General features: G+C 34.8%; 5 protein-coding genes and 1 pseudogene across 13 annotated transcripts; 3 read left to right on the top strand and 3 right to left on the bottom strand.

The window, feature by feature from the left end:
* The window catches only part of LOC127855214 (radical S-adenosyl methionine domain-containing protein 2-like), a 13,171-nt pseudogene extending 350 nt beyond the window's left edge, over positions 1-12,821 (bottom strand).
* Positions 12,822-24,366: 11,545 nt separating this feature from the next.
* On the top strand, positions 24,367-28,703 carry LOC127856213 (uncharacterized). 3 transcript variants are annotated; one of them, XM_052392286.1, is made up of 6 exons: positions 24,367-24,436; positions 25,010-25,151; positions 26,220-26,314; positions 26,628-26,744; positions 27,200-27,331; positions 27,640-28,703. In XM_052392286.1, the coding sequence occupies exons 1-6, from the start codon at positions 24,374-24,376 to the stop codon at positions 27,979-27,981; spliced, it is 891 nt and encodes a 296-aa protein (XP_052248246.1). In that variant the 5' UTR covers positions 24,367-24,373; the 3' UTR covers positions 27,982-28,703. The 3 variants fall into 3 exon arrangements, with proteins under 3 accessions (XP_052248246.1, XP_052248248.1, XP_052248247.1); XM_052392288.1 differs by having other exon boundaries at positions 27,659-27,795; XM_052392287.1 differs by lacking the exon at positions 27,200-27,331.
* An 11,436-nt stretch (positions 28,704-40,139) lies between these two features.
* LOC127856406 (radical S-adenosyl methionine domain-containing protein 2-like) lies at positions 40,140-53,286 on the top strand. The gene is made up of 7 exons (XM_052392603.1): positions 40,140-40,692; positions 41,852-42,013; positions 45,441-45,577; positions 48,582-48,674; positions 49,768-49,917; positions 50,768-50,800; positions 52,095-53,286. The coding sequence occupies exons 1-7, from the start codon at positions 40,320-40,322 to the stop codon at positions 52,257-52,259; spliced, it is 1,113 nt and encodes a 370-aa protein (XP_052248563.1). The 5' UTR covers positions 40,140-40,319; the 3' UTR covers positions 52,260-53,286.
* A 6,415-nt stretch (positions 53,287-59,701) lies between these two features.
* LOC127855631 (uncharacterized) lies at positions 59,702-70,694 on the bottom strand. Of its 2 annotated transcripts, none has more exons than XM_052391378.1 (7): positions 70,586-70,694; positions 68,686-68,782; positions 66,860-67,488; positions 65,179-65,368; positions 63,264-63,439; positions 62,161-62,325; positions 59,702-60,600 (listed from the first exon to the last, which is right to left on the bottom strand). In XM_052391378.1, exons 1-7 carry the CDS (start codon positions 70,619-70,621, stop codon positions 60,577-60,579), a joined length of 1,317 nt encoding a protein of 438 aa, XP_052247338.1. In that variant the 5' UTR covers positions 70,622-70,694; the 3' UTR covers positions 59,702-60,576. The 2 variants fall into 2 exon arrangements, with proteins under 2 accessions (XP_052247338.1, XP_052247339.1); XM_052391379.1 differs by having other exon boundaries at positions 70,609-70,677.
* Positions 70,695-70,752: 58 nt separating this feature from the next.
* On the top strand, positions 70,753-85,949 carry LOC127856440 (ASNSD1 upstream open reading frame protein-like). The gene is made up of 4 exons (XM_052392649.1): positions 70,753-70,801; positions 82,236-82,289; positions 84,080-84,155; positions 85,471-85,949. The coding sequence occupies exons 1-4, from the start codon at positions 70,769-70,771 to the stop codon at positions 85,545-85,547; spliced, it is 240 nt and encodes a 79-aa protein (XP_052248609.1). The 5' UTR covers positions 70,753-70,768; the 3' UTR covers positions 85,548-85,949.
* A 7,331-nt stretch (positions 85,950-93,280) lies between these two features.
* Positions 93,281-107,732, bottom strand: LOC127856211 (sodium-dependent glucose transporter 1A-like). 6 transcript variants are annotated; one of them, XM_052392279.1, is made up of 4 exons: positions 106,841-107,732; positions 105,771-105,943; positions 95,231-95,343; positions 93,281-94,554 (listed from the first exon to the last, which is right to left on the bottom strand). In XM_052392279.1, exons 1-4 carry the CDS (start codon positions 106,949-106,951, stop codon positions 93,320-93,322), a joined length of 1,632 nt encoding a protein of 543 aa, XP_052248239.1. In that variant the 5' UTR covers positions 106,952-107,732; the 3' UTR covers positions 93,281-93,319. The 6 variants fall into 6 exon arrangements, with proteins under 6 accessions (XP_052248239.1, XP_052248241.1, XP_052248242.1 ...); XM_052392281.1 differs by lacking the exons at positions 105,771-105,943; positions 106,841-107,732 and adding an exon at positions 105,401-105,423; XM_052392282.1 differs by lacking the exons at positions 105,771-105,943; positions 106,841-107,732 and adding an exon at positions 105,156-105,172.
* Positions 107,733-144,179: the final 36,447 nt, after the last annotated feature.

The raw sequence follows: 144,179 nt of genomic DNA, 5'->3' as shown, positions 1-144,179 counted from the left end.
AACGTTATTTTTCTTTTTTAAACTATGACATGGTAATTGTTTTTTGGAAGGTAATCAAGGGACGTTTCTTTTCATAATGTAGTTTTGATTATGAGCACGTCCGTAAAGGATGTCCGCCTGTACCGTATCAGATCACTCTGTATACATGTATACTACAAGTCTTTTTAGTGAACAAAATCGTTTAGGCGAGACATTACATCGTGTGTGGAGTTAAACCCTTCAAAAGAACAAAACAAAATGCGTGTGTCCCTCGTGTCTCTCTGATGTGTACTAAAACCTTAACTTCCACGGATCATCTTGACTTATGTTAAACTTATATATTCGTCGAGGATCAGGTACGAATTCTGCATCTGAAGCCGAAAACGTATAAACATGTAAGCAAAGTCGAACGGAGTATAAACTCGTGTACCGCAAGAACGTAACATCTCCAAGATAGAACCGTCAACCTAATATAATATCGCTATACCTCTAACGTTTGAGCGCATAACTGGTTTAACGGGCTTAGCAAGCTCGAATCCCAGTCCGACCGCATACCTTGTACGGGGGATTTGTATTGATAAAATTATGCAGTCGCTACACCCCCCCCCCCACACACACCCTATTCCACTGATTTTAGGTAGGCATTTGTGAGAAACTGTTATGTGTTCTGGCTAACCACTTAATTAAGCTAATGTGTTCATGAAACGTGTAAGTTCGGGCAGCCGAGTGCGGACGGGCGAAAAGAAAAATCAAAACCAATCAAACATAACGCGCGCACCTTTTCGTTGGATTCTGGCAACAAGCATTCGACATCTTTGTGTCTTATGAGAAATTCGTCAAACTCCGCGTTGGTGATGACAAAGGATTCTGCCCGTCTCAGTGCATCCCGACCGGTGTTTTCGCCGTCTATAAGAGTGCACTGAAATACCTGGGGAATAGGAAAACGACATAATTAGTCTTTATTGCATCACTTGATCACATTTATTGCAAAGATTCAGAAAAAAGGAAAGTTACGATTCAGCAGCAAGTAAAGTTAATCGTGACACTTAAATACTGTATTTTTCCTAGCTTCGCAGGTGTAAACAGGAAAAGGTAGCATCAACAAAAATGCTTACTTATGTGAATGTTTTATATTAAGCAGAAACCGTATTCCTTCTTTCAGAAACCTTATTCGTCACATATGATAATCAAAGGTCTGTTTTAAAAATATACATGCATTACATTGAATTCAGTATGTTTATTTTTTTCTCTAACTATTGCGCGGAAACCTGTTTTTTTTCTATTTTTATCGATGGTGACCTAGACCTTGACCCCTACCCACCTTAAATACACAATCGCAAGCCAGGTTATAATTATATTATAAATAAAAGTTAATGGAAATACCTATGTATTTATCAAGTCTAATATTAAGCGGAAATCATATGCCTATTTTCAAATAGATAACCTAGATACCCATATACCTTTTATATAATCGGAAGCAATGTATTGAGATAGGTTATGTGTAAACATTATCGTAACTCAAGTTATCTCACATATGCTACGCTTCTTGATGCAGTGATAACAGAAACTATGGAGTGGCCTTGGACGAAGTCTAGACACATAAATAAATTTTCATAAAAATACCCCACTTCGTTATTGAGGTTTTAAGCAGAATGCCAACTTAACCCTTATGTCACCCGTTGCATGTTCTGTGCAAACCTACTGTAGCGTATTGCGATGGAATAATACCGCACACAACTCGAAGCTTTCAAAGCCCAAACATTTTTCTAATCAACAAGTACATGCTAGATCATATTGGGTCGCTCGACAACAAGACATTGCAAAATATGCATCCCCAGCAGTCGGGATATTACCGTCTTTCTTAATACAAATGTACCTATCTAAATATACATTAAAACACCAGACGAAAGTATATCAAAAGCATGGCCAAATGCGTTAATTTTACAGGAAATTTTCAGAGAATTAAACATAATGTGTTCTCAATAAATGCCACTAGGTTAAGTAACCTTCCACCTGCACGGATTTAGCTGCATGATTTCATCCACCATGTTCTCATCCTTGTTGTACGTGTTAACAACTGTATTCAATTTGAATGCCACCTGCAAAAACATAATTATAAAGACGTCCGCAAAGATTCGGGATTTTCAAACGTGTTTACAACTGTGTTCAGTTTAATGCCACCTGCACCAACATTCTAATAATAACAAACGCAAAGATTGGAGATTTTGAATGCACATTATCAATGCATGATCTTTAATCCAGCGCACAATATCATTATAACTCTACGTTTTCGGACAGTTAAAAATATATTTCGTGTCCGAAAATTAAGATACGAAAAATATCCAAAATTACAGTTGTCCGAAAATTTAGAGACAAAAATTAAGACGGACGAAAATTATAATTATATTGAAATAAAAGCGATAAATCACTGTACAATTATTTTATTGTGATTTACTCTTATTTCACTGATCAAAAATATGAATACAACTTCACATCTTTGCAAACTCTTGCCTAAAATGATATAGAACAAAAGGTAAGAACATAACAGATTCTCCTTCCTTAATAAAACGGATCAGTTTCAAATGCTGTTGGTGAATCCATTGTTGTCTACCGGAAGCATGTTTTTTTACTCAATTACGCGAATGTAATGGTCCCTCATTCTAAACATAGATGGTGACGTCACTACGTTATTGTCACCTCTGTAATAAGACGCTCCACATTCCCCTGGTTAAGGGAATTATGCTTCCGCCAAGGTAGTTCTGCGAAGGAATAAAAATGTTAATAATGGAAGAAAAATCGTTTTTATTGTGTGTTTAAAACTGAATGTTGTTTAAAGAAATGTTATTTAATAATTTTTAAATGTGATTTTGAATCTCTATTAAGACTGATAGAAATTATCAGAAGCACGATGGTCAGACCTTCTTTCGCTTTCACTTTTAACTCGTAAAAGAAGTGCTACCCACAATTCCTTTCGCGTTAGTACACAGGTCAAAAAGACCGGTGTGTACACAATGATGGTCCCTTAACCTCAGACATGCATCTGCCAGGTTTAATGACCTTAATCCGGTTGTACAAAAACAAATATGATCTAAATGTCACAAGATAAGCAAAAATATGGACGTAGTCTGTAGAATAGCGCTGTAAAATCTAATGTCCGAAAATGAATAGTCATTAATTATGGACGAAAACCCTTATGTCCGAAATTAAGAGTCACGAAAAATTATTTTTGCTAAAAAAGAGGGTGTCCGAAAACTAAGAGTGTCCGAAAAGTAGAGTAATTACCTGTAATCATACAGATCGGAGGCTTGTCAATAGCCCATGGCTTATCAGCAATATATGATCTTAAAACCTGATCACAACCATCGTACAAATCGGAGGCTAATCAACATCTAGTTGCTAATCATAAATACATGACCTAAACAACACTGTTTGACCATCTTATATAGAAAGCTTATAAATTCAGCGATTAAATGATAAATTATTATCGAAAAAGTATTATCATCGATGCATTACTTTATTATCGGCGCATAGTCTTCGCACAGATTAGAGTCTTATCCATAAATTATTAATTATCATCCGTGTATTACCTTATAATCCGCGCACAGTCTCCGCATGCTTATCCATAAATTATTGTTTATCATCAGTGTATTACCTTATAATCGGCGCACAGTCTTCGCATTCTTATCGATAAATTGGTGTTTACCATCAGCGTATTACCTTATAATCGACGCACAGTCTTCGCACGGATCGAAGGCTTATCAGATGACTTTTCTGTCCTTGCTGTCGACCGATCTTCTCATTTGCATCGGCATCGAAGCTGTCGAACGAGACAGCCAAAATGTCCAAAAACTCACCTGAAGACACATTTTACGGGAATTAGGAAAACGGGGCTTAATGCATGTGCGTAAAGTGTCGTCCCAGATAAGCTGTGAAGTCCGCACAGTCTAATAAGGGACGACACTTTCCGACTTAACTGGATTTTTGCTAAGAAGAGACTTCCCTCCAACAAAAAATACAACAAAAGCGGAGAGTGTCGTCCCTGATCAGAATGTGCGGACTGCATTAACCCCGTTTTTCTAGAGCAGTGCTCATATTTAAGAAACAGTTGCCTTTGGGATGCACATGAAGAAAATAACGGTTTAAAGTTCGTAAGACCGTCTTTCGTATAACCACGCAACAGAATATAAACCTCAGTTTATTATACTAAAACATAAAGCTAACGTTTTAGGTTGCATATATATACAAAATGTGACAAATATTAATTTCGGCACTACTACTTGCACGTTTTAATTTTATGTCATTTCAATTGAGAACCGCATTTTTAAGCTGTGGAATTTACTTTGTATTGTTTGTTGCGAGTATAACAACAAGTTTATTAAGCATATTTAAAAAAACTAGGCATGAATCATTAACTCAAAGGAACGTGATTTTACACATCGTTATCGTTATATTTGATAAAAAAATATCATTTGACAAGCAAATGTAATCGGTGTCGATAAAGATAAAGTAAGATATAAACAGACGCATTAAAAAATCGCCCAAAGATTAAAGCCAAAAATACAGATAGATTTACAGACAAACATTCAGACGCACGCACGGACGGACAGCTAAGCATTAAAACAGAACACCGCATAAACCGTTCAATAAAAAAAAATGTGTCACTTTACTTATCTGTTCACACACACGCTCTTTCTAAAGTCTCATTCTTTTACCTTACTTGTACGACACATTTTTGCGAACATGACTAAGATATAGCTCACATGATGGTGATGCACTCGATATTAGTCTAATAGCAAATTATTGTTTTGCAAAAAGAGAACAAAATGTTTCCACTAACATCAACAAAATTTTTGGGTAGGTATCGGTCGGCTGAACTTGTTTTCTTCGTTTACATTCTTAACAATTCCAAATTTAACAAGAATATGCATTGACTTGCAGAAACCATCGCTATTTAACATTATTTTGTATTTGTAATAGTCTTAATTTAGTTAGCTTCAGTTAATTTCACGTTAATTTAGTTTTTATGATCGCACGAAGCAAACATGATCGCAAAATTTAAAGTTATTTACCCGGTAGGGAATTTAGCAAAATTTACCGAAGATTCAACCTGGTATACAACAGTAAAATTACGGGTCGGCGCGTAATAAGTAGGATCGGTTGGGTAAGCGGAAACAAACAACTTGTTTATGCATTAAGGCTTACATTGCGATAAGGCCTACTATCGGAATGGTTAGAATAACTAGTTTTGGCCTAGGTTTGTTTACAAGGCCGATATGGATATTACTGTATGATAAACCGTTATTGTTTACAAGTTATTAAAGCGTGCTTCGAGTTATTTGAAAAGTACGTTAAATAGGCCATTGCTTTCAGTGCATAAAAGTTTCCATGACCGTTGTGCCTTCATTTGCATTTTTAGACAATTAGCATTTTTCGAAAAACAAAAATCAAGTTTAAACCAGTTGTGCTTTCAATATTTTACTGAATGTTATTTTACCAAACTAAATTTGATTTAGAGTATTGACTCAGATAAATTTTGAAGGGACCGTCAACCAGATTGACGAAAAAAAGAAAAGTTCTAAAATACCGTATTTTTTTTAAAATAATTAGTTTATATTCATTAAATCATCACGACACCTGTTTTAACTTTCTTAGTTATAAGAAGTTGGTAGTATTGCTACGTCGTTACCCCACCCAGTAGTTTGCATACAGTGTAAAACAAAGGCCCATTGCGAATAACTAATCATAATAAAATAATTAACTTACATTGAAAAATACAGAATGATATCTTATAAATTGATTTAATTTCATATTGTAAAACTAAATCAATGACTTTATCAACGCTAGTATAATTGTTAACTCATGCATCTCGTCGTTTCCCTTAACTGACCGTTGTTCTCAGGTTAGACTGTATTTCCTTTTTTTTGGATAAACCTTAATACTTTACCATAGTTGTGCGTTTTATATTTCACATAGTTAAGACTATTGTATTTGTACATATGAAAACGTTGATAAATCAAATGTAATTTTTACTGTACATTAATGATCGCCAAATAGTCCATTTTTATGTAAAAAAGGACATTTTTTATTTAATTATTGATTGAGTCTGTGAGACTTATTCAAACATTATGATACATGCTTGCATACATTTTGAAGATGTTTTAATTTAAAATGGCGTATTTTTTGCAGTCCGCACAGGCTAATCAGGGACGACACTTTTCGCTTTTATGGTATTTTTAGTTTGAAGGAAGTCCCTTCTTACCGAAAATCAAGTTTAAGCGGAAAGTGTCGTCCCTGATTAGCCTGTGCGGACTGCACAGGCTAATCTGGGACGACACTTTACGCACACGAATTAAGCCCAGTTTTATCAGAACAAGAAGCATATTGTTCTTGGCCGAATGATTTCTACTGATTTTTAAAGAGAAATATTAATTATTAATGCTATTCATTATATGGAATAAGCGAAGCTGATACGTTGACGACCTCATTGAAACAACTAAGGATGAAATATTGAATGAAACCAAATCATGCGAATGAAACCCGACAAGCGATTGAATTTAAATATGTAGATATATAATGATTTGCAAAATCTTATAAATGTAATACAATCGTTGACTTTGCTACCCATGGCGATAACTTAGGTTATAGTAAAAATTGATAACGCTATTTTAAAACTGTAACAGTTGTTAAAATATAGGTTACAGGAGGGCTAAACACACACTAGCTAGATATGATATTGCTAAAAACTAATACTAAATGTTGCAACGAAACTCACATTTGACCCTTTTTTGAAAAAACGTATATAAGTGACGAACTGAGATTCACATTATCTTGACGCGATAAGTAAAATTGATTACGGAATCACATGTGCATGTTAATATGTGTATTGCATATCTTCGCTTCATTGTGATGATATATTTGAAGTATGGATTCAAACGCTAAACATGTGGAAGTAGCATTGGTAATAAGCTCAATAAACAATAAACATTGTATGCGGACCGACCGATCGAGCAACAGAGAGATTATATGAGCTGCGTTCTGGGAAAACAGGGATTAATGCATATGCGTATAGTGTCGTCCCAGATTAGCAAGTGCAGACCGCACAGGCTAATCAGGTACGACACTTTCAGCTTGTATTGTATTTTTTGTGTTCAATAAGTCTCTTCTTAGCGAACATTCAGTTTAGGAGGAAATTGTAGTCCCTGACGTCTGTCTGTCGTCTGTGACGGCACTTTGCGCACCCAACAACGCGGCTCATGAGGGGGTATGATAGCACTCACCGTACTGCTCAAACCAGCGCTCCGAGATGAGACTTCCGTTACTGACGATGCTGACGCTCTCGACGCCCAGCGTTTGTTTGCAGAACTTAACCAGCTCCCCGACGAACGCTCCCTTCTTCACTATGAACGGTTCGCCACCGGAGAAGTTGATTTTCCTCATGCCTGAAACGTTTAAACAATCCGGGCCTGGTTGAAGAAAACTTGAACGGATAGTTAAGCGTATAGCCGACAACTATTTGACGATGCTGAAACAGCATCGTCCAAGGTATCATAACCATCAATTTTTTTTTCACAATGGCGACCTATGTAAAACACCGAGCCAGTCCGATTGAAATAACTCGATTTTTCAGTAACTTCCCTTTTGCATTAGCCACTGCGTAGGAGATTGCTCGTCATTGATAACATTCTCCTAGCAGAGTTGTCGTTCGTGTTTCAACATTCAACAATGGCCGCCCCGATGAGAGTCTCGATTCAAAACTTTCTTACTGCATAAATTGACTTGTTTCGCTATTTAGAAGCTGTCATTTAGAATATATATGAATTATTTATTCACTAAATCTCCGCTTATGACAACAATAGTTGGAATTCGAAGGATATATACTCAATGTGAATGAAGGACTTTCTGGATCGTAACAGCTTTACACGGCAAAACTGCATACTGGTATTTTTAGTTATCAATATAAGTCACATTGTGCTTTATAAATTGTATTCGAGCATTTTGCGACTAAATGAATGACTATGATACCCGATATCAACATTTCATCGGGGATTTGCAGATCACCAAGCTGTCCTGAAATTCAACAGTGATTTCAAACTCTTTACTGGTTCGTACTCTTTCTTAGTGTTAGTACTTTTTATCATTTTAAAGTTAAATGAACTGTGTCACAGTAAAAGAGACATTAAGGCGATTGTGGCCAGTTTGGATCTAGATCAGCCTGCAGTCGCTTGAAAGCTGTTTGCTTTAAAGCGTTTTTTTGACAATAACAAATAATTTAATTGGATACTGATTTGACTGCGCTTTTCCTGTGACCTGGCTCAAATAATAGAATTGGCATTAATCAAATTATTCATTTCGAACATTAATCAATTGTTTTTCTTGTCCCTCGGGACCAATGACTCCAGCACTTTCCTGTTCAGAGTTGAATACTGCTAAAGGCGATGCAAGGCGGCGTGAGAGATGTTGCACCTTCCATTATCGCTCGATTGTTCATTGTCGGCTCGGGTACTACATACATGTACCCCGGGTACTCTTAAGTATACTTACATGTATCCCGGGTACGGTAAATATACTAAAATGTACCCGGGAAATTTAACCCAAAATCAGTCGTTGTCGACTATTTTTTTGTAATTACACATTTATGTCAATTTTCTGTAGAATGGCCTCTATATTATCGGAACACATACTCAAAAAGCATGTTGATGCAGTGTTTTTTTTTTAAGAGAAGTGTGTTTAAGATAATCGGTTGCGCGTTTTACGACATCGGATTTTGGGCGCGAATACAACTCGGGTACAGTCTAATATGGACCGATTACAATTACGTTTATTAACCGTACCTGGGGTACATGTAAGTATACTTAGAGTACCCAGGGTACATGTAAGTATACTTAAGAGTACCCGGGGTACATGTAAGTAGTACCAGAGCCGACAATGACCAATCAAGCTCCATTATCCCTCATGAACCGACTCAAAAAACCGAGTCGGCAATATTTGACTTAATTTTTGGTTTGGTTGCTCTCGAGGGATCGAAAATTTCAGAATCTTCCTAAAAGCCCTACGGGTTTGATCCCCAGAAGCGACATTGAAAACTAGCATACTTTGTTATCTAAAGGGCTGCTAAACCTGATATACAATGATAATGTGAATTTTCTCTCACATGATGTTCATCAGTCATATTATATAAAAACTTACAGCAGTAGTAAACAACTGGACAACAATTAATGAACGCATCTTTCATTTGTCTTTGACACTTTGATTTTGACATGGCCTAGATTTAAATATGTGACTGGACTTTACCAGCACTCTTGTAACAGAGCTTAAGTTTAAATGTACCATTGAAGATCACCTAAATCCAGATTTGCTATTATAGACGTGTGGAAAGTTTTAAGGGTGTGACAGGTAAGCAAAAATTGGTCATTACCCAGAGGCCACAACTGATCTATGACTGTATTAAAACAAGAAAAATCAGTGCCTGATTTAGATTTCCTTAGATAGTTCAATAAAAAATAATTTCATAAGCCTGGTAACAGTTTAACGGTAATGCTACCAATGTGTCACACCACGGCCTTGAATTTGAAATCTAGGACATGCATGGTCATTTCTTCATGAAATCAGGACACAAAATTGTATTTTAAGTCCTTAATTGACCTGGCTATAGTTCTCAGATTATTATAAGCTAAATCAGTATATTTATATCATTATTTATGCTTTGTGTATTGTAAACATATACACAATCATGCAGTTACATGATAGCAATAAATAATATCAAAGCTACCCGTACTATAAAGGTCATTGACAAAGCCTATGGTCAAAATGTGAACACATTGAGTGTAATCGCCCTCTCGTGCCAGCAAAAACAACACGTTGACAGGTTGTCATTTTTGACAGTTCTACTTTCACTTTCATTTTGTGATATCAAACTATTAACAATTATGTGGCTGAGAAAAATATCGCAATTGCTTTTTATGCCCCCGGTAGGGTGGCCTATATCAGTTAAACTGTCAGTCAGTCAGTCAGTGTGTCAGTCTGTCTGTCTGTCCGAAAACTTTAATGGCCATAACTTTTTTAATAAGAGAACATAGCAACTTGATATTTGGCATACATGTGCATCTCATGGAGCTGCACATTTTCAGTTGTGAAAGGTGAAGGTCATCCTTCAAGGTCAAATGTCAAATATAAAGCGTCTGTCTGTCTGTCCGAAAACTTTAACATTGGCCATAACTTTTTCAATATTGGCGTGCATGCGTATTTCATTGAGCTGCACATATTGATTGGTGAAAGGTCAAGGTCAGCCTTCAAGGTCAAGGTCAAAGGTAAAATTTTGCAATATTGAAGATAGTAACTCCATATTCGGCATGCATGTGTATGTCATGGAGCTGCACATTTTGAGTGGTGAAAGGTCAATGACATCCTTCAAGGTCAAAGGTAAAATATATGGCTTCAAAGCTGCGCAGCAGGGGGCATTGTGTTTCACAAACACAGCTCTTGTTTAATATATTTTATGCACATTCCTTCAAAAAACTTACATGAATACATAATTTTCTTCGTTTATTCAATCATTCCTGACAGACTTGTGTACATATTTCGCTTGCATTTTGACGCGCGTAAGTAGGACCGCATTACCGCTTCCGAAATGTGTATTCATACTATTGCCTTCGAGGAACTTATCTGATGTTTGACGGAAAGGGCCAAAAATGTGCGAGTGTGGGTCAAGTTCCCCACAGGTACTACTTTCCCGTTCACCCAATTTTACTTCCGTACCTAACATTTTTCGTACCCAATTTTTTTTCGTTCCCATTTTTTTTTTCGTACCCAATTTGTTTTCCTCCCCAATTTTTTGTTCGTACCCAAATTTTTTTCGGTCCCAATTTTTTTGTTCCCAAATATTTTTTCGTACCCAAATTTGTTTTCATACTCAATTTTTTTTCGCAAAATTTTTGTACCAAATTTTTTTTTTCGTACCAACATACACAATTGTGGTGATTGTGGTGATGTAGATAAACTTAACTTGATGCTTTTATATCCATCCTCTCAAAAGCATCGTCACACCAGTACTGTCAGTACTTTGATTTCTTGTTTGATCAAGTTATTCGTGTGATTGGAAATGTTAAGACTTTCGTATGTGTTGATTTTGAACAAATTTGTGAGCTCGAATAGTTTGATAATACAATTTCTCTTCCAATAAATTGTGTTTGGGTCTGAAGTCAATATACAGTTTTGCGTCTTGAGCAACCGGGCCCAAAATTACCTGATCTAATACAATTGCTCTTCCAATAAATTGTGTTTAGGTCTAAAGTCAATATACAGTTTTGCCTCTTGAGCAACCGGGCCCAAAATTACCTGATTGAGAAATTGAAACGTCGTTTATATGCCTATATACTTATATTTATATATATATATATATATATATATATATATATATATATATATATATATATATATATATATATATATGAGCCTCGCTATGTAAAAAGGTTTTTTATACATACGTACAGTATCTCCCCAGATTAGCCTGTGCAATCCGCACAGGCTATTCAGGGAAGTCTCTCTAAACTGTAAGCCAGGCTATTCAGGGAAGACTCTCTTCACTTTTATTGTATTTGTCGTTTAAAGGTCGACCCTTACAGTTTAGGTGGAAAGTGTCGTCCCTGATTAGCCTGTGCGAAATATACAGGCTTATCTGGGACGACACTTTACGCACATGCATTTAACCCCCTTTTCACACAGCGAGGCATATATTTTGATGATTCATAAAATGCGGTTAAATGAGATTTAAACATTTGAATTTTCGAGGTTTAAATCTCAACAAACAAACATGCATCGCGGTAACGTTCTGAATTTCTCACATCATACAGTAACAAGAAAAGAAAACATCATACATTCATAACGAATGCACTCTTCAAGTATTATACTAGTCGATTTTAATGAATTCAATAATTTACTTCCTTTGTATTCTATGACATTTTAGATACTCCAAATAAACATCAGTATCTTGCAGATTATATTTTCTTAACTCAACAAAAGATAGCTGTATGTTCTTAAACAAGTCATTTTTGATGACGAATCGCGTGAAACAACTATTTTAATAGAACCTCAATCTGGGCAAACTGGGCTCAGCTTTAAGTGTCATTCCAGATAAGCCTGTGCAGTCCGTACAGGCTAATCCGGGACGAAACGTTCCGTTTAAAATGGATATTCATTGAGAAGAGACTTTCTTCAAACGAACAATCCAGAAGACGCTGAAAGAGTCGTCCCTGATTAGCCTGCGTGAACTGCACAGGCTAATCTGGAATGACTCTACGCACATGCGTTAAGTCCAGTTTTTGCAGAACGCCGCTCATATCAAAGTATATTGATCGACCACTCACCCGCACTTTTTAAGAGTTCTAGCCCTCTCTTCGCATCGTCAAGCGGTAACACAAATGATGTTTTCGCAGTGTGAAAACAAAATCCACACTTGTAGTTGCATTTTCGCGTGAAATGATAATTCTCGCTGAGTGGAACTATTTTTTCGGCGTATTCATCCGACGGCATGACAGTCGGCATTCTCGTCGGCAGTTTTCCAGCCGGCAGTTCGCCATTTTTCAATTTTATTCCACCGCAGCACGTGTTTTCCGTTGCACACAGATTATTATTAGGTTCTTTCAGTTTGTTATATAGCCGAACGCGATTAATCGCAAGCAAGAACGCAAAAAGCGCCGCGCAGAATATGCAAGCGGTAGCTGCATATAACTCCATCATGAAAGTAAATATTAAATAAATTTCGATGCTATGCTAGATGTTTAGCATTTTCTGAAAAGCAATATTTCGCACAACAGACCTGTTTCGGCGGCTGAATATTTACGCTAGAATGAAATCTCGCGCGTTTAATGCAACCTGGAGTTTTTCAGAAAAAGTATCGAAATTTCCGACAAACATTCTGGTCTACTTTCGTTTCCCTATATCGAAATATAAACAAATGGAGTTACAAACTATTCATAGCACGTGTTATATAGTCCTTCAGCCAAGTACCCAAAATTGAGGTGGGTCGTACCAGTAAAGGGGGCAAAACTACACATATATATCTTGGAAGATGCATGCCAGTAGCATATAAAATGGTTGATAACAGTCTGGTACTGGCAGCTTTTGGTATTTTTTCCCCTTTGAAGATGGGGCCTCAATCAGCTTTATTTTCATAAATTGTCTGGTAGAAATTTAACCGAAGTAGGGCCAATATACACTTTGACCCCCCCCCCCCCCCCGAAAAAAAAATGCTACAAAACGTATTTTAACTGATCTTGGTAGGGTAGAAGGTCCTTAAAAAACATATAAACAGTTTACCACAATCTGACCGGAAAGTTGTATTTTTCAAAATGCCCACCAGGATGGCCGCCAAGACCTATTAATGATCATAACTATGTAACTATCCAATCAAATTTGATGAATTTGGTGTCTATACCTAGGTTTTAAGGGGCAAAGAACACATTATGATCATCAGAAATTGGTTAATTTTAATTTAGTACTACACACAAATTCAACATGGCGTCGAAAATGGCCGCCATGATTGCTGCTAAAACCTATTTATGATCATAATTATGTAACTATCAACTTAAATTTGACGAATTTGGTGTCTATACCCAGGTTTATGGGGGCTAAGAACACATAAATATAATCAGACAAAGTGTAAGTTAATAATGTTACACATAAATTTAACATGACGTCCTAAATGGCCGTCAAGATGGCCGCAAAGATGGTCGTCAAACCTATAAATTGATCACAACTATGCTACTCTCCACTCAAATTTGACGATTTTGGTGTCTATACATAGGTTTCAGGGGGCAAAGTACACATTAAGATCATCAGACATTGTTTAAGTTTATTATATTACACAAATCCAACACAGCGTCCAAAATGGCCGGCAAGATGGCCGCCAGAACATATTTATGATTATAAAATATAACTATGTAACTATCCACTCAAATTTTATGAATTTGGTGTATATACCCAGGTTTCAGAGAGCAAACAATACAGATATATCACATTTATATCATCAGACAAAATGTAAGCTAATTATGTTACACAGAAATCCAACACGGCGTCCAAAATGGCCATCAACACAATACGTCCATAAAGTCCATAACTTGTTACTCAAACGTTATGGTTGTTATGTAAACTGCCATAGTTTAGGAGGTAAGAAACACTTAAATTTAATTGAGATTATCACTAAGGTGTTGAATAATCATAAAATCCAATTTACGGCATTCGGAAGATAGAATGAACCTGCACATGGCTTCATGATAGGATCAGGTTTTACTAACTTATGTAGACTTGATTTTTTACCGTTGCTGGAAATCATTGAAGATTAATTACAGCCTGAATAAGCACGGGTTCTTTCAAAAGGTTCATATGATACACTTTGCGTTCCTTTGACTATTTATTTACATAAAAGCGGAAGTAGATGGTCTTATTGTCCTGTTCGGAGTAATGCAGGATCAAGATGAGCAAAGCTGTATCCTCGCCCACCAACGTTGTGGTGCTACGACGGGATCGTAATACTGTATTTAACAATTTGAACGTCTGCATCCCCTGAAGACAGAACAACATAGCATCCCATTTTAATCAGGGTTGTGCTGATCGGAGCAATCATGCCGGCCTTGTTTCTGTCACGAAAAAAAAGTATTTCTTATTTTCATGAGCATTCTGTTTCTTTGCTGAAACGCGCAATATGATTCACATTTCCGGTGCGTTTTGTCTTTGTTATAATCACCGTCTTCGTAGCCATCGAACCCCACTGTCGCTTGTCCGTACTATCTTTCACTGAATCTGCATAAGACTCGGCTATTGCGTTATATGCGTCGCCCTTCTCTATGGTTAACGATGCAGCAAAGTGCCACCACCATGCATCTGTTTCATGAATACAGTTCTTCACAGCCTCACATGATGTGTCTACAGCATACTCTCAAATTGCCTGAGCGATCTGAGGCTTATCTGCTGTACAAAGTATGTTCTTGGCTTCAAAGAATGCAGCAGGATGGGAGCTCAGCTCAGGCAATACGATTGCAAGGGAAGGATCTCCATATTTTGACATCACCAGAAAACGCTGTAACAGAAGATCATGATCAAAAGCACTGTCAGAAGCGATCTTAACAGCCAAGCTATTCCAAAGATATTTGGCTCTGTATTTTCTCTTGAATTTATAAGCAAAGACCGACTTTCCTATGATATCTCTTATGATCATTTTCCCAACCGCCTCAATTGCATGAACTTTCACGTGTAACCCAGTCACTATCCCATCGACCATGTTTCTGAGAGTAGGGTCTGCTGTGTTTGATGATCAGGTTGTAATCTGTGTCTGAATTTTCTCTAGATCAGAAGAATCCCATTTGATGCACGCTTCAGTTGAGTCTTTGTGTTGTGGACTTGTAGTATAGGTCAGGTCTATGAAATCTTGCATTGCACTGTTGTGCTCGGATGTTGCAGATAGGGCCCAAGGGGTTTGCATTTCCCCAGTCATTCCACTGCCGCGAGTTAGACCACATGTGCTCTATAACAACATCATCGATGTTTGCTCAATAACAATATCAAGTCCTAGCCCAGCCCAGCACTGATGGCTCCTACAAACAACGTGAAAACCAATACCGAACTTTCGATAAACGTCCGGGTGCGTTTCCTCTAGGTTGATTATTTGCTGCAGATATATGTAGTAATACTCAGATTGCAGATAAAACCAACACCCAGTACGATATGCTTTAATCAACAACCTTAAATTGTTAATCATAAGCTAATACTTTAGCCATACTATGCTTGACTACTTTGAGGTCTGGGCAATTTCATGTTTCTACTTCTCTGTAGCCCTCTCGAGTTTGATCAAAATCGCATAACATATCATCTGCTAGCTTCGTTTTGCCCCTCAAAAAGGAAGGGTACAAATCCTTGGCATGATCCAGCAGCATCTGAATGTCTGGATCATCCTTGGTCATTTCGGCTGAAAGCTGGCTGTGTATGCACTTTACAACAAGAAGATGGTCCCGTGAAGCCCTCTGGACAGCTTTTCGTATCACAATGTGCACAATTGAATTTCTCAATAGACAGCCTCAAGTATGTTTTTGAGAGCGGTTTCTTCCCCCCTCCCCCCCCCCCCGCAAGTTCATACGTTTATGAAACATCCCAAATTTTGAACAACATTTTCAACTACTTTGTGGCGCATCAATGATGATTTCGGCAGCTTTCCAATACAAGGGATAGTCAAACGTAACAATGATGTGAAGGTTGTGGCAAGGTTGCAAACTAAGACTAATGTTGACAGAATGCACGCTTTGTCCCCATTGAACGTATTAATCATAGGCAAGAATTTGACTGAAAACAGCTCAGGGTACTAGATTTGCTGATGCAAGATGCGCACCATTCACTGCCAATTCAGTGTTGCCTGAAGCTGAAAATATCGATCCTCTTGTCAAAATCTAGAAATTGCCAAACTATGGCGTTTCACATAACAAGCATCACGTCAAAAGTAATGGACTTGCCGTCCTTTGTATTGTGTCATTGGACGCCATGTGAGATTTCTGTGTAACATAATAAACTTAAACTATGTCTGACAATCGAAATGGACGCCATGTTGGATTTGTGTGTAATATAGTAAACTTAAACAATTTCTGATTATCTTAATGTGTTATTTGCCCCTTGAAACCTATGTATATCCACCAAAATAATCAAATTTGAGTGGATATTTACATAGTTATGATCATTAATATGTTTTGGTGGTCATCTTGGCGGCCATTTTAGACACCATGTTGGATTTGGGTGTACTATTGTTAACTTAAACAATGTCTGATGATCTTTATGTGTTCTTTGCCCCTTTAAACGTAGGTATAGACACCAAACCCATTTAAGTTGAGTGGATAGTTACATAGTTTTGATCATTAATAGGTTTTGGTGGATATCTTGACGGCCATTTTGTACGCCCTTTTAAATTTGGGTGTAATATAATAAACCTATACAATGTATGATGATCTTAATGTGTCCTTGGCCCCTTGAAGCCCATATATAGCCATCAAAATAATCAAATTTGAGTGGATATTTACATAGTTATGATCATTTATAGGTTTTTGCGGCCATCTTGGCGGCCATTTTTGACGCCATGTTGGATTTGTGAGTACTATTGTACACTTAAACAATGTCTGATGATCTTTATGTGGTATATGCCCCTTGAAACTTAGGAATATACACCAAATTCATCATATTGTATTGTATAGTTAAAAGTTGTGAACATTAATAGGAATTGGCGGCCATCTTTGCGGCCATCTTGAAAAAAACTTTCCGGGGGTCCGATTGTGGTAAACGTTTGATATGTTTTTAAGAAGCTTCTACCCTACCAGGTTCAGTATAAATACCTTTTGTAGCAATTTTTTGGTGGTTGGAGTTTTTTTTTCATATATTGACCCTACTAATATGGAGGCTCGCTAGTTTTTAGGAATTTTTCTTGCACTCTCATTACTATTCATAGATATGCAAATGTATTAATTTTGCATTTTTCAACTGCAGATCATAATAGGAATTATTCATAATCTTCATTTTTACACCAAATCTTTTTGTCTAGAACCAGTTTTTAAGAAATATTTGATAATTAAACTAGCTAAACTAGCTAGTTAGTCAAAGCATGACGGTTGCCATAGAAACAGCTCAATAATAACTTATAGCTGCCCAACTCAGATTGTTATAACACATTGTGTTTCTTTATATTTAGTGTACAATCAAGTAAGATAGGTGGTGTTTTTGGTACACCCCAACCCATCTGGCTGATAGACTAATGTGTCGTATAAAAAATTGCTTACTGATAAGTAGATAACATAACTGTACGCTATATAAACTAATCTTTAATGTATATATTTGCTTCACTATTGCGTTTTTATTGATTGATACTAAACTAATTGTGCTTTTTGTGTGATCAAATTACAACACTTAGTGTCTTCTAATCAAATTATATACCGCCTTTTAAAAGTGCCCTTATGCAAACAGTATAATTGTACTACCCAAACATCACCCTTATTATGAACGCATATATCCAAACTCTGTTAGCATAGTCTTCAAGCAGTTCTTTCTCAAAAAAGTGTTTATCTATCCAACAATCTTCATCTACTAGCCCATATACATCCCATATTGATTCCATATCTATCCCATATCCATCCCATATCCATTACATATCTATCCCATATCCATCCTATATCCAAATTAGTTTTGTTTATTTTCGAAACGTCCAAACTACGTTAATTGCCTGCCCGAACATTATCCATCCAAACAGTATTCAACAATAATTTCAAAACAACATTCACCTCTTATATATATAAAAAATCATTTAACATAGAGTTACTATTTTACTTTTTCAATATATAGTTGTTAATATTTAATGGAACATTAGGCAATTATATACCTTATGCAATATATGTCATTTGACATTAATTTCACAACATTTAATATATAACACAACACAATTTTCATAGAAATCTAGTCCCACGTGTAAATGATGAAAAACGATGTCATTAGAATATAAAAAAACATTAGCCACATTAATGAACAAACGTTCTCAATTGTGGACTTATAATAAATGATTTGCTCTTTTTGCAGTCAAACCAAACAAAGTTTGGACGACTCGCAATCCGATACGTAGGAAACATCGAGCTATCTGCTATGTACAGGCACAGCACATAGTGAGCATTAGGAAGATAGTTCATATTATACTCAGATGTTCGAGGTACTGAATTTCCATACATTGTATAAATCTTTTAAAGTTGCGTATTTATGTTACTGTTAGTTGTGTGGATATAAAACCATGGGAATCTGCATCCTGCAAATTAACACTACATACGTACACTGTGAGCATTGAAAAGTGCCTTTTTTAAGCAGAAATTGTAATTTGATAAATATTACTCAACTGAGTTATTTAAATGCAATTACATTGAATTGCTATTTTCTGTTGTTGTTGTTTGTTTTGTTTTTTGTTTTGTTTTTGTTTTTTTATTTGGGGGGGGGGGGGGCTAAACTGAATACAGATACACAGAGACATGTTATTTCGTTTTTGTTTAACTCGTGTGCTTTGTGATACATTCTGGGTCAAATGTGTTGCTCGGAGGAGCAAACCATTACATCGATTTTAACCGATTTAAAAGCTTTATATTGATCGTTCCTATGCGAAGATACACACTTTTATCTTTTTATACATTCAATTTACATGGCAAAACTGTAACGTGCGACCTTTGGAACTCGACTTCATCTGCCTATTCTCCCATCTAGCACATTTAAATACTATGTTTGTGTTTGATTGTTAAAAAATATGACATGTCATCCCGTCTAGAGTTCAATGAATGATCAAGAGGGTACGGATGATGAAGCTACATAAACAGTGAGTTATCCAGCGACATATGAACAATAGAAATACAAGATAATGCGCATGTGTAAGAATGGATGAGAAATCATCATAGGTAATAAGTACAGTTTTCTTGACGATATGAGGTATTTCGGATACGCATCATAAACATACGGTTACTATACATGTATATTTTATATGTTTTAAGATGATATCCCTTAATGAAGGACGTGTTTTTACCAGGGATATACAATTTGATAAAGTCGTTTATTTAAGGTGTTTACGGACTTGTGTTTACGGACTAAATACGAGGTACGAAAGTACACTTGTTTTCATAGAAGTTCTATCACGATGTAAGTTGGATATTTATTCAGGTGGGCGCCGCCATCTTGAAAATGAACGCATATACATGCTTTTAGTGCAGGCAAATATTCAGACACGCCCCACGATAAGCACAATATGTATACTCTTTAAATAAAACTGGATATAGAGCGGAACAAAACGGAGTGGTCTTGGGGAGAAAAGCTGTAAGTAGAAACCCCAAGTTGTTTAAAAGCGCAAGTGAGAGTCAGTAATTACAGCAAATGAGATAACCCGGCTGGAACACCGTAATACGACCGATTATTTATCCATAATTAAAAGGCTCTTAATTTCATCTGACGATATTCCCGAACATAAAAACACCATCTAGGTTAATGAGTCAAAGAGGAAATCATTGATTGTGATACCTTGTTGGGACGTCATATTTTGTAGAACAGTTGCTTAACAGTATGCTATCGACAGGCCTTCAGATAACTCGTGCGACTGTATCGTACACGAGATTATACTAAACCATATCCAAATTAAATATATTCGAATTCGCAAAAATATCAAATTGTTGTTGGAATATAATACCATTTACACATATGAAGTTCGTATGCAACATAATACGTGTATACAGTATATGATTGTAATATAATGAAATTTGGAATAGTTCTTAATACTGATAATAACGAAGAAAAACATCAAATAAAAATGTATCTGTCCTAAGGATTGAACCCGGTACCTCCAGGAGCAAAACCTAACTCTTAAACACCACACAATTGATCTTTTTTAGTTGACGTCTTATAAAGCTAAGAAACGTGTTTGCTTAATTAACGAATAAAACCGTTACAAACGCATTATAATGTTTACCATTAAAGATTATCAATAAACGAGAGCGTATTGTTCACATTACTCATAGCAAGGAATGTAATTATGTTTTGTTTGAATATAAATCATACATTCTGTTTTGAATGTATGACCTATTTTGAAAATACTCATCTTTTTTCAAACTGTGAACAATTCCCTTTAAATATACCAACTTATAACAGAGCTTCATTAAATCTTAACGCCAAATCGTTTCTTATAGATCATTGAAGATTGTAACAAGATATGTAATCCATTTATTTATAGGCGCATTTCGAATGTGGAATACCTGAGTTTTAAAGTTGCGAATATCATATTTCAGGTTTTAATTTTTGCTTTATCATGTCATCCATTTGATATGAATTTCAAACTCAGTGATTGTCCTTCATTGTCATTGAAGACATCGATTGAAAAACATAACAGTTGAAGAGCATGTAACTTTACAGCGGACTTTTAACAGCGAAACAAGTGTGAGTTCTCCAAGCATTTTATTATTTTATCATCTTTTCTTAATTGTAAAAGCTTTAAAATTGAGGTTCAACATGGCATTTAATAATATATTATCATTAATTTAAATTATACAAGGTCATTTGTGTTAGTTATTGAAGGTTTGATTATTTTATTGATTGAAATTTATAAAACTAATGTATTAAGTTAATACTTATTTTTACTCGATTTTGATCTAAATTACAACTTGATTCATTCATATATTTAAAGGGGCCTTTTCACAGATTTTGGCATTTTTTTAACTTATTCATTAAATGCTTTATATTGATAAATGTAAACATTGGATCGTAAAAGCTCCAGTAAAAATCAAGAAAAAAAATAAAAAAAGGAAAAGAACATTGCCCGGAGCAGGTTTCGAACCAGTGACCCCTGGAGTCCTGCCAGAGTCCTGAAGTAAAAACGCTTTAGCTTACTGAGCTATTCCGCCGAGTACACAAGCATGACGTATTTTATACCTTATATAAGCAATCTTCGTAGTTTCACAAAATTTGACGACAAAAACAGAACTCTCCAAATTATTCAATCGTTTCGCGTTGCAACGCTTTATAATTTTTAGGTTTTAAAATCGTCAAAAGATGCATATAATGGCTATATTAGAGCATGGTTAATGTTCAGTATTACTGTTTCCTCACAAATATCATAACTGAAACGAAAACTTACGAATCTGAAACAATTTTTTTCAATTTTGTCAATTTACCAAAGCGTGAAAAGATCCCTTTAAAATAATATTTATTCTTCCTCCTTCGAAATACAATACTTAAATGCTCACAATTTCATAGCTATTTTTTAATAGAATTAACATGCTTTACTATTCGCTAAAACAACAAATACACAAGCAGAATAAGGTATCAAAATTCAACTAAGCTGACATCTTAAAGCGACGACAATATCATTCGACGGAAAACACAAGCATGTACTAAATGTCATATTGGGCACCGATTAAATACCGAATACACCGTACGAAGGTTCGATACACAATTTCAAATATAAATCAAAGCGCTGAAGGCACTGACGTTGTTCGCTATTGCATAAACTTAGACGCAACTCAGTTTTCAAAAGTATGTTATAGCTTTTTATATTACAGGTTTGAAATGAACACAACACATTCTAATTTATAAAGAGTGTGTCTTAAAGCACAGGTCGAGATGTGTGTGCACTGTATATCCTCATATTTATGTTATAAAGATAACTTAGACAAAATAACAACAATATGTCTCTTTTTTTCGCAATTTCTTCATATTTTTGGTTGCCTTGCTTAAGAATAACAAGCCTAGAATCATGCAAATGTTGTGTTATATGTATCTAATACTATCTAATTTTCTTTTAATTATTGAGCAACCGTTTTGCCGACATGACAAACTTTAAATGCATCATGTCTTGTTGTGAGCCGGAATTGAAAAAGCTGGTGCCCTGCTTTTTAACCCAACTGTAACCAACTTTTGATATTGAGTTTCCTGGGCTTAAATCTACTGGCCCCACGCTAACAGGCAACCACTAAACCTGTAAGTTATTCATGATGTTAGATCTGACAGTGTATTGAACTCATTCAATGTGCAAGTCTGAAGACATTAAAGGGACCTTTTCACGTTTTGGTAAATTGAAAAAAATAAACGATTTGATAATTTGGAGAGTTCTGTTGTTGTCGTTATATTTGTTTCATAAAACCATGATTGCTTATATAAAGTATAAAATACATCTCTCATTGTATGAGCAAGGATGGCCGAGTTGTCTAACCGATAGACTTTTATTCCAGGGGTAAGTGGTTCGAGCCCGGTTGAGGGGTAACTTTTTGTGTTTCTTTAATTTTATTCTTGTCTTTTTTTAATGGAGCTTTTAAGATCCAATGTCAACGTGTATCAATATTAAGCATTTAATTACAAACTGTGAAAAGGTCCATTTAAGATGCTTACTAAAAATGCCACAAGGTAAACATTTAGAACTCATTGGCTGTTTATTTGATTTATTAATAAAAGTGATTTTGTTTATTAACTTTGTCAGCGAGGTTACTTTGAAGTTATAATCACTTTTATCTTTTTTTAATCATTTATAAAAAATATAATTTTAGCTTCATTTTGGGAAAACAGGGCTTAATGCATATGCATTAATTGTCATCCCAGTACCAGAGTCTCTCTTTAAACGAAAACCACATTACAATCTGAAAGTGTCGTCCTTGCTTAGCTTGTGCGCATTGCACAGGCAAATCAGTGTGCACAGGCTAATCCTTTTTGACATGCATTAAACCCCGTTTTCCATGAAAGCAGCCAATATGTACAAATTTCAATGAAAAACTGGCCAATGTCGTCGCACAAGCTGTTAAAAACTAGACTGGCTAATGTCGTCGCACAAGCTGTAAAACACGATTGACTGCATACACACACTGGCTGTCTGCAGTGTACCAGTGGTGAAGTATAAACAGGCAGATGTGGTGGTTATCGTTTCTAGCGTAGTTAAGAGCAGACTGACTTTAAAAACTCCTTTACATTAGTTGTCCGCTAAGGCGAACAACTAAAAACGTTTCATTGACAGCCGTTCAAAATTTAGTTGACGTAGAAGACCAAGAGAGGTGGACAAAGTAAGTGACTTACATTTATTTTACAAAAACAACAGACTGTTGCATGCAAGATTAATTACATCTAACCTTTAGAAAACCTGTAATAATTTTTGTCACAGAAAAGAAACAGAAATGTGTACTTCTATTGGTTTATGTGTGTACATTATTGCTGATAAAAAATAAACAAAAATAGATGTCCCACGTTAATTGGATACATTCATTACGCTTGGACGCTTGTAGATAGATGTGCTCTATTAATGAAAAAGGCAACATGCCCATCATTTAAATTTAGAACACATGACTAAGAAATATATAACCGGTTGATGGTGGGGCATGTTACGTAATGTTATATATCAGCACACACATATGGTAACTTAACGATACAACAAGATGTAGTTTTGTTATAACAAACGTCTGAAAGCAATGGAAGGAATCAAGACTTTATTTGTCTAAGGCCATAGTCTTCTGAATCTTTCGACAAAATTATACCTAAATGGCATTACATTTTATTTTTAAAAAGTGTCGATTTAAGTATGAACAGCATATTTTAAACATATTTCAAATATATAATAAAATATGTTATATGCTCCAAAAAGGATGATCGGAATAAACACAAAATATGAGAAAATACACAAATGTATATGAAATCAAGGATCTAAAATTTTTTTAATTTTATTTGTAGGATGTGAATTGTATATTGCTTATGAGATAGCCAAAATAAAGAAACACTTACGTACGTATGACTAAGTGTTGTTTTTTTCCAGATACATTTACATACCAGGTCCATTGTTCAATATTATGCTACATATATTATTTTATTACAGCAGGCGTATACAATGGCGGAACTGGAGTCGAAATCCTCCGCATTTTTATTAGTAACAGGTCCACGCAGCTCTGCAGTAAGTGCATGATTTTTATTTGTGGTTTTATTAAATTTAAATAGTACACTTGTGTTTTTAATATATGTATGAAAAAGGTAATGGCCTTCGGTGTTCAAAAGAAAACGTCATGATATATCGTGCATTCGACCCAAATCTTGTTAAGAATAAACTAGGGGCAAAAAAAGACTTACGTGTTAAACATTTTAAAGAATTAATCATATGCAAAATAACATGAATATTAGTATGCAGCATAAGCAACAATTGAGAAGCAACTAAAAAGATATTTGTTAATATTAAAGTATTGTGCAGGGTGATGTTAAATACTGTTAATCATGGATATATAATGTATCCTTGGCTAGGCGATGAAATCCCGAAAACGCAATTATTTTCGTACATCGCATGGTTTGTTTTTGTATATAAAAATTGACATCTCTCTATAAAAAAGGAGGTTTAATGTATACGGGTAAAGTAACGTTCAAGATTAGCCTGTGCAGTCCGCAAAACAATATAAAAAAGCGGAAATATTCGTCCCTGATTAGCCTGTGCGGACTATTTTCACACCATTTTGCTCCTATATACTTTTTCTGACAGTCAAGCGACGTTTGCTCGGATTCAGTCAAAATCAGTGACGACTTTCTAAAGAGCCATGTTAATCCCGATCGTTATCATTCATTTGATGACGTGAGGTCAGCCATAAGGCAGCAAGGGGTGAAAACATGCAACGTTATTTTCGGTTAGTTAAATGATTTTTGTTTTGGTTTTTAATATTGTATTCTCGAAGCATCATTTTATACTCAAGTACCGAAATAGAGAAATCATATGTATTTTCAGACAATGTGTAAGTGATCAAGTAAGGAGTACGAAAGAAATGGGATGAAAGAAGAGGTTTTTTCACAAACCTATTAAAAAAAGGAAATCAGGGCAAATGCGAACACAAAATGTTAAACCAAAATCTATTTGTTTTATGTATATTATCCGAAAACGTTAGAAATTGTTTTCTTAATGTTTTCCTATATTTTTTGTTTAAAGCAATCATTTCTTCAATACTAAGTTTATTTTACTGATTTAATAAATTTGCGTTATCACCGATGTTCATGTGGTCGCTTTTCTTCTGTTAGTATTTAACAAAAATTCGTCGCCATTATAAAATTCGTAGATCGGAGCTGTAACTGTAAAATTAGGTGACATGGTTTGATGTGCTGTAGGTAAATGATGTGAAGTGATCAGGATAAATTAATAAATTGTGCAATAACTGTTTTTCAAACGTCAGAATCTTGTTATCAAATGTGATACCTCGTGAAGAAATAAGCGATAATATTCTTTATTTTTATACAATGATTCGGCTGGTTCACTTTTTGTTGGTATTTCCAGACTGTGAATAATTCTAAATTTGTGGAAAAAAAATGTTTGCCTTATTTAAGCAGTTATATTAATAGCGATCGTGTCATAAACTCGAAGATTAAGGACGATCTACATAATAACTCAATTATATTATGTTTATATGATTGAAATCTAAAATGTGTACATAGACGGTTGTGGAAAAAATTGGGTCAAAATGCAACATCATTATTAAATATTACTGCATACCATATGTTGTAACTGATATGTAATCAATATGTGATGTAATTATTGTCTTGGCTAACAGATCTTTTCCAAAGGCCGCCTTGTTAGAAATACTAAATCTCCAGTTTAATTGTGTGAAATTGTGTGAAAACCAGTTTGAAGAATAATCACTAGGCGTGTTATAATTTAACAAAGCCTGCATGTTCTTGTGCAACATAAGTATCCGTTTGTGTTGAAGCAATTGACTATACCATCAGCAATGAGACAAGTGGCAGCAAAACATTTGGTGGAAAAAGTCTACATGACTTATCGGTTGTAAATCCATATCAAAAGGTAAATTATTACTTCTCTTAATCTAAATATTAATTGTGGTTATTTTGAGTTCGCTTAGATGTCGGTTTACTAACCCTGTCGGTAAATATGTTTTCATTGTAGAGATGCATATTATTTTCAAACAATAAAAGTGTTTCTGCTCAGTTTGGCGTGCTCTTACGATTTGGGGAAGTGGAACCAGATAGCCCAAAGGAAACACCAGTAGCAAATGGTGACACACAATAAAACGTAGCGATCCTGTCAGGACAGTGAACGTACCTACAACTTTGACTGCCACTGTTAAAACTAAATAAACTAATTTATAATTTCATAGGTGATAACTGCAATCGGTGAAACAATTGACCCAATGAGAGGAGAGAATAAAACCATTAATGCATTTGGCTTCGGAGACAATGAAGTCAAAGACAAACGTATATTTCCGCTTAGTCAGGTATGAAAGCAAAAAACTCTACGGATATGATATAAAAATAAGTTTTCTACTTCTACTACAACACCCATACTAGTACTACTACTACTACTACTACTACTACTACTACTACTACTACTACTACTACTACTACTACTACTACTACTACTACTACTACTACTACTACTACTACTACTACTACTACTACTACTACTACTACTACTACTACTACTACTACTACTACTACTACTACTACTACTACTACTACTACTACTACTACTATTACTACTACTACTACTACTACTACTACTTCTACTAGACGACGATTTGTATCAGTCAACTTTCGTTTAAAGCAGAACACACATATTTTTGATCCATATACACAAAGCGCTTTGAATGTAAAAATAATTTAAATGAGAACATTATTAAGTTTCCGCAGATTTGTATTGCCTAACAACATATTGTTTTTAAATTAACAGGAACCTTGTTCTTCATTTTACGACATTCTGTGTGCTTATAAAACTAAAACAAAAGATATCAAGTTCGGTGGTCCCACAAGCTTCGTGCCCGTTTTAGAAGAGGCAATACGCATAGTAAAGGAAACGGGCAAGGTGTGAAACCTCAGATTTATTGACATTTATGCTTGTTTTGTTTTTTAATTATCTAAAATTTAGACAACTTTTCATTTAATTTTCTGTTTTACTTTGGCATTTTGTAATCGTATGATACAGGTTTAAATATCGATAATTCCTTTGCAGTAATCGAAATTCGAAAATAAAATAATTTGATTTTACTGGGGTCTCTTTGGGAATTCTCAATCATGTTTGTGTTACAACTCTTAGATTGTAAATCAAATACGTAAGTTACTTCATTTAGTTAAAGCCAATCAGTTGTTTCGTTTAAAATCTTCTAATTTCAGTACCACATACTTATAATAGTTGCCGACGGTCAAGTCACCGAAGAGCACAGCAGTCTCAAGGCAATCATCGAAGCCTCTGACTATGCCCTCTCTATTGTGGTAATAGGCGTAGGAGACGGGCCATGGGAACTTATGGAAGAATGGGATGACTTGGAGAATTTCAACAACAAAGTAGCTGAACAAGGATTATCTAACAGGAGATTTGACAATTTTCAGTTTGTGAATTACCACAAAATCACAAACAAGGCGAAGAATCCCGATATTGCACTAGCACTCGCCGCGCTAATGGAAATTCCTGATCAGTATAAATTTATCAAGGAAAACATATTAGTTAATGTTTAATGTATATCAAGGAACACACATTGGTAAAATATTGGTAAATGTTTATAAAAAAACACGAAAATTTTTCAAGGAAAAAAAAATGTGATTGTTAAATACACAACAAGCAAAACATAGTGCTTAATGTTTCATACACAGAAAAAAAGTTTATGAAGGAAAGCCTTTTGGTAAATTTTAATACACAGCAACAAAATTTAGCAAGAAAAACTTTTTGTTTCATGTTTAATGGAGGAATACATATGAGTGAATGGTAAATGCTCAGCATTAAAGTTTTTCAAGGAAACACTATGGGGCTAAATTTTAGCGAACATCAACAAAGTTTATCAAGAAATTCCTCTTGGTTAATGTTTAATGCACAGTAACAATTTTTTTTAACAAACACCTATTGGTTAATGTGTAATACACAGAGCCGCTGTTTATAAAGGGAAACTTGTTGGTTAATCTTTAATGCGCAGCAACAAAGATTATCAAGGAGAACCAATTGATAAATGTTGAATGCACAGCAACGCATAAGTGCGAGTTTACAAGTTTATTGACTTGTTTAGCAAAATTGAAAATAAGACATGTCTCAAATATCATGACATCTTGTAAAGTTATACGTTGTTTTATGGCTGTGATATACATATGCAAAGTTTTACTTTCAGTTATTTTTTCACATATTGTTTCATCTACTCGTCATCGTTTCTGCGTGTACGGAGTTATATATATAACTATTTGTTAAGTTATTGGTCGTTGTTATTTTTGCAGGAATATTCATACCGTTTGTTTATGCGCATGTATAATGTTATAATGCATACACTTACAAAGTTGTATACTTTAATACAAACATAACATATCATGTACCTTAAACGAAGCAGTTCGTTGTACTATTGTGCATCTCAGACTTCTTCCATGTAGATTGCTCGGATTTTAGCGCAAGGTACATGTATTTCCTGTTAAAGTTATATTGTTATTCAATGACACAACTGAATAATGGTAATCCTATGCAATGTTCAATGTGGATAATGGCTTACATTCTCACCTGCAAACAGATGTATTTAAAAAGTGAAGGAAGTTCATTTTGACATTTTATTTCACGATATGTTTGTTTTTGTAATTTTGGTAGTCCATCATTTGGGGCCATTTAATTATAAAGAATCCATTCATGCTGTTTTTTGTTCTTTCAGCTTTGACATTTAGTGAAGGGCACGTTTTTTTATCATTCTCAACGCATCAAATTGTTTGATAGTTCCTATACACATGTTTTACCGTTGATACATCGATACACATCATGATCAATATGCCCATCTGCGTACTACCTTGCCGTAACGATACGAGCATCTTCCGTTATAATTAAATATCGGTCGATGCCCATATAGTTGATGACAGGAATGGTATCCCATTCATTATTTTCTTTTTCAGAACTTGATTATATTTCAAAACTAACACCGCTGAATTAAAACATGCACACTATCACCCACGTAACTGCGAACCAAAAATACTAGATAATTTATTGGCAGCTGTTTAAACCTTAAAGTCTGACAGTTTAGGTATGAACAAGTCTCTAAATGGAAAATAATTTGTTAAAGATGTCCACGTGGAATGGATTCAAGGCAATGAGCGAATGATTCGACTATGAATACGGCTCGTGTCACACGGTCGTCAGTCACATAGATGTGTTCCATTGACACAGTTTGGCTTTTCGAACATTCTATGAAAAACAAACAGGAGCCGTCTTTCCTACGACACATTAACAGCTTTAAATCTGCCGGTTGTTATCACCTCACTTAACAACACAATTTCTGTTTAAAGAAACAAATTAAATGTGGAGATATAATTGTGTTAGAGTAGGAAAATAATTAGTATAATGGTGTTTGTTCTTTATTAAATTTTGCTCATTAAAACAACTTCAGTCATTTTGGCATTCCTTTAAACAATTATTTTAATGAATGTGTGTAATTGAGCACCAAGTAATAAACAAGACCGAAAATTACCAATTCACGACGCGGATTTTCCAGTATGAAGATTTAAAGTCTGGAATGTTCCCAATTGCAGGATTTTTGCGCTACTATTCCCCAATTACCGGTACCGGTACTTTTCCCAATTGTAAAATCAATTAGCAATAAGCAAGACATTGGGATCAATTGGATAACCTCTATAAAACGTTCCATGCAAAGAAATTGTTTAATACTTTGTTTTATTAACAAACATATATATCAGAGGGGATATTCTCGTGACGATAAAGATGGCGATGTCCGTGCCGAAACATGTATTTTTTGCTGTTTATACCTTATATCAGGTTTAATATGTAGTGTTTCGTGTTTAAATAATGGGATTTGCATACAAGGTCATGGAAGGTCACTTTAAGCTATTTTTATATTATAACATACATTGTATGTGTTTGTTTATGTTCATAGTGTTATAGACTTCAGTATTGAGTAGACATTTATACTTTTGTTAGTACGTTTTTATTTTAGGATGGAAACTGAAACTCGTACTGTCCTCGATTGTTAATGTACATTGCTTATTAAATACGTGTTATGATAAGAAGTATGGAAACGTGAATGAAAGTTAATTAATTATAAAGAGTTTAGCAACTCAATCTCATGCTATGTGCTACTGGAAAGTTTTTACGTCATACATACATAGGATTGCGTGAAATACAGTTGGTTTTTTTCTCTGTGAATGCGGCTTAAACAGGAGCAAAAACACATACACACACAAAACGGAAAGAGAGGAATGCTTGTAAAACAGACCAAATGACATGTCAAAGAATTTTATGGAACTAGTGCATTGTAGTTTCGCATAAGCGAATAAGGTTATAACGGTTTTTGTTATAGTTCCACATCCTACTTATAATTTCGGACTGTCAAGTATCCGAGGTCAAGAGAACGAAAGACGCAACTGTTAGAGTATCTCAATACGCTCTGTCCATTGTCGTAGTTGGTATTGGGGATGACCCACGGACATTGATGGAAGAATTGGAATCTATTGGAAATCGTGAGGATATAGTGTTTGATAACTTGAAATTTGTGAATTAACAACACATAATGAATGAAGCAGCGAATCCAGATGTTGAAGTGGCAGAGGTGAGACGGGTTAAAATACAAAGCCAACGGCGTTTCGTGAATGATATGGGTTATCTTGAGGATTAGACAAAAAGAGAGATTTAATGATAAAGAAATTAATGAAACGAAATAGGACATGGTATTGCTAGTGATTACTTATTACATTCCAATATAGACGTTAGCGTGTGTGTTTTTTTAAGGGTCTAGTGCAAATGGTACGTGTCAAACTTTCGGCAATAAGTCTCTTGCCAACCAGAATTAAACACCATATTTTAATATTTCTCTCCTGCTGGGGTAGCACAACTCGTACGTTGCTATATTTTGACACGTTTTTGATGCCGGTTTCAAGTTTTGATATATTCTTTACAACTTTTGGAAAACATGAAATATATCACTGACTGGTATGCATACGTGGAGTCCCTTGAAGGACGCGTTTTAATACCGAGGATATACAATTAAATCAAATAGTTAATACAGCTTTAACGGACATGTTAACAAAATGCCGAACAAGCATTAGACAACAATACAAGCTAATACAGTGTACTTTTCTTCATAACATAACTATACAAATGTTATTTTTACATTTATTGTGTGAAAGAAAGGCCAAAGTATTTTAATCAGGTGGGCGCCGCCATAGGGCAAAGATACAGCAGCAAAGTACGTGTTATATGAAAATAACAGTCAATAATTACAGACAAGTGAAAACACACAAGTACACGTGGAAGCGAGTTGGACTGGAGTATTTATAAAACAGTTGTTGTTTAGCAAAAAAAGGAAAGTGGTCGAATATAAAGAGAATATAGGAATGCGATAAGGAGAGCAAATATTTTGAAGTACCATGTTTGAAACACATGAAAACCGCAAACAAATCTCAAATCTATGAATGAAAACGAATGAAGAGATAGAAGTGACACGACTTTACCAGAATGAGTATTTCAGATAAGTACACGGATACAAGCAGAAAGTATAAAGCCTTTTGAATACAGTATCAAAATAAAAAAATCAAAGTAATTTGAACGGTATACAGGGAGGGGAGGTAAGCTGAATATGAAAGTAGAGAGTCTGGAAACGGAGTTCGTGATATTGGGATGCGAATCTGTATGTCAAAAGGGCACGTGCAATATCATCACGAGTGAGATACAATGAGTTCAGCAAAGGGTGGGAACCGAGTTGAACACCATATGACCGTTTAACAATCTATAAGTAAAATAATCGTATTTCACAGAACGATTTACCATAGAATACATCCATCATCCATATCAACGAGTCCAAGAGAAATTTATGGTTTGTGATCCCTTGTTGGAACGCTTTTTTTTGTAGAACATCTTAATTACTCTATGTTATCGACAGACCTTCAAAACACTCTACATCGTACATGGGATTAATTTAAATGTTAATGCATACGAAATGAAGCTTATAATATATCATGACTTAACAAAGTACGATTATATAAATTGACCAGAATCATGTGCGTGATACTGCACCAGTTCATAGGGAATAAATGTTCTTATGCAACGTCAATATGCTACCCAGCACTGCATGCGTAATAGAGTGGAAACGAACCACGAGCGCAATCTCCACGCAGAGTTGTCGTTCCTTGCTCTCACATACACCCCTGCGAAAGGCTCAGAATGCAATTGCCAAGAAACTGGGCAAAACCGAACAAACGCATTCAGCGTACATTCGATTTGGAATTTTTAGGATCAGCGGCGTAAAATAATGAAATAGGAATTTTAAATTCACGATACATCGTGCAAAAACTTGCGAGTTTTAATGTAACTCTTTGGAACTATGTTATTGCCCATTTAAGCAGATGGAATCATTCCACGCACTTCACAAATGTAAACAATTGAACATAACTTTTGATTGACGTTAGGCATAGCTTCGACGTATGTATGTAGGTTTGTTAACATAAAAAAAATCAATTTTATAATAATGAATTCAGACTGATATAAGATATTATGGTATGAGGTGGTTTTCTTAAATGTAGTGTATGTAATGTAGCAAGCAATTGTCGAGCAAGAAATTGTTTAGTATACTGTAACCTCCATGATGAACGCTTGGAATGATCATGACATGAATTGACGCTTTCATAAAAATAGTCCGTTCTGAGCCCATCACAGAGGTGAATGTAATGTAACCGCCGTGCAAGAGATTGCAACGGGCGGACCAAAAAAACACTACCAATCACTAAACCAATACGTCTGTACCATGTAACTACTAAGGTATAGATATGTACAATAAGTGGGAATTAACACAGAAACGAAGGCGACGTCGTGATGGTGGATGAGTATTACAATAAAATATGCAAATACATAGGTAAAGTATTATAGTTCTTCTTGAATGCTCTGAGCTTTTATGAGTACATACGTTAACAGCAACGACTAAAACGGTTTATTGCAAATGCATCCCGATTGCATTCAAATATAGGTTGTTTAATATTAAACAGAAACTCATAAGTTCAATCGAAAAACGCGTGTGTTTAGCTCAATGTCATATGATGCTCCAATGCACATCAGTTTAAAATATCGTGTTATACACACTCGCATGGTCTCAAAATTATATGAAAACTGCGCAATGCATGTAATTCGATGCCTTTTTATCGGCTCGATAAGCAGCCATAAGTAACTTCGTGTTCACTTTAATGTGTATTAATTTGGACATAGAACAGACTGAGGTAAAATATAAAATATCCGTTAACACTGCTATGATATATAATAAACTGTTTTTTAAGTCGCCAGTTTTCAAATAGTTCATATCATACTACAACATCCACTCTAATTGCGCATTTATTCTTATATAATAATATACTTCACTGTTCAATTATCCCATTAAGTTCACATTAGCGCAAAGTGCTCAAGGTAAGCTATTGTGATAAATCTATGTCCTGCGTCCGTCATCGAGCGGTCTCCAGTGTGTGGTGGGCCTCGTTAATCTTAAGCTCTCTGCCACTCTGGATGCCACATTTGTCTTTCTATCTGAATTGAAAGAATTTTGTCAGAATGTTTATGTGGACAATATCAAGGTCGAGTTAAAATCTGGGTCGCGTTCATCCGAAACCTAGGTCACATGTTCAAATACAATTAAAACCATGTTTCCACTCTAGAGACCACACTTACGTTTCAATCTTGATGGAACTTGATCAGAATCCTGTTTTTAAGAAAAACATAGGCAGAGTTCTGATATAAACAATAGAAAACAGGTCAAATCTATATAAACTTTGATGAAACTTATTTTAAATGTGGGCCATGTGCGTCCAAAAACTAAGTCACCATGTCAAATTTTAGAAATACAAACTGGTTCCGAATGTTTATCTTGACATTATGTAGACTGTGTTCGAATCTGGATTACGTCCATTAAAAAAACTAGTACCCCAGATCAAATTAAGAACAAAACTTGTTACCACTTTAGTCACAAGTTATAAATTATGTAGCATGTGAAACAACTCTCATTAATATTGAATACATGACACAGTTACTTCCCTTTGACTGCAAAGTTATTTATTATAATCCAATTTACTTGTGTGTATCATTTGTGTGTTATTGTTATTTAAGGTTTGATTTGTTATGCCCCTTCAAAGAAGGCGGTTTATAGCAGTCGCACCGTCGGTCTGTTTTCTGTAAGAAATATCATGACTCTGCCATAACTTTTCCATATATAGATGGATTTTGCAATAACTTCATCATCATAAGACGGCGTGCATCATCCGTCTCCATACCTCAAAGTTTAAGTTATTCTAAGTAGTTAAAGGTCAGATTTGGTCCTGAAATTGCTTGACATCCTCTTTTTGCAAATTATTTGCCGTACCTTCACTAGTTAAAAATACAAAAGTAACCCACCATAAGACGACGTGCCGCAACCGTGGCACTACCACAAAGGTCAAGGTCACATGTAGAAGTAATGAGTCAAATTATGCCATAAACAACTAGAATATTAATATCTCCGTCATTACTTTGCCTTATCTTTGTGGACTTTAAAACAACTTGCAAATATGCAATCTATTATAATACAACGAGTCGCGTGTAAAACGTATCTCAGTACCTCAAACGTAAATGACACACTGAAACGTTCAAAGATGAATTTGGCCATAAAATAGCTTGTCCTGACTGTAAAGTTGTCATTCTTTATGCTATTTTAATATAACTTACAACAGATGACAACTATTAAGAGACGACATTGCGTATGTATTAATCGTTATTGTACCTCAAGGGTTAAGGTAACGGAGTTTTTAGACAAATGTGAAATGTAAGGGCACAGTTCCTAAATCTATCATGTCAAGTCTTCCATAATGTGTGTTCAAGAACTCAGGTGTGATCTTAAGGGTTAAAATGTCCGTCTTGTTATAAATTATTAATTGAAGTTATAGTCAAATAAGAACATTCAACAACGACCGATTTGAGCATACTTAGATTAAACAATATGTTTGCTTATACTTTAGGTGATACAATACATACAGTTATGGAAGACAAGCAGACAAGTAAACGTCGGGTTGATGCGTCGGCATCATCACGTATAACAAAAGCCCCAATCCAAATACCACGCAAAGTAAAGTCTGGTCGTGTAGCTAAGGCATATAAAGCCAGCCCAGTACATGGAAAGAACGAAAATTCAGTGCAAGGACAAAATCAGATTGTATGGTCTGCAACTGGATATTTCGACAAAGTGGAATCGAGTATCCTGTTGAATATTAACGAAACAAAGCTACCGGCACGCCCGGATAATGAAACACCAATGCCTGAGCCAGGAACATCCTCGCTTCCTGAACCTGCATTGGGGGTTTACGTAGGTGGCAGGGGCGGACAGGGAAGAGGACGAGGAAGTCAAAGACGTTAACCTAATGAAAACAAACACACCTTGATATGTGTTTCCATTGTAGATACACTTGTTTTTGACGTTATTGTTTCTACATAAGATATGTCGTATGATATATATATATATATATATATATATATATATATATATATATATATATATATATATATATATATATATATATATATATATATATATATATATAGTAATATCTACATTGGAATAACAAGTGTGTCCGTATCTTACAAACGTTCGTTGTACAACGACAATCAGATAAATAAAATTACTAAAATAAGCACGGTTTCAAAGCAGAAATCGACCTCAAAGATTTGAAGATAGAACGAAGCACATGCAGCCAAGAGTTCATTCAGGTGTGTATCCATATATATATATATATATATATGGAACTTCTCGGGACCGGCAACAATAGTTCGAGCCATCCGGAATTCAAGCCATCCGATTTCTTATAAACTTTTGTTTACGAACAAGTCTCCAGTTCATTTTCACCTCCAGTTGAAGGGTGCACATATTGCTCAAACTCCGCTCTACTTCGCACTTATTACTTCTTTTGCAGTTATAAGTTAATAAGAAACAAATATATATATACTTAATACTTTAATTTACGAATATTTTAAAACAGTTACAAATACAATTAACAAATAACATTTAGTAAATATCAGCACGTTTTAGCGTAGCACATTTTAAGGTAACACAGAACATTAAAGGACAAAACATGCATCAGCACTATATACACATCATTTACATACGAGACAGCACTACATTCCTTTATTTATTTTGAAGAATGACATTATGTCCGTCTGTGTTGCGTTCCGTTGCTGTCGTCGAGCAACGAAGCTTTTAAGCAATTTAGACGTTGCAGCCATTATGCTACAGCATCTACAAGAACGCCAGCTCTTATACGAAATGTCATCTTTTAATCAAATCAATTAACGATTGAGTCGATGACATGTTAGCAAACAGGTGTTAAATCAGTTATTGCGTAACTTTAATCAAACGGTCATAATCGATTAACAGATTATGCGACCGGTGTTAAATCAATTTGTGCGTGCCTTTAATCAAGCGGTCCTAATCGAATAACACTTTTTTGGGACCCGAAGCGAGTTCGAGCCATCCGAACAAAAGAACGTGTGAAAACTGTAGCCGGGACTGTGAAAACAGTTCGAGCCAAGCGAGGTCCAGCCATCCGACAAAATTTTATATGAATATATAGGCATACAAAATCGGTGCTTTGATGCGAGTTCGAGCCAACCGGAAATTCGAGCCAAGCGAGTTCTAGCCATCGGGTTTCGACTGTATATATATATATTAGGGATGCAAGAGGTTAACCGGTTAACGGGTTAACCTACCGAAACGTCCAGTTAACCGGTTACATTTTAGGGAAACGGTTAACCTGGAAAAAATATATGATTATGTTTTTTTCAGTGAATATTTCGTACGATTTTACATTTTTCGCGTGACATACTGCCAACTTGCGCGGGCGACCAGTTAAAACAACATATATATATATATATATATATATATATATATATATATATATATATATATATATATATATATATACAGTCAACTCGCCAATAGGGGATCACACCAATAGTGGGTCACTATCGTGTATTTCATGAAAAAGTATAATCAAATCAAAAACAATTGTTGCATAGTGTTTCCCATGGTGAAATGTACAATTTTACGAATTTGTGAAAATATGCTCCAACTGTTGACCCGACAGGGCAGATAATGCTGTAAACAGTGATCCTTTATTGGCGATAGTGAGTGCTTTTGTGTACATCATTTTATTATAGGTAATATTTATTTATTTTCAATGACACCTTTTTAAATCTGAAATTTGGTTAAATGACAGCGTTATAAACTGTTTATTTTATAGTTTTTGTGATCATATGATATTTTTTCTTTGTCGTATTTTCATTGGTCATTTTTGCAAAAAAAAAAATCAAAAGTGTACTGCGGCAAAATAATAATACAGAAAAATGATATGATGGCATTTATTTTAACATCTTGTCATACCTACACAAAAGCCACACGGACAAAATTCTAATGGAAATATTTTAGATTTTTATGCATGTGATTCTCTATTGGCAAGTTGATAGTATATATATATCAATATATTAATTAATAAATTTATTAATTAATTAATTTATTAATTAATTAATTAATTAATTAATTAATTAATTAATTAATTAATTAATTAATTAATTAATTGTTCTCCTAAAATTGTATACAAGACATATTGTTTCTCATTTAATTGTATATTTTCCTGGTGTATCAACCCACCCTGAATGAAGAAATTTAAATTAAATAAGAATCATATCGCGTTTCACCATTTTTACGTTTAAAAAATGAGAGAACACCTACCCCACTTGCAAAAGCGCTCGATTATCACGGATGAATTATTTTATCGTTATCTTGCACACAATATAGTCAAATGACCACATCTGCAATAATTTTAAATCAAAATCTTAACTCATTACTGAGATATTCAAGTTTGAAAAGTCTTGCGTGTAAAAGTCTCTAAGTGTACACACACACACACGCACACACACACATGTATTGAAAACGGAAGTTTGTTTTTCCTGTTCGATTTTATTATCGCCATGTATTGAATGTTATTTTTAATTACATGTACGTCACTGAGGATTATCATATACATAGGCCAGGCATCTGAACGCTACTATTATTTGCAACCCTGAAGTTTGGGATTAAGTTTGCGTTAGGCTATCACGTTGTCTCATTACGTGCCGAGTTACGTTTTTTTTGTTGAGAGAAATGAGTCTCGCTCTGACCATCGGAAGAGTTTTTATCCGCTCAGGGTGGATACAACATTGAGAAGCCTTGCAGAAGGCGTTTAGAAGATGGCGATTCACCAGCGGGTGGTTCCAATTCCGAGACACCAGCGACTGGTTCCTATTCCGAGTCAACAGCGACTGGTTCCGAATCGGAGTCACCAGCGAATGGTTCCAAACCCGAGTCACCCGCGACTGGTTTCAATTCCGCGTCTTCAGCGACTGGTTCCAATTCATAGTCACCCGCGACTGGTTCCCATTCCGAATCACCAGCGACTGGTTCCAATTTCGAGTAACAAGCGACTGGTTCCAATTCAGAGCCACCAGCGACTGGTTCCCATTCCGAATCACCAGCGTCTGGTGCCAATTCCGAGTAACAAGCGACTGGTTCCAATTCAGAGTCACCAAAGACTGGTTCCATTTCAGAGTCACCAGCGACTTGTTTCATTTCCGAGTCACAAGCGACTGGTTTCAATTCCGAGGCACCAGCAACGGATTCCAATTCCGAGTCACCAGAGACGGGTTCCAACTCCAATTAACCAGCGACTGGTTCTGATTCCGAGTCACCAGCGAATGGTTCTTAATCCGAGTCACCAGCGACTGGCCCATTCCGAGTCAATAGCAACGAGTTCCTATGCTGAGTCACCAGCAACTGGTTCCAATACCGAGTCACTCGTAACGAGTTTCATTGCCGAGTCTCTAGCAACTGGTTCCAATGCCAAATCACTAGCAACGGTTTCCATTTTCGAGTCACTCGCAACGGGTTCCTATTTTGAGTTACTCGCAACGGGTTTCAATGCCGAGTTTATCGAAACGGATTCACCAGCAACGATTTCCAATTTTTTTTTATGAGTCACAAGCAACTGGTTCCAATACCGAGTCACTCGTAACGAGTTCCTATGCCGAGTCACTAGCAACTGGTTCCTATGCCGAGTCACTGGCAACGGGTTCCAATGCCGAGTCTCAACAACTGGTCCCAATGCCGAATCACTCGAAACGGAAAACTTTCAATTTTTAGACTGTTAATAAGTGAACTATAAATGGATATATGACCTATCTTTCATATTTTTGTTTTGCATCGCCTCCCCCTCACCACAAATCCTGGATCCGCCCCAGACACGTGTCTTATCTGCGCTTAAATAATTATAATAATTATATTACGGCGCATTGGTAGTCCTTTTTTATTTGACTAAGTGTATAATGCAATAGCTAGTCTCATATTCTGTAATTTCCATTAGCTATACCATTCGCTCAGATAGTTGGGAATCCATCTGTGTTAACTCGATCATAAATTAGAAACAGTGCGCTATTGGTCCATGCTTTCAACAAAAAAGTCATGTTTCCAGCGAAGGAAGCTTTGGATATTAGCGTATTGGCACTGTACAAACAGGCCCGATTTGTATATCGAAGGCGCTTATAGCACGTGCTATGAATAGACTGTAACTCCATTCGTTTATATTTCGATATTGGGAAACGAAAGTAGACCGGAATGTTCGCCGGGAATTTCGATACGTTTTCTGAAAAGCTCAAGGTCTCATTAAACGCGCGAGATTTCATTCTAGCGTATATATTCAGCCGCCGAAACAGGTATGTTGCGCGAAATATTGCTTTTCAGAAAATACTATACATCTAGCATAGCATCGAAATTTATTTAACATTTACTATCATGATGGAGTTATTTGCAGCTACCGCTTGTCTACTCTGCGCGGCGCTTTTTGCGTTAATGCTTGCGATTAATCGCTTCCGGATATATAACAAACTGAAAGAACCTAATAATAATCTGTGTGCCACGGAAAACACGTGCTGCGGTAGAATAAATTCGCTAAATGGCGAACTGCCGGCGGCGAAACTGCCGACGAGAATGCCGACTGTCATGCCGTCGGACGAATACGCCGAAAAAGTGGTCCCACTCAGTGTGAATTATCATTTCACGCGGAAATGCAACTACAAGTGCGGATTTTGTTTTCACACTGCGAAAACATCGTTTGTGTTACCACTTGACGATGCGAAGAGAGGGCTAGAACTCTTGAAAAATGCGGGTGAGTAGTCGATCAATATACTATGATATGAGCCGCGTTCTGCGAAAACTGGGCTTTACGCATGTGCATAGAGTCATCCTAGATTAGCCTTTGCAATACACACAGGCCATTCAGGGACGACTTTTTCAGCGTTTACTGAATTGTTCGTTTCTCTTCTAAACAAAAATCCATTTTCAACGGAAGGTTTCGTCCCTGATTAGCCTGTACGGACTGCACAGGCTAATTTGGAATGACACTTGTAGCTGAGCCCAGTTTGCCCAGAATGAGGTTCTATTAAATAGTTGTTTCACGCGATTCGTCATCGAAAATGGCTTGTTTAAGATCATACAGCTATCTTTTGTTGAGTTAAAAAAATATAATCTTCAAGACACTGAGATTTATTTGGAGTATCTAAAATTACATAAAATACAAAGGAAGTAAATTATTGAATTCATTAAAATCGACCGGACTCATATTTCAAGAGTGCGTTCGTTATGTATGTATGATGTTTTCATTCATTTGTTACTCTATGATTGTGAGAAATTTAGAATATTACCTCAATGCGTGTTTGTTTGTTGAGATTTTAACTTCGTAAATCTCGTATATTTACATCTCACCATTCAACCGAATTTTATGAATCATCAAAAAAATAAATAAGCCTCGCTCTGTGAAAAGGGGGTTAATGCATGTGCGTAAAGTGTCGTCCCAGAATAGCCTGTGCAGTGCGAAATGCACAGGCTAAACAGGAACGATACTTTCAGCCTAAAATGGAAGGGCTGAAATTGAAACGAAAAAAACGATAAAAGCGAAAAGTGTCGTCCCTGATAAGCCTGTGCAAATTGCACAATCTAATATATATATATATATATATATATATATATATATATATATATATATATATATATATATATATATGTGTGTGTGTGTGTAAAAATGCATATAAACGACGTTTCAAATCACAATCAGGTAATTCTGAGACCGGTTGCTCAAAACTCAACACCGTTAACTTCAAACCCAAACAAGCTTAATTTTAAGAGCAATCTTACTATCAAACTATTCGAGCTTACACATTTATTCACAATTAACACATATACCAAATGCTTAACATTTTAAATCACACAAATGACTTGATCCATTATAGTTTATGGCAACCAGGCCCTGTTTGTTTTCATTGTTTCAGGCATGAAGAAAATCAACTTCTCCGGTGGCGAACCGTTTATAGTGAAGAAGGGAGCGTTCGTCGGGGAGCTGGTCAAGTTCTGCAAACAGACGCTGGGCGTCGAGAGCGTCAGCATCGTCAGTAACGGAAGTCTCGTTTCGGAGCGGTGGTTCGAGCAGTACGGTGAGTGCTATCATACGCCCTCATGAGCCGCGTTCTTGGGAAAACCTTGCTTAATGCATGTGCGTAAAGCGTCGTTCCGGATTAGCCTGTGTAGTCCGCACAGGCTTATCAGCGACGACTATTTCCGCCTAAACTGGATGTTCGCTAAGAAGAAGGGACTTATTGTACACGAATAATACAATACAAGCGGAAATTGTCATACACAATTAGTCTGTGCGGATTTCACATGCTAATCTGGGACGACACTTTACGCACATGCATTAAGCCCAGTTTTCCCAGAACGCGACTCATATAATCTCTCTCTTGGTCGGTCGCCCCGCATACAATGTTGATTGATTATGGAGCTTATTACCAATACTACTCCCATATTTTTAGCGTTTGAATTCATACTTCAAATACATCATCACAATGAAGCGAAGATGTGCAATATACACTAAATACTTGAACATGTGATTACGTAAATCAATTTTACTCATCGCGTCAAGATAATGTGACTCGCAGTTCGTCATATATACACGTGTTATCTAATACGGGTCATATGTCAGTGTTGTTGCTACATTTAGTTTTAGTGTGTATGTCCTATTCTTTGCAGAAGAGGGGGTATATTGTTTTTTGGCCTGTCTGTCTGTCTGTCTGTCATTGTATGTGCGTCCCAAAACTTTAACCTTGGTTAAAATTTTGCAATAGCAAGGTTACAGTTTTGCAATAACTTTTGCATTATTGAAGATAGAAACTTGATATTTTGCATTCATGTGTATCTCATGGAGCTGTACATTTTGAGTGGTGAAAGGTCAAGGTCATCCTTCAAAGTCAAGGGTCAAATATATGGCTTCAAAGCGGCGCAGTAGGGAGCATGTGGTTCTGACAAACACATATCTTGTTAGTTATATGATATCTACATAGTGTGTGTTTAGCCCACCTGTAACCTACATTTTATCAGCAGTCTTGAAATAGCGTTATCAATGTTTAATATTACTTAAGTTATCACCATGGGAAGCAAAGTCAACGATTGTATTACATGTATAACATTTTGCAAATCATTTTATATCTATATATTTAAATTTAATCGCTTTTTGTGGTTTCATTCGCATGATTTGGTTTCATTCAAGATTATGCCCTTAGTTGTTTCAATGAGGTCGTCAACGTATCAGCTTCGCTTATTTCAAATAATGAATAGCATGGATTATTAATGTGTCTCTTGAAAAATAAGCAGAAATCATTCGGGCAAGAACAATACGTATTCATATCATTTTTTTGAAAACAAGTAAATTTGATATTCTGGTTGATTGTTTATGCTCGTCACGATATTAAAAAAACATTTTCTGAAAATAGTTATCTCTTTACTTCTTGTCTTTTCACAGAACCAAATAGGCATACTGGGAATTTTGTTACGTTGACGCGTATACTTCCAAAATGATGATACCTATTTATTTATTTTTTGTAAATGTGGAATATTCCTTCGAAATTGTATTTAATACTTTGCGATCGTCCCCATATTAATGTACATAATTGTTTCATGCTCTGAACCATAAATGAATCAATTAAGTGCGGTAAAAATACGCCATTTGAAATCATAACATCTCATAACATATCACACTAGATCAATTATTAATTAAACAAAAATATTTTTTTTAAATAAAAATAGAATATTTAGCGATCATGGAATATGCAGTAAAAATTGCACTTGATTTATATTGTTCATATACAAACACAATATTCTTAACCATGTGAACGATAAAAAGAACAGACTAAGGTTTATTCTTAAAAGTTTTGGAAATTTTATTATAAAAGCGGTTTAATAATATCGCTTCTTACAACCATTATAGCGGAGCTATAATGTTTAACGTGTAACCACGATGACCTTGACGGTAGATCGTATTCCGGGCATGGAAACTTTGGTACACTTAAAGTAATGGCCTATTTAACGTACTTTACAAATAACTCGAAGCACGCCGTCTTGACATGCTTTAACAACTTGTAAACAATAACGGTTTATCATTCAGTAGTATCTATATCGGATGTGTAAACAACCCAAGGCCAAACAATAGTAATTCATACCATTCCGATAGTAGGCCTTATCGCAATGTAAGCCTTAATGCATAAACAAGTTGTTGGTTTCCGCTAACCCAACCGACCCTACTTATCACGTGCCGACCCGTAATTTCTTACCCAACCGACCCTACTTATCACGTGCCGACCCGTAATTTCTTACCCAACCGACCCTACTTATCACGTGCCGACCCGTTATTTCTTACCCAACCGACCCTACTTATCACGTGCCGACCCGTAATTTCATACCCAACCGACCCTACTTATCACGTGCCGACCCGTAATTTCTTACCCAACCGACCCTACTTATCACGTGCCGACCCGTAATTTCTTACCCAACCGACCCTACTTATCACGTGCCGACCCGTAATTTCTTACCCAACCAACCCTACTTATCACGTGCCGACCCGTAATTTTCCTGTCCTAAACCAGGTTGAGACTTCGGTCATTTTTCTTAATTTCCTACCGGGTAAATAACTTTAAATTTTTCGATCAAGTTTGCTTTATATGATCATATTAACTAAATTAACTTGAAATTAACTGAAGCTAACTAACTTAAGACTATTAAAAATACAAAATAGTGTTAAATAGCGATGATTTCTGCAAGTCTATGTATATTTTTATTAAACTGAGAATTATTTAGAACTTAAACGAAGAAAACATGTTCAGCCGACCGATACCTACCCCAAAATTGTGTCGATGTTAGTGGAAACATTTTTTGTCTTTTTTGCAAAACACGAATTTGCCATTAGAGTAGTATTGAACGCGTCACCATTATGTGAGCTATATCTTAGTCTAGTTCACAAAAAATATGTCGTAAAAGTAAGGCAAAAGAACTTGAGAAAAAGTTTGTGGGAACAGATAAGTGACACCTTTTTCTTTTATTTGAACGTTTTATGAAGTAGTCTGTTAGAACGCTTCTAAAAGCTGTCCTTAACTCTTTCAGTGCTGGAACCGAATTTTGAAGGCCTTTGCAAACAGTTTGGGTCCAGATGAGACGCCACATAATGTGGCGTCTCATCAGGATCAAAACTGTTTGCTATTCTGATAGTATTCTTTGAAAAAAAATCGAAGAAAATGCTTTTTTTAGAAATTCAGCAGACAACATTTTAGCAGACGAAAAATTTCCCAGCATGCAAAGGATTAATATGAGCCTTGCTCTATGAAAACGTGGGTAAATGTAGTCCACACAGGTAAATGTAGTCCACACAGGCTAATCAGGGACGAAACTTTCCGCTTTTGTGGTATTTTTCGTTTCAATGAAGTTTCTTCTTAGCGCAAATCCAGTTTAGTCTGGGACGACACTTAACGCACATGCATTAAGCTCCGTTTTCCTAGAGCGAGACTCGTATCAAATTCCCGCAAAATATCTCTTCAGGTGAGTTTTTGGACATTTTGGCTGTTTCGTGCGACAGCTTTGATGCCGATACAAATGAGAAGATCGGTCGACAGCAAGGACAGAAAAGTCATCTGATTAGCCTTCGATCCGTGCGGAGACTTTGCGCTGATTATAAGGTAATACACTGATTAACAACAATAATTTATCGATAAGCCTGCGGAGACTGTGCACCGATTATAAGGTAAAACACTGATGATAAACAATAATTTATCGATAAGCATGCGAAGACGGTGCACCGATTATAAGGTAATACACTAATGATAAACAATAATTTATCGATAAGCATGCGGAGACTTTGCGCCGATTATAAGGTAATACACTGATGATAAACAATAATTTATCGATAAGCATGCGAAGACTGTGCGCCGATTATAAGGTAATACACTGATGATAAACAATAATTTATCGATAAGCATGCGAAGACTGTGTGCCGATTATAAGGTAATACACTGATGATAAACAATAATTTATCGATAAGCATGCGAAGACTGTGCGCCGATTATAAGGTAATACACTGATGATAAACAATAATGTATCGATAAGCATTCGATATATGCAAAGACTTTGCGCCGATTGTAAAGTTACGCACTTATGATACTAATTTATCGATAAGCCTTCGATCTAGAAGCCAATTCACAGTTGATAAGAAATGCTCTATTGACAACCGTTCCATGAGATTGCAAAGGCTGTGTTCCGAGGAGAAGGTTATATACCGCTGATTAGGAACGATTTATTGATAAGCCCTTCGATTTTTGCGAATACTGTCCGCCGATTATAAGGTAATATACACTGGTGATAAACAATAATGTATCGATAACTCTTCGATCTGTACGAAGACTGTTCACCGATTTTAACGGAATGCACATATGATAAACAATAATGTATTGATACGTTTTGGATATGTGCGCTGATTATAAGGAAGGGTATGCATTTATTATAATCAATAATTTACAGATAATCCTCCGATCTCTGCGAAGTTTATTTTTTTTTTTTTTTTTTTATACCACATTTATATAGCGCCCTTTTCATACTCGCGGGTGCGTTCAAAGGCGCTTTACATGTTTTTCCCTGATCACTGAGTCACGAGTCGTCCGTTAACATCTTGGCGCAGTATGCAGCCACGGCACATTGGCTTATTTCCCTCACAGGTCCATCATTTATACACCTGGGTGGAGAGGAGCAGATGTGGGATAAATTTCTTGCTCAAGGAAATTCCAGTGGTCAGGGCGGGATTCGAACCCGGGACCTCTCGATCTCTAAGCCAGCATCCTACCATTAGACCACTGCTCCCACTAGTTATGCCTTGGTTTTAAGGCTATTCACTGCCGATAAGTAATTGTTAAATTGCCTTTTTACAGATTTTGGCATGTATTGAAGTTTGTCATTAAATGCTTTATATTGATAAATGTAAACATTGGATCTAAAAAGCCCTAGTAAAAAACAAGAATAAAATGAAAGAAGGAAACAAAGTAACCCTGAACTGGGCTCAAACAACTGACCCCTGGAGTAAAAGTCTAGCGCTAAGACCAATCGCAATCCGTGCTCATACAATGAGGGATGTAATTTATACTTTGTATAAGCAATCCTCGTTATGTAACAAAATATAATGACAACAACAGAACTCTCCAAAGTATTCAATCGTTTCGCGTTGCAACGCTTTATAATTTTCAGGTTTTTAAAATGTCAAAAGATGCCTATAATGGATATTTTAGAGCATTGTAAATGTCCAATATTACAGTTTCCTCACAAATATCATAACTACAACATAAATTTGCGAATCGGAAACATTTAGTTTTATTTTGTCATTTTACCAAAACGTGAAAGGTCCCTTTAAATGATAAGCCATGGTTATTTCGTAAGCTCCGATCTGTTCAAAGGCTGTGCGCCGCTTAACTCTTTCAGTGCTGGAACCGAATTTTGAAGGCGTTTGCAAACAGTTTGGATCCAGATGAGACGCCACACAACGTGGCGTCTCATCAGGATCCAAAATGTTTGCTATTCTGACAGTATTCTTTGAAAAAAATCGAAGAAAATGCTAATTTTAGAAATTCAGCAGACGATATTTTAGCAGACGACAAATTTCCCAGCATGCACAGGGTTAAGGACAAGCCTCCTATCTTGTCATGCGTTGGTTTTAAGATCATTCATTGCTTATTCGCAACGAGATATTTATAGCCTCGGATCTGTACGATGGTAATGCGCTGGTTTTAATATCATGCATTTGTATATTAATAATCATCCGATAAGTCTAAAGACTTTGCGCCGAGTGTAAGGTACAATACCCTTTTCACATTATCGACATCGAATTCTGTAGTAGATGCCTCCCTTAATACAAATTATCGAGATCGAGGCCAACGATGTTGAAGCTAGAGCTACCTCAATTAGTAAAGTTAAAGTGAAGCGCATCGTGATTTTGTTTATTCGAAAAACACATTATTTAAAATAATTGTATATGTGAATTGATATCAACTGATAAGGGTCACTTTAATGCTACTCACCTCTTGATTAAGTGTGACTCTATAAAAACAGAAAGATTAAACTCGTGTATATCTTACTCAGTTTGGCTGAAAATAATCGGACATGTAATGAACGTAGACTACGGACCGATTACTTGCATATATGAATTAAAAATCTCCAATCTTCGCATAGGTTATCAAAACAGAAAGATAAAAATCGCGCATCTCTTACTCAACATTTAAGAATTAAGAAAATTATCAACCGATTATGTACATATGTGCATTCACAATCTCCAATCTTTGCGTTTGTCGTTATTAGAATGTTTGTGCAGGTGGCATTCAAACTGAACACAGTTGCTAAAACGTTTCAAAATCTCCAATCTTTACAGACGTCTTTATAATGATGTATTTGCAGGAGGCATTCAAACTGAACACAGTCGTTAAAACGTTTCATATTCTCCAATATTTACGGACGTCTTTATAATAATGTATTTGCAGGTGGCATTCAACCTGAAAACAGTTGTAAACACGTTTCAAAATCTCCAATCTTTACGGACTTCTTTATAATTCTGTTTGTGCAGGTGGCATTCAAACTGAACACAGTTGTGAACACGTTTCAAAATCTCCAATCTTTACGGACTTCTTTATAATTCTGTTTGTGCAGGTGGCATTCAAACTGAACACAGTTGTGAACACGCACAACAAGGATGAGAACATGGTGGAGGAAATCATGCAGCTGAACCCGTGCAGGTGGAAGGTAGCTTTGCGTAGTGACATTTATTTATTACACCTTATGTTTAATTATCTGAACATTCCCTGTTAAATTTACGCATTTTACCATGTTTATGACCTACTGTCGTCTGGTGTTTAAATGTATATTTAGATAGGTACATTTTGTATTAAGAGAGACGGTAAACGCCAGACTACCGGGGATGCATAATTCGCAATGTCGTGTTGTGAAGCGGACCAATATGGTATCTTGTTGATTAGAAAATTGTTTGAGCTTTAAAAGCTTCGAGTTGTGTGCGTTATAATTCCACTGCATTACGCTACAGTAGGTTTGCACAGAACATGCAACAGGTGACATGTGGTTTGAGTTGGCTTTCTGCTTAAAACCTTGATAACGAAGTGGGGTATTTAATGAACATTTATTTGTGTGTCTAGACTTCGTCCAAGGCCACTCCATTGTTTTTGTTATCACTACCTCAAGAAGCGTAGCGTATGTGAGATAACTTGAGTTGCTATGATGTTTACACAAAACTTATCTCAATACCGTGCTTCCGATTATATAAAAGGTAAATAGGTATCAATGTTATCTATCTGAAAATAGGCATATGATTTCCGCTAAATATTAGACTTAATACATACCTAGGTATTTCTAGTAAATTACATCTGTAATTTAATGATTACGTTTAAAGACCTCACTTGGGATTGGGTTTTTAAGTTGGGTGGGGTCATGGTCTATGTCACCATCCATAAAATAGATAAAGAACACAGGTTTCCGCGCCAGGTTTCCGCGCAATAGTTAGAGAAAAAATAAACATACAGTATGAAATACCATACATGTATATTTTAAAACCAGACCTCACTTTGCTTATCATATGTCACGAGTAAGGTTTCTGAAAGTAGGAATGCGGTTTCTGCTTAATATAAAACATACAAAAAATTATGCCTTTTTTAATGCTACCTTTTCCTGTTTACACATGGGTTGCTAGGAAAATACATTATTTAACTGTCTCCTTTAACATAACTTGTTGCTGAATCTTAATGTTAATTGGTCCTGAATCTTAGCAATAAATGTGATTAAGTGATAAAATACAGACTAATTATGTCGTTGTCGTATTTCCCAGGTATTTCAGTGCCTCCTGATAGACGGCGAAAACACCGGTCCGGACGCACTGAGACGGGCAGAATCCTTTGTCATCACCAATGCTGAGTTTGACGAATTTCTCCGAAGGCACAAGGATGTCGAATGCCTGGTGCCGGAATCTAACGAAAAGGTGCGTGTGTTTCTTTGATTGTTTTTTTTTTGTCTTTTCGCCTGTCCGCGTTCGGCTGCCCGAACCTACACGTTTCATGAACACATTAGCTGATTTAAGTGGTTAACCAGTATCAGGGTGTAGAATCAACGGGGTTTTCCAGGTTTACACACGGGCTTGACAGAATGTAAACACAACGTGAAGAACTTTATTTTTGCAAATATCTCAAGTTTTTTAAAAATACATTTGGAAAATTCTTTAGTGCATACAAGACAGTTTTTCTTGCAGTTTGTGCCGATATCTTTAGGTATAGGGATATATCATGTAATACGTCTGAAATCGTTGACACACTTTACATTGCGAAAAGCATAAACGTTTACAATAAATGCAGTGGATACCGGATTTTTTTAATGAGAACACAGGCTTATTAAATATAAGCATTCCGATCTATTTCACATTGCCATAAGCAGCATACAAATCTGTCTTAGTTGAAATTCTTAAGAAAAATAATTTAAAAAAAGTTATTTGAAATAAAGAACCTCTTACCGTCATGTATACATCCGTTAAATTTGAAAGGGGGATCCCCACAAAGTCACGTGATCCTGCAACCTGAGTACTAATAACAGTTACTGACAGCTGCCTGCCTTAAATCAGAGGAAGGGGGTGGCGACCGTAAAATTTGCTCAATACAAATCCCCTTACAAGTAATGTGGTCGGACTGGGATTCGAGCTTACAGAGCCCGTATTAACAGTGATGCCGACGATATTTGATAACGTTGAGCGTTGCACTACTTTACGTTATTCCTTAACATTAGTTTACACTCTCTTCGGCTTTTGCTAATATATTTACATGTATATGTTTTTGTTTCAGATGCAGAATTCGTACCTGATCCTCGACGAATATGTAAGTTTAACAAAAGTCAAGTTGATCCGTGTAAGTTAAAGTAACATTACTATTCAAAATCAACGAAAAGTTCGTACAATTGTTCGTAAAATAAACTTAACCAATTAAAAATCAGTGTTCTTTATGGCAATTGCCGAAATTTCAACGTCAGATGTGGTCTGGTAAAAAAGATGTTTGTAGATACAAAATGCTCGTTTTGATTACTGTTTTGAGTTTCTATTCATACGACACATGAACACTTAAATTGTGTTTGTGTGTCGTATGAATAGATATATTCGCGGGAATTAATTGTGGCCACAAATAAATAAAAACGAGCATTTTGTATCTACAAAAATCTATGTAATCATACCACATCTTGCGTTGAAATTTTGGCTATTGCTATAAGGAACACTGATTGTTAAGGTGTAAACTTTATTTTTCGAAATACTTAACGAAATTTTCGTTGATTTTGAGCGTTATAGAGACTTTAAGTTTTTTGTATACATCATAGAGACACGAGAGACACGTTTTTTGTTCTTGTGATTTGTTAAACACCACACACGACGAAACGTCTCGCCTAAACGAGTTTTTTTTACTAAATAGACTTGCAGTACATGTATACAGAGTAACCTTATATGGTACAGGCCGACATCCTTTACGCACAGGCAGCAGTATCATAAACTTCTCCCCGGACCCTACCCCCGCCCCACCCCGAGCTTACCACAGGGGTTCCAGATTGTTAAATGTACACGTATTGTGTATGGTTTGACTTTTCAACAACGAATATTGACACAAATACACAGTGTAAAAAATACCCCTCGTATAGGTATTATATATACACAAGATATGAAACGCACTATATGCCAATTGCTGAAAGATTGTGAAACACGGGACGTGACCGTTTTCATCGAGAGTATACATGTTTCCATGCAGTTGCAAACTAATGCAACTGGATTCGTTAAAAGACATTTAAAGCAACGTGATTAAACAACTTACCGATCTCCTGATCGGCTAATAACTTTTGTATTTAATTTACTTCGACTTTCTCGTTACATGTCTGTGCTTTGCTGCCATTTTTTGTCGAGCGAATGCTCGGTTGTAAAACGCCATATCATTGGCCAACACAATGCTGGCTATAAGAACAACCAACCAAATGACGCGTTATAAAATTAAAATAGTGTACATGCGTCTCAACGAAACACCGAGTGAAATGTACATGCTTATAAGAGACGACACTTTTTAATGTGACGACACTTTACGCATATGCATTAAACCCCGTTTTCATTAAGTAAGTTTCGCTTCTTTTTTTCCACAGATGCGGTTTTTGGACTGTACGAAGGGTGCAAAAGAACCGTCGAGATCTTTGCTCGACGTAGGCGTAGATAATGCACTTAATTTCAGCGGCTTCGACGAGAAAATGTTCTTCAAGAGGGGAGGCAAATACGTCTGGAGTAAAGCCGATATGCAGCTTGATTGGTAGCCTCCGTTTTCACAGATTACCTTGGCAAATTTAGTGTTTCGTTTTTATGTGATATTAGATACATGCATATATGAACAGTTCTGCTGCTAAACCATTCGTTGTTATACCAGATGTGGCGTGTCAATAAGACCCACACATTTTAACCGAAAGATAAACGCGGTGCTAAAGTCTTATTTTAGGATTTCAATGGTATGCATGTGCATTACATAATAACATACACGCACAGGATTTCACATGTTTGATAATCAATTACGTACATTCAATAACGCCTTAACACGAAAAGCAGAAAAGTTATTTTTAGATGGGAACGAATAGTCCAATACTCGAAAAGAAACTGAATATTTGAATCCGAAATTTTGATTTGAATATTCACGTTTTAAAGACATTAATTGATGTTCTTCTTTAAAACAGAAGTTCGTACAAAAACATATTTGTGCTGACCACTGTCGTGTATTAATCCATGACGATTATTGTTTATTTGTTTATCAATCATGTACATGTGTTTGCTAGTATTCTATTTTGTCTGTATTTGTATACTTTGTACTTGATTATTATTGTTAATGTTTAACTCGTCTTTTTTTCGCATAAATCTCGTTATTTATTTTTTTTAATATATTTTAATTTATAATTATCGGTTGTTTTATTACAAAAATAAGAAATAAGCGTTGTTTTGTTTTTTTATATTATAGAAGATTTTTGTGTTGAGCATTTTTTTCTGATTTGCATCACCACAAGTACAGCAGTAATACCATCGTCATAATCGTCGCCATAATCATCACCACCTTTGTTCGGTTTGTCAAAAAAACATGCCAGGTGGAGAGCGGGCCAATTTTCCTTAAATGGCTAGGGGTGGATCCAGGATTTGTTATTGCGTTGCAGCTATGATCTATTTAGTTGTAGTTTAAAATTGTTAACATTGCATATGTCAGAGATATGACTCTGGTGTGATCTGCCCGTGCACTATTTAAATTAATCATGCGAGTCGTAAACCCATGTAAAATTTAATTACCAGGGTGTAGAATCAACGGGGTTTTCACACGGGCTGGACAAAATTTAACACACCGTGAAGCACTTTTTGCAAATATCTCAAGTTATGAAATACATTAGAAAAAATTGTTATCGCATAAAAAACAGCTTTTCTTGCAGTTTGTGTCGATATCTTAAGGTATCTTAAGGTTTAAACAAAAAATCCTTGTATACATCTGAAATCGGTGACAAAATTTCACGTTGCGTAAAGCACAAACGTGCATCACACTTTTTGAACAAAAACATATGCATATCAAATAAAATAATTCTTATTTATTACACATTGCCATAAGCAGCATAAAAATCTGTATTTTATTCACTAGATGAAATTCTTACGAAACATTGTTTTACAAAGTAATTTGGGGAAGAACAGCACTTACCGGTGTGTTTACTTCCATTAACGTTTAATTGGGAACCCAACAAAGTCACGTGATCCTGCACCCTGTACCGACACATCAGAGACAATGGTGCGCAACAAGGCCATTGTATAGTTAACATACTCATGTTACCATATTCAACAAGTGTTGTCTTTTTGGTAATCGTTCTGCTTAGCTTTTTTTTCGGCGGCCTATCTTAACAACTATCAAGGTATTATGTTGTTACTTCATAAGTAGATGTAAGCTCAATTTAAGCGCATATCATTTGCCTTGTTGCTTAGGAATCACTTTGTGTGGCCGACCATTTGAGTTTTCGTAAATGCGACATTCTAAGTTTTTTTAGCGTGTACGAATTGATAATCGTTCTTAGCTGTATGAAGTTACCCCTTAAAATAGGACTATGTTTGGTGTGAATACATTGACGATAATTAACCAACAGATATAGGGTAAATAACTAGAAAAAAAAAGAGTAGAACATGCATTTGATTAACCGGTATATTTTTTAATCAATGCCGCTTTGCACTATATTAATCAGTTTAATAATTACAATCCCTTGCAAGACGTTTACAGTACAAAGTAGAGCAGAACGACAACTATGCTTTGTTTTGCTTATTGCTCGTGTTCTGTTATAAGAGTAGTGGTTAAGTACAGTAATCTCTCTCTTAACAGAGTTCCTGTAGTTTATTGGTTGTTATAACGAATGCGTATTTACTAGTATATGGCAAATAAAATAATCAAATCCCAAGTAGTTCAATGAACAAAAACACCACGATACGATAATTCATTTAATTAAAGCTTTAAAGGGATCTTTTCACGTTTTGGTAAATTGACAAAATTGAAAAAAGGTTTTTCAGATTCGCAAATTTTCGTTTTAGTTATGATATTTGTGAGGAAACAGTAATACTGAACATTTACCATGGTCTAATATAGCCATTATATGCATCTTTTGACAATTTAAAAACCTGAAAATTATAAAGCGTTGCAACGCGAAACGATTGAAGAATTTGGAGAGTTCTGTTGTTGTCGTTTAATTTTGTGAAATTACGAAGATTGCTCATATAAAGTATAAAATACGTCTCTTATAGATACTTGGCAGAATGGCCGAGCGGTCTTTTTACTCCAGGACTCCGGGGGTCACTGGTTCGAGCCCTGCTGCGGGCTACTTTTTTCCTTTTTTTATTTTTATTCTTGATTTTTTTTCTGGAGCTTTTTAGATCCAATGTTTATATTTATCAATATAAAGCATTTAATGACAAACTTCAAAACATGCCAAAATCTGTGAAAAGGCCCCTTTAATGGTACTAACAGGGAATACCGACTGGGATACGCAATTAAACACATGCGAATCTGCTCCAACCAATAGATACACAGCATAAAATCTTTATTAGTCCCTTACTGATCTCAACGGAGGAGATTGTAAGTTAAGCCACAGTCCATCATGTCTGTCCATCTGTCTGTCCGCGCGATCCTGTGGTTGCTCACAAAGTACGAAAGATATGTGCATGTACTTTGGTATACATGTACTTATAAATGGTAATGTGAGGATTATTCGACGTTTCACTATGCTTACATGAATTGTTTTCTTTCTGACTCCATGTGCAGTTGGAAAATGATTTTGAAGTTTCAATTTTTGAGCTTTTCTCATATTCTGTCTTAAAATACTGTGTATGCTATGTCCACGATTTTCATAAAAGAAATAACCCCATATATACAAGGCCATGGGAAGAAGACATAAAAACAATTAAGCCACAAAAAGGTCTAAGTCACCACTCGAAGGACAAAAGGTTCCCGGCTAGGATTATAGCTAACAATAAGTCAGCAGTGTCTATTTTAGTTATTAGCTATTTTTAAAATATTATTAATATCAATTATTATGACTATTCGTAAGAACAAATAAGATACACATTACTAAGAAATTGAGAGACAGTTCCGGCAAATGACACTAATACAATATTATCGAATGCATGTGTTGCTTTATTGTTTTCACATACTAATGGTACATGCATACACATAGCAATATATATATATATATATATATATATATATATATATATATATATATATATATATATATATATATATATATATATATATATATATATATATATATATATATAAATACTTACTTGACCACCCAGGGTCGCAGGTTTCATCCCGGGATACACCTTAATCTACCAACTTGTATGTTCGCATGAGATGGTAAGCCAAGTCTTGTACATGTCCGTTTCTCGTCGTGCACTCTAATACCCTTTGCCGACTCTGGGACGGGGCGCCTCTTGTACTGTTTCACTATTTCCCGTTACCCAATACACGATCAAGTCTACAGGAGGCGATTGCAATATGAAAAAGAAGCCCTTGCAATATGGGAAAGAAGACCTTGCAATATGGGAAAGAAGCCTTTGTAATATGGGAAAGAAGCCCTTGCAATATGGTAATAAGCTCATGCAATATGGGAAAGAAGCCCTTGCAATATGGGAAAAAGCCCTTGCAATATGGGGAAAAAGCCATTGCAATATGGGAAAGAAGTCCTTGCAATATGGGAAAGAAGCTCTTGCAATATGGGAAAGAAGCCCTTGCAACATAGGAAAGAAGCCCTTGCAATATGGGAAAGAAGCCCTTGCGATATGGGAAAGAAGCCCTTGCAATATGGGAAAGAAGCCCAAGGCGATATGGGAAAAAGCCCGGTCGGACACGTGGAAATGACGTGTCGTCTATGAGCAGTAATAAAATGACATGGATGGTATTCAGTTTAACGCGATACTAGTGTATAGTTGGAAGTGAGACCATACGACGAGGGGCAGTGTTTGTTGTCGTAAACGAATGCAGTATATCACTTGCAAGGTGCTAAAATTACCCAGTTAACTCGCAGGGTGTACCTCTACTATAAAATAGTGGAAGGATTGTTACGCTTTTATATAAATGATATATAATAAAATAAAATGCAATATTCTATAAATTTGAACTTTTTATACATCGTTTGAAGTAAAAATGACATTAGGAATACTCAAATATAATTAAGTATTCATACCTCCTATGAGCGGAAGTCAGGCGTTAAATAATCATATTATGTAAGTTCTTGTCGACTATGTACCTTGTGTAGTCTGAATAAATTTATTTTGTTTTGTAAAAAATTAACGTTAAAAGAACAGTTGCAGAAAACAGGATTTGCATTACATAATGCAGCCATTTTAAATTATGTTCATTGCAGATTTTGCACGTTGATACATCGAGGAAACACGAAATCATTCTGACACTAAAGCATGCTTATATATTTTTAAGAGTCTTCAAAATAATATTTAATATAGTAAACATCTTAATTCAATATATGACGCAGTGGCATAACACATCTCTTTAACACATAATTAGCTTCTGTGTCTTCTGAAGAATGTAATTCTCATGATTTTGGTACTTTCACTGCCCATAAAGAGATTTTTGTCTAGATTCATGGCATCTTCTCAGTGTATGGAAGTTCGTTTGGTTGTCACCAATGGGGCAGACAGGAGTAGGGGTTGGTCGTGTTATTACGCCCTACCCTCATCGATCCCATCAGTCGATTATATGAGACGCGTTCTGAGAAAACGGGACTTAATGCATGTGCGTAAAGTGTCGTCCCGGATTAGCCATTGCAGTTCGCACAGGCTTATCAGGGACGACACTTTCCGCCTTAACTGGATTTTCGCGTAGAAGAGACTTCATTTAAACGAAAAATACCATAAAAGCGAAAAGTGTCGTCCCTGATTAGCATGTGCGGACTGCACAGGCTAATCTAGTATGATACTATACGCACATGCATTAAGTCCCGTTTTCTCAGAACGCGTCTCATATATTATCAATATAGATTGGGATTTTTTCCAATTGTGTTTTTGGGCCAATACCTTCATGAAATAATGATTCAAACATATCACACTAACAAAACATCAAAGGGGCATTGGTGTCATAAGTTGGGTCGAAGAAGGTAGGATGCCAATGCGGGGTGGGGATACCGCTGGCTGTCCTGCACTTAAAATAACGAGATCACTCCAACATTAAAATAACTGGCTGGAACACAAATGTTTGCAATCATTGTACGACGGTTACATTACATGGTGCATTTGCGAGCATGAAACGACAACTCTGCTAGGAGATTGAAATGTTTCGTAACGTGTTCCTGCATTCGATTCCAAAGTATCAAATAAATAAGGAAGTATTGCTGGGACATATTTCGGCTTCAGAAAAGAGGTATTTCATGAGGCATATAAACCTATCTATCATAACTCTAAAAATCAAATAGTTATACATGCAATTAACAATAGTTTCAATATTCCAACTTCTAGCTGTACGACCCTCTAGGTTACTTAAGATGAATTTACTCATGTATCTCGCGGTGGTGGTGGTGGTGGTGGTGGTGGTGGTTGTGGTGGTGGTTATTGATACAATGCATTACAAAAATGCAGTAAGCCTTACATTTGGTAAAATTTAAATATATTACAAGGGAGGCAAATGCTGTAACAAAAAGAACATGCATAAACGGTAGTTGTTTCCCTTGTTTGAACCATGCTAAATCCTTAAAATGCATATCCAGTAACTGTGACCTTCACCTGTGACCTTTGACCTAGTGACCTGAAAATCAATAAGGGTCATCTGCAAGTCATGATCAATGTACCTATGAAGTTTAATGATCCTAGGCCCAAGCGTTCTTGAGTTATCATCTGACAACCACCTGGTGGAAGGACCGACAGACCGACCGACATGAGCAAAGCAATATACCCCCTCTTCTTCGAAGGGGGCATAAAAATGTTCTATTGATTCCACGTGCTAGTTCGTTCTATGTTATGGTCCTTTATTGGAACATACATAACACAATAAAGAGCTTTCTCCATTAAAACGATATTTAATAAACACATCATTCTATACTGCGCACTAATTGCGTAGTAATTGTGTAAAAACGATTTAAGGAAAGGCGGCCGTGTATACATATATGACGCTGCAACAAAGAATGTTTAAAGTTAATAAAGACAAGAAGATGAATTTTGTTACCTAGGCGTGATTGTAAAACATCGATAATTGTTTCACAAGCGTCGCAGCGTGTCACGTATAATTTTTACATTTTTTTCAAAATAATGTAGATAATAGGTGGGCACTTTACTGTCGGCTTACTAAGTTAAAAAGCAGAGGTTGAATATAAACATAAACTTACAATTTATAAATTTACATCAATTATTGTATTTAAATTCAATTGAATACTTGTACTCGTTAAGCGCGGGGGGAGGGGGGGGGGGGGGTAAGCCCTCTTTTACGGTGACAAGTTTATGGCGATGATAATAGAGGAACGCATAAGCACAATTTTATAACCCATTTATGCTTAGTGGATTCTCCCATCCTACTAAATTGGATCAATTTATTTCCAAAATTAGGGATGTCTAGTATCATGCGGCGTCTCATCTGGGTCTACGCTGTTTGCCAAGGTCTTTTTTCTAGACGATAGGCATAAATGGGTTAACTACTTGGCTATGTTTATAATTATTGAGAATAAAGCTTCTGTAAAGGAGCTTCAACCCACCGTTATTATGCTACCAACCAGGGACCTATACAAATGTTTGTATAGGTCCCTGTACCAACTAGACCTGTTAATTTCACTTAATGTCAGAAATTATAAAAGGGAAATTTTATTTTATGGTTGTCTTAACCAGTGAGAATATAAGTTAAATTCCAAATAATGACGACAATTAAATATTGTTCACCATGGAACATGGATTATTTGTCATAAATTTCATTTCACCAATTAGCTACTTTATCGATTATTCCTTTTCGGCATCAGTTGACTCCTTTTGGGGTGCAAAATATCTACTATATGCATATATTAAGTATAATATTTATGTATTCGTAATGTTTGGTAATTCAATTTCCAAATTTCACAGGTAATTCAATATCTACTTGTTAAGATCCAAATGTATGTAGTTGACGAATTTGAGTCAGTCAGTCAGAACCCAGAACTGTTCCTGTTACAAAGATTCCAATTTCTTTCTTATAAATTGGACAGAATATAAAAGTAAATTGTGTAAATATTGGTATTGTATTTTAATAAATATGGCAAATCTAGCTTTCAAATAAATAAATAAATATTATAACTTATGTACTTGATACAAATGTTTATACAATATACTGAACAAGTGCATAATGTGAACACGTTCTAAAACACATAATAACCTTTACCATGCATAAATGAGAGACACACATACAATGAGTAGTGTTCTGAGAAAACTGGGCTTAATGGAATAATGCATGTGCGTAAAGTGTCATCCAAGATTAGCCTATGCAGTCCGCACAGGCTAATCAGGGACACCACTTTCCGCTTTTATGACATTTTTTGTTTAAAAATCCAATTTAGGCAAACTGCACAGGCTAATCTGGGACGACACTTTACGCACATATTTTATGCCCAGTTTTCTCAGAACGCGGCTCAAATAGTCAACCAACTCCACAAGGATTACATGTTTGTGCATGCACTCCAAAAGCTTTGTTATTCAATATGGACTGACTATCACTTATGAAAGCATACAACTTGAAACTTTAAAAGCAATAAAAACAAACAACTCTTTTAATAGATCATGGACTTTTTCCACCACAGTAATTCAGTGCTCCTAAAAAATATAAACATGTATTTTTAGACAAATATTATCAATATATGAAATTTTAAGGTTTTCAAATCCATTGTCTTCTTTCATGCTACCAAGTAACATTTTACTTGGCAAAGTTTTCAGGGAAATGGTTGATGTTACATTCAAGAATTTCAAGTGATCTGTTGGGATCGTTGTTACAACCAGGGAAGGTAACTCTAGTGAATGATCAGGGGAAGGAACTGTTGTATCCTCTCAGTAGATATTGACAGCATGTGTCTCCTTATTTAAGCAACTTCTTTTTCTTCTTGTTTTGCCTCAGTGGCCAGCTAGAAGCTTCACCTAAAAATAAAACATAACCTTAAAAGAGCCTTTGCACGCTTTGGTAAATTGACAAAATTCAAAAAAGTTGTTTAAGATTCGCAAATTTTCGTTTTAGTTATGATATTTGTGAGGAAACAGTAATACTGAACATTTGCCATGCTCTAAAATAGCCATTATATGCATTTTTTGATGATTTCAAAACCTGAAAATTATAAAGCGTAGCAAAGCAAAACAATTGAATAATTTGGAGAGTTCTGTTGTTGTCGTTTTATTTTGTGAAACTACGAGGATTGCTTATAAAATGTATAAAATACATCTTTCATTGGAGCACGGATGGCCGAGGGGTCTAAATGGTACATTTTTCCTCCATGACTTCAGGGGTCAGTGGTTCAAGTCCTGTTGAGGCTTATTTTTTTTCTTTTTTTCTAAATGTTATTCGGGATTTTTTATTGAAGCTTTTTTATATCAAATGTTAACATTTATAAATATAAAGCATTACAAAAAAAATTAACGCATGCCAAAATCTGTGAAAAGGCCTCTTTAACTAACTGCCAAACTTGTATAGAGTTTTTAGCATCACTGTGTAGTCAAGTGTATTTTTTCAACAAATATTTCACCCCACCCCCCTGATTTCAGGCCAGCCAGTATTAACCTATGAGGCACCTTAACTGATAAAAATCTTAACTCCTTACTCTTTACTGGTAGGCCAGGCGCTTAGCAGGAAGGCCATCGCCAACCTGTTGATTTCACTAACTGCTGGGTGACCAACAGGCCATGTCAAAACACCTTAAGTCCCACACGATAGGCAAACACCCTTATCACTAGGCCAAGGAAACAATATATTCTAGTTTCTAGTTTATATACACTTAAATATAAAATTCTTTGTTTCTCTCAAAAGTTTTGTTAATAAGGTATCATGCATATGCGCCTTATGAGGGTCTCAAACCTATCTTATCAATTTGAAGTTGTACCGATGATAGTGAGTCTTTAACGAGGGTCTCAAACCTACCTTATCTATTTGAAGCTGTGCTGACGAAAGTAAGTCTTTAATGAAAGTCTCAAACCTACCTTGTCTATTTGAAGCTGTACGGACAATAGTAAGTCTTTAACGAGAGTCTCAAACCTACCTTGTCTATTTGAAGCTGTACAGATGCAAGTTAGTCTTTAACGAGAGTCTCAAACCTACCTTGTCTATTTGAAGTTGTACAGATGCAAGTAAGTCTTTAACGAGAGTCTCAAACCTACCTTGTCTATTTGAAGCTGTACAGACACAAGTAAGTCTTTAACGAGGGTCTCAAACCTACCTTGTCTATTTGAAGCTGTACGGATGAAAGTGAGTCTTTAACGAGCGTCTCAAACCTACCTTGGTCAATAATATATATGACAGGTCGCCGTGGTGTAATGGATATGGTGTCAGCCTAACGGGTTCGATCCCAACCGTGGGTGCGTTCTTTAGATCTCCCCCAAAGACACCAAGTACTGGTTTAAGGCCCAGAAAACTGACTCTAGAGCGTTTCAATAAGCCTGAGGCTTTCGTTGCAATAGACCTAACATAAATAGGTTTTAAACTAAACCTACCTTGTCTATTTGAAGCTGTACAGATGAAAGAGAGTCTTTAACGAGGTTCAGTCGGTTGGTTTCTTCCTTTGACTGTATCTCTATCTCATCACACTTTCTCTCGTAATCCATCCGATGACTGGCCAGCTGTTGTAGCTGTTGTTGAAGCTTTGAGATTTCAGCTTCCTGAAATTTGTTTTTTCAAAAATGCTTCTTGAAATAAATGTGTTGCTTGTTCATATGGATTTTTCACCGTTTTCAACAATATTTGAATCATATCAAAATTGAAGTGTTTATGGCTTTTGGCATCTACTGTTCTTACAGGTCAGATTGACTAACTCTTTCCACCAAAGCAAAATATATATATTTATTATATATATATTTATCCCATTTCTTATAATAATTTTTGATACTAATAAAAAAAGCTAAAAATTAAATTCCATAGCTAAAATATATTTGTTTAACCACTTATTAAATTAAAAATGAATATTAAGCAAAAAAACTACCTTGCATAATGAAAATTAATATCAAATCAATTGTAACATATGACATGTACCAGTACATATATTTACACAATTTCGGCAAAATTTAATAAAGGCAATCCCCATTTGTAGCATAGTATGACTTCCAAAAAATGGTAAGGAAATAGGTTCGGTGTTTTAGGCCCGTATTCACCGACCAATTCTTCCAGTTAAGTCTAAAAAAATTCAGTATTCTTAAAAACTGTAATGTGTGAAAATTACTTGAAAGTCTAGTCTAATATGGCAGTCAACACCAATAATTATAGCATTCATTGTCAATAAAAATATTTCTTATAATATAAGCACCATTTTTTTTATCATACATATGCAAACTCTGAGGTATTCTTAACCCTTTGCATGCTGGGAAATTTGTCGTCTGATAAAAGGTCGACTGCTGAATTTCTAAAATTAGCATTTTCTTCATTTTTTTCAAAGAATATTATCAGAATAGCAAACAGTTTGGATCCTGATGAGACGCCACGTTCTGTGGCGTCTCATCTGGATCCAAACTGTTTGCAAAGGCCTTCAAAATTCGGTTCCCGCACTGTAAGGGTTAAGTCTATAAATGGTTGGTGAATTCGGGCCCAGAAACAAAAATCATACCACAGTTTTTTCCTTGCTTTCAATGCTGTACACCTGTTTCCGTTCACGCTTCAACTGATGGGAGAGATCGTCTATTTCGGAAGTGATATTCTCTGCTTCCTCCTTAAGAATATCTCGTCTTGTTAGGAGATTCTGGTATTCTTCTTCGTAGTTCTTTTTCGGTACCGTGCGAATGGCTGAAATTATGTGATATAGAAAATTACAAATTTATTTGTTGTTGTTGTCATCTTTTGTTGTTTTTTGTTTTTAATACATGGTTAAGAATTGTAATATTTAACTTTTAAAAATAGAGATTTATTTTCATTTATATTTTTTTTTCTTTTTTGTGAGTGCTTAAACCATACACATATAAACTATACATATGTATTTATTTTTAAATACTTGTAAAGTGTTTTTTTTTCCTAATTATGAAACATAGTAATGTATTTCATTTTTACACTAAAAAATTGTGTTTTCCTTTTAATTTTATTACAAATTTGCAGAAGAGGGTTTTATAGACATTACCTCAGAACAAAGCATGTTATAAAAAAGACAACTGCAATTAAATTGCAAAATCGATAAGTAGGAGTTACTTCCCTTATAAATTGCTCAATACTAGAATACAAGAAAGATAAATGACGGGGAATCTTTGAATACTATTTTGAAAAAACAAACAAACATAAAATATCTTTATAACATGTACTATGGTTTAAATTGTTTCTCTAATTTGTTATGTACAAAGTCATGTAAAAATATGTGAAAAGATACAATTCAGTCAAAACTACCTTTTCATAGGATGTAAAATAGTTAATTGCTGTGTCATAATTCAGTTGGTGCAGCGCTAGACTACGAATCTGAGGACTGAGGAATTGATAATAGCCAAGAAACGTAACTTGTGTGGGTATTGGCCATTAGATTGTATTCAAAGCCATTGTCCCCCTACTTTGGTTTCAAGTAGGGTAATTGTCAGTAACTGACAAAAGGATATTCACTTAGTATTGGTCAACTAGCTAATCCTGGAAAGCTTTATTTTGTAAACGGACTGCTGTAATGCAAATGAAATAGTGTTGAGAATTGCAAAAAACAACTACAAATCCCCCAAAGAAACATGAGAACTGCACATTGACACCTTAATCAAATTACCAGTCCTACAAAAAATTTTCACTTTGGATACCCAGATTATTTTCATCCATTTGATATTTTATGCTAAGAATCATTTCACATTTTTGATAACTACCAGTATAAAAAATCCTCCACTTGCATGCACTGGTTTTCTGTCTGTGCGTCTGATTAGTGTGAAAGGTGTGACTTACATGCACTGGTTTTCTGTCGGTGTGTCTGTTTAGTGTGAAAGGTGTGACTTACATGCACTGGTTTTCTGTCAGTGTGTCTGTTTAGTGTGAATGGTGTGACTTACATGCACTGGTTTTCTGTCTGCGTGTCTATTTAGTGTGAAAGGTGTGACTTACATGCACTATTTTTCTGTCTGTGCGTCTGTTTAGTGTGAAAGGTGTGACTTACATGCACTGGTTTCTGTCGGTGTGTCTGTTTAGGGTGAAAGGTGTCACTTACATGCACTAGTTTTCTGTCTGTGCATTTGTTTAGTGTGAAAGGTGTGACTTACATGCACTGGTTTTCTGTTTGTGTGTTTGTTAAATGTGAAAGTTGTGACTTACATGTACTGGTTTTCTGTCTGTGTGTCTGTTAAGAGTGAAAGTTGTGACTTACATGTAACGGTTTTCTGTCTGTGTGCCTGTTTAGTGTGAAAGTTGTGACTTACATGCACTGGTTTTCTGTCGGTGTGTCTGTTTAGTGTGAAAGGTGTGACTTACATGTACTAGTTTTCTGTCTGTGTGTCTGTTTAGTGTGAAAGGTGTGACTTACATGCACTGGTTTTCTGTCGAAGTGTCTGTGTAGTGTGAATGGTGTGACTTACATGTACTGGTTTTCTGTCTGTGTGTCTGTTTAGTGTGGAAGTTGGTTATGATCTGTTGCAGCATGATGTTCGGGGTAGTGGAGTGCACGGCGCAGCCGCACATTGCGCAAAACTTGGTGCGCTGACTGCAACTTGTGCACAGGGTGTGGCCGCAGGGGATGAGCAGCATGGCGCTGGAACTGGGGGGCATCTGGAAAATAATACCAGCCCTTTTCCAGGTAATCTGAGCTAAATGCATGTGAATAAAGTGTCGTCACTGATTAGCCTGCGCAGTCTGCTTTCTTGGAATTTTTGGCTTAAAGGAAGTCTCCTCTAAACAAAGATCAAGTTAAGGCAGATATTGTCAACAGTCATTAGCCTGTGCGCACTGCATAGGCTTACCTGGAATGACACTTGATGCATATGCTTTTAGCATGGTTTTCCAAGATCAAAACTCATTGAGCTAAAATAGACCCAATCTTGGTCTGATAATCTATTGATAAAAAATGTTTGTGAAAAAAAATAAGTTTACACGCTGTTAACCTAAAAATTTAGATTAAAGAACTATTATGGGCAACTTTATGTAAATCATTTTGTAAATTATAATTAACAACAGTTGATATAGATTAGACTGACAGTGTTTAGTTATACTATTTAAAAAATATATGTATTGCCATAGCCATATGTTATGGCTGTAAGGGAGATTAGCTGTTAACATTGATAAATACTAAGCCTAATGTTGTTGAAAACCGAATTTATCAATAATCCTAATTTCTTATACAGTAGCAATGTTTGTCCCCATTCATTATTTTCAAGAGAGTAAACTGTAAAATAATTGTATTTCCTGCAGAAATGCTAAGCAATTGTGAACGGCAACCCACTGTTTCTGCCTTAAAATTTATTGTATTATCTTTCAAGCAACATGTCACAATTAATCTCATGGCATTACCATAAATAAGCAGTCAAATTTAAGTTAACGAACATGTTTTGCCAATGTTTCAATCGCACAAATCTCAAATTGAAATGAAGAAAACATCGAAATACAAATGACATTTTATTTTGGCATCGTTTGCCTGAACCTTTAGCATAAATTACTTTAAATTGATAATGGGTATAATTTAAGCATTTGTTTCATTACATAAATGACAGAGGAAGTTAATTTGATATTCTAAATATCTATTTAATTCTATTCCAGTTGAAAAACTAATGTATTTATCATAATGGTACTTCAGTTTACTTGTGCATAACGGTTAAAATCAGGTTAATTTTGTCAACCTTAGCCGCAGATGTGATGTAATACTATTTTGTTGCATTGGGCTGTTATGTAACAACAAATAGCTTAGACTAAGCTGCAAAGATAACACAACATCAACATAAAACTTTTATTTAAAACCCTCAATTAATGCTGCCCTTAAACTCAAACCAATTTTAAAAACCCTTAATATATGCCAGGGCTTTTTTTCCTTCTGTGAGAATGGCTGTTTTTCACAAATTTGGGATATTCGCGACTCAAATTTTCACAATTTCAATAAGTTTGTGACTCAAATTTTCACAATTTTAGAAAGTTTGCGACACATTTTTTCACAATTTTGAACAGTTCGCAACTCATTTTTTCACATTTTTGAACAGTTTGCAACTCATTTTTTCCAAGGCCGCTTATCAAAAACAGGAAAAAAGCCCTGTATGCTGCACCTAAACTCACCATTAGTTTTTCACAAGTAGGGCAAACATGGCTGGCAAGGCTATTCTCACTAACATCAGCCTCTTTGGACGGGGAACTCTTCATGGCAACAAAACTTGCTGCATTTGATACGTTATTGAAGACCCCCTTTGAGTATTTGGTGGAGAGCTTTAAATCCCCTTTCACTCTTGCTATAATATCGTCGGCTCGCGAGTCAAAATCTTCAGGCGAGAGAAGTGTGGCCGCAGTGATCTCACCTGTTTCATCTTCGCTGTTAAATCCGGGGTCAGTCGACTCTGACCTAACACTTGATGGATGAAGCATTTTGGGTTTACCACCGTTAGCAACTCGCAAGCTGTTTTCCCGAATGGAGCCATCATTATAATTAGCACTCCTGTACACAGTTTTGTTTGCACCGGAATTAACTGCCTTACTATTCTCTTTGAATTCATCCACATGGTCTTCCATTTCATCATCTTCGTTATCTGATTCCTGAGACTCTTTAGCTTTTAACCAGTTTTGAAACTTTGCCTTGGATTTATTCGTGGCTAGAAGTCCTTCAATGGAACTTTCATCCCTGCTTTTGATAAATGTCTTTCCTTCATGGTATTCTGGCTTCTCTCTGGACAATGATGTGGTTTCTTTTTGAGCTGGAAAACATGCATGACAGAGATAAGTTCATTACATTTTTTTGAGAATTTATGATTTTTTGTTCAAGATTTTTTACTTTTTTTTTTTCTCTCCCTTTTATGTCGGTGACCATAATAAAATACTTTCTCATCTGCTATTGTTTAACCGTTTAATTTCCATGCACCATGTGCTGTTTTACAATGTTTCTTTTTGAGCTGGAAAACATGCATGACAGAGATAAGTTCTATTACATTTTTTTGAGAATTTATGATTTTTTGTTCAAGATTTTTTACTGTTTTTTTTTCTCTCCCTTTTATGTCGGTGACCATAATAAAATACTTTCTCATCTGCTATTGTTTAACCGTTTAATTTCCATGCACCATGTGCTGTTTTGCAATGTTTTAAAATCATACAGAAAACTCAATTATGCTTTTGTATAAAATATTTGAAAAGTTAAACATCATCATCATCATCATCATTATCATCATCATCATCATCATCATCATGTCAGGTTACAGAAATTGCAGCATTATAAAGACTAAAAAAGGATTATTTTTACATTAATGCCTGTATTACTAAAAAGCATTTCTTACAAGATAGTGATTAATAACATATTGAAGAGTGTTCTAAAAAACGTGATTAATAATACATTCATCACAGAGTGTGCTTGAAATAACAGAGTGATTAGCATATAATACACATACAACAGAGGGCGTAAACAGAAAACAAAAATAACATATCACAGACTGTTCTGCAAAAGTAATCAACAACATATCACTGAGTATGCTGAAAGTTTCTGACGGTCTTCGTAATGTTGCACCAACAGTCTCTTCAAAGACAGGGATATACAAAAGATGTATTTTTGAGAAACACAATGCCCCCTTCTGCGCTGCTTTTTCTTGAAGCAATATATTTGAACTTTGGTCTTGAAGGATGACCTTGACCTTTCACCAATCAAAATGTGCAGCTCCATGAGATACACATCCATGCCAAATATCAAGTTGCTATCTTCAATATTGCAAAAGTTATGATTAATGTAAAAGTTTTCGGACGGACGGACAGACTGACTGACGGACCGTCAGACAGACAGACGGACTGACGGACGGTTCACAAACAATACACCCTTCGGGGGCATAAAAATTGCAATAAGCTTCAGCTTGTGTTTGGTACCCTATCTGAAGGTTCACTCCTGCTCCTTTTTTGCAATTCAAACTTACCAGTTACTGATGTTAAAGCATTTGGGGATGATGAACTGTTCTGGATTTCCGCTCTTTGCTTCATCCAGTTTTGTTGCCTCTGTTTCATTTCCTTCACCTGAATACCAATTAAAAATTTATGCCAATAGTTGCTTATCCGCTTTTTTCAGACAAGCAGAGGTGTAACGGAAGCAGGGTACATGTGAGCAACCACTCTTAATTTGTCGCACATCAGAATTATAAATCTCAGAATATTGATAAATTGCTGCCAACATAAACAAATATATAAATCCCATCTCAAACCCCACAATTATTGCACAGGTGATCACTAGTTTTTCATTCTTACAGCTAAAACACAATTTTTTATTAATATAAAGCAATAAATAAACAATTGGATTATCAAGCATACAGGCAGATTTCCCAAGTGTTATACAGAGTAACCTAAATTTCCGGCTGTCAAGTTTCAGTGTTTCTTATCTCTGTTTGTTAATACTAATATATCTCTGGTTAGAGTAGTTGTGTAGAGCAGAGCTACTAATTAAAGTTTGTTTGTTCAATTAAAATAATAACTTGATAATTAACCCCAAATTTCGTGCATAATGCTCCAAATAGATAATACATGGTTACTGTTTAATCATAACAGGTTGATATTGGACATCCGACAAGGATTACATCTGCACACAGAAGCCAGCGATTTTCCTCCTTCTTTATAAAGTACTGGTAAACGGCACTTTCCCAATTACGAAAAAAATACAAATTTCCCAATTGCTGTCCTTAACTTCCCAATTAAAGGTAAAGGCTTTTTAAAAGCAACATTTAGTTAGTTTCCCTTTGCAGCTCTATAGCTTGAACCTAGGTTTACCGGTATATAATAATGACAGCTTGAAAACACTTAGTTATCAATTTTAAAGTATTTGGGAGCAAAAAATCAAATACACCAATTTTCCAATTTGAGGTTTTCACGACTCGATTTTTCCCAATTTTGAGGTTTTCATGACTCGATTTTTCCCAATTGGACCGGTACGGATACTTTTCCCAATTGGACAAAGAAAATCGCTGGAAGCAAAGCCAAAAATCATGATGTCTTAACAACCATTGTTATATTGCCGTTGTGTAATAGGTATGGTGTCTCAGCCAAGCGATCAGGGGGTCACCCTCTTTTGATCTCCCCCAAAGACACCAAGAACTAGTTCTACCCAGGCCCAAGACTCATTTAATAGTCCTGCAATTAATGGGATTAATAAAAAAACCTCTTACCCAGATTGTGTTTACTTGTTTAACATTTCTACAAAAAAATAAATTTCAGATTGGTGTGACTTTGTATCATAAATATTGCTGGGTATCATGAGACTCTCAAATTTGGGCGGGGAAAATATATGTGAAATAGAACGTAAACTGAGTGAGAATGTGTAATCGGTCAGTCTCCTTAAAACACTGTCTTTTAATAGAATTTTATCACAAAATATCATTATCAGGCAGGCAGTGATTTGTTTGTTCTTCAAATCGTACAAACTGTGCCTTTTTTATTAGAAAAAAAAGCGTGATAGACCATGAACTTGGGAAACATTTAACATTATTAATATGATTATAAATAACAGTATACCGATTGTTTTTAAGTGGATGTTAAAATGCTTTCTAATATGTATATTATGAAGTGCTAGGTAATAAAATTGCCAAATAATAAACTCAATGAACCAATTATTGAGTTTATTTAGGATAAGTTTGGCATATTTTTGGGGCAATTTTGGTAATATTTTTGAGGAAAATGTTACTTTTGCAATGGGTAACACTCAAAAAGCCTTTAACATGTTTAAGAGGCTGTAATTTAGTGCAAAAAAAATCCCTGACAGGTGTTAGTGGGTCCCTTTTATAAGAGCTGCATACAGATCAAGAACATAATCGAACGTATAAACTTCACAACCTTATCCCGAATTTCATTCTTACGACTTTTATTCATGATGAAACTAATATTAATGTTTTCCCTTTTTTGTTGTCAAACAGTATCAGCCATTCATAAACAAAAGAATGACAACTCTCGAATTAAAACACACACCCTACAGTTAAATGTTACCACAGAGTTCTGTCCCTTATTATTAAATTAGACATGGAGTTGAATGTTGCTAATTTTTCGAAACAGGTATTTATTTTACATCCATAAACGTTCATGCCTTTCATTTGTACAAACATTTATAAATTATCTTCGAGGTTGGATTATTAGCCTCAGGGTACCAATTCTCGAACGATGTTTTGCCGATTTTATTTAATTTAAAATTAAAATTAATTTAAGCAGATATTTCAGGTAAAAGACTACTCTTTCTGAAACTATAAAATGTAAAGAAAACAAGCCAGGGCTTTATTTAAGCGGACGCCCGCTTGCCCGTGCCGGGTTAAAATCGTCGCGGGCAAGTGATTTTCCAAAGTAGATAGTCCGCCGGGCAAGTCCGTTTCGTATTAGCATAATTGCGGTATTTTTTTCGACTTTTCCCTTTGTATCTATTTATTTTCTTTGAGTCAATATATTTTTTCATCAAGTACAAGTAAAACGAGATTTGATTGGTCGCTTGCATTGTATAAGCCAATCTAAACGCTCAAAACAAGTTCTACTCGGCAGACGTTACAACATGGCGGACGGTAGCGTCCAGCCGATCTTTTCATTTAAAGGTCCAGTGCCGATTTTATATCGAAAAATGCTATTTTATAAATGTGTATATTCTAAAATGAGTGGTATCATCAAGAGAAATAGCAAAAATATTAAAATACTAAAAACGATGATCTTGTTTTCCGTAAACCGCCTGGGTATTTCCGCCACCTATTTTGGCTGTGACGTCACTTGCACTCAACGCTCATGACACGGAAACTTGTCCATTGTTATTACGGATCGAAGCGTGAACACCTCGCGCTTAATGTCAACATTGACACTCAATATCGTGCTATGTTAATACAGTTCCATTTATACAAGTTTTATAAAAAACGTGTGCTTTTTCTGTGTGTGTGTTTTGCACGACAATCGTTATTCTACTGTTAGTGTTGTTTTTTTTTCGGGTGCAAAAATCGTGCGGAAAGGGAAACAAGGGTCTATTCGGTTTTGACAAGGATGATGTTACTCGTAAGAAATGGATTAATAATATATTATACGCATGTATGTATTAACGGCTTAGTTACAAAAATAAATTACAACCCTGCTCTTATTATTAAGAACAAATAGGTTTATAAGTGGAACAGCGAAATACAAAATGACAAATACATTTTATTTGATAAATAAACAAACAAAGCTACAGCTTAATAACAACAAAGTATCAAACATAACATTCTTGTTCTGATATTGAACTCAACTGAATTACTGTCTATTACACATATTATAAAAAGCCATTTTAAAATGGAATTGGAATGGTATTACTTAAAATAGTAATATTATTTACTAACATCATCCATTATGTTATATTGAAATATTCAGATAAAAATGTAAATTGAGGAGGGTTTGTGTAAATTGTAATTATTAGTACAATTTATTGATTTCATAAACAATAACAGCTTGACATTCTCTGTAATGGGTATCCGAACAATCGCTCCCACAGACAATCGATCTAACGCTAAGTTTGACAGGGCGGACGTTCGCTCTTATATAATTTGACACCACGGCCATTGTTTCATACAATTAGATGCAAAACCTTAAAACATAGTATACGCCGATCAAAGGTTAACACCTATAATTAGCCTGTTCTGTTCTTTGTTCTGTTTGGTTAACACCTATAATTAGCCGAAAATTAAATTTACTTTGTGCGTATTATCATAAATACAAGTTGAGCAATTTTTCAGCTTCTCCAACTTCTCAAACGGTTTATGTAAACAATGTAAACAATGTAACGATCTAGAAGATCACTTTCATTTTTTACTCGAATGTCCAGTTTTTAATAGCCTCAGACAACAATATATACATAGACAATGATTGATTTCTAAGTTTCTTATGTTTCAAGAATTCCCATGGCTACGAGTCAAATTGACCCCAGTTACCATTGTTGTGTATTAGTCCATACAGAGTGTCATGGAGTTTATGGCTATTTGGCTGATGACATGTGACTTATCTGTGGATATATCACAGCTGATTATTGCAGACACCGCATGATTTTAGATAAGAGATTAGCATAACCCCAATTATATCAACAAACAATCATAAAATGTATTACTATCAGACGAGTGGTTAGCTAACCAAGGGGTGCAGCTCCATGTCATATAAAAGTCCCACTCTGCCCACTTGGGCCTACACCATGCTATTATTTTGATTATCATGTGATTCTAACAGAAGTTGTATTTATCAATAAATTAATATAATTGTTCACACTTAAACTTTTTTATTATAACTGGAAACAATGTTTTAAATTAAAATTCATGTCATTAGAAATACTAACATTCCTTCCCATTCAGAACCGGTGCAAGTATCCGCTCTATTTGTTTATTATTAACCAGTGCTTTGTGTAACCAAGTCATATTCAACAAGCTTGTACTGTAAAATAACAATCAAAAAATTATTTTTCCCCCGACACTAGCATGAAACACAGTTATATGTATTTCTAATCCGTGTTCCCAACACGATGGTTATCTTGAGCATTGACAAAATAAACATCGCTGTCCGAGTCAGAATCATAAAAATCTGACAAACTGTCGCTTAATTCTGACTCATGCATGCTAGGTTGAACGGAAAACTCATCATAATCTCTATTTTCCATTTTCCATCAATTTTTCTAACTAAAGTTTTGAGAGATAATACATCCGTTCGAGAGATAATTCGTCCGAAGCTTTATAGTGCCGGTTCGTTATTGAGTGCATGTGACGTCACTCCCGGTTTGAATGAAAATGTCGAGAACATCGGAATGTGTGAAAAATCGCGACTTTGTTCTATTCGGTCTCGCTTATAACACCGTATTTGAAATGAAGTGAGGTTCGAAATAGTTTAGATATGCACTAAATTCGATAAATAAAGGTGTTTTACGGGATTTTTAAATCGCGGCACGTGAACTTTAAACATTTTAAATGTTCTGAACCAGACCAAAACAACAATGTCCCTGATTTTAATAACAAGCAAGATAAAATTGTTATTCGTTACTGTGCTATTCCAATTTTCTTGTATAAAACCACTCAAACTGAAACAATTTCAGAACAGTTACTAGAACTGGATGAAGAAGCATATACTAGTGATAGTGATGTCTATGAACATGAATATAATAACTGTGAAAAGGATTGTTCAGAGTTTGAAAATCATGTTGAATATGCAGACCGTTTAAAACTTGCTAAGAATGCATATGAAGAGTTTCTCACTATTTTAAACTGTGAATAACTTGTTTGTTACATATTCACAGTTACAAATAGTGAGAAACTCTTCATCAAAGACATCAACATGATTTTCAAACTCTGAACAATCATTTTCACAGTACTATTTTAAGCCTTCCCCCTTTTAATCGTATATAGTGACAAGTATACCGTTTTAAAATGTTAATAGTAATAAACTCTTCATATGAATTGTATCCAATAGTGACGATTCAATGAAATAAAACTGTCCAGATTTTGTTTTGTTGACAACTTTATATTATAAAAACGATTATTATTTTATTTTTGATACATTGAATATAGCTGAAATTAAATCTAGCATAATAATTCATGTGTATCAATGCTTTAAAGATCAAATGACAATAAAAAATTGACTTCAAAATAGGGCAACCAATTTGTATTGAGGGCAAGTAGATGTTCAAAGTAACTTGCCCCCCGGGCAAGTGAATGTCAATTTCTTACGTTAACCCCTGCAAGCGTTAATAACTCGACCTTACCGTTGGTCAAATGAAATCGGTTCTATTAACATTTTGCAACCCGTTTGGAACCAATTATCGTCTTTTATTAGACGTTCAGTAAAGCAAGCCATCAGACATTTGCAACACACACATAAACTGGTAAAATAAATTCATTTACATAGCAACTGACGTGGATGATCATTACTTATATATTTTGTTCATTTAATCAAAAGATACTTATTGATACTTTGGACAAACATTTACTTTTTTGGACTTCTCTAACTGCTGCTTGTAGAGCACAGACTGAGTATTTATTTGATTTTCTTCGTGTCATATGTCGAAAAGAAATAAAAAGAAAATCTAAATAGATGTATTCTATTTATAAATAAAATGATTCTTAATAAATGTGGTTGAATATTACCAAGTTACCAGTTGGCTTCAGTAGGAATTGACAATAAAACAACTTAGTTGTTTGCAACCTAATCCATTAAAATAAAAATAGAAACAGGGCGAGGTCAAGGATGTAATCGCTTATTTTGACAGTTGTAAACAAAGTGAAAGGTAGGAAAAAGCCTTTAAGGGGAATGAAAACATCGCTTGTATTGTTAGAATCTTATAAAACAAAACATTTTGATGACTTATAATGATCTAACTGAAATAACCACTAATTTATCTGGTCAAATATTAAAATTTTACTTGGTTCAATGAATCTTCGTCTGCAGTTGCGTTTACGAAGAAGAGACTGTCAAGTGGGAAGTTTGCCAATAGAGTGTACTCATATTGGACTTACTTAGAATGGGACCCGATTTCCAATTGAACGATTCCACCAAGAGTAAATTGTATAATTTATAAAAATCGTTTGCGAATTGGTTCCGTTCGAGAATTGGAACCCTAAGGCTACCTACCGTACATATTTCAATGTTCCAATGTCGTTTATTACACTCATAAGGCATAGTCCATATAAGTTGCAATATTTCAACTCTCTGACTCAGCTTTATGACCCGAAGCAGTGATTTTTTTTGCCAGAAATTACAGCCGATATTCGGCTGCTTCCCAATTGCAAAAAATGACGTTTTTCCCAAAAAATTGATTAAAATTTCCCAAAATGAGACAAAATTTTCCCAATAAAGCCAATAAGATTACAATGTAATTTAGCAATAATTTCGAACGAGTGCCGATCGAGTTGCCGAGTCGTCGCCGAACAACAACTGACTTACGTATTGTTCGCGAATTTAGCCGAATACGATTTTACGTTGCTATTCACATCTCTCTCTATATTGCGGAGGATACCGACGATAGTCGATGTCTCCCGATTGTAAACGCCTGTTTTTACACACGCCCAAGATGGCGGCAAGCAGACGAGAAATTTTCGATGAGCGGCGAAAATGATAAATAACGTTCAAATTAACAACGGATATCATATGGTTATTACGAAAGAATTTAATGTGTGTGTCAATTAACGCAAAATACAACGTTTGAGATAAAAACAACAAATATTTATTACAAATCTTCACAGTGAATGTGCATCACGGAAATCAGTGTTGGGAAATTGGAGTTGGTCTACCGTTACTCACAAAGTTAATGCATTTAAGATGAGTATCGTTCGAAAATGGAAAGAGACAAACATGATATGATTTATATGTTAGTGGATCTGTGTAAAATCAGATTCATATGCATATTCTGCTTTATTATGTTTGTCACGCTTTACAGTTTACTGAAATAGCATTGAAGTGCAAGATGTTGAAAGGTAAAGAAATGAAATAGATTATTTTAACTCGGACATTTAATACATCATTGACATAGCAAGACCACTAAAGCGTTTTTTTTATAAATATTTGTTAATGTTTTCACCATATGATATTTAATTTAAAAGAATACTGAATTAAATTCTGACTGTTAAAGAGTTTATGATTAAATGGTATATTTAAGAATCTATATAGATTTTTGCAAGTTCAATATGAATGTTGAAGAATATTAACTTAACATTGTCTTCATTGTAAGAACACATTAAATTAGCACTTTATAATATAAAAATGCTGTCAAACATACTTTAATAATTTTAATTCTGTTCTTATAATCATATTTATAATGTTTTCCAATTTCATGGTTTATCGTGCTATTTTTCCATATTTCATGGTTGATCGCGCTAATTTTCCCAATCCAAAAGGCACAGGCTGTAAGAAAAAAAATCTAAAAAAATCACTTCCAAGGGTTGCTGAGAGTTGCAATGCGCTGTCCAGGGCCCTCAATCAATTTTAGGGGAAGTGGGTCGCTAACCTCATGAGGGGGAGTTTTCGCGGCCTTTGCGCTTTTGGGGGGATTTTTTTTCTTACTCTCTCATTATTACATTTGTACATGTTTGCACTTTGTGTTTTATGTTGTTTATTTTAATTTGCACGTTTTTAATTGTGCAACAAATTTTAACACAATGTATAATAAGTGATTTACTTCAAGTGATTGTATAGGTGCAATTTTTACACAGCCATGTCGTCATGGTTATCCTCAGGGAGAGTGATACGCTTGATTTATCTTCTGTTTATTATTTATTATATTTTTTTGAAGGTGATTATGGTGATTCTGTTGTGATATTCCAACGTAACTTTTATTTACCTGTTCTCATGATTAACACTGTGATTTTATTAAATTATCTGTGATATTGCTGATTTATGAACACATAAACGCAAATCCATGTTTTTCCTATTATTGTTTTGAAATAAATAAATCAAGTTAGCATTTTGTTACAATCATTTAGAAACAGCAATTTATAAGACATCTTAATTACGGCAGCAGTTTTAATTTGAACAGCTCAACTAAGCCCACACATTTTTGATCGTATAGAATTTAATCTTGCATACTGAGTACAGGACAATGTTACAAAATCCGTTTGTATGTAACAAAATATATAATAACATACAAGCATTAAATTGAACATCTGTTTAACATTTGGATGAATATTCATAACCAATTGTCTTTGATATCAAATATTGCAGGGAATTTTTTTGTTCAGAACAATGCACACATTAAACAATATGCTGCATCTGCGGTAAGGTACGGTGGCATAAGGGGACAAAGAAAATGTTTTATTTCACTGTGTCCATCGCGTGCGCACGCGAAAACTATGACGTGCGCACACGATAGCAATTACGTGCGCATGTCATAGCTGACCAATCAGAAAAGGTATCAGATCAGAACAGGTTGCGCGTGCGAAAGCAATAATTGACTAATGAAACTTTTCGAAATGTCAGCCATTTTGTAACTAGCGCACTGAGCACATGTTGTGTTTTTACAGCGAATTATATCTGAATAATCACTTATCTGATACCTTTTCTGATTGGTCAGCTATGACGTTCGCACGTGATAACTATCGCATGCGCACGTCAAATCTATTGCGTGCGCACATCATAGCTATCGCGTGGGCACGTAATAGCTATCGTGTGCACACGTCATAGTTTTCGCTTGTGCACGTCATAGCTATCGCGTTCGCATGTCATAGTTATCGCGTGTGCACGTCATAGCTATCGCTTGTGCATGTCATAGCTATCACGTGTGCACGTGATAGAGACCGTTAATTAAAACATTTCCTACATGATATGTTCACTAGGCTATATCCCCTTTATGCCACCGTAGCTATGTCTCAAACTCTATGGTATGTGATATTAACTTTATTAACTTAAACAACACTTCTTAAAGACGTAGGAAGGAAATGTGAATACAATTGTACCCTTATTTTGAATAGTTTTAATTTACAAAGCAAACTGCCGTTTATGAAAATTGTCACATCGAAATTATTTCTTCGTCCATACTGTCAATTATTTACGTTAATGTATGCCCATCTTATCAGATGGCAGGATTTTTTATTCATTTCTTCGCGCTTTTTCCCAACGTACACTGAGAGACCCGAGCTATAAAGATGTCCGTGAGGAAGACACTGTGCCCATCTTCTTTCTTCCTTTTTGATATTTTTTTCGTACACAGTCAAACACGTGGTTTCTGAAGAAAACAAAACATAAAAAAATGTCCTTTAAATTAATAATTGCAGTGGACAAAAATAAGATGTACAGTTTCACTTAAAATAGTTTTAAACATATTTGTATTCGCTAAAATACCAATGAAGCGATGTTTTAGTAAAGTTATATATATGCTATGAAAGTAAGTTATTTTAAGCCATTAAATAAACGAGCGAAAATTCTAGTGAATGATAACCGGATCATTTAACTTAAGCCTGTGAAAATAATAAGATTTTATCACCCCTTCTTATATGGTGCTACATTTGAGTCGTGTTCTGAGACAACTTGGCTTAATGCATGTGCGTAAAGTGTACTCCCAGATTAGCCGGTGCAGTCCGCACAGGCTTATCAGAAAGACACTTTCCGCATAAACTGGATTTTTGCTAAGAAGACACTTTATTTAAACGAAAATGTCATATAAGCGGAAATTGTCGTCCCTGATTAGTCTGTGCGGATTGCACAGGCTAATCTGGGATGACACTTGACGCACATGCATTATGCCCAGTTTTTTCAGAACGTGACTCATTTAATTCTTACTTCTTTTCAGGTGTTTTTTTCTCAAGTGTTTTCTTTTAATTGTCAGTTGTTTCATCCCTAAAGTGATCTAGAAAATAATAAGTCCATAACAAACTGATCAGTTGTTTAACTGAAATAGACCCCAACCAATTCAAGCGAGTGAGCGTATTAAAAACAAGGGCTGTTTGTAAAACATGCATGACTTATATGACTTATATGACCGTTTTAAATGAAAGAACTAATATTTGAAAAAATGCGAACAATGCGACTAATGCGAGGCTCTTGTTAAACCATAGTGTTATTAGACACATTAGGAATACACTGTCAGTGGGAATTTCTTTTCTTTAACTTGCCGAAAAAAATGTGAGTAATGAATGATCTAAGTCACCATGGGCGGATAGTTATGCCATTACATCTTGTACAAGTTGTATTATTTCGGCGATTACTTTGTCTTCCTCAGAGCAATACTCCCTGGTATTGATATCATATTTGTCCGCTTCTTTTTTATTTTCATCATTTGTTTCAGAAGCAGAATCTGTGTTCGATAGTAAATCTGTCGAGATATCGGTGTAATGGGTATCGTTTTCATGCTTTGCTAGTCGGCCTCTATTAGTCTCTTTGAATAGACTTCTTGGTGTTAAGATCTTGATCTTTTTACACGCTGGTGACGCTCGGTACACTGGTGATCTAAATGGTGATTTAATTGAAGTTTTAGTTAAACTTCGTTTTCCGCAAGTTATTTTGTTTTCAACATTTGATCTTGTTAGCAGCTGGGTGTTTATTGTTTTATGCTTGGTCACAACCATCTTCTTTTTGTAAGCGTTCTTTGGCCTATGTAAGGTAAGCCGTGTCTTTTTTCGTGTCATTTTCTGAAATGGACAATGGTGTACTTATAAATTGCATAAATGGGGGGGGGGTAATAACTGTAAACGTTACGTTTTTGTATTTTTAGTACAGTAAGAGTACTATTGGTATTGGCAAACTAAAACGCCCGTGGACTTTTAATTGTTTTCACGATGTTCATTAATAAAAAATATTTTTACTAGCGCTTTATTAAAATAATTAGTATTTGTGATACATGTATTAATCTAAAGTATTTAAATGATACCAAACCGGATTTCACCAGACACAAGTATGTCATTTGTACGAAAAATTGCATGCCTTGTAACATTTACCGGTATCACAAAAATATGGTAATAGTAAAAATAGAATCATATTAAAATGTTGCATTATTCTGAAAATATCCGACGTTTAATTTCTTGCCTTTAGACAATACGTGAAACATATCATACAATTAACGTGAAACATATCATTAATTTGTATTCCGTGAAACATATCATTTTTGTTTTGTGATTTATTATGCAGAAACTGCAAAGTTTTCAGACTCTCAGGCGTATTGATTGTAATGTAAAGAAACCCTGGTGTATATTTAATAAGAACGAGTTTAGTAATGTTGATTTTAATCATATTTGTGAAGAATTCATTTTAATCCGTGAAAACTATCACTGTCATTCATTCGCATGTGTACGAATTCAAAGGGTAAGCGAGAAAAGTACTCAGTAATATATGACATGTAAGGTACCATTACACGCGGAATTCGATTCCGCATATGATAGGCTACATCTTAGCAAATTAAAATCAAACATTTAGGTACAAATAATAAAAATAATACTCTTACCGAGACAATGACGCCGCCATTATCCGTGTTTCATATCAAAATAAAACCACGTGATTCCCCCGCAGTGTTGTGCAGTGGTGATCAAATTTCGCACCTAAGGACAATAGGCAGAGCATTGCAACTCTCAGCAACCTTTTGGGTTTTAAAGTTGAGAGTTCAGTTGAATTATTACAACTATCATAAAAAAAGTGCTAGTTGCAATAATTCAACTATCAGGTTTATAACCTAAAGGGTTGCTGAGAGCCGTCAAAGCAAAAATGATCAAAGGCTATATATGGAAGTCAGTTCATATAGACAAAAGGAAGTGCATTTTTGCAACACGAAAGGTTTTAGCCTTCTTGTGAATTTAATGGGGTTTTTTTGATGAAAAAGGACTTACATCCCAACTTAAATTAATCCAGACTTGTTGATGTTATTTTATCACATTTCACATATTCTTCAAGTGACTCATAATTGAACTTTAAAATGAAAAGCTTTGCTTAGCAATAATGATACACACACTTCTTTTTCTGGTATAAAATAATTTGTGTCAAAAAACACATGAATTTTCAATGTGTTTCATAAGTCATCTGCGGTATCAACCCTCATTGTGCTATAACTGAGATAACTGGTTAAGCTAAGGGTTCCTGGCCAATTATGAGGCTTGATGAAAAGCAACTGATTTCAGAATGAAGGATGGAAAAACAACCAACAGGTTGATGATGGATGGATCCAATATTTCCATATGGACAAAATATGGCGGATCATTTTCCCAATTTCGACAAAGATATAATACAAATCTAACATGGCCACAATTCTTTTCAAAATTGGCCTGTTGTAAACCTTGAAAAACATACTTGTTTTGCTCAAAACTTCATAGATCAGCAATTTATGATTAAAAATATGTTATCTTTTACTGATTTTATCCACTTATGTTACTGGCTGTGCTTGTTATAATTATCGTTAATCCATTAAAATTGTGAAATCAATAACTCAAGAACACTTAGGCCTAGGATCATGAAACTCCATAAGACATTGATCGTGACTGGCAGATGACCCCTATTGATATTGTCAGGTAACTAGGTCAAAAGTCAAGGTCACTGTGACTCGAAACAGTATAATGGTTTCCGGATGATAACTCAAGAACGCTTAGGTCTAGTATCATGAAACTTCAAAGGTATATTGATCATGACTGGCAGATGACTCCCATTGATTTTCAGGTCGTTAGGTCAAAGGTCAAGGTCAAAGTGACCTGAAGCAGAATAGTGGTTTCTAATGTATTCACACAATGGCTTCCTCTACAACTGACAGCCCATTTGTGGGGGCATGCATGTTTTACAAACAGCCCTTGTTTTTAATACGCTCACTCGCTTGAATTGGTTGGGGTCTATTTCAGTTAAACAACTGATCAGTTTGTTATGGACTTATTATTTTCTAGATCACTTTAGGGATGAAACAAGCATTAAATATATTGATTGCATATTTTGGAGAGTGATTCCTGATTTTAAAATATAGAAACAGGGGAAAGGCCTGTTATGAAACCTAGATAAGATAATATGAGTTGTTTGATTTGTTGTTGTATTAGATCAAAATGTGATTTTCTATTTGTAGATAAAGGAACAGCAAGTTCTTGAACAGGAGCTGAAATCACAGCCAAAGGGAGCAGTAAGTTGGATCAAGTTTATATTTATATCCTATTTATGTTAACCAGTGTTTAATCTTGAAGCATATTATGCCAATTCTGAGTGTACATGGTGCCCTGAAAGGCTTTGTATTTTATCCAATTGACATCCAATAAAATAATTTCATTAAAATCAGTGCATCACTTTAAGTCAGTACATGTATATAATTTGTAGTACCTCTCAAGAGCAACCAATCCGACCTTTGTTAAGCCCCAGATTCATTAAGAAAGGTGTGGTTTAAAACTTTAAATATGTCAATTTAATGTAGCTTCCATGTTAAACTTTGAAAAACTCAAAATTTTGGATTTTTATTTAAAAACCGTACATGTTATTATTCCAAAAACCATTGTCAACACTGACTTAAACGGTACTGTCAGTAAAGTAAAACTTTTGTTCATGTGATCAGTATAGTAAAATGTGTGATCACTGACTCATGGACATATTAATTTATCTGATCACTTGTGAATAAGAATTAATAATCTAAAAAAAAACAAATACTCTACATATAATATCATTTATATTTTGGTCACTTAGACATGTTTAATGTCGCAGCAAAGTTTTTTCTTCAAGCAGCTTAAATACGTAACTTTTTATGCCCCCCCTTCAAATAAGAGGGGGTAAATTGTTTTGCACATGTCAGTCCGTCCGTATGTCCGTCCGTCCACCAGATGGTTTCTGGATGATAACTCAAGAATGCTTAGGCCTAGGATCATGAAACTTCATAGGTACATTGATCATGACTCGCAGATGATCCCGATTGATTTTTAGGTCACTATGTCAAAGGTAAAGGTCAAGGTGAATGGAAATAGTAAAATGGTTTCTGGATGATAACTCAAGAACGCTTATGCCTAGGATCATGAAACTTAATAGGGACATTGATCATGACTCACAGATGATCCCTATTGATTTTCAGTTCACTAGGTCAAAGGTCAAGGTCATGGTGACCCGAAATAGTAAAATTGTTTCCGGATGATAACTCATGAACGCTTATGCCTAGGATCATGAAACTTCACAGGTACATTGATCATGACTCGCAGATGACCCCTATTGATTTTCAGGTCACTAGGTCAAAGGTCAAGGTCATGGTGACCTGAAATAGTAAAATGGTTTCTGGATGATAACTCAAGAAATTCTATGCCTAGGATCATGAAACTTCATAGGTACATTGATCATGACTCGCAGATGACCCCTATTGATTTTCAGGTCACTTGGTCAAAGGTCAAGGTCACAGTGACCCGAAATAGTAAAATGGTTTCCGGATGATAACTCAAGAACGCTTATGCCTAGGATCATGAAACTTCATAGGTACATTGATCATGACTTGCAGATGACCCCTTTTGATTTTCAGGTCACTAGGTCAAAGGTCAAGGTCACGGTGACCCGAAATAGTAAAATGGTTCCTGGATGATAACTCAAGCACACTTATGCCTAGGATCATGAAACTTCACAGGTACATTGATCATGACTCGCAGATGACCCCTGATGATTTTCAGGTCACTAGGTCAAAGGTCAGGTCACGGTAACTTGACACAGTAAAATGGTTTCCGGATGATTACTCAAGAAACTTAACACCTAGGATCATGAAACTTCAAAGGTACATTGATCATGACTCGCAGATGACCCCCTATTGATTTTCAGGTCACTAGGTCAAAGGTCAAGGTCACAGTGCCAAAAAAGGTATTCACACAATGGCTGCCACTACAACTGACAGCCCATATGGGGGGCATGCATGTTTTACAAACAGCCCTTGTTTACAGTAAGCATGTATTTCAGTCTGTGTACAAGCAACAACCAAACAGTCAAATCTTTTTCAAGACCAGCCATGAGAAGATGATGGTAGAATGTAAAAGTAAGTTGAGAGTGAGAATACCCGCACACTTTGGCTTTTCCTTGTTTATACATTAAAGGGATGTTTTTACCAATTTCCATATTTAAAAAGTCATGAAAAATGTTTACTAACAAATCTTTATTGTTTTGAAGTCATGACTGATGACAACAGCATGTAAAAAAGTTTTTAAAAAATTCCATCGCCGGGATTTCAACTCTGTCCCTCTGGAAGCTACAGATAGTATGCTATCATCACGCTATGCTGGCTTTAAAATCTTGCGAATGAAAAACACTACATTAGTACTTCACGTATTTTCCAAATTATTGAGGTAAAAATGATTTTGAATGTGTCATTTCGCTTGTTTAAACATGATTCATGCTTTCCTTTTAGAAAATAAGATTAATTAAGGTTGCCGTGGCGTATTGGATATGGTGTCTGCCTAGCGACCGGGAGGTCACAGGTTCGATCCCCACTGTGGGAGCTATGTTTCAATCTCCTTCAAAGACACCAAGTACTGGTTCTAAGTCCCAGGAACGGAATTGAGAGCGTTTTAAAAAGCCTAAGGCTTTCGATGTAATCAAGCTCAAATAAAAAGTTTTTAAACTAAAAATAAGAATATATTTGAGACTGTCCATTGCATTTTGGGATGTGTCAATGTTTTCTTCCCCTTATAGCTTGTTAGTTATGTAGTTAAAACATATTATGTTCTACGGTTAGGCATCACTCGAATACGATACCTAATAAAGCTTCAAAATGTTCAGGATCTACACAGAGACCAGTTTTTACAGTTTGTTTGAATGATTCCTCATTTAAATGAAGAAAGGAAATAAAGATGTATGTTTTAATTGCTTAACGTTGAGAACAATACTGGTACTCCTTAATTTAAGGAATGAATAAAAACACATTTAGTCCATCATTTATTTATAAAATGCATAATTGCTCTTATCTGATTTTTAGCCTGGCGTTTTTGGAGAAAACCTGAGGTATTGTTATAGCCAGCGCGTCGTCCGCCGTCTGCTAAAACCTTAATATTGGCTCTAAAATCAAAGTACTTCCACCTACAACTTTGAAACTTCATATGTAGATGCACCTTAATGAGTTCTACACACCACACCCATTTTTGGGTCACTAGGTCAAGGTCACTGTGACCTCTAAAAAATATGAAAATTCTGACAAGCTTTCATTTATTCAAAACTGCACCCATAGCCGAGCAAGGCTCCCGTTATGCGGTGCTCTTGTTACATTTATATGATATACACAAAAATACATGTTCATCATTTGTGGTATGTTTATATTTTACCGTATGCCTCGTTTTATTATGTCAATCTTGTTCTAGGAAACCTGGACAGTTTAATAAAAGAATACAAAGCTGCGGAAGTCAAAACAGACCCCAAGTTGCACGAGGACAGATGAACGCACAATGTACATTGGTTCATTACCATATTTAACACGCGTTTTATTGGACCGAATGGCTCTTCATTTTAGGGCCCATTTCTGCTGCCCTTACATTGTGTTTATCACTTGATGAGTTTAACAAACATGTCACTGTTCACAGGTTTTAATGCATCAGAGTTATGTTATGACCGCATGCACATTTGTTTAAATGTACTGTTGCATGATTTGTGAACAACAGTTTGGTATTGAACAATTATTACAGATTTTCTTGTTGTACTTGTTGTCTACAGCTAGTTCAATGGTCCCTTGTATGAATAAGCCAATCAAACAAGGACAACCATTTCGTGTATGTACAGTGTATGTACAGTTTATTTCAATAATATTGTGCTGGTAACACATGTGTGCATAATATATATATATATATATATATATATATATATATATATATATATATATATATATATATATATTATGCACACCTGTGTTAACAGCACAGTATTATATATTAATATTATAATATATATTCGATGGTCCCAATTTAAAATGTCGAACCTACAAAAACACAAGTTTTCAGGAGACGTATTTTTGTTAAACATTTCTTGCACAAAGTCAAATAAAGACTATTTTAAACATTTTTAAAAGTGTCGCATGATGGACCATGTTCGTATGGAACTAATTTGACGTTAAGTTAATAAATCTGCTGTAAAATGTATCTTCGTCATTTAGACTTGCATTTATGTGATGTTTCGGCAAATTGGACAGCTTATTGTAAGAGATTTTGTTTCAATAGAATAAATTTGTCCATTTTTTCCGTTAGATATAGCAAAGCAATGCGTGTTTTTCTGTTTTACACGGTGGAACAGAGGTGACAACCGCAATTCTTTATTTATAGTGTGACCTCAACTTAGTAACTTGTTGGAACAATTTTTAAAATAACTTGTGGAAACAACTAAGTACGTTGTCCCCACAACTGTTTAAGTTGAGACCTCAGCTTAGTAACTTGTGGCCACAACTTCATAACTTGCTCCCAAAACTTATTAAGTTATGACCTCAACCTAGTAATTTGTTCATTTAACTTATTAAGTTATTCCTGTAACTAAATAACTTGTGGGAACAACTTATTTATTAACTTGAGGCCTCAGCTCAGAAACTTGTGGCGACAACTTCATAACTTGTTCCCCCAACTTATTAGTTGTTGCCTCAACTAAATAACTTGTGGGACCAACTAACTATGTTGAGGCCACTAATTTAAGTTTAACCAATAAGATCGGGCGTTTCATCTTTACCGTTTTATCACAATTAGTACCCCTTATTTTACTAGGTGCTCGGGTTCGAGCACTATCCCTGTTAGCTATGGATCCCCGTTCGAGCCCTATCTGAGCACTTGCCATGTAAGCCATGGATTTCAGATTTGAGCCCCTATCTGAGCGATCGCCAAGTTAGCGACTTGGTTCAGGGTTTGAACCCTGGTGTGAAAACTAGGCACATACGCGACGGATTCCGGTTGGGAATCCAGGTCTGATACCTCCCTTTTTAAACGATGGGTCTTTGGGTTTTAGCCCCAGTCTAAGGACTTTCCCTGTAAGCGACTTGGATCCCAGTCTTAGCATTCGCTCCCTACGTAACGGATCCCGGTTTGGATGCCCTGCTTGAGCACTCACCCTGTATGCTATGGGCCCCGGGCTCAAATCCCGGTTTAAGTACTTGCCATTTAAGCGAACGGACCCTGATCAAAGTCCTAGTCTTAGCGCCGGACCCGAAAAATGCGGGATTTATAGCTTACAGGGCTAGTGCTCAGACCGGCGCTAGAACCCGAACACCCATAGCTTGCGAGGCTAGCTCTCATTTCGGGACTCGAACGCGGGAAATGTTGCTTACGAAGCTTGTGCTCATTTCGGCAGCCGGTCGCTTAGAAGGCGAGTGCTCAGTATGGTATGTTAGCGACGGCTGTTTGGTTCAAGTCCCTGTGTGAACCTTTAGCTTTCGGTGCGAACGCTCAGACTGAGGGTCGCAACCGGGATCCTTCCCTTACTGGGCAAGTGGTAAGACACAGGCTTGAACCCGGGATCCATTGCTTTCAGGGCTAGTACTCAGACTGGGGCTCGAACCCGGGACTGGTCACTGTTGGTGCAAATTTTCACATCAGAATTCGAGCCGTCGCTTATAGGGTAAATCCTCAAACCGAGGATTGATCTAGAGACCCAAAGCTTTCAGGGCTAGTGCTCGTACTATGATTCGAAACCCGGGGCCGTCGATAACTCCTAATAAGATTTTCAGACCGTCGAAAACTTAGGCATCTTGCACTCGCCTCGTAAACGATGGTTCCCGGGATCGAGCTCCGGTCAGAGGAATCGCCCTTTACAAGAAGGGTCCCAGGTTGAAATCCAAAAAACATGGGACTCGAAACCGGGATCCGACGCGTTCGTTGCTAGTGCTCAGACCTGGGATGGAACCCTGAACCCAGTCGCAAACAAGGCAAGTGCTCAGACAGGGACTCAATCCCGGGATCCATAGCTTACAGGGATAGTGCTCAAATCGGCGCACCACATTACGCGTATACAGGTACTAAACGTGATAAAACGGTAAAGATGAAACGGCCTATCTGATTGCTTAAACTATGTTGTGGTCGAAGCTTAATAAGTTGTTCCCACAACACATTAAGTTGTGGTTATAACATAGTAACTTGCGGCCAGAAGTTATTAAGTTGAAGGAACAACTTACTATGTTGAAACCTCAACTTAATAAGTTGTAGGAACAAGCTATTAGTTGCGGCCTCAAGTTACTAAGTTAATACCTCAACATTTTATATTATTTTGATATCTTTTTGCGTTTATCAATGCTATAAAATGTACATCATTTAATTTTTTTATAAGCAAACGTTTACGTTTCGTCAATTTGCCTTAACATACATGGCTATATTGATACTTTAATATATTAATAAGCGCGCAAAATGCCGACGTAACAATTTTTTTCAGCTTCGTTATTTTGACTTCAAGCAATTGTGGTTCGTCATTACATCACGTGACTTTATGGAGCTGTTGCGATTGGTTAACTATTTTGTTGTTTTGGGGGTATATGTGCATTGATTTCACGCTTTGCACAGTATCAAAATCGCGAAATGCCAAAAATGTAGGTTCGTCATTTTAAATTGGGACCATCGATGTATATAATTTTTGAATACGTTTCAATAGTAATTTCTTATCTGCATATTTTGAAAAGCTACGTTATTTAATTAAAAAATTGTTTGTGAAAGAATGAAACTCATGATATTTCACTGTCTTACTGTTTTGTATGAGTTGATGTGTATGCAAACAACATGTGCGTTATTTCATTCATGTACAGCCTGTTATAATTGCTTAGCCATGCTTTGCAACATCTGAAGTTTGAGAGAGACTGCTGCCCATTTTGTCATAGAAATTTCAAAATTAAATGGACTTGTTCACCGTTTTTCAAAATATTCTAAAGAAAAATGTTTGCAATATCTTTAAATAAGCAAAATAACATTTCCCTTCCTTTGAAATCGTAAAAATATATTTCGTTTGTAATGCTTTTCACCAGAAATGTAGATGACAATGATATCTTGGACAAGTTAAAAAATGGTTCCGGTTTATTGTCGGTCATCATGAAACTTGGTCAGAAGATTTGTCCCAATGATATCTTGGGCAAGTTCAAAAATGGTTCTGGTTGTTTCAAAAACATGGGCACCAGGGGCGTGACATTTTTCCTTATATGTCTAAATATGGCTATAGAAAAACCTTTTTAAAACTCTGGAGGCCACATTTATGGTCTGGTCTTCATGAAACTTGGTAAACAATGTGTCTCGAACAAGTTTGTAAATTGTTCGGGTTGGTTTAAAATCATGGCCACCAGGGGGCGGGGCAATTTCCCTTATATGGCTATGGTAAAAACATGTTAACACTCTTAGTCACATTTATAGTTTAATCTCAATGATAAAAAATTATTATGAGATTATGATTTTTCTTCAGCAACATTAAATACCCTGCTTCATTGCCTGCATACCTGCAGAATATTAGCTGTTGTTCTCCAATATGTTATTTGTAATATCAACAACTTGCTTAATATGTGTAATGTTTGATAAATTGCGTAATTTTTGTTATGCCAAGTGTATTGATATTTGTTCATGAATTATGAAGCTTTGATGAAATATCATTAAACTGTAAGAACTATGTTCTTGCATTCTTTTATTGCAAAGACTAAAATTGTTACAACAGAGGTTTATTAAGAGACTGTATCACATAAATGGTTGCATAGGTTCCTCTGTAGAAGCTGGGACACATGTGATTTAGTTTATTATTATGTACATAAGAGGACATACTTTTTCAAGTTCAGATTATGCTTTTTATTCTCCCCGAAATATTTTCAGTGGAGCATATAGTTGCCAATTTGTAGTTCCATCCTTCCATCACACTATTTTGACAGTTTCTCATAGCACCTTCAATACTTTACCAATCTCTTTCATATTTGGCATGTGGGTACCTTGCATGGGCCTCTACCTTTTGATGAGGTTTGAGGTCACTGGGCTCAAGGTCACCAAGGCTAATAATAGATGTTTCCGAAACGCTTGTTACAGTTTCTCATAGCAGCTTCAATGCTTTACCGATCTCTGTTATATTTTGCATGTAAGTACCTTGCATGGACCTCTACCTTTTGATGAGGTTTGAGGTCACTGGGGTAAAGGTCAACGAGGTTAATAATATATTTTTCTGTCGCACTTTTGTTACAGTTTCTCATAGCACCTTCAATGCTTTACCGATCTCTTTCATATTTGGCATGTAGGTACCTTGCCTGGACCTCTACCTTTTGATTAGGTTTGAGGTCACTGGGCTCAAGGTCACCAAGGCTAATAATAGATGTTTCCGTCACACTTTTGTTACAGTTTCTCATGCCACCTTCAATACTTTACCGATCTCTTTCATATTTGGCATGTACGTACCTTGCATGGACCTCTACCTTTTGATGAGGTTTGAGGTCACTGGGATCAAGGTCAAGGTCACCGATGCTAATAATAGATTTTCCGTCACACTTTTGTTACAGTTTCTCATACCACCTTCAATACTTTACTACCTTTTGAAGAGGTTTGAGGTCGCTGGGGTCAAGGACACATAGATTGACAAAGCGCATCATCGGGGAGCACCCATCAGTTTCACTGATATTCTTGTTTACAACATATGGAATCCATATGTTCTTTTCATTTACTTTTTGCATTCTGGGCACTCATACACAACTGACTGAGTGATGTCCTGAACAAATTCACTGTCACAATGTTCATCATAATCGGTATACCTAGAAGTCAACTTAAGATTTAAATCCTCGTCATCACATGACACAAAATCCGTGTAAGACATAGTGAAGAGACAGAGAAAAGTGACTAAATAACTGGATCGATATGCTAAATCGGAGAATGGCACAGTATACGGCTCTGAAGATTTCTATACATATACTCTAGACGGTAATGTTATAATTGGAAAATCGTGCATTGAATTTAGCGGTAATTAAAGAGAACAAAGAACACACACATTCGATTACAGCAGACCAAGAATAGATGCTCTCCATAAGAAGAAAAATTTGTCCAGAGCTTTATTCAAATTATACTACAGGTAAATGGCATTCGGATTAACACAATTAAAACACTGCAATTAAAATTAAAAACAAACATCTAATTAAAACAATTCTATTATTAGTTGTTTGTCGTAAGATTCCGATTGCTCCTGTCAAGTGGGTTACGCGAGTTGTGTATCGTGTTATTTCTTAAAAGTTGACCCAGTATTTTTAAAATATTGCAAGACATGTACATTTCCAGAAAGGAAATTCATTCATGCGTTGAATAAGACCTAGATCCTGAAAATCGCTGCAAAATTGATGAAGTAATGGCTATTCAAAGCGATGCACCCTGTTTTCGGGTGATTCCGAGTGGAATACCTTGTTATATAATTATATATTTGATAGTGAAATTTTTTTTTATAGAAAAGTTGATTTTTCTTTAAAATATGATTATTTATCATTCAAAATTATGTTTTCACTAATTAATATCATAGCCACACGCTAACCACCTGTGTTAGGAACCGAATATAATTGCTAAATAAAACAATTCGGAGTGTGAATTATTTTATTTGACACATTAAAGTTGTGTGATAATACCACGTACATTCTAATTTAAGTAATATTTGTTCAAATCACAAGTAAAAAACTTGAACGCAAAAGCGCGTTTCAGGATTGTTGATAAGCGTGTTAACTACTGTGGCAACCGACAAACAGTCGCGCGCTTATCTCGCCGAAACCCGCGATGTGCGAGAGTTTGCCGAAATTTGGCGAGCTTCCTATCTCTGTTATCTACGTCTCTGTTTTCACCATTTACGAAATAGTTGTACTACCGACATAGCGTTTAAAATGACATCGACATTTTGACTGATCGTTTCTAAAAGGTCTTTGATAAAGATAATAATAAAAAAAATCCTATCTTGTAAGTAAATTAAATTAATGTCTTTTTTTTACAAAAAAAAAAAACGAAACTACGAAATAATGTGAAAATGTACATTTAAAGAAATGGAAGTAAGAAACGTCCACGACGATGCTGAAGACTTCTTACATCCAACACCCAACATAGTGTTGATTAAAGTTGTCCTCATCCTTCCATTTAAACTTTCGCGTTTTGTTTTTCTATTCAGGCGAAATACGTGTCACAGTATGTGTTATCCTTTAAGGAAATAGCACGATCCACATTACATGATGGGCGGTTCGTTTCAGAAGGGTTATTTAATAAAACGTTTTTTTAATCAGCTTGTGTTTTTATTATGCCCCCGGATCGAAAGATCGGGGGTATATTGCTTTTGGCCTGTCTGTCTGTCATTTATTCATTCATTTATTCCCAAAACTTTAACCTTGGTTAAAGTTTGATAACTTTTGCAATATTGAAGATAGCAACTTCATATTTGGCATGCATGTGTATCTCACGGAGCTTCACATTTTGAGTGGTAAAAAGTCAAGGTCAAGGTCATCCTTCAAGGTCAATGGTCAAATATCATTGTATTTTTCTTTCATAAAACTTTAACCTTCGTTAAAGTTTGGTCATAACTTTTTGAATATTGAAGATAGCAACTTCATATTTGGCATGCATGTGTATCTCATGGAGCTGCACATTTTTTAGTGTAAAAAGTCAAGGTCATCCTTCAAGGTCAAAGGTCAAATTGGTGGCTTCAAAGCGGCGCAATAGGGGACATTGTGTTCTCACAAACATCTCTCTTGTTTAATTTTTGCTGTCGAATTCCTGTGCATAAAACGGCGCAGTCAGTCATTGCCGGTATAGTTTGAGTACAATCAAATGTTCTGATCCATTTTTACATTTTCAAAACAATAATAATATCAAACCTTTTCGTTTTCGTGATTGAATTGTAAGAAAAACGAGATTCTTAAACTTAAACGTAGATTTAAATGAGTTGCAACCTCAAGCACACAATACTGTTAAATAATGTTATTTTGCGGCTGTTAAACTTTTGCATTTTTCCCGATCACGATATTACGCCAAATAAAGACCGACGCCAGAAGACACACATACAACACATGTACAAGTGTCGTAAAACATATCGTAGTTATGACATTCATAATTATTGTATGTTTACGATAGGTATGGAAAGAACAGTTCTCTCCAAAACGTGTACACTACATGTACATGTTTATATTGAATATCATGTATTCTCAAGTATTTTGTTTGTACTTTGAAAAGAAAACGTTAAAAAGATTCATTTAATTTATTGTTCGCTCAATTCGTATGTTTAAAATCTCGTTGTTTCACTTCTATTTGCAATGTGAGTTTCAATTGGCGTACTATTTGGAAGTAAAGTTAGTAAAGAATTCGTTACCGAAATTGTTACTAAAAATAGACACACCCACGTGATGCTTTGACCAATTAGAATGTAGACGAACCACATTGGCGAAATGTGCTCCATCGTGTATCCAAATATCAACGGAAAGACCATTATACCAGCGGAAGCGGAAGTCAAAAACATTCCAGAAATTTTACCTGAGACACAAACCACGTGCTCATTAGTCCAAGAAAAAATGGCGGCGAATATAATTGAAGTTGACATTCCGACTCCCACTATAAATAACCAGACTAAATTATATATGTCGTAAACTGTTGCGAAAAGAAGACCAATAAAAGCAACGATCGTCAGTGTAGAAAATATCAACATCATTGTTCGTAGTCGAAATGCGCGCACCAAAGGGATTCCTGCCATACGGCTGATTCCGAACGCCATCCAGAATACGGAAGTGGCTAGAGCTCCTTTCGGTTTACTCCATTTCAGTTGCTCCAACAGAAAGGTCATCAGATACCCAGCGAATGTGTCTTCCATACCGACATATACGAACATGAGTAGAGACAGCAACAGCAAGAGGAGCAACTTCTTTGCAGTCGATAGCGAATGAAAATTAGTGGGCTCGTCGGCTTCGTTTTGACCATGTACTTCCTTTGTTCTGTTGGTGCCATTAATACAAATCAACGTTACAAAAGGTACGGCAGTAAAAAATATGATTCCCGCGGTAATGGCGTAGGTTATAAATATTCGCGATTCGCCATACAGAGATTCGGATGTATTGGTACTGTTGTCGACGGACATATCCTGGATCGTCCTGTTGTAAGCTGACCACGTTGGCTCTGTTGCATTGTGCTCATTTGACATTGACATATACCATGCATTATTTATTGACGAGTTTACAGCGTCAAGGAACGGCGCTTGAATGGTTGCACTTACCGCGAAGTATGGCCTTGAATCGGTAACTTTTTCAATGAGAAACGTAGTAGGATCGGTTACCGTTTTTACGACAAATGGAGCTGAACTATTCACGGTTTCTGCGAGATATGGCGTTGGACTGGTTATCGTTTCCGCTAGAAAAGGCATGGCCACAAAAGGGGCAATAATTCCACCAACGCTGAAGCAAAAGTGGAGCGCCTGCATGCACGGACCGGACTCCGAGCCCCACGTGCCGATAACCTCAGCGTTTCCACCTGAAAGAAAAACAAAACGTTTGCTTAATACTATTGTATACGCGTAGTTTGTTTGGTAAAAAAAAACGTAGGAAAGAATGACCTGTTTGTCTAAAACACGTAGAAAGAAATGATAGCCTGTGTCAAAATAAGCATAGGAACCAATGTCTGAATACCGTACATTTAATCCTCCCATTCAAGTGCTAGCCAATGTTTAACTACTGAGATACCTTTTTTTATAAATAACCCCCGATATCTATCCTATAAAATTGTGTCGGGCTCTTTGGAGGGAGGTAATAGTTCAATCGATTTCACTTGCTGCTGGTTGGGTGACTCGATCCTTTGTGGTTCAGACTTTCTGTCCCGAAACCACTCGGCAATAGGCTATGCAGGTGAAAGAACTAAACACATATACATGTGAGACATTTTACTCGGTGTTTGCAGGGAAGTCTTGTACGCAAGAAAATTAATCGAGTATGTGAATACCTGGAAAAAGAAATATGTATTTGAATTTGACGACGAAACATTTTCCCCCGTAATCTTTGTGTCTGTGTTCTATCTTCAACTTATGACGGGATATTGTTTATGATTAATGAATAACACCAATATATGCATATAACTCGCGAATGAACACGTATAAGCGCGAAACGGAATCAAACCGAAAAGACGTAATGAAAAGGAACGAAAGTTCACGTACCTGCATCCAAAACTGCACACATAACACCGGAGAGGAACTTTGTAGTAATCATTAAGGGAAACATCGAGCACCACGGAATAGCCAGCTGCGTTATAGCTGTACCGACAATTGCCCTTAAAAGAAGACAATGGAATCAACCGTTGCATTACTATCTTCTTCATCCCTTTAAATGCATCGGCTCCTCTTGAGCACCGACCTACTGAGACTTTACAAGGATTCTGTTTCCTGGGTAGAACTAGTACTTGGTGTCTTTGGGGAAGATCTACAGAACGCACTTACAATGGGGATCAAACCCATGACCTCTCGGTCGCCAAGGGGACACCATATCTACTACGCCTCACAGAACTTTTCCTTTCAGGTACACAATCATAGCATTATAAGACTTTTTGTATAAAAGAATATAACTGACTGAGATGGCATTATTACTAATGCGATCACTATAGTGGTAACATACCAGCATTAAAACTCATAGGTCCAGGTTTCCCCCCTTCCCCCCTCTCAACCCTAGTCTTTTAACTCCTCTGTCTGTGCTTCACCCCGGTCCCTCAAAGACACAATGGCGTCACATGTATTTCGTACTATACCGCGTTACCCAACTACTAAGCTTTCTGGGGGTCGCTATGCATATGGAGATTCCCGGCGCACTCTATAAAATGAACTTCACACGCACACGCGCACACACACACTCACACACATATCAGACAATTGATTGATATGTGTCTCGGTAAGAATTAGACTGGTTGCAGTATCAAACTTTAATAAACAAGGTTTTAAATGAAACGAAAGAAATAAGATGAACCCGAATAGATATGCATCTATTAGAACTCAAGCACATGGCGTAGTGGATTTAGTTTCCGCCAAGCAACCAGGAGGTCACTACCCAGCAAACATGCACATATGGGTCCCATATGGGCTGTTTCTGGGCAAACCCATATGGGTAAGCCCATATGGGAGTCATTTGGGACCAATATGGGCTAGCCCATATGGGAATGCCCACAAGGGTCCCATATAGGTCCCATATTATTGCGCTATCGGGAAAAATATGTAAACTTGTATTTATTTGATTAAAAACTCATTTCTTAAAACGTATGTAGGACTAACTTGATCTAAACTGCTAATATTCTACCCAAAAATAGAAAATCAATGCATAAGCAAATAATATGCGGCCCATATGGGTCCCATACGGGTCCCATATGGGAGTCATTTGGGAGCTATATGGGCTTGCCCATGTGGCAATGGCGATAAGGGTCCCATATAGGTCCCATATTATTGCGCTATCACGAAAAAGATGTAAACTTGTATTTATTTGATTAAAAACTCATTTCTTAAAACGTATGCTTGATCTAAACTGCTAATATTTTACCCAAAAATAGAAAATCAATGGATAAGCAAATAATATGCAGTCCATATAGGTCCCATATGGGTCCCATTTGGGCCGCCCAACAAAGGACAAAATCAGCTACCGGGCTGTTTCTGGGCAAACCCATATGGGTAAGCCCAAATGGGAGTCATTTGGGACCTATATGGGTTAGCCCATATGGGAATGCCCTTAAGGGTCCCATATTATTGCGCTATCAGGAAAAAGATATAAACTTTTATTTATTTGATTAAAAACTAATTTTTTAAAACGTATTTATGACAAACTTGATCTCAACTGCTAATATTTTACCCAAAAATAGAAAATCAATGCATAAGCAAATAATATGCAGCCCATATGGGTCCCATACGGGTCCCATTTGGGCCGCCCAACAAAGGACAAAATCAGCTATCGGGCGCACATTTTTTTGAAAATTCTGTTTTTGATATGGCTTTGTTTCAAATAATGTATATACTATGATTAATATGAAGTCATTTTCAAGAGATAATTTTAATTTAAATAATCGCGCAGAAAAATAAAGTATTTAAATAATATGCGCATGCGCAGATGTTAATTCCGCCTCGCGAAAACATCCAAAACAAAACACTCAAAACGGTAATTTGTTAAATTGTGATATTATACACGTAATTATATATTTCTTTTGAAATCAGATATATATTGCTGATCACGCATTATTTATTTATCTGTTACTTCAATGAATGCCTGTGCGTTTAATAATTTAAAGTGCAAATTATTAGAATCCTTCATCGCTTTGCCTTTGTCATGTATTTTCGCGACGTAAGTCGTAACGCTCGTTTGTCGCCATAGATCAATCTTTTAGTTAAACTGCTTAATTCAACTTGATTCTGCCTAAAATACACTACAAACTATTTATAGCAGACAGGCGCATGCCTGAAAAAATGGAACACTAAATTAGTAATCATGCTAATGCTAATAAATCTTACTTATCTTATACTATACATTGATAATATTAATTTAAACGTATAATATAATGTTTTTTTTATAGGTCTTTGATTACTTGCACGCAAGCCAAGGTTGTCTGCCTGTTGACAAATTTTAATGATTATTGAAACACATATTTGCAGAATATTAAAAAAGTCTGTGTATTAAGAAATAATTAAATTCGTAATGTTTATTGTACAAATTTATTTCAGAAAATAAAATATTCACCACCACCTGGTTTGCCAACATCGTCTTTACAAGGAATGTCCAGCAGTGCATGACAGAGGCCGGTCACTCCCATTAAGTCCAGCTGAAGAACCTTCCCAGTTCATAGGACAAAGTAACTAATTTTTGTGCTTGAAACTTTAACTTAAAATAATTTCAGTTTTGGAACTACTGCTTATAAAATGATAGTTAATTACATAAATAATTGATGTAAACAGATAATCCAACTGAAAAAAATATAAAATACACAGTCATTTAGTGATCTATAATAATACATACTTCTACTAATAAAAGAAACAAATTGACGTTGACGGGCATATAGGTGCAAGTTGCTATAATCAGCCCTAGCTGTACAACAGCTGTTGGGACAAATCGGGCCCGCTGCCGTTATATCGGCACACATCCGATATAATTATATAAGACCCAGCTGTGATATATATTATTGTCAACATAATTTTAGGTACAGTTTTTTTTTACTCTGTCTTCAGATGCAGTTACACAGATTTTAACGGTGTTGGAAACAATGAGAGACGAGAACAGGGAAATGAAGCGGATGCTGCATCGGCTCTTGGCTAGGTCAGCTACTGATGACGAGCCAATGCAACTGCCATCAGTCTTCCGATTGGAACATTTGAGCAAATAGATGAGTTTGAAGAGCATCTTGGTGATGAAGCTACGATCCATCTTTTCTAGGACTGCTGCATAGTTCAAGCTTTTTTATCAAATATATTAAGCAATGTTGTAAATGTAATTGACAGTTCTTTCTCCATTGATCCTAAACCATTCCTTTAAGGATCATTTTCTAAGAAAGCATACAATCTTTTTTATCTGGAAATGAAATGGTATATATTCCTTTGCAAAAGAAGAAACAGCATTCCAGTTTTTGAAGGTTTTAAAAGACACACATATATATATATATATATATATATATATATATATATATATATATATATATATATATATATATATATATATATATATATATATATCATGTGCAATTACGAAAAACACTAGAATGTATGAAGATATCAAAGATAATAATATGGACTTGTTCTCGAAATAGGATTTGCCATTTATTTGAGTTTTTGGATTTTTCTGCAGGGTTTTTAATTTCTAGTTTATAAAATATTTTGTTTAGTCTTGCAAGTATGTTTTCTACAAATGTTCTTTGAGTACATGGTGTGTTATTTGTATTGGTTAAAGATTTAATATGCATGGGTATGCTTTTGAGTAATGTGTAGTACATCAGGAAAATACTTGAAGGTATTCTGTATATGTAATATATATTTTATATCAAAATAATAGGAGTCCTTAATTCTATAGTTGTATAACTGGTCAACATATATAATGTTATAGAAAAACGTCGTATTGTTTGAAGTTATGTCATTATTGTTCCATAAAATAGTTAAACTGTTGGTTTGGGTTTATAGATTATGAGTAACATTACTCCATGCGGATAGAACATTAGATAGAAACATGTTTTCGTTAGCAACTTCTTGTAAAATATTTTTGCTGATGTTACATTCAAAAAGTTAGGAATCACCATATTATTTTAGAATTCTCTGGTAGAATAGTTAACGTGGGATCCTCCTGCTATTTATGTATGTATCCATGTATATGTGTGTAATACTTTATGTGAATAAAAGTTGAGAGTACTTTAATAAATTTTTAAGTCTTTTAACAAAAACCTTGTATTTCTTGCAGGATAATGCTATTTAGCTCTTGAACCCTTTGATATCGCTTTGTTCCAGCAAGAAGAAATAGATAAAACATTTAAAAAATGAAATTGGAAGTACATGTACAAGAATCTTTTGTCTGATGTTCAATTTAACACAGTAATTCATGTTTGCAGCCTACATATTATTTCTAACATAACCTGAATTTCCATTAATGCGTTGTCCAAAATTTTACAGGCTCTGTGTACCCATATTGAATACAATGCCACCAGTTTGTAGCCCATATTAAGTACAATGCTGCCTGTATGTAGCCCATATTGAGTAAAACGGCTACCCGTATGTAGCCCATATTGAGTAAAAGGGCTGCCTGTATGTAGCCCATATTGAGTAAAAGGGATGCCCATGTTGGACCTATATGGGTCCCATGTGGGCACCTATATGGGCCCCATGTGGGCTGCCAACATGGGACCCAGATGGGTATTGCAACCGGGCTCCACATGGGTCCTATCTGGGCTGCCCCATATACTTTCATGGGGCAGCCCAGATGGGACCCATGTGGAGCCCGGTTGCACTTCCCATCTGGGTCCCATGTTGGTAGCCCACATGGGGCCCATATAGGTGCCCACATGGGACCCATATGGGTCCCATATAGATTGTTTGCTGGGTAGTTCGATTCCATATGTTAGAGCGTTTTTGTAGATCTCGCCCAAATGCACAAAGTGCTGGTTCGAGTACTGGAAGTACCTTCAACCGTATCGACAGCGTTTTATTAAGCCGTCGGCTTTCGATTCCTTCGAGCTTAAATACATTATTTTGAAACTAACTCAAGCACATATATAAATAAGCGTCTTTTCACATGTCTCCAAGTACACAATTATAATTACCACCCGTGTGTACTTACACAATCATAATTACGACCCGGTTGTACGTACACAATCAAAATTACCACCTGGTTGTACTAACACAAGCATAATTACCATCTAGCTGAAATAATTCGCGTTCAGAATAAATCTGAACGCTGAAACTCCGGTCTGCAAAAAGCATAACGAAAAATTAATACAATACTATTATATCAATATGCTTAAAATTGCAAAATAACATTACCAACTCAAAAAGTTTTAGTTAATTAGTCCATTTTTACCTCAAATAGCGTCGAATTGAAGCTAAAAGGCATAATTTGTTTCAGTTAAACTTCTGCTTAAGGTTCATGGGGGGGATAAAATTCATTAAAACTTCGCTTTGGTTTTTCTTCATTGAATGTGGTACAATATGGTCAAACTATATATCATTTTAAAGCTAAAGACGGATAGAATAACATAAACACATTTTTGACATTCAATATTTGTGTGCTTTATTCGTATTTTGGTTTAAAACCAATACTTTTTTACACTTATTTACAAAATCTCAATCTAAAGTTAGGAATGATATGCACTACCTTAAGTTGAATAAATACAAAGCTATATACATATACAAGGTCAAGTTAGCAACATTTCACAGAAAATTATTGTCATAAAACAACAAATGAGTTTTTATTCAACTGCCTTTTTTGGATAAATATCCTAAACATAGTTCTAAAAATAACTAAAACGTAACTACTTTTTAACAATCCAGGTATGGTGGATAATAAGAGTCACAATTCTATTTCAAAGGCTTAACAATTTTGTTATTTACCTCTCAACCAAATTGCAAATTTTAAACCATCTCAAATTGAAATAGATTGCAGACGACATATAAAATTGTTAAGGAATATAAAGAAATTGGCAAAACGATTGATTTTATATTTCGATTCCTTATACCCATTTGAAAGCGTGGTCATCGCTGTGATCCGTAGAAAAACGTGCAAAACAAATCGGTCGAAACCACGTGCAGTGGTGAGAAAACCGGGTATGTGTATACACATACCTGAGATAACACATGCTTATTTTGACAGTTTGGTGGCAACTTGTAAAACAACTATTAACATTAATCAGCAAGAGATCGCACTAAATAACAGAAATGACCGCGTAGAGATATCATCACTTACCCTATTTGAAATAGTTTCCAGCTGAAAATTGTCCCCCACACGTCTTTTTAGTTAATTTGTATTGTTTTTCTGGAGCCGAAGTGCATCTCACAGAATATCCAACCAACTTCCGTTGTTTTCACTTTCGTTATTAAAAACTCCGTTTAATAGAATTATTACTACTTTCAGATTGTTAAAGCGATGTATTATTATATATTATCAATAGAATAGTATACCGTGATGAATTGAACGGAGTAATCTAGATCTTTCTGTCAGTCTGTAAGCGTACTATTTTATGCGCAATAATAAAGTATATGTGATTCGACAACGATTGTAAACATTGGTGAAATGCTTCTTACATAGTTATTCTTTTGAGTGTTTATGAGGTCTGATCGTGCAGTTTGCAAACATCAACGGAAAGATTACAATCCAATGCATTTGTCATCGTCAACCGTATGGAATGTCAATTAGGCGATGAGTGAGTTTTTAGCATGTTTCTTTCTATTTTATTAATTTAAAAATGGCTGCCCCCATGGTGATGAAATGACATGTGTTCGAGTTTTGATATTTCTAGATATGCAAACTTTTTTTACTATTTAAGCGTAACTTGCCCTCGTCAATGTCGATATCATTCACTAATTATATAATTTTCCGCCGAAATACGTGGAATAAACATGATTCAGATTTTTGAAAATAATGTATATTTTAGTGTTAAAATCTCTTTGTATTTTGATTGATTTTGTGGATGTTATGATACGTTGATGTACAAAATTGGTAGCAGTTTGAAGGAAAAACATCCATTAAAGCATATATGTATACATTATCAATGTGGCACTCTTCCTTTAGTCAAATTTGAGTTGAATGCTAGGGGTCCCACATTTTTCAAAATGAAGCCTCTACATGAACCTTAAATCGCAATACAATCACTGACCTGTCGCCATGTTATGAAATATTTAAATATCAACCAATCAGAAGAAGGCATTACGGTGTAATAGGCTGCGCTATCGATTAAAATCTACCTGCCGTATACAGCGGGCACAGCGATAGGAATTGAAAATGTGAGTAGTGTGTTGATTTAAATTGGTCAGGCGTGCAAAATTGAAAGAGTCATTACATAATTCTTACGGAACATTATTGAGAAATGAATTATCTACACAGGTATGTAAATATTATTGCAATCCGTTGATATTAACTGTCTGATATCGGGGCTTGAATGTTGCGCACCAAATTCCTTGCGCATCAATATAGACAAAGAAGGAAAACTCTCGCTATTAAAAAGATAGAGTGGACTATTGACGCCAAGAGTCTGCCAAAGCAAAAATCATCAAAAGACTCTTAGGCGGCAATTTATATTGACTAAATTACCATCCTGCACCCGATTGTATAAACAGTTAAACCGGCGGTTAACCACATACCGGCGGTTAAAAGTCGGTAACATGTTGGTTACTGGCCGGTAAGCGTTTGTATAAAATTTGGTTAGTTATACCGATCGGTTAAAACCCAGTTAAAACATACCCTGCTTCCCTAGGTGGGTAAGTACAAGTAACCGCGAGGTTACTTACACAAAATGGCCGCGGCGCGCGACACAATAAAAGCTTATCATCGACGACCTTCACAATTTCGACGAGTAAACAACACATTGCAGCGACTGACACTTTATTTGACTTAATTTACAGGGCAATACGATTTCCGACTTCGGACGACGAATTTAAGGACGCACAGAACGTGTTTCTTATAGGCTATTCTGTTATGGGTATGCCGTGTGTGATCCGATGCATCAATGGCGCCCATGTTAAAATCATTTCTCCGAGAACAGTGAACAACAAAAGTACAAACAAAAAACAAAACACGTTCGAACTAGTATCTTACCTTTAATAATCCCTTAAAATCCATAAATAATCCATTTAATTCAATAATTGACGAGTTTGCATCTAGGGTCTTTGATAATTATTTTAGCATAGTTAAATAAAGACCCTTATGCCATCATATCATTATATTCAAATGTGAATGATAAACTTTCTTCTTCGTCACACGCTACGTCATGTACTATATTTACATTACTGCTGTTAAAATGAACCGGAGCAGTTTATCAAATGTGTCGTGTTTTGAGAAAAATGGGCATAATGCATGTGCTTAAAGTGTCGTCCCATATTAGCCTGTGCAGTTCGCACAGGCTTATCAGGGACGACACTTTCCGCTTTTATGACATTTTTTGTTAAAATGAAGTCCCTTCTTAGCAAAAATCAATTTTTGGCGGAAAGTGTCGTCCCTGATTAGCCTGTGCGAACTTAACAAGCTAATCTGGGACGACACTACGCACATGCATTATGCCCAGTTTTCTCAGAACACGACACAAATAATAGCCGTTGGTGAATATGGTAAATTCCCTTATTGTACAAGAAAGTAAGTAAGTTTATTGCAAACATAAGCCAAATTAGAAGAATAGTCTAGCATGTTACGACGACCATGTATAATTTTTATGTTACATCTAGAACAACTAAAAGAATAGACGTCTTTGTAAGCACTCTCTTGCACTTTGGAGGCACTAGGGATTCCGCTAAATGATGCAAATCCAGACATCATTATCAATTTGTCCCTGTTCTATTTGATGAACTCATAGTTAAAATTTATACTTTATTTTATTGTGAATTCATTTGTAAATGAATTTGATAAAAAAAATAATACATGTCACTGTTTATAAGCGTGACACTTCGCGCGAAAATTACGTCATTAGAAAATGCATCGTTGTAATGTTTTGGTTAAAGTTACCGGTGGTTAAATTCCACTATGCGCGGTTAGGTTACTTTGCGGTATACCGTGTTCATACAATCGAGTTACCTTGAAGGTTTCTATACCTGAATAACCGCAAACTTACCAAGGTTTGAATGTTACCGAGCGGTAACTTTAACCAGCGTTTATACAATCGGGTGCAGATGTACTTACACAATTATAATTACCACCCGTTGTACTTAATTTTTTTTAATTACCACCCGTTGTCCTTACAAAATCATAATTACCACCCGGTTGTACTAGGAAAATCATAATTACCACTCGGTTGTACTTACAAAATGATAATTACCATCCGGTTGTACTTACACAATCATATTACCATCCGGTTGTACTTACACAATCATATTACCATCCGGTTGTACTTACACAATCATATTACCATCCGGTTGTACTTACACAATCATATTACCATCCGGTTGTACTTACACAATCATATTACCATCCGGTTGTACTTACACAATCATATTACCATCCGGTTGTACTTACACAATCATATTACCATCCGGTTGTACTTACACAATCATAATTACGACCCGGTTATACTTACAAAATCATAATTACCATCCGGTTTTACTTACACAATCATAATTACCACCCGGTTGTACTTACACAATCATAATTACCACCCGGTTATACTTACACAATCACCACCCGGTTGTACTTACACAATCATAATTACCACCCGGTTGTACTTACACAATCATATTACCATCCGGTTGTACTTACACAATCATAATTACGACCCGGTTATACTTACAAAATCATAATTACCACCCGGTTTTACTTACACAATCATTATTACCACCCGGTTGTACTTACACAATCATTATTACCACCCGGTTGTACTTACACAATCATAATAACGACCCGGTTATACTTACAAAATCATAATTACGACCCGGTTATACTTACAAAATCATAATTACCACCCGGTTTTACTTACACAATCATTATTACCACCCGGTTGTACATACACAATCATAATTACCGCACGGCTGTACTTACAACAAGATAATTACGATCCGGTTGTACTTACACACTCATATTTACGACCCGGTTGTACTACACAATCATTTTCACCACCCGGTTGTACTTACTTTATCATAACGATCACCCGACTGTACTTCAAACATAAAATATATTCTGTCTTTACTAACAAAATCATAATTACCACCCGGTTGTACTTACACAATCATAATTACCACCCGGTTGTACTTACAGCATCATAATTACCATCCGGTTGTACTTACAACATCATAATTACCACCCGTTTGTACTTAAAACATCACAATTACCACCCGTTTGTACTTACAGCATCATAATTACCACCCGTTTGTACTTACAACATCATAATTACCACCCGTTTGTACTTAAAACATCACAATTACCACCCATTTGTACTTACAGCATCATAATTACCACCCGTTTGTACTTACAACATCATAATTACCACCCGTTTGTACTTACACAATCATAATGATCACCCGATTGTACTTCAAACATCAGATCTATTCTGTCTTCACTTACAAAATCATAATTACCACCCGGTTGTACTTGTCGAACAGCATCCCGGTAAGAATGGAGCCGACTAAAAAGCCGGACGATGTCGCCGTTAACAGCCACGAAGCCGTCTCTAGATTCTTGCCGACGATCAACCGCAGGTCCGAAAATGTGGGGCCGAATAGGGCTTCAACCCAACCCTGAAAGAATCGTGCAAACTGTTTAAAGGTTTTCACTGTGGGGATTAGTATATGACAATGGAGCATTTTCATGTTTATTATCACCCGCCAAGAGCGAAGGGATATAGTTTTGGCGTTGTCCGTCCGTTAGTACGTCTGTCCCAAACTGTTTAGGTCTATATCTCAGGAAATATGTAAGATTTCAACATGAAATTGCATAGGTTTAAATATATAAATGAGGAGAAGATCCTTGCACAAGAACCATGCTCGTAATGCCTTACACTTCCTTGGTACGGTAAATATACTAAAACGTACCCGGGAAAATTAATGCTAAATCGGTCGTTGTAGGCTACTTTTTTGAAATTAATTATATTCAAATCTATGTCATTGTTCTGTAAAATGGTCTCTATATTATCGAACCTCATACTCAAAAAGCATGTTGATGCAATTTTTTTGAAAGAGAAGTTTGGTTAAGATAATCGGTAGCGCGTTTTACGACAACGGATTTACCGTACCCGGGGTACATGTAAGTATACTTAAGTATCCACGGGGTACATGTAAGTAGTACCCAAGCCTACAGCAACCAATCGAGCAATAGTTATTGCCATTTGTTGTTTGTGTACTATGTTTCTTTTCAGGGCTATATCTCAGATACTATACAATATTTAAAAATGATACTTCATGGGTGTTTGCATATACACGAGGATAATTGCTATGTTTAAAACAATTATTTTTAAATTCAGTATCAAATAATTGATAATACCATTATCGAAGAAAGAAATGCTTATTTTAACAGTCCAAATCAGTTGTCCCCTGAGTGAATATTTTGAGGTACTGAAAGCTTCATGTGTGAGGACCGATACTAGAAATCAAGGCGAGTATGTTTACACTTGCAATTCGAAATTTAATTTGCCTTACCAGCATGACAAATGCCGAACATATCCAGACAGTGTACACAATCTTTTTTCTGAATGCTCTCTCCTGAAAAACTTTTGTCACAAACGCGATCATTTTCGTGCCCGATTCCATTTCTGCGATGTTTTAGTTGAGTAGACGATAATTCCACACAATCGCTGCGCGGATTTAATTTATTTGTTCATACATTTTTCGTAGGACTGAGAATCATTTGCGTTTTGCTGCTTTTTGCTTTTAATACACAAACGACGTGAACCAAAAGGCGGTCAATATACATCGATGTATGAAGTGAACCTTTAGATATGGAGTGCGTATAAGTGGCATTGAAACATGAGCGTAGCGTAAACTACCTAAATGTCGTACAAAAAACGACTAAAGCTTGACACGGTCTAATCCTACATACGACGACTGTAATCGTGATGCATCGGCTATCTCCGGTCTCCTCCGCAAATATATGGAATAAATCGTCTGCGGTTCCAGAGTGACGACGACTGTAGCTATAACAACCACTCATTACTTAATGTAGACTGAAGCCAGAAACAATTTTTCTACAGAGCACGATTCTATAAAACGTCTTATTCTACTAAAACACGACTAACGCTAGAAATAGTCTTATGTATAATACTCACCAGGGCTTAATGTTTGTTTAAGTTCTAAAGACATTGGCAAAGCTTGTGTTTGTATTCACCATAATGAATGTTTATAAATTTGTGTCTAAGTATTTTGCAAACAAGATGAAAACTTATAATTTCTTACATATTTTCACTTTAATGTAAGTAGTTTAATATTGCATTTGTTTACGGAATCTTGACCGGACTGTGAATGCTCAAACCATACTCATATGAAACCGATATACTGATATCATTATACACGATTATTTCGTGATGGACCTTTCATACAGAGTAATAGGGCGCATGAAATAAAATCATTATAACGACACAGTTTATCTCAAGATGCCCTTTGAAACCCGCCCCGGTGTTTTTCGCATGTGTTAGAGTGAATTGGCAAATATGACCACCGATTTACTGGCTACTCTCCTGCGACGCAGTTTTGCTGTTATCTAATCTTTATTAATATTTGTGTACATCACATATATAATGTATAAACACAGCGATAATCTTCAAACCCTTCCGTTATTACTGCCATAAATACATCGCATTTATACTTTTTTAAATTACATAGTTAAACAGTTGATTGTCATAAAAAAACGTCGCTGGAAATTTTATTCTATATTTTGTAAAAAAAAAAAACAACAACAAATAAACTGGGTTTGACTGTCGAATACATCGGGCGTATTTTAGGTATAAAACGTCCCTTGACAAAGAAAACATTTATATGACGATATTTTTCCCAGCAACAATACATGTTTAAGCACTGATGTCTTTTTTTCCGTATAATGTCAGTGATTATACAATTGTATTGGTATCGTCTATAAATGCAACGTACTTAATTACAAAGGCACAGCGCTTAGTAATGTAAAGAAATATAATATGAAAATTCAGCTGCAGCAGCATGCTTTTATTACTGCATATGAATAAAGGCCATAGAACTATACAACTATATATTTTTTCATCTAAGTAGCTTAGTCGTAAAATTACTCAATAAATCATCCACAGAGCAACTCATTCATATTGCAATTAGTAGAGCTCGAGTTACATTAATAATTTCATACTCTACGTTTCAGAGACACAAACACAAGTCTGGACAAGGACAAATTTCATTTTGTATCTAACGCATGATTTTTATAAACACAAATAATTACATATAAATTAGTCCCGTTCTGAGAAAACTGGGCATAATGCATGTGCGTAAAGTGTCGTCCCAGATTAGCCTGTGCAGTCCGCACAGGCGTATCAGGGACGACACTTTCCGCTTTTATGACATTTTTTGTTTAAACGAACCCTCTTCGTAGCGAAATCCAATTTAGGCAGAAAGTGTCGTCTCTGATTAGCCTTGCTGATTGCACAGGCTAATCAGGGACGACACTTTACGCACATGCATTATGCTCAGTTTTCTCAGAACGCGACTCAAATATATTACCTATTGCCATGTACATAGATTAAATGGAGCAACAACTTATAACTAAAATATGTACCTTACAAGTTTTTATATGCTTTTTTCCAATAAATGAAATAATGGAGAGGATTCTTGGAATAGGCTAGCCTTTTGGAAAATCCAATAATCTTTTGGTACATACACGAATGTCCAGGAAAAAATCCTTTCATAAAACGTTATCAAACGTTCTTATTTGAATGAAACAGTAAGTGGTGAATAACACGTGTCAATGTTTATTGAAAATCTGGCAAGCTGCCTTTGGCAAAATACATATTAGCCGCGCTCTATGAAAAAGGGGTTTAATGCATGTGTGCAAAGTGTCGTCTTAGTGCACTTACATAGCTATGCTAGTTACTTACGATCGATTGGCCCTTCTCGGCTCGAGTACTATTTAAACGTGTGCGTGTTTTTCGAGGTTTGTGCTGTCCTTTCCGAACCAGAGTCTACATTATTTGCCTGATGTGTGCCCCAAAACACCTATATAATTAACTATCTTGACTTATGAAAGTTAGGGCGAACTTTGAGTTATAGCTGCAATTTCCAGCTATCTAGTTTTTACTGAAAGATTTTCGATTTTGGTGTGGTCTTGAGTTGTGTGTGTGGGGGGGGGGGGAGAAGTACCCGGAGGAAACCCCACTTGTCCGGTATGGTTACCACGGTTACCACCAACCAACCAAACTCACATGCTGCCAGGAATGGGAATCGAACCCGGGTCGCCTAGGTGAGAAGCGAGTGTACCAACTACTGCGCTAGCCGGGGAGCCATCTTAAACATTCCTTCGGTACGGAAAATATACTTTAACCTACCCGGCAAATTTAGACTGTACCCGAGTTTTATTTCCGCCAGAATTCCGATGTCGTAAAACGCGCTAAGGAATGCAGAACAAAAATCTCTTTGAAAAAAAACTTGCATCAACATTTTTTTGGAGGACGAGTTTCGATAAAACAGAGGACATTTTACAAAATATTGACATACATATGAACATAATAATTTGAAAAAAAAGACGCCAACATCGACCATTTTGCCTGAGAATTCCCGGTTACGTTTAAGTATATTTCCCATACCCAGTGTGCATTAAAGTGCACTTAAGAGTACCCGGGGTACATTTAAGTTGTATCCGAGCCGACAATGATCAATCAAGCGTAACTTATAGCAGCCCTACTTGAATCAAATAAAGGGCTGGAAGGGCCGAAGAAAGGATTTCATGACCAATGGCCTCACAAGTTATGTGGTCGGGCCGGAGATCGAAACCGGGATCCACAGATTGCGGAATTATGTCGGTGACTGATAAAAGATAATCGGAAAAATTAGGCTGAACATGAATTATGTACATGTGGAATTATGCGCATCATCCTAGAACATTGGCTTGCAGCAAAACCGTGACCGGCATTCATTCCATTTACAGTGCACTTTCGGTGGTGACCAACGCGGAAATTCGAAGCGGGGACCATGAATCTTTGATCGGTGAGTTCATTTGCTTTCCTTGGTTTGTTTTTCATTGAGCATATTTTTTCTTATACCACATGTATATAGCGCCCTTTTCATACTCGCGGATGCGTTCAAAGGCGCTTTACATGTTTTTTCCTGATCACTGGGTCACAGGTCGTCCGTTATTATCTTGGCGCAGTATGCAGCCACGGCACATTGGCTTATTTCCCTCACAGGTACCCATTTATACACCTGGGTGGAGAGGAGCAGACGTTGGATAAATTTCTTGCTCAAGGAATTTCCAGTGGTCAGGGTGGGATTCGAAACCGGGACCTCTCGATCCCTAAGCCAGCGTCCTTCCATTAGACGACTGCTCCCACAAATATTCAGTAGTTTATAAACATCAGACCGAAGAATATAGTCCCTTTAAAGCAAAGTTAATTAATTAATTTATAGTAGTTTGTTCTAGGTTAGTATTCTCTATGCATAATATACCCAGGTAGTCAGCATTTTAACACGACACGTGCACACTTGCATAAAATAAAGAAGCAAACAATCTGCATGTTATTCTGCTATTATAATGGGCGAGCTAACACATTACAAGAACGCAATACTAAGAAAAAGTTCAGCCAACACATTTACCACCAGAATTATATACGGAAATACTATAAACAAATGCGTAAAATTGACATTGTTTCCCGGGGCACCATGAATTATTATACAATCAATATCAAAACCACTATATATCCAAACTATGAACACCAAGTAAGTTACAACACGTAGTTTGTTGTGATTCGTGCCACGATGTACAGTAGAAATATCGTAGTTGTTAACGATGCTTTAATAAAGTCGAACGCTGCTAACTTTTAACAATGCTTGTTTTTTTGCGTCCGTTAAAGCTCACAACGAGTATACTCATTAACTGTGAGCATTTATTTGCGTTTTTCGATGGGGAATCTTTCACAGCTAGTTTATGTCTTGGACTTCATAATGGTATTTAGGGGTATTACGAATCGAAGTAACATCGATTTTGGTCCTATCTTCATAGAAAATAGTGCGACGGATTTAAGAGACAAATGGGATTTTACGGTCGCGGGTTATTCGACAACAAACCAAGACTAGTTATACTTTCATAGACAAACGTTGTTTTTTTTTACACCAGCAGCAAAAAATGCAAGGGAAGCTACTGCGATATGTTTTCTTATATCGGTTTTCACAGTGAACTCCCCTAATTTTCTCTTATATCTGAAATTTCTTATTCGTTGAAATGTTTTATTTTTATTTTACATATATAGAAATATTGTGATGGAACGAGGTATTAAGCATGAAAACTACATTCGACATTATTTTTTTTTAAATATGGGTGGTATATAGATCAAATAAGCTTATAAGTTATTATTTCATTAACATGTATATATATATATATATATATATATATATATATATATATATATATATATATATCAAATAAAAATACTTTAAAACTAACAGCTAGTAGGTTTAAATATTTGTGGTTTATCAAATGAAATCAGATCGTTACTCAAACGCTTTACGTGCATGCAGTAAATTTACAAAAGAGATTTTGTTGTATCTGAGTGCTTGTCAAGTCGTTGAAGATGGCGACGTCCATGCCGAGACTTTATTTTTCGCCGTTTTATACCCTTTATTACTTTTGTTTAACTGTTAAATTATACTCACGTTCCAGCAATATCAGTAAAAAGGTGATTATCGTTTATTTTGTAGTAAAATTCGATTTATATCTCGACTTAACTCCCCGTAAATTTTCTTAGTGGAGATGTAATAAGGTCATCCCGCTAAGCAATTTTTGTAGCGGTCATTATATAAAAGGAATATTAATACGAAATAAACGCTAGTATCTTTCTTGTTGATATTGCTGGAAAGTGAGCGGTATTTAAAAAAATGCTACAAGGTATAAATGGGCGGCGAAAAATACCTGCGTCGGCATGGACGTCGCCATCTTGACTATCACGTGATTACCTCCTCTGTGTATGGTTAGCGCGGTTTGTTTAAGAAAAGACCTTGGTGAATAATAGCTTGTACATTTTAGTACTTGTTATTAATCAAATACAATCAGCTCGCTTAATTATTATTGTTAGATTTGAACATTTGCGATTCAATACACGAAATGAAATAATCTTGATTTGTATCGTTAAGTACATTTAATTGTGTATAATTGTGGTACATCAAAGGCAATTTATCGAAATCGGCATGTCTTCATGATTGAGGAATATCTGATTATAAAGTCATACCAATACTAATGAAACATACAAAAACAGCAGATATGTATATAAGTGGTATACTTATCATTTAAATATAGATAATACAAAATATAATTACGACATTAAAAAAATTCTAGCTGAAACACCAGTCGAAGCGAAAAAACTATATACACACGTCTAACTGTATATAATATTATCTCTTGGTTCATTAAAAAACAAAACTCATTTCTTGGAGAATCTGTTTTTGTAGAATATATGGCAAAGTGACTTCGTAACGACAATACTTACTACTATAAATGTGTTGTTTGCCGAAAGGAAATAGTTGTGCAATTAATACTCGTGTACATTTGTGGTGAATTGAAGAAATGAACGTTACTAACTGGCACATGTTTTTATGTGTGATATACTGAAGGAATTGCAGTGTATACAATGATTGTATATGCATATATATTCTTCATAACTGGACATGTGTTTATATATATGGTATATTCAAGAAAAATACATTATCAACTAGATCATGTGTACAGTTTGCTTTATTGTAGAACTTTTACTTCATAACTCAAATATGTTTAGATTTATGGTATTTTATGAATTTTACTTCATTTAGAAAAAATGCAATGCATGTGTGGTCAATTGGAATATAAGACGTATGCTGAATGGCAACACACATAGCAGAAGCTATAAATGTGGTTTTTATGTCCTGGTAGTGTGGCAAATAGCAGTCGGACCGTCCGTCCGTCCGTCTGTCTGTCTGTCCATACAGATATCGAGCGGGTATCGCTATGTGAGTCTACCTACATGACTTACAGATGAGGTGTGCGTTTCGTTCCGGTCCATTGATTTTTCGCGAAGTTATGGGCTTTGGACTTATAAATGTTCTCAAATATGACCGTTTGCCGGACGTGTTTTTACAAAACGCTTTCAGATATTTAGCTGATTTTTGGTATGTGAGTCTACCTAAATGACATACAGATGAAGTGTGAGTTTTGTTCTTGTCCATTGATTTTTGGCGAAGTCATAGGCATTGGACTTAACAATTTTCTCTAAAAAAGCGGCTGTGCGGCTTCAAAGCGCAGTAGGGAGAATTGTGTTGGACTTATAAATGTTCTCTAATATAACCGTTTGTCGGACGTTTTCTTTTACAAAACGCTTTCAGATATTTATCTGATTTTTGGTATGTGAGTCTACCTAAATGACTTACAGATGAAGTGTGAGTTTCGTTCTAGTCCATTGATTTTTGGCGAAGTAATGGTTATTAGACTTAACATTTTTCTCTTAAATAGCGGCTGTAAGGCTTCAAAGCGCAGAAGGGGGCATTTTGTTTCACAAACACAGGTCTTTTTGGTACTTCAGTATCATTTATTTCATATATATATATAGCAATATAAAAAATAAACGTTATTGCATTTTCAGTCGTGCATCATTTTTTTCACATTCTGTTCTTTATTTTTTACGTGTTTGCGTTTTCAATTCATGAACTTTTGTTTGGAAACATTGACTATATCGCACGTAACCGTTTCGCATCAAAGATATTCTTAGCAACACAAACAAACTATTTGTTATTCACAATACCGATGTCTCTTATGAGGTATATTTTATATTTCAGGTATTACATGACCAATTATTATTACCTTTAAATCAGGTTCAGGAAAAGTAAAGTTTTAATTTCAAAAGAAACATTTGCAAAAAGATAATAGCATACGTAATTTGAATTTGATATATATATATATATATATATATATATATATATATATATATATATATATATATAATTGATATACAGATAGATAGATAGATAGATAGATAGATAGATAGATAGATAGAGATAGATAGATAGATAGATAGATAGATAGATAGATAGATAGATAGATAGATAGATAGATAGATAGATAGATAGATAGATAGATAGATAGATAGATAGATAGATAGATAGATAGATAGATAGATAGATAGATAGATAGATAGATAGATAGATAGATAGATAGATAGATAGATAGATAGATAGATAGAAAGATAGAAAGATAGAAAGATAAATAAATAAATAAGTAAATAAATAAATGACTCGGTCTGATATGTCGATTGATCAGCATGATTCAAGTATTTTTATCAAGATAACAAGACACTATCAATATGTGATCGCTTTATTATCTTCGTAAGAAAACAACAGACTGAAAGGGATGGTAAACCAGACAACTTATAGCATGTATTGGAATTCGACAGAGAAAACTTGCAAAGATATTAATATTTCGACATCGTTCTATTATAAATAATTATATGAAAATATTTCCGCTGCATAACCTAACTTGACATTTTGCTATTCAGAGGCCAGTTTTAATATTTTCTTCATTTCCTTTTGAAATCTTTAATTGTCTGTGTGTGGTTTGAATGTTGACTCAAATACAATAATCGTTTCCATCCTGAAAGCATATATTTGATATTCTAACCTATATTTGATGCTCTTATTAGATACTAACTGACAACGAACACAATTAATGTTGTAAAACGAATTATATAACAAATCAAACATATTTCTTCTTCTTCTGCTGCTGCTGCTGCTGCTGCTGCTGCTGCTGCTGCTGCTGCTGCTAATGTTCCTTATTTGATTCTAAACATTTTCCAGTATGGAAATACCACAAATATCCCCGAAGTAAATGTTTAATATTATACAAATTATGTGATGACAGCTTGAAATATAATGCCTAAAACATTACCAAAGAGATAAAAGACATCGATATCGCTGTTATGAAATAAAAATAAATGCAAAAAGATAACAAAATGTTCATATCGTGTGTAAGATGTAAGGTGAGGTTCGCATAAAAAAGAAAGAAGTGATATTTTGAAATTAAATTAATAAAGAATTGACCAAAATAAAGGCCTAAAGGTTTGAAACAAGCATTTATGAGGTTTTTCGCGTTACGCTTAACGCGACACTTATTGCAGCGGCCAACAAAACATGGAACAAACTGTATTTTCTTTGTATCGTGTTTATTTCCAGAGGCTGTATTAATATGGTTGCCATGACTTTAAATAGACAATCCCAGAATCGATAAATTGACCGCCGCCATATTGGCTATCACGTGACCCGTCGCCATTACGGTACTGAAGAATCCGGTTGACTACAGCGTTAAAAGATCTCACAATAAACAAAGTTGGAAACATTAATGAAATATATTTCACATCGTTAAAAATAAAAATTATATAAACACTAATACACGTAATGTGTAAGGCCGGAATAGCTGAAGGGGATAGGGTGGGGGTTAAGTACTCGTTGCAGTTATGCAATTTGCTTAGAACACAATTGTTTCTTTATTAAATGTACTTATTTGAATATAATTTGTAAAGCTATATAGTGAAACAATTACCGCATATCATGCACACTAGTAAGCTAACATGATCTTTACATCATTTACATAATTTATATATACGTATTACGTATGTTTCAGGGATTTAAATATTCGCTAGAATGTCATCCGCGGGTATTTTCTTTTACAACGACTTGAAACTGTTTTATAACTCAGACTGATTGTAAGCAATTAGTACTTTTTTAGCTGAATTTTGATTGAGATCAATGACTTAAAAGTGGTCGTTAGAAATTGCGTCAATGTAGAAAACTTGCTGCCGCGAATTCCTTACTCATTTTTATCGAGGTTAAGAATCAAACGCGTTCATTTAAGAGATGCCTGAATGTAGACTTTTATTTTTTTACTCATCTTAATTTTAAGGTGATTAAAATGCTAACAAATTACCGGACGATATTCTTTATTCAAATTATAATAGTTTTAAAGGTCAGCCGGTTCTCGGAAAGGAGATTCTACAAATGTGCAATTCTGACATTCATACCAAAAATAAGCTAAATATCTGAAAGCGTTTTGTAAAAACACGTCCGGAAAACGGTCATATTAGAGAATATTTATATGTCCAAAGCCCATAACTTCGCGAAAAATCAGTATTTGTTTTGTTAGTCACTGAATTCAGTGTAAAGGGACCTTTTCATGTTTTGGTAAAGTTGCAAAATTGGAAAAAAGTCGTTTCAGATTCGCACATTTTCACTGTAGATATGATATTTGAGAGAAAACAGTAAAATTGAACATTTACCATGCTCTAAATATCCATTATAAGCATCTTTTGACGGTTTTAAAAGGTAAACATTATACAGCGTTACAAACGCGAAACGATTGACTAATTTGGAAAGTTATAATCGTTATATTTTGTGACACTATGAAGATTGCTTTTATGAAGTATAAAATACATCATTCACAGTATGAGCACGGATAGCCGATTGGCGTAAGTGCTAGAACTTTACTCCAAGGGTCAGTGGTTCGAGCCCAGTTGAGGTTTACTTTTTTCTGTAATTATTTGTTTTATTGTTTTGTACTGAAGCTATTTAGTCCAAATATTTACATTTATCAATTTAAAGCATATAATGAAAAACTTCATGACATGCCAGCATCTTTGAAAAGGTCTCTTTAAGTGTTAAATTGTTTTTAAAGATGAACACACTGTATACTTTTCAGCTTATATTATGTTTACTTTTATACAATAAGTTCAAGAGATCAAAGTGTGCGTTTGTTAAGATCTCAAAGTCGATTTTTCTAGCATTATGCTTTATGTAACTTGCTTCGTTTTTAGAGGTTCAAGGATTCATACAAGTAAATGTGGTGTAAACTTCAAAAACTTGTAAAATAGGATAAATGAAAACTATTCCTTAATAATCCCTCAATTTATTTAACTTTATAGACTACGGTGATGACGTAAGTTGACTTCAATTTTGACTGTTTAGCTGTCATAAATCATTGCCGACTTTGCTCCACATTGAGAAGCCAGATTTGACGTTTGGGTGACCACAATAATTACTATATAAATTCGCCAATCGTTCCACTAACGAAATAAACAAAAAATTATTCCTGACGAATAATAATTGTTTCACAGTAGATGCCATAAAATAACATTTATCTAACATATGTTAAATAGTGACAGCTATTTACTTTCAGTTTGCTTCAATATAGACTATGAACTGAAATTTATTCCGAACTCAGCTGAATTCAAGCATTCAAATGGTTCGTTTTAGATTGTTTTATTTTAGACTACTGAACTTAAGTATGGTCTTCATGTACACTACTAAATTGAAATGCTTGCATTAGCCGACCGAATTTAGTAATGTGAAATAAATAAAATCTGACTTCAAGATTTCTGGTTATTTATGTGGTTCAAGATTAGTTTTCATCAACAAAAACAATAAAAAACAAACAAAGACAATCAAGTTATAAAGCAAAAGTAAAGACAGCTAAATTAATTCAGTCAATCCGAAAGATTTCATGGTGGCATATGTTGTGCACAGCAATTAAAATGAACGTACCAACTTGTCAAAAAACAAAACCACTAACACATTGGCGATATCTAGTATAACCATCAGCAGATTTGCGCAAATGTTTATGACTAGGCAAGCCCTATCATGCATGGATTACACGGACCTGTCTAAAATCTTTTAAAACAGCTATTGAAATAACAAGTTGGAATATTTTAATGTGACATTTAATACCAGTGGTTAAATATTCCTTTATAATAGGAAAGCACTGACTATTAATAATACCAGTGGATAATTTTATCAGATGCTTCATGAAGATTTCCGTCATGGATTGAAAGGATTAATCTAACTTGATGTCGGAGTGCTGTAATTGATATGGCATAAGCCTTAATAATGAGGGGTCACGGGTTAAATCCCAGTGGATATTTGGTGTCAAATTTGGAGATGTCATTCGGCCACATTCCCCATGTCAATAATTTCATTTATTATTTGCCAAAATGACTGCCCTAAATTATCAATTGAAGGTTTAAAATAATTATTTTGTGTAAATAAAATCCAAACTTGACCTGACATCATGTCCGTTTAATCTATCATAAGGTTACCTTAACCCCAAAAATGTTTACTTAACAAGTTATTATATCAATTTAACCCAACAGAATGCCAACTGAACACAACATTATGTTAACTTAACCAAACATAATTTAAGTTTACCAACCATGATGTCGACTAACCAAACATTTCAGTTTCTCCTAACAAAAAGCAGTTTTGTCGTTCCAAATAGGTCCAGGAAATTCAAAGTTAGTGAAATTTTTATCAATCAATACCAGTGGCTGCTTTGAGCAGTTGCTGGGGGCTAGGTGGCGGTTTCATGGTGGAACGGAAAGGCGTTGACATTTTGCTGTTAGCGGAGGCGTTGCTCAGACTGCTTTGTTGGCTTTGCGGTCGGCATCGGCGTTGCTGCGCACGGATACTAGGTCGGCATGGTTGAACAGCTGGACAGGCGTGATGGAGTTATTTCAGTATTTTAGCATTGGCTTCAGAGCCTGAAAGAATAGAAGAGAATTTTAGTAAAACAGGTGGGCCTAAAACCGGTACTGCGCCAAGTGGGAAACATTAGCACGAAAAACCCTGACATTTGGGAGATTTACGCCGTTAAATCTTCAGATTAGATTGGGAATTATCTTTCTTTTAAATAGCTTAATACTTAATTGAAAAAATCCATCTTAATATGTCTCTTTGTTTTAACGTTCAGTTTCAGTGCTCATTTTATTTGTTGCTGTGCAGATGCAATTTTGGAACGAATTTGACGCAACTTCTATTCCTTTATGGAGTTTTTTGGACAGCAATAGGGAATTCTGTAATTTTTCAGGTGCTTTACAACGAATGAAAAAAAATCACTGACACAGGTAGGCTCACTCTAGGTACACATAAATCTAAGGACACAAGAGAGATTTGTAAAACAAGTATCTTCCCTTTTCAAAACACAGGTATGCCCCTTTTTTTAAAACAAGCAGGACTGCCTTTTCAGAGCTCCCGATTTTTTTGAGTCATGGTGACTGTATTTACAAATGAATTTTGAATTCCTTCATAAAATACAAACAGAAATATGTTTCAGACACGTTTTGCATTACAGGGCTGCATTTATTACTACCTTATTCATAAAACATGACATGTATTAAATCGCACCAAATGAAGTAGCTGTCGCTGTGTGTTAGGGTAAAACAGATGAGGACCAGTGTGTCACTGTGTATGATGGGCGGCTGATAAAGGGCAACTAGTTTTCAATATTTATGTTTTGGTGCTGCTCATTATCAGAAAGACCTGTACATGTTACTAACAGCTGGCAATGCACTTTACAAGTAATCAATAATTGGAGACTTGTTGACTTAAGATACAACAGTTGATGAAACAGGTACATTTTGGTGGAAATAACTTATCGTAGTATTATTTGAAACTACATCTGGCCGTGAACCACATAATACTAATTTCGTAATTGTGTATTAATTTTTGGTTTGTATAAATGAAAATTTCAGCACGCTCTCTACGTCAATAGGTAAATGTATAAAGGAAATGTACGTTATTGATGTGTTTGAAATGGTGTTTTAGAATAAAACAACAACCATTTAAACATGTTTGTGTGTTTGTGTGTAAAGAAATAAGAAACATCATACTAAATAATACTGAATAAGGCAAAACAGTGTCATTTTTAAATGAATGATTCTGTAAAAATAAAAAAATATTTTAAAAACTACTCTCATTTTCAGTATTTAAGTTTGCAGTAAGGGTTACAGGTGACAATATATTTATCACCAGGCCATCCCAAGCATAAGCTCCTCATCCTGCCAAGATATATGGCACAGTTCTCCACACCTGCAAAGAGTCAGACCTGTACAAACTGAAATTTCATACTACCTTTATTTAAAAAGTAATCAAAATCAGTTTTCTCTTCTTTTTTACATTAATGAAGTTACTTTTGGGTTATTTTAGGAACATATATTATTTGTGCAATATCTTTCTTTAAATGTTTACTGACGAATCATGTTTTAAGTATACTTGATTATAATTATTGTGTCAATAAGTCATTATATTGCTTTATCTTTCACAGTGTCATCACACTTTAAACCAACTAACCCAGTGCGATTATAGATTGTGTGTCACTTTATATACTACAGAAATTGTCCCAGATACTAAAGTAATATTCAAGATGACAACCTTGTTACGTGGACTGTGGTTCAGATGGGATAACATACTTTAATAATATATGAAAACATAAATGTACACATCATATGATTTGATTATGCATACAGTCACATGAAGTCAAGTACTGATAGCTCAAATCTTTATCTGCAAATTGTAGGTACAAAGTATTATATTATTTTATTTATGACACCAGTTGAAGGGGTGTAATTTAAGGCACATATATTTCTATTAAACATTTATACTAAGGTGATCAAGATGGCTACATTTTCTCAATCAACTGTGGATAGTGGCTCTGATTCTATTAAAGACTTTTATTGTTCACCCTGCATTGAGCACAAAATTGACCAGTGGGCAGAATTTTACTGCAATAACTGTCTTAAATTTTATTGTGCAAGATGTATTAACCTGCATGATCAGTTGTTTGGCAAACATGTGACATATGGAAGGGGCGACACAAGAAAGTTGGCTGTGTCCAAGGAAGTGGAGGAGTTCCTTCAAAAATGTGACATTCATGGCGACAAACTTCTAGAAATGTTTTGTGATGACCACAATCAGCTGTGCCGCACTAATTGTGCTTTCCTTAATCACAGGTAACTAGGATAAATATTTGCTTTCAAAAATGTTTGTTTTCAAATATAAAACCTTCAATACAGCACTATTCAGATCAATTACCCGTTTATACTAGAAATGTGAATAAAAGTGCAATGATGACTAATATTAATTATTTGTCTATTAAAAATATGAAGAAATGAATATAACGAAGACATTCCATATCTCATTACTTGAAAATATCATTTAAAAAAACAAAAACAGGATGAACAAAAGTGCATACATATTTTTGGATAATGACCATGAAAACCACATATATATATATATATATATATATATATATATATATATACACATATATACATATATATATATATACATTATATGTATTTATATATTTATATATATGTGTATATGTATATGCGTGTATATGTATATATATGTGTGTATATATATATATATATGCATACGCATGCGTTTGTGAGCGTGTGTGTGTGTTAAATGTATCCGTGTACGTGTGCATATGTATTACATGGTTCTGTTCTGTTTCTTCGCCTCAATGCTGTTGTTATTTTGTATTTTCTTTCTTTTTGTTGTCTCACGTGAATTCAGCTAAGCGCTACGGTAAATGATTATTTTCACTTTGTTAAAGTACAAAGTCAGCCTGAGAAAGTGTTCGTATTATGCATTTTATTAACATAATATGTTTTGTGAAGCTTATTAAATGTGATTCCATCCTGTAAGAAGAGCCTGGAAAATCCTGTTTCCAATTTTTTTTAACTAAGTCTGCAAAATAGTGTGTGGAGATGACAAAATATATTGCCAGAAAGAAATGTATTTCTTGATTGATATTTGGTGAAGGTGACAAAATATGTTGCCAAAAAGACATGTATTTTTATATTTATATTTGGTACGATAATTCGGGCCATTTAGCGATTTCATGGGGTCTAGAACTGCCATAGGCTTTAATATTTCTATTCTCTTCACAACACTATGTGACTGTCATTATCAAGATGCACATTGGGTCAATAGTTATTAAAATACAAATAGTACAAATAAAAAACTTTGTATTTGACTCATTCGAACGCGGCTGAGATATCATTGATATAAAGGTAACACCAAATTATAAATAAGATTGGGCATTACATGTTCACAAACGTTTTATTCCATTTGACTTATTGATAGTGTGTTTGACCGCACTGGACCTAGTTTTAAACACGGTCGAGATATCATTGAGACAATTGTTCTGACCAGGATCTGATTAGACAATCATTTTGGCATCATAGCTTGTTCACAAGGATAATGCTGACAAAACATAAAGAAGACGCATGCAGATCATTATAAAATATCAACACGTTATTCTGAGGTGAGCGTAAATGCAAAACATCATGTTTTTTGACATTGTTTGTTGATGACATGGTGCACTATTATATGCATAAGGATATAAAAATAACAGTAATGTACCAAGCTTTTTCACTGACACTCTACAGTTAAGTGTATCCATCAGAATTGTACTCAAATTCTAGTAGAACTCTTAAATGTATGCAATCCGAATTGACGTACAAAGAAGAAACACAAACTTGTATTTGAATAATTACAATATAACCAAATTAAAGGTATCACTTTGTACATTGAAAACCTATAGAAAGCAAAATTTTAAACGTCAAAAATCATATAGGAATTTGTGGACTCTTTGTGGATAATTTGAAACTGTATGCGATTGGAAATATAACCATATAACGATTCTACATCAGTCAAAAATCTGAATCATAAAACAACAGTTAAAGTAAATAGAAAAAAAGGTTCGATTACTGTTTAAATCATTCAATTTATTATCATGGAAAATGCAGTTCGTACGGTTTGGTGAAATTAAATGGAGAACATATATTTTGGATAGTGTTTAAAATTTGATTAACCATTTCTTCACAACGCTATCACAGAGTAACCAGTTCTCAAATAATACATCAACATATCAACATATCATAGCAATTACACTAGATTGCTTGTTTTGTTATTTGGAATTAAATTTGACACTAGGAACGGTATAAAGTGGATGACGTACTGTCTTCACACATATTACAAAACCAATTTAGAATTGGTCGATTCTCATGGTGCGAATCTAATCTAATTTCAATTTTCCAAACTAGGCGCGGTCAAAAACTCAGTAAATACAATATAAAAGTCAACATGGTGTTGCGTTTGTGACAAATCTTCCATTTAGTTGTTACTTGGTATCGGAACAAATCAAAGCATTTTAGCGGGTTACCCGATATTTGTAAAGTAATTTGTCCGCCTGTGTCGCATCTTAATTAACGAATTTCAAAGGGACACATACACTTACCAAATCGACACCTGTTGATTCACCGCTCAATTGTTCTGACGGAAAAAAAATGTTCCGCGCTATTGTTCTGATTGGTTGATTCACTGTGTCGGAACAAATGTGACCATTTTTTGCGTGAACCAATAGCAACCCGAAATTTCCACCGTTATTCAATGCTGAATGGCTTCGACGGAAGATACAAAAGTACCGATAGAATTTTCGTTCACATTTCATTTTATTACAGTGTGAAAAAGACTTATGTTCCGACGAATGATACGAAATGTCCGCGCCATCTTTTAAGAGAATAAATAATACTATATAAACACACGTAGGACCGCGCTAAAAGCTATAGAAATTATTCTTCGCTCAGTGATATTTATATTATTGTTGAGAATTGTATTGCCTTTATGTTTTGCTATTATTAATTTTGATTATGCACGTTTAACTGGCAATACATGTTTTAAATGCTTTATATATATATATATATATTCCCCAAATCAAATGTTTACGGTAGGGAAATTAAAACAATAATTACTTCTTTTATAATTACGCTTCTTGGTCATAGTTGCGCTTTTCATCATACCGATAAAATGAAGTTCAACAAAAACTGGTTGGGTGATTTTGAATTGAGAGAATGTCTGTTTGTTTTTGTTTTTCAACTGGAAACGGTCCGATCGTAAGAAAAACGATGTTGTAAATGCTGTTTTTTCCTTAACAATTTTACCGACGCTCTTATACAAGTATTGCAGTTGTTTTAATGTAAGCAGTTTCATAATAACAGAAAATAAACCTGAACAAAATAATCATATTTATAATAGTTATTCCTGTTGTTCCTTATAAAACAAAAGAAAATGCATGTTTTATTTCGCATTGATGACATACATCCCATGTTTAACAAGCATCATAGAAATGTTGTTGACAATTCCTTTTCCTTCCCTTGGAAACGTTGTAAAACTAATTATATAATCATAAAGCTGCCAGAAACATTGGCAACAAACTGAATTTATTTGGTTAAGAAACCTAGATGCAATCAATTCAGTATGTACGAACTTTGCAATATGCGTTTTCATAATGAAAACAATATCACTAAAGATAATCGATTTTCGTACAACACAAGTCGTAATATTCGCACTAAATGATTAAACATGTACACATTACGTACCTTTAAACATTTTTCATTCTAGCCAACCTTAAGCATTGTTAATACACACGAAACTTGTTTTTTTAATGAAACGGTCCACATTTCAACGTTAAATTTCTAACATATCACGGTGGTCAATAACTGTTGTTTTTACTTGTAATATCGATTATACGGGGACCAGTGGTGCACATATTGTTATAGCGCTCTAAACGGGAACCAGTGGAGCACATCTTGTCATATCGATCTAAACGGGAACCAGTTGTGCATATCTTCAGCGTCTTACTGACGCTCGTCTTTGTCGGCTTGGGTACTCCGTAAATAAACTTAAGAGTACCTGGGGTACATTTAAGAAGTACCCGAGCCGACAATGACCAATGAGCTTTATTGACAACATAACCTATTTGAACCCGAAATAATATTCTTGGGTTGCTAATTTAGTAAACAATCCGGTTTTAATTAAAGTTTTTTTTAACTTGTAGTCATGGAAAAAAATGAGAAGCTGACAATGTACACTTATACATATTATAAGTTTAAATTGTAAATTACTGTCGATCTGATCAAGTAATGTTAAGAATTATACCTGTGTGTGTTGTATGTCCTATTGTTTCTATCCAGATTAGAAGTACGTATTCCGTGTAATTATTTTATACGTTAACGATAAAATCTTGACATCTTGACAAAATCTATCTAGACATCCAACGCATACTTCAACCTCAAATGTGTGATTGCTATTCGATAACCTGAGTAGGCAAACTTTTGTATTGCATTTGTTTTTATCCGGAAACATTATTCGAAATACTGAGCAGAGCGGGCGAAATAAAAAAACGAATGAAAGAACACAAGTCAACCAGTTGCCCCCCCCCCCCCCCCCCAAAAAAAAAGGCGGAAAAAGCATTTTGTCGCTTCTTTTAAGAAAGATCTTGTTTAATATGCGCGACACAATTCATAATTATTAGATAGCACAATTAATAATTATTAAATAAGTGTAGCTTACATCACATTTACTATTAATTCTTTTAACAGTTTACTACCCTTTACGTTTCATAAATGCATATGTATTTGCTTCAAATACATAGTTATAATAAGTACATTTATAAGAGCATTCATTTTGAAAAGACATATGTCATGCAATATACTTTGTTAATATGTTTAAAGCCAAAGTTAAATAATTATCTTAAACACCTTTTTATTCTGTATTAGTGTAAGAAAAGGGGAGACAATGCATTAATAAAAAACTTTGTTACAATATAGAATATTTATCTACTCAACAAATATAATATAAGTTTTAAGTAAGGTACAAGATCTTCGTTGATTTCTTACATATTGGCAAACAAAAATATGAAATGTTTTGCGTTTATCTATATGATTGATACAAAAACAAAACAAACCATCATAAACATACACTGTTTTATCTTTAGAACAAAAACATAGCAAATGACATTCCAACAATGTTGAGTAAAAAGAGCCTTTTCACAGATTTTGGCATGTATTTAAGTTTGACATTAAATGCTTTATATTGATAGATGTAAACATTGGTTCTAAACAGCTCAAGGAAAAAAAACAAGAATAAAATTAAAAAACGGAAAAAAGTAAACCTCAATTGGGCTCAAACCACCGACCCCTGGAGTCCTGGAGTAAAAATCTACCGCTAAGACCACTCGGCCATCCATGCTCATACAATAAAAGATGTATTTTATACTTTATATAAGAAATCCTCGTAGTTTTACAAAATATAACGACAACAACAGAACTCTCCAAATTATCCAATCGTTTCGCGTTGCAACGCTTCATAATTTTCAGGATTTTAAATCGTCAAAAGATGCATATAAAGGCTATTTTGGACTATGGTAAATGTTCAGTCTTACTGTTTCCTCACAAAAATCATAACTAAAACGAAAATTTGCGAATCTGAATTTTTTTTTGTAATTTTGCAAAAACGTGAAAAGGCCACTTTAAGCAATATCTCCATGTACCTTTTATATATTTTATCATAGTTGATATGTTAAGAAACAAAACACTATCAAAAGCACTTTGATAATCACACATTAATCCATACTTTTTAAGTTTCCTGATTGACAAAATCGTTATCAGAAATTATATATGTTCTTAGGTCAATCGAGCCAATTTCATGATCAGTAGTTTAAAAAAAACACAAACACTAATAATGCCAGGCTTAAAAATACCACAGAATTTGTCTGACTCAATAAATAACTCTATGCTTAAAACAATGATGATAGAAGTGTAATTGATCATAATGCTCCATAATATGTTTGTCCGACTAATGTCAATTGTAGCGTCGATCATTACTTACGAATAGGTTCCGCTTACCATTTAAAATTATAAACAAGGTCTATCATTGCCAAGAGGTAACAGTTATTGACATGCAACATACTTAGCAAGATACATATGAAGAATTGTTCGCATAATTCAAAATTAAATACTTGATAGAAAAATGATATATAACCAACATATTACTGTAAGAGAGGACAGTCGGACACGTTGTTATTCTTTTTATATTTTGTTAAAACTTAGACCGAAAGTAACTAGACGTAATGCGTAAGAGGTTCTCTGATATCTTTAAAGAACGATTAATCGTTTGATCACCGAAATAGCATGCAAAACAAACTTAATTTCTCAAATCCATGCAAAGACAGACTCGTGGGATCATTTATTTGAAGGCGTTGTGATTATCTTTGATTCTTTGAAATTTTTCCGCAGCGAAACGTGAATGGACAACTTTTTGCTAATTAGAAACAAGGGTAAATAATTCGTGCACATTTATATACATGTACAGGTAAACAGTTTGCAGTTATTAATCGATGTTTCAAATAAATACATACAATCTATCATATTATCACTTTAGGCGTTTATAGCTATTAGCTTCTCCGCATATATTATATTGTCATTAAACAGCAAGTATGGAGAGTTTTATTATCAGTCGATATCTTCAATAAATATATATAACAAATTTATGACAACTTAGTTGTCGTAAAGTCAGCAAGAAGGTTTTGCAGCGGTTCTTTAATATGCCGATATAACGATTTCGGCTTTAACGGAACGAAAAGTATTTTATCTAACTCGAACGACTGAAAGACTTCCAATTGTAGGACAACTGTCTTTTTGCGACCAGGTTGATAATAGGGTAAAATGAATACAGATTGTCTTGCATCAAAGCAGATTAATCGTTTGATAATATGGTTGTGAAACGCGGGTTTAAAATATTATCCTTTAAAATGGACATCTACTTTCAGACCATTATACAGCCCATTTAACGTGGTAAAACTGTTTTATTTAATTACGTTGCATCTATACTAATGACCGTTGGTTATGCGACATCAAACTTTGATAAAAAATTAATTTGTTTCGGAAATGAATATACAAGTTTTTTTAAATTGTGCATAACATGCTAGAGTTATTTAGTCTGTTAGTTATCTTGTTTAAATATGTTTATCTTAACTAAATTTAGTTGTCCTGTGTGCATTAAATTATTGCAGCCACGGAATATTTAACACTATATTTGTTTGACGTGTGTTGTTAATGCGGGGCATACTATTTAATCGTGTTTAGATGACTAGGTACAGTTTCACATTTGGCACATTATATAAATTCGGAGTAGTAACGAAATACTTAGACCGTGCTTTTAAAAAAACAAATTGTATGCAGGCAAGTCCAATACGGTAAACGGTCGCGTGGTATGAATGGCGACCTCTGACTGGATACCATTAACAGTAATGTACAATGTAATTAGCATATCAAAGGTATTTAAATAACATAGGATACTGCTTTTTCTGATCCATCGTTTTTTCGAAATGTTTCTATAGTGCTGTTTTCTGGTATAACAATAAGCTATAAATCAGTTTCAGCTGCTGGCACTATTGTGTATGATGTCTTACAAGTGAACACAAATCTGCAGTTAAGCGCAAGGCTCCATTTATACATTCCTGCAGGCCATTAAAACACCCCTAAACTGTTATGAGATTTAGAAATAAATTTGTCGACGGATGTTATCTCAGCGTGATGGTTCAATAACTATTCTGAAAACGTTATTTTAATTGATTAATACGTTAACTATAAGTAATGTACGCACATGATAACACAGAAAAAGAATCGGTTAACAACAGTTATACGATATATCATAAAGGCGGTATTTGGGTACGGTAGTTTTAATGTTTTATTGGCATTGCTTGTTCGAACGTAAGTTGGTTATAGGATAACGATCCACTTAACAAGACCTGTATCGATCGCAGTAAGCCATAAGCATTTCTCGTGCGGACGTAAGCTGTTGATGAAGATGTACTTACAAGAAGAAATGGCATCGTGTTTCTTCATGTTACTATTTGAGTCACGAAAGTAATTTTAAAACCTTTTAAGCTGTTCTTATTTTACCAATTTTCTTGCGTACTTATTATTTCTTCTCATTTTGAAGGAGATATTTTTCGTGATCATTTTGTTTGTGACATATGTTTCTAACGAACTCTTAGTATTGCGCTGTCTCACTTTATTTAATCTGCAAGCTATAGCTGAAAAAAAACACAAACATCATATGCAACTAATTCATTGCCAATCTTTTAGAGAATGTTGCTAAAAATTCATATAATGGGAATACATTTAATGCAACGGAATGCTAAAATCATTCTTAGGCTGATAAAATATTGTGCAACATTTTGTGTTGTGCTTATCAAATGAAGCATACTATCTTGCTTTGTCTGACATGTGTTAAAATCATCAACAAATCCATAATAGCATGCAACAGCGAATCGGGCGGATCATTTATTTATATTTGATTATCTTAATTATTTATTAACGTTTATGTAAACCTACTAATCTCCCTATAAACAAGCTCCGCTATTTTACCCACCAACACGTTTAGCTTTGGATGAGGGAGTAATTTCTACTTTTAACTTAGATTTATTAGACTTATGTTGTAATACGTGTGAATATGTTTTATGCATTTCGTTAACCGATATTCTCGAAATATGAAATGTTCACATATTAAAATGAATGTTCTATATGTCGATGGTTAAATATCACAATTATTATGTAACTGCATAATACATATTTCAACCGATGAAGTAGAACTAAGTAGTATGCGTAATGATACGGACTTGAATATGCTACTTGTCTCATTTCGGTTTAAATTGTAAATTGTTACATAACACGCCCGACACTTTCTTAGTATATTCAAAACACAGCATGTGCCTTCAATGAAACTTTGTTTATTATTTACATCTTGATGTTGAAGTTTTGTTCCGGTTGTTTTTTATATCTAACTTTGGTGTTTACATCCTATCATAAGAACCCCATGTTTTGATGACGAGACATGTAGGAGTTTATTTGCTCTGTATTTAATTTAGGTTATTTTGGCCGCATATTTTAAACAATAAAGATCTTTTTTGGAAAGTGAACTGCTTTTCATCGATGGCCTAATATTATAATTATAACTGTATTTCATTAATTACATATTGGTAAAAGCTTCGATTCTAACCGTTTGCTGTTCCAGACAATAATGTTTTCAACGTTCTGTGAATGATTGATCAATCCCTACTGACACGAAAGGCCATAATCTCATGGTTTATACATACGGAAGTACTAGTTCCGGTCAAGTTTGATTATAAAGGCAAATTGGTCGTTTTTCTCCAAATAAATTCTACGTTGTTGTTTGCTTTTTATCTGTATTACGAACGGACTTGCAATAATTTTGGACAACGCCTGGTTCATAGTGTTGGAAGGTTTTGCTCATTATATACACATGTTTTACAGTATTTACACCCAGGCCTAAGAAATTGAATTCTAATTGCAAAGTTTGCAAATAGGTCAATCATGTTTCATATATATTAATCAATTAAGTGAAAGGTGTACATATTTATATGTATTTTGTGTTAAACCTAGTATTATACCTGAACCAGTTCATATACAATTTTGAACAATTTTGCATACATAATATCTATATTGAAGCATTTGGGAGAAGTTTTTATAACTCGTTTTGTAGCAATATTTTTACTGATAAAATAGACCAATGCACCAAATTTACTTATTCTTACTAGAAATATTGTCCAAATAAATATTTTTCATAAACGAATTTATGTTTTTGTTTTTGACCAATAACCGAGTTTTAAATAAAATGTTTCATCTTTGTGTACCTCACCTGCCTTGACCAATTTAAAAAAAAACATTCAATTTTTTTTATAATTTACTGTCAGATTTTAATGATATTAATGTTGTTTCAATTAAATCTATAATAAATTGACGTGACAACCCTTGTGCCAGCTCAAATCTTATCTACTAAATGTTACCGTGTTTTGTAAAATCCGTTCTTATATTGGTAAACAATGCGAACTCAATCTAAATGTTCGGATTTTTCGAACGTCATACTATATTGTACAAACTATGCGATAAACTAATTGATTTAACACTCCCATACAAGAACTTTGATACATATAAAGATACAATAGGGTTTATTAGCTTCGTTGAAACCCAAGACATAACTGGAAATTAGAATTTTATGACACAAAACTACTAAAATGTCTGATAAATGTTGGATTTTATTCGGAATGATTATATTGCAAGAACCGACGCTTGGACTATTCAAACAGTCGGTAGGTGTATCATGTAAACTTCATTTTTTGTGCACGTGTATAAAACAATCAACATTGGGATATTTATGCAGCTATAACACGGTAATGGTGCTGAGAGTAGTCTCACTCACTTAAAAAATTGAAATAATTGATAGAACATTTCAATTAAGCTCATTATATACCATAGGGTGTCCCCTTGTCAGATCAAGATAAATAGATGATGCAACATTACATCACATAAGATGGAACTTTCTATTGAGAAGAACACTGTTTTAATGACAAGTAGAACAATAATTTTGTATTTCATTGTTATACCTGTTTGTGTAGTGTCTGTAAGTGTTTTCATTGAGTTGCTGTTTGTTAATGGTACAATACAGCACCACCAATTTTGGCCAAATTGGACATCAAATGGCAACACATGAGACTTTGTAGGATTTATGCTTTTCCATAAAGAAAAAACAAAAGTATTGCAATATAAACTTGTAACGGTTACAGACACTACAAAATTTAGAACTGGAAACTGCTGACGATATTTTGCTTATAAAATCCATAATATTTTACTGATTTCTTCAATTCAAGAAGCAATATTTGCAGGATAGAATTCCGCATAAAACCAGACCAATAAATGTATAATTTCAGTATGAAATCTAGATAATTCTCTATTTTATATTCAAGCTTTTTTCGAGTGAGACTACATAACGCTCAAAATGGCCATTTTTACAGCTTTTTTCCATTCATATCTCCACAATAGCTTACAATTACCTCTTGCAATGTTCAGGAAAGTAAGAAAGGGTATGCCAGGCTTAACAATCTTTAAAATTGGTTTATATCTTGTTTAAGTTTTCTATTTCATGCATATAACATGAGAATTCTTTTATCAGCACCAATGCCGTGTTTTTGCCGATGTTATGACACGTATTTCATTAAAGTAGACATTCTTTTTTCACAAGCGCTAATTATAATGAAACAATTATAAGGAAATTATCGTAGTGTAACATGTGACATCGATACAAACCGTATTCATTGTTTTTTTTCTCATTTCTTATTAAACAGATAAACTATGTAAACGAATGTTCTCGGGTTAATGAAGTTAGTCATTCCGGTGATATATTATTTAAACAATATACAGCATATAAGTGAAAAACTGTACACAAATATATATTGTTTACACATAATGTGAACTTCTCTGACAGGGGAGAAATCTTAAAATACTACACAATATGGATATAGCCTGCATTCCATGACTACTGAAAAAAAGAACGATTGCAAAACAATTGCGGCTACCATTTACGCGTAACATTATACAAATGCACGCAATAAATACAACAAAAAAGTAACACAATTGCGATTAACGCAGCAATACGTCTTGTTCATTCGAAAGTATTCTTGATACTTGAATGTTGCTAACAAATGTTGAAAGACATCGCGCCGTCTTCTTAACTGACGTATATAATTTGTCTTATGTATGTATGTGTAGCATCTTATGAACACAATTTAATAAGTAGATTCTTTTATGGAAGATAATATGTTTGCAACTACAAATATGTATTTTTTTGTTTGTTTAAAATACTGTGTATTTTGAGCCTACGGCTCAAATATACTTAATTAACTGAGTTGAGTTGAGTTGCTTTGCAAATACTGTAAGATTATTCTGTACATAACTGAACACTAGCTTCACTACTTATGTTTTAACCAGGTCATAATTTCACAAACGAGCAAAACTTAGGAAAATTTCTTAAAGTTTTCCGTAGAATGCGTTCAAATTTCTCAACAAAGTATTGATCATTGCATGCATGAGTATGCGTACATATGAAAATTTATAATTTACAAGTTTTAGTTTGGATCCTGTCCTCAAGCCGAACCGGGCTTAAATGAGACAACGTTTTGTAAATAAAAATGGAAAACATGTTAAATAACAAGCCCTTAGTTTCATCAGAATGAGAGGCATAACAAGTTTAAATATACGGTAGTTCTCTTCCTTTAAGATATACCTTTTTGTTTTTGTGCAATACAATTGTTTTGTCGATTTAGTAGCTGGTAGTGAACGCACATATGGATTTGTTACAAATGTGCATTATTGTATAACACAAACCATTAAATACTTCTCATTCGGCCCAAAAGAACAACTTCTCTGCCAATGTAAGTAAAAAATCCTGATACCTAGTCAAACCACCACCGCACACTTTTGGGTATATCATTTTCAGTTAAAAGACGAATGCTTTGGACTTAACGAAAATCAGATAGACTGCATTAAGAAACAGCACACAACCTTCGTCTAGTGTATATCTTATCCATTGCACACTTATCAGAATTAAAATGAAAACAATCGGTTGTGTGTAATTATGCAAACTTTTCCAAATACACTGTTAATACTCATTTTAATACCATGCCAATACATTTTCGTAAAAAGGCATACTTTTAAACTGTGTTAGCAATTTTAATATCTGACGAAAATAAATCTCTTCAAGCATTAGATTTGATGTAAAATACTCGTTCCTGTCCACACATTTAACGTTCGTAAACACGCATTAGCAGACATACAGATACTATGCTTGACACAATTTGATATAATGTTCTATTGGGAGCGAAGTCTGTTTGTTCTTGTCAAACTAACAAGAAAGACAAATGACATCTACATTAAACAGCGATGTATCATTTCATCTCTGAAACAAGCTGCATTTCGTAATTGCTACAAAGACTTGCAATCATTTGATGTTGTTGTGTTTATTTACTTTTTTGAATTGTGCAACGAAAAGTAGACACAAACATCGATCGCAGTGAAACGTTGAGAAATAATCTAAAATGAGATAAATTGGCTTTGTTTTATATTAGTCATTTAATTTTAAACACATTTTAATGAAATCAAGCCATTCTTGACGATTGTTTTTTTTGGTTAAACAGCAAACAATTTTATAGTTTAAAATGATAATTTTTTTTTCCGGTTGTTCTCATGAAAACAAATGAAACTGCATGGTCTATTTTCCATGATGGAATATATTCGTGTGTTTTCGTCATCTAATAGGTGTTGATGCAAGAGATTTTCCTTCTCTTTGAAACATTGAAAATCTCATAACATAATCTATGTTTTGCCAGATACACCGACACTTTTTAACAACATCAAATATACTTCAAAGTCGACAAGTGTATGTAGGTTTCCTCACCTAATTAAATTAGTGTCTATCGATTATTCACCAAATTAAGTTGAATATACGCTACAAATAAGGTCAATTGTAATACTTGAAAGAGACAAATCTGTTTCATTCAAGCAAAGCTAGAGGGAATTACTCTACATTATTAAGATACACGTAATATATATGTTGAATAAATGAGAATTGAATTACGTTTCGTAGTGCGTTTGTTGGAATGTTTTCACGTTGTGAACTGCATTTCTAACATTGTTCACTTGATATCTCTTGTCGATCTCAGTGGTAACCAATACTTGACATGTCTTGTATGTTACTGACAACTGATTTACTTAAAACCGAAATAATATTCTTGGATTTATATTTTAGTAATCAGTGTCCATACTTGTATTAAACGTGCAATTTCATATGCAAAACACGAGAAGCAGACACCTGTATACATTACTTTCGATCTAAATTAGCAATGTTAAGAACGTACACTTGTGTGTGTTTTATGCCTTATGAAAACTGTAAAGTTTAAAAGTTTCAATATAATTTGTATATAAGTCAATGATAATGTTTTACATATACCACTTACTCTTCAACTTCAAAGGTGAGAATGCTATTCGATATACCTGAGAAGGCCAACGTTTTGTAAAACTGAGTACGACTGACGAAATAAAAGAAGAATGCCATTACAAATCTCCACCAGTTGCCAGTCCCCCAACAAAAACGGAAAAACAATCTAGGTCGTGTTATTGATAAAAACATTCAATTATATGTATGTCCTACTAACGCCAATTGAGGCGTCCATCATTACCTATAGGTTCTGCTTATAATATGTTACGCTAACCAGTAGAACAAGGTTTATCTCTGTCAAGAGATTACAATTATCGACATGCCACACAATTAGCAACATACATATGAAGAAATGTGCGCGTAATACAAAATCAAATCATTGATGGAAAATCGTATTAATGTAACAAACCTTTTTCTGTTGAAGAGAACAGTCGGAACACTATAACTATTTTGTATATTTTGTTAAGACTTCAACAAAGTGGCAATGCTGTTTTCCGTATACAACCGTAGATCTATGCAAACTTAAGTGAAACGATTTAAAATATCCTATGTTTGTTAACATTCTTCATGATTAAAAGACAAATTAGAAATGAATCATACTATTTTGTGTTTGACACATTTGATCATGTTCACACGTTAACAAATTCAATCAATTTACCGAAGCTAACTAGACGTAATGCGTTAGAGTTTCTCCGCTAATTTTAAAGAAATATTTATCGTTTGATTTATTTAACAACATGCACAACAATCTGAATTTCTTGATTGCATGCGAAGACAAACAAGCTGGTTCAACGATTTGATGGCATTGTGTTTGTTTTTTGTTTCGCTGAATTTCTTCCGCAGTGAACGTGAAGGGACTTCTTTAACTTCAATTGAAACAATTTTAAATACTGGACCGACATTTATATAAATACACATATTGTATTAGTTCATCCATATTAAATATATAGACATGTTAATAATGGAATCATCATGTAATCTTTTTAGTCGTTTAAAGTTTACATAATCTCGGCATATAGAACACTGTCCTCCAATACCAACAAATGCAAGTGTTACATTTCAGCATTTTACTAAATCGGAGTACTTGCCATTCCTGTGTATAACCATTTGTATATCCATACAAATATATCTTGTCATTGTATTAAATTATGTTTTTAGTATATAACGACAAAAGCATTAAGTTGTATAGTATTTTATAACATTTATATAATAACTGTTTTAATGTACGCATTAAATAATATTCAAGATGAAGTCGTTTATATTGTATTGTTTAACTGATCATAAAACGTGTTTTGTTACAGCAAGCGCTTATTTATTTTTCATAAAGGTGTTTATTTTCATTGATTTTACTTTATTTCGTGCAAGACAGCAATACAAGCGGCGAACGCTTTATAATTATAATTATAATGCTATTTCGACCGAAATGTATCATGTATTTTTTGTCAAGTTGCTTCGTCTGTTCGTAATCTTGACTGAAAATAAAGTCTTTTTGAATCAATGATTTATTAAACGATGTGTGAAAAGGGTTCCTTAAAAAGTTATATGAGAGATGTTGCGCATCAATCATTTTATTCAATTGGAAAACACAAACTGTATACACTTAAGCAAGTCATAACACCGATAAAATGCTTTTGAAGTTGATGCGTTATTCCAATGGTATTCTTCCTACACCATTTTTGGATGGTTTGAATATACGCACAACAATACATTAATTGTAATACCCATGGACTTTGTTAGGAATTCGTGCTTTAACTGTTAGAAATCGGTTTTTCATATTCAATTAAAGAAATATCCATTAATCCGGTCGAGCAATTACTAGTAACTACTAACTAGATTTTCCTCATGATAGCGCGCAAAACAATCAATTAATTATCTAATTACTCGCAGACGGAATACTCTAGCAATTGCATCGTATTTCTTCCTGTTAAGATTTAAGCAATAAAGCTAATTAACAACCTATCAAGTTGTTCTCATTTTTAACAGGATGTTGCGTGTCTGTTAACGTTTCTAATTTGCCAAGACGATATTAATTATTAATCATTGTAGTTTGTGAAAAAAATCTCACAACTTCCGTCCTAGTATTGCATAACGATTGTATTTCTTTCCTAGTATTGCATAACTGTTATATTGCACATCATAGAATTGCATAACTAGTGTATTTCACATCCTAGTTTTTCATAACGAGTTTATTTCCTGTGAGTTGTCTCAGTCTCTCTTTAGATTGTAAAAAACACATCCAAAATACACAAACATCATCGGCCTGTAAGCCTAAAAATACGCTTATCACAAGAACATATTGCTCAATGTTCATTAAATGATAATACCATTCATGGTATGTTATGATAATATCATTCTAAGGCCAATGCTATAATGGAATGCAATATTTTGGTAGTGGTTATGAAATGAAGCATATTTAACTTAGTCTGAAATGTGTTTATATCATCAACAAATCCACAATAATCTGCAACAAACAGATAATACATGTACATGTTTGTATCTGGATTATTTATAAACTTATGGGTTAACCTAATAACCTCTCCCATAACAATATCCGCTCTTATTAATTTCAGCTTTGGATGAGGGTGTAATATAAACTCTTAATTTATCAAACAGCTTGAAATTTATATAATACGAGTGAATATATTTGAAATATTTCGTTTATCGATGTACTGCTCATATGCAATGAGATTTCAATCATTCTCTTATAAAATATTAAACAGATGCAGTCGGACTAATGAAAGACACTTTAGAATGCAGACAACAACTTAGCCGCACTGTTGAATTGTGGATTATTTATTATTTTTTCGCCTTTTTTACTTTTTTTTCATTGCGGTTACACGTTGCCCTGGATAATCCTCATTAATACAACGACACGTTTAACGTTTGGTACTATCTCTATGTAAAACCAAACACAGCGTGTGTTAAAAACAACCTTTCTGGATCATTTACTTCTAAGTCAAATTTTATGTTGTGTTGCCGTGTGTTGTTGTTTCGTTTCGATAGCACTTTGGTATTTATATATAAGCAAACATTATGTATTCCTATATAGACCTGCGGGTCTTCATTCGCATAGATATAACCCAATTATTATGGTTTTCTTTATATATTAAAACATAACATTGCCTAATGTATGTATTTTTTAATACTTTCTAAAAGTTTTCCAATTGTTTACAGACGTTAACTTTCTCGTCGAGACCACTTTTCTAGATGATTGATTGTAGTCTCCACTGTTGTTTGTTGTTGAGCTGATATGTTAAATATGTCCTACTAAATGTTTAGATGTATGCTCACATGTCATAACAAAAATGTTACTCTAAGTTAATGGTTACACTTTTTACCAATGAATTTCAAAGAAAGGAAACACTGTTCAATTTTACGAAATTATATGCGGCATACTTATAAATGATATTGATCGCTTTGAAAGTGAACCCATTTTGCATATTTTACGAGAACATCATTTGATACCTATCAATATATGTCATATTATATTTGAACAAGATTCGATGCTGACCTTTTGCTGACCTAGGCATAATGTTCTCAGCGTTCAGTGAATAAGTATGATTGATAAACCTTAACTGACAGGAAAATAATGGCAATATCACATGGAATTATTTATACGACATAACTTTATCCTATCAAGATTGATTATAAGTACGTGTCGTGCCACAAACATTCATTATTTACATTGTTTGCATGTTTCTAACAAACAAGTTAGGATTTATTTCGGAAAACTTGTGAGAAGATTTTCTCATAATATACGTATGCTCTTTGAAGTATTTACACCCCGACCATAGCATTTGCATTCTTATTAGAATAAAATTTCACTTGAAGGATAAATATTTTCAAAAGATTTTAATTCAATTTGTGAATGGTGTAAATATTAAGTTACGCTACCTTAATTCATTGTATGCAAATCTTTGCAGTATTGATCTTCTGTGTATGCAGTTAATGGATTCATTGGAAGCAACCTTTTAAGTCTAGTGGTGACATCATCCGATCGTCCGTATTTTCGATGCAATGTTTATTGAAACACTACGATATCTGTTTATCAGACAAAATGGCGAAGACAAATTGCTGTTAAGAGCTGTGTCGAAATTCGATATATGATTGGTTGAGAGTGGGTATATTAGCCCCTGTGATTGAAAGCTCACGAGGGGTGACTTGTTTGAATTATATCATTATATCACATTCGAGCTTTATTTTTCTTTAAGATGACCACTGTCTGAACTTATCTTTGTTTTTTTTGTTTTTCTTTCCATTTACTACCGGTGACTTTGACCCAACCAACACACCGCATACAAATTCATGATACATAAAGACTGTATACATGAAATAAGACAACTCATTTTAATATTTAACAATATGCAGTAGAGTGATATTGGCCCGGATTGTATAAAACATTACATAACATACACGATATTTTTTTAACCTAGCCCTTGGCAGGAGTTTTTACAACTTTTTTGGTAATACTAATGTCCCACAATGAAATAAGCCAATACGCAAAGTTTGGTAACATAGGCTATAAATTGTGTCCAATTAAAATGAAAATTGTCCACCATTGATTATTTTGTTTTTTGTTTTAGTGTAATCATTTTAAACGGTTATAAACTGGTTCAAATAACTCGCATTATCCAAAGCCATCTAGACGTAAGATTTCGAAAATCACATTATATGGAGTTGATAATAAATTTTATTTTATTACGCATTTTATTGTTCTTGCATTTTAGCCTATATTTTGAAATGTGTATGGGAACGTGACAACCTTTGGTCCAGTTCAAATCTTATCTACTGAATTTTAAGTCATCGTGTTTTGTAAACATCCGTTCTCATTTTGGTAACAAATCTTTACTCTATCAAAATGTTCGAATTTCGCGAACGCCATTCTAATTTGTACACAACATGCGATATAGTAATTGATTAAACATCCACACATCAGTACTTTGATACATAGGATGATGGATATGAAGTTCATTGGCTTTAAACCCGAGAAATTACTGGGCATTGGACTTTTGTGAAACACAAGTGCTTAGATGTGTGATACATGTCCGACATCATTCGGATGGAAAACATTGCTAGAAGCAAAGAGAGACTACTCCAACCGTCAGTAGGTTTCCATGATCAACATCATTATTTTGGAAAACTAAATTAAAGAATACCCTGTTGATATGTATTGGATGGCACCTATTTATTAAAATCTGACACGCATTTTCACATGCGTTTATCATACGAAAACACCAAAAAACGTATTTTAACATTTGACAGTTTTACATACCGTCTGATTTGTCTTGCCTCATTATTATTTTTAACAGAATGCCATGCAAAACATCATTTTTTTTTTTTTAAGTTTAAAGTAATTTTGGTGACATTGTTTAATACTACATAGACAAAATCAATGTAGAACTCTACAGAAACATTATGTTGACAGATACAGTAAATCAACTCTGACAACATCTATTTTCTATTTCAAATACAAATATTTGGAAATATTGTACTTGTTTATTCCCCTGCAATTTTAAAAGTATCAAATATACGTCATATAACCATCGATCGAATATTAAAAAGGATGCCTTCTTATTGTTGTTAATTCTTATAAAAAAAAATACATACATTCATCAATTTTTGTAAACAGCTTTGCTTTTGCATTCATAAAACGTCACACCTAGGAATTAAGGCCAACGTAAAAAATCAAACCAATCATTTAAATAATGGTATGAGCTAAAGGATCTGTATTACATGTTGCAATGCCAAGAAAAGTAACCCTTTATATATCTTATCTTATAGTCACCGTCTTCCTGTAAAAATCAGCACATATAAAGTCCAAATAAAAAGTTTTGGTCGTGAATTATTTTAAAGAACAATATTAATTTACCTTTGAGTAAACAAATCTGATTATTTTCATGACAAGTTGTGAAACGTTCTGAATACTATTAAATGTTTCACGAAAATATCTTATTGTTTTGTGAAAAATATGTTTAAACTTCACATTAGTGCAAATCCTTTAATTTAAAACAACTTGTTAGGATCTTATAATTTGCAAAAATGATATGCAATCGTTTTTTGCGAAAGCGATTCGCAAAACCCATCAGGTTATTCTTTACATTAGTAGCAACTAGCTATATAAATAGATCATACCAACAACAAAAATACCAACTTTTTCTTAAACATTTTTTGAATTAAACGATAAATCACTTGTTATTTTTAATAAAAATATGCCATCATCCGTACGAATGATCGTTAATATTGAACATGTTAAATTTTGGATCTTGACTGCAAGCAAAAATTAGTTTAAAGGAGAGAACGTCTGCGGATTAAGAACGAACTAACTAAAAAAAATTATTATATAATACTCGTACATGTTGCGCCACTGCAACATTTTGGAATTAGACAAAGTCGTTGAAAGCTGAATACTTAAGACAGAACAAAACATTAAAACAATAAAAATAAACATACATTAAAAGACCATGATTGACATAATGTGATATAATTTTCCACCGGAAACAAGGTCTGCATATCCTTTCAAATTGACAAAAAAGACAACATCAATAAAATTAAACAGCGATAAATCGTTTGATCTCTAAAACAAGCTGCAGTTGTTTAATTGCCTAAAAATACGAGCATGTTGTATAAATCATTTGATGTGGTTTTGTTTATTAGTTTTCCTTTGATTTTGTTGTGTGCAACGAAAGGTTAAGACAAACATTGGAATGTTGATACATAATCTATAATGAGATGAAATGGAGTTTAATCTATTATTCACATTATTTTGAAAAACATGTAAAAATGTAATCAAGTAATTCTTGATTATTACGTTTACGTTGAAAACAATTTGGTGTGAGTTTACTTGTTTTCTTGGAAACTCTCTGCTGAGCAAAATTATTAATAATATACCATCATTAAGAATGCCATCGATGAACTACATAATGAAGACCTAGTCCGGATTAATCTGGTTTGAACATGTTATCGTTGCCTTCATATTAGTGCTGAATCTGACCAGTTGATTACACCCGTTCAAGCTACATTCATCGAAAGACAATTATGATTTTACTTTTGTATGGACTTTCCTGAACCAACAATATATATATATATATATTCTAACCCTTATTTCAACGCTAACATTGGTCTACCACGATTGTTTAAATCTAATAAATTAATTCTTGATAATTAAAGGGACTGTCCAACAGATTAAAGCGACGTTCGACGCGAATCAATATTTTGGGAAACTACGAGGATTGGTTATATAGCTAATAAATACCTCCGCATTTGACGTGAGCGTGGATGGTCGAGTGGTAAAGTCGGGAGACATTTTACTCCAAGCTTCCATAACTCTAGGGGTCAGTGGTTCGAGCCCTGTGGGGGTTAACGTTTTTTCTTCTTTTTTTAAATTGTATTTTTATTCTTTTACTTGAGATTTTTAGTTCATATGTTTAAATTTATCAATATAAAGCATTTACAGCAGTACATGACAAGCTTTAATACATGCCAAAATCTGTTTGACGGCCCCTTAATATCTACGTTGAACACAAAATTTGTTTTCAGTTTACTTGTTTTCCAAGACACGCTCTACAGACGTAAATTATTAACAATATCCCATCATTTAGAATGTCATCGATGAACGACATTAATATGTAGAGCTAGTCCTGTTTAATTGGTTTTCATCATGTAAGGCTTGTGTTCATATAAGTGCTTAATCTGACCAGTTGATTACACCACAGTGTATTTCTTTCGTTTAAAGTCGGGTCCAGTACTTGGCCCCAAAAGTCCCAATCGAAGGTTTCACAAATATTTTTTTTTTTTAGATTTCAACATGTGTTCATTTGCCATCCAGCCATATCAGTTTAACCTTATTAAAAATAATACTGAAAAATACTTCTCTCAATTGAAGCATTTGTAAGCAAAACAGCAACAATACTAGTTTCCAAATTTTAGTCAAAACGCCGCAAATTTCCCATTTCAATGGGCTAGGCCGTATTCCCAAAATGGTGAAAACAACACTGCACCCGTTCATGCTACATTCATCATGAAACAAGAATGCAATTACTTTACTATGGACATTCCTTAACCAACAATATATATTCTTACCCTTATTTCAACGCTAAAATTTGTCTACAACGATTGTTTATATCAGACGGATCAATGTCTTTGCCTTTGAGGAAATTAAGTTGATTTTGTTATTAGTTAAGTTAGATGCAACATAAGTACAACTTGTCTTGTGCTTGCACGATGACTTTCTAAGCATGCACGTAAAATAATTCGCAATTATTGATTCATATTACATCTACATCTTTTATCCGAACACTTGACAAATCTTTTACTCTCGGATATTAGGTAAGGTACAACTAATTAATTTCAGACGAATACATTCTCTATGTAAGAAATTAAACGTTTACATTTACGGATTAAATTTAGATTTCAGTGATTGATTAGTTTTCTTTTTTATCACTTAATTTGATTTGGATGTTACAATTCTAAGATAAGCCATCGCCATGATATATATTTTAGGAATGCGTGTAACGTTCATCATTTCCAACGAGCGTTTCTTAGGTAAACACACCTGTTTTGATGGAGTTCTTATGACTTTTCAATTGCGTCTAGGAAGCAGTTATGAGAAGAAAAAATCATGGATAAGAAAGAATGTGAAACATAGACAGATGATAATCCTTTTTCCGTTTATTCCTGTAAGAACATAATTGCATGCTCTATTTGGTTGCCGAATTTGCTATATACTGTCGTGCATTATCGAGTATGTTATCGTATATTATTTTTAATCAGATATTTGTTTTGAAAAAATACTAAATACACTGCTAAATGTTTTCGATTGTTAATAGAATGAAAAATCGTTATATAATTTTTATTAATGATACCATGTGAAATTAAAAAGTGGAAGTGTTAACAGCTTTGCCACGTTTTTCACACATGAATATTATCTTGCTAATTATGTATTCAACGCAATGTAAAATACTTCGTGTTTAGACAGAACAGTATCATGCATTCAGATCATGGTTTTCCAGAGTATTTACTTTGTACAGAGATGTCCTATCAAAATAACTTCCAATTTATCATTCAGTAGGCAATTTAATGGTTTTCTAAAATTGTACATACATTTTTTAAAGCAATCAGTATTTACCGAAATTTTCTTGTAGCTTAACAGCATTGTTTTTTCTCGTTTAACTTTAACGAAAACACTTTTGCATTTTACAAAATGTATAGTTTACATGCTAATATAATTCATTACTCCATGTGGCTTATCTATACATAATTGTAAGCATTTATTAGTTACAGCTAACGTTTAGTAACTGAATTTCAAATACACTTTAAAGACACTATTGTG

Source organism: Dreissena polymorpha, chromosome 13 (genome assembly GCF_020536995.1).
Source record: "Dreissena polymorpha isolate Duluth1 chromosome 13, UMN_Dpol_1.0, whole genome shotgun sequence".
NCBI classification, from domain to species: domain Eukaryota; kingdom Metazoa; phylum Mollusca; class Bivalvia; order Myida; family Dreissenidae; genus Dreissena; species Dreissena polymorpha.
The sequence above is the reverse complement of the archived record's forward strand: the minus strand, read 5'-3'. Positions and strand labels throughout refer to the sequence as shown.

Coding starts and splice junctions, on each gene's coding strand:
- LOC127856213 (XM_052392286.1), top strand. CDS start 24,374: ATGGCGGAACTGGAGTCGAAATCCTCCGCATTTTTATTAGTAACAGGT. Junction 25,152..26,219: donor AACATGCAACGTTATTTTCG/GTTAGTTAAATG, acceptor TTTGTGTTGAAG/CAATTGACTATACCATCAGC. Junction 27,332..27,639: donor TAGTAAAGGAAACGGGCAAG/GTGTGAAACCTC, acceptor TTCTAATTTCAG/TACCACATACTTATAATAGT.
- LOC127856406 (XM_052392603.1), top strand. CDS start 40,320: ATGATGGAGTTATTTGCAGCTACCGCTTGTCTACTCTGCGCGGCGCTT. Junction 42,014..45,440: donor GCGGTGGTTCGAGCAGTACG/GTGAGTGCTATC, acceptor ATATCTCTTCAG/GTGAGTTTTTGGACATTTTG. Junction 50,801..52,094: donor ACCTGATCCTCGACGAATAT/GTAAGTTTAACA, acceptor TTTTTTCCACAG/ATGCGGTTTTTGGACTGTAC.
- LOC127855631 (XM_052391378.1), bottom strand. CDS start 70,621: ATGAATAAAAGTCGTAAGAATGAAATTCGGGATAAG. Junction 65,369..66,859: donor CTACTTGTGAAAAACTAATG/GTGAGTTTAGGT, acceptor ATTATTTTCCAG/ATGCCCCCCAGTTCCAGCGC. Junction 62,326..63,263: donor AAAGCAAGGAAAAAACTGTG/GTATGATTTTTG, acceptor AACAAATTTCAG/GAAGCTGAAATCTCAAAGCT.
- LOC127856440 (XM_052392649.1), top strand. CDS start 70,769: ATGGAGTTGAATGTTGCTAATTTTTCGAAACAG. Junction 70,802..82,235: donor TTGCTAATTTTTCGAAACAG/GTATTTATTTTA, acceptor TTCTATTTGTAG/ATAAAGGAACAGCAAGTTCT. Junction 84,156..85,470: donor GATGATGGTAGAATGTAAAA/GTAAGTTGAGAG, acceptor ATCTTGTTCTAG/GAAACCTGGACAGTTTAATA.
- LOC127856211 (XM_052392279.1), bottom strand. CDS start 106,951: ATGGAATCGGGCACGAAAATGATCGCGTTTGTGACAAAAGTTTTTCAG. Junction 105,944..106,840: donor GTTCGGCATTTGTCATGCTG/GTAAGGCAAATT, acceptor CGATTCTTTCAG/GGTTGGGTTGAAGCCCTATT. Junction 95,344..105,770: donor CGGGTGGTAATTATGATTTT/GTAAGTGAAGAC, acceptor TCTTCTTTTAAG/GGCAATTGTCGGTACAGCTA.